The sequence below is a fragment of the Ostrea edulis genome, chromosome 3 (genome assembly GCF_947568905.1).
Source record: "Ostrea edulis chromosome 3, xbOstEdul1.1, whole genome shotgun sequence".
NCBI classification, from domain to species: Eukaryota; Metazoa; Mollusca; class Bivalvia; order Ostreida; family Ostreidae; genus Ostrea; species Ostrea edulis.
The window spans coordinates 63,285,668-63,429,846 of record NC_079166.1 but is presented as its reverse complement, the minus strand read 5'-3'; the positions used below and the strand labels follow the sequence as shown (position 1 = coordinate 63,429,846).

At 36.3% G+C, this 144,179-nt stretch overlaps 12 protein-coding genes across 12 annotated transcripts; 8 read left to right on the top strand and 4 right to left on the bottom strand.

Annotated features, from left to right (window-relative positions):
• The first annotated feature begins 1,536 nt into the window (after positions 1–1,536).
• LOC125675403 (ficolin-2-like) lies at positions 1,537–18,097 on the top strand. The gene is made up of 6 exons (XM_056158479.1): positions 1,537–1,568; positions 2,349–2,427; positions 5,776–5,921; positions 6,755–6,851; positions 9,980–10,144; positions 17,660–18,097. The coding sequence occupies exons 1-6, from the start codon at positions 1,554–1,556 to the stop codon at positions 17,896–17,898; spliced, it is 741 nt and encodes a 246-aa protein (XP_056014454.1). The 5' UTR covers positions 1,537–1,553; the 3' UTR covers positions 17,899–18,097.
• LOC125675392 (uncharacterized) lies at positions 15,769–16,906 on the bottom strand. The gene is made up of 3 exons (XM_048913024.2): positions 16,683–16,906; positions 16,408–16,584; positions 15,769–16,284 (listed from the first exon to the last, which is right to left on the bottom strand). Exons 1-3 carry the CDS (start codon positions 16,794–16,796, stop codon positions 15,769–15,771), a joined length of 807 nt encoding a protein of 268 aa, XP_048768981.2. The 5' UTR covers positions 16,797–16,906.
• A 3,167-nt stretch (positions 18,098–21,264) lies between the features above and the next one.
• Positions 21,265–24,600, top strand: LOC125656535 (uncharacterized). Its single transcript, XM_056160977.1, has one exon. The coding sequence runs from the start codon at positions 21,265–21,267 to the stop codon at positions 24,598–24,600; it is 3,336 nt and encodes a 1,111-aa protein (XP_056016952.1).
• A 516-nt stretch (positions 24,601–25,116) lies between these two features.
• Positions 25,117–26,970, top strand: LOC130053614 (uncharacterized). Its single transcript, XM_056160976.1, has one exon. It carries the CDS (start codon positions 25,117–25,119, stop codon positions 26,968–26,970), a length of 1,854 nt encoding a protein of 617 aa, XP_056016951.1.
• Positions 26,971–47,739: 20,769 nt separating this feature from the next.
• Positions 47,740–57,094, top strand: LOC125675389 (uncharacterized). The gene is made up of 8 exons (XM_048913022.2): positions 47,740–47,896; positions 50,294–50,897; positions 51,045–51,105; positions 51,948–51,989; positions 53,271–53,480; positions 54,491–54,834; positions 55,249–55,448; positions 55,981–57,094. The coding sequence occupies exons 2-8, from the start codon at positions 50,294–50,296 to the stop codon at positions 56,608–56,610; spliced, it is 2,091 nt and encodes a 696-aa protein (XP_048768979.1). The 5' UTR covers positions 47,740–47,896; the 3' UTR covers positions 56,611–57,094.
• A 3,236-nt stretch (positions 57,095–60,330) lies between these two features.
• Positions 60,331–62,970, bottom strand: LOC130052712 (protein eva-1 homolog C-like). The gene is made up of 2 exons (XM_056158478.1): positions 62,826–62,970; positions 60,331–60,700 (listed from the first exon to the last, which is right to left on the bottom strand). Exons 1-2 carry the CDS (start codon positions 62,875–62,877, stop codon positions 60,378–60,380), a joined length of 375 nt encoding a protein of 124 aa, XP_056014453.1. The 5' UTR covers positions 62,878–62,970; the 3' UTR covers positions 60,331–60,377.
• Positions 62,971–71,140: 8,170 nt separating this feature from the next.
• On the top strand, positions 71,141–85,730 carry LOC125675406 (nacrein-like). The gene is made up of 7 exons (XM_048913041.2): positions 71,141–71,538; positions 71,983–72,144; positions 74,720–74,886; positions 76,925–77,017; positions 79,654–79,861; positions 83,430–83,596; positions 84,578–85,730. The coding sequence occupies exons 1-7, from the start codon at positions 71,370–71,372 to the stop codon at positions 84,758–84,760; spliced, it is 1,149 nt and encodes a 382-aa protein (XP_048768998.2). The 5' UTR covers positions 71,141–71,369; the 3' UTR covers positions 84,761–85,730.
• Positions 85,731–88,603: 2,873 nt separating this feature from the next.
• Positions 88,604–102,946, top strand: LOC125675393 (nacrein-like protein). The gene is made up of 8 exons (XM_048913025.2): positions 88,604–89,830; positions 94,240–94,401; positions 95,577–95,743; positions 96,346–96,438; positions 98,253–98,270; positions 98,671–98,827; positions 100,043–100,209; positions 102,490–102,946. Exons 1-8 carry the CDS (start codon positions 89,668–89,670, stop codon positions 102,649–102,651), a joined length of 1,089 nt encoding a protein of 362 aa, XP_048768982.2. The 5' UTR covers positions 88,604–89,667; the 3' UTR covers positions 102,652–102,946.
• Positions 102,947–105,881: 2,935 nt separating this feature from the next.
• LOC130052711 (uncharacterized) lies at positions 105,882–118,618 on the top strand. The gene is made up of 4 exons (XM_056158476.1): positions 105,882–105,979; positions 112,876–113,078; positions 113,535–113,776; positions 118,234–118,618. Exons 2-4 carry the CDS (start codon positions 112,969–112,971, stop codon positions 118,563–118,565), a joined length of 684 nt encoding a protein of 227 aa, XP_056014451.1. The 5' UTR covers positions 105,882–105,979; positions 112,876–112,968; the 3' UTR covers positions 118,566–118,618.
• Positions 118,619–120,654: 2,036 nt separating this feature from the next.
• LOC125675400 (complement C1q tumor necrosis factor-related protein 3-like) lies at positions 120,655–121,981 on the bottom strand. Its single transcript, XM_048913034.2, has 3 exons — positions 121,893–121,981; positions 121,233–121,375; positions 120,655–121,092 (listed from the first exon to the last, which is right to left on the bottom strand). Exons 1-3 carry the CDS (start codon positions 121,898–121,900, stop codon positions 120,695–120,697), a joined length of 549 nt encoding a protein of 182 aa, XP_048768991.2. The 5' UTR covers positions 121,901–121,981; the 3' UTR covers positions 120,655–120,694.
• Positions 121,982–127,888: 5,907 nt separating this feature from the next.
• LOC130052710 (heavy metal-binding protein HIP-like) lies at positions 127,889–129,220 on the bottom strand. The gene is made up of 3 exons (XM_056158475.1): positions 129,091–129,220; positions 128,468–128,610; positions 127,889–128,327 (listed from the first exon to the last, which is right to left on the bottom strand). The coding sequence occupies exons 1-3, from the start codon at positions 129,096–129,098 to the stop codon at positions 127,930–127,932; spliced, it is 549 nt and encodes a 182-aa protein (XP_056014450.1). The 5' UTR covers positions 129,099–129,220; the 3' UTR covers positions 127,889–127,929.
• Positions 129,221–130,496: 1,276 nt separating this feature from the next.
• On the top strand, positions 130,497–135,602 carry LOC130052709 (uncharacterized). The gene has a single exon (XM_056158474.1). It carries the CDS (start codon positions 131,252–131,254, stop codon positions 134,864–134,866), a length of 3,615 nt encoding a protein of 1,204 aa, XP_056014449.1. The 5' UTR covers positions 130,497–131,251; the 3' UTR covers positions 134,867–135,602.
• The last annotated feature ends 8,577 nt before the right edge of the window (positions 135,603–144,179 follow it).

Below are 144,179 nucleotides of genomic sequence, written 5' to 3'. Positions count from 1 at the left end.
ATGAGAAATACTATCAGAATATATGGGACTTGCTTTAATTATGTACTGTTAACAGAAAACAATTGCTTTACATGAAATGATTGAGACTGATAAGTGGATCAGACAAAAAGCTCAAGCTCTCTCTCTCTCTCTCTCTCTCTCTCTCTCTCTCTCAAAACATATAATGAAAGAAAGGGTAAAATACTCAATATGTATTGTATTTTTGGGATGCAGTTAGACTATTAAAATATTTTACTGAAAATAACAGGTAGTTCAGTTACTTCATATGCCTATACATACCATACGTGTGGTACCTTTCATCACATGTTTGTCAAACTGGCCGAGGTGAAATTCAATTGTTTAGAATATAGTGTTGCTTTTTTATCCGATTACAATTACATGCAACATTCATACCTTCCGGTGCTTGATCACTGATAGGTTTTCCCTAAAAATTGAAGCGTGGTGTAAACAATATCATAAACTACTATTTGAATCAATTTCGATTTTCAATAATATTATCGTTGGTCACTGAGACCCTTTTAAAAATTCTAAAATCTTTATAATTTTGTTTCTGCTATGCACAAATGAATACGATACGTACAACGGATTTTGTAAATCACCGTCAGTGTCAGTCTCAATATCGGTATCACTTGCTAATCAGAGTTGGTTTGAGCGCATAAGATAGATCATATTTCCATATAGTAGCGAAATTAAGGAAAGAGAGAGAAGAAAACTGCTTCGTATATGTAGCTTCGTTTTTAAAAAAGCTTTTATCTTATTTAGCAATATTTGATATCTGGGATAAAATCTTATTAAGATTTTCTAGTTTCAACGACAAAATATAAAAATCTTCATTCTCATTAACCTTTGCCATGATTATCTATAAAAACGTTTCTGTGTATAAACTGACTTAACTAGTGATAACAATATTTTAGTACCTTTTAAAATTAACTAAAAGGACAAAACCTTGGAGGCCCGGCTTTGAATTCAGAGGGTGTTTAGCATTGATTCTGTATATTTTCGTCTGTACAGTATATAGTATTTTGACAAATCCTCCTGGACCTGTTCTTTGGTGTATTTTTAGACGAATTCACAGAGAAGTAATGTTATAAATATTCAAAATTTCTAATTAAGAGATTATTTACAGCTTGTCAGGTTTCTGATGCCCTCTGATGCTACCGAAGGGTTAATAAAATAGTTTGTTTTAAAAAAAAAAATAATGCATTGTGTAATGTCATACAAAGATTACGATTTTGGTATTGGCACCTTGGATACAAGAGACTGGTGGTCAAACCTCCTCTGATTATAGCAAAACTAAAACATAACAAAGTTCTTTTTGGAAGGGAATGTGGTTTATGATAGATTTGTTACCTTTAATGTTATAAAGATCCTGATACTATGTTCAGCTTGATATGTATCATTTGTCTTCTAGCAGATTGCAGGTCAAAATATTTCATGACTAGATTAACTTGTGGGTGGAGTAAACTACCAACGTGTGTAAAATTGACAGTTCATAATGATACAAATACATGCACCTCCGATAGCGTTGTCATTCCTTGCTGCACGAAATCAACATGCACTGTCTAAAGGTAAGCGATATGTACATTCAATTACATACATGTATTTCATTTATTTCGTCTCATTTGAGTTAGAAAATGAATAGTTGTGGCGCAGGTACGTTTCATCAAAAGTAGTTGATATTAATGATGTAATGCATAAATCTAAACAATATCAAACATAAATTTACACTCCCTATATGATTTTTTGATGTTAAATATCAAAAATATAACTCTTTTAATGTTGACAACCAAACTTTTGACCTTCTGAATGCGAAAGTAAAAACTTTATTTTAGCCCTACATATGTGTTATATAAACAAAGACTCGAGTTTTTACTTAGATCCACATCGGAGTCTTCATTTCGGTTACAGAAAAGGACGAACGTGGGCCGAATGGGGGTACAATTATGCACAGGTTCAGTCTGTCTTGATGTGAAACCACATCGGACCGGAATGAATATTTCAGGATACGCACTCAATAATAATCAATACGTATTGATGTCCTCACGTGTTTTCAATAACTGAAATCAATGACATCAAAATGTCCAATGCTGTAATTTATATTGAATGCTATTGACTTTTGATGACTGGCTAAAACAGTATGAAAATGAGAAATAAACTCTGACTTTCCAGGTTTTTGTGATGGGAGACTTTCATAATTTGGTCACTTTAAAACTTATTTGCGATAGGAATAGAAAGAAAAATGTATGCCTTGTTCGTATATTCCATAGATCGACACAAAGCATAGAGTTTTTAGTAAGTATATTTTTCATATCAGATTAATAATAAAGCTTCTATTCGTTTTCCAACAGATTTCATTTGTAACGGGTGTATTCCTCGTTTACCTAACCGGTACTGAAGCAGTTAAAAGTTTATCAGTCGGGAAGACAGGTAAATATTTGGGAGAGAGTAGTGAGAGAGAACAAAAGAAAAACATCTTTTCTTTTCTTAAATTTTGCTATTCAAAGAGTGAAGATCACAAAACACCTTGTGCCAAAACATCCACAACTTTACGTTTTAAACACCACTGCGATGCTACGCAAACGTACTCTGAAGTTGATGTTAAAGAGATGCTAGAGTTCCTCATTGACAATACCGTCATAGTCTCTGGTGATCTCTTTCAAAAGTCTGTTGAAAATACCATGAACACGAATTGTGTTCCTTACTAGGTGACCTGTTTTAGATTCTTAAGGTGCAGAATTTATTCTGTCTGACGTGTTTCATGCCCATTGTTAGACCGTTTTTGGCACACTGATTTTGACTACGGATAACTCCGTTTAACTAATCAAGATATCGTTCTCACGGCGGGCGTGACCGGTCGACAAGGGGTGTTCGATACTCCCAGGCACCTGATCCCTGTATGTCCAGGGGTAAGTGTTTACCCAACTCTCTGTTTTGAATTGCTTATAGGAGTTATGAGATAGATCACTGTTCGTTATCTTCGCCTTTCATGAAACACACATCTTGCTGTGGCCTTCAACACGACATTTAGATTTATCGACGATGTTTTATCCATTAACAATAATCATGTTCATTCACATGTCGATTTGATAAATCCCTGCGAACTAAAAATAAAAAAAACGCACCACATTCGTCATGAATTGCTTCGTTTTCAGATATTTTATAGAAAATGGATGTTGTAGGGAAACTAACAACTCAACTTTATGACAATCAGGGTGAATTCAGCTTCTCCATCGGCAACGTACCATAGTCGTGTGGCAATATTCCATTATCACCTGTATACCTCTCTCGATTCAATACGCAAGAGCATGTCCCGCATATAATCAGTTTTATAATAGACAGGTTACCGACAAGAAAGTTAATGTTACAGGAGTTTCAACATTCTCATCTAAAGTAAACATTTTGTAAATTCTATAATCGTTTTAACGATCTGATTTGTGAATACAATCCGCCATTGGGTCAAATGTTGTCCAATAGTTAGATCATTCCTTACACATTGATTTTGACTACTGACTACTTCGTTCACCTGGTGTATAAATATATAGGGCTTGCGGCGGGTGTAACCAATCAACAGGCGATGTTACCTGGTTAGGCACCTGATCCCACCTCTGGAATGTTCAGGTGTCCCGCAGTTTCTCTGTACTTAATGTTCTATTCTTTATAGGGATTATGAAATCTCATCTTTTCATAATGAACTGTGAAAAACCTCATACATATCATTGACTTGGCTATCATATGGGCCAAGTGCTCTAATACTTGTATCATTTCTAGACATTAATAGACCATGCGTTGATACGAGCACTGGTGAATAATCCACACTCACGTTTTATCATGTTCTGTTTAGTGTCTTCATTCTGATGATCTAGTTTGCTACTACAACCTATCATTGAGTCAAATGCTGTCAGATGTGTTTTATAACGATTGCTAGGCCGTTATTGGCATACTGATTTTGACTGATCAAGATATAAGGCTCACGGCGGGTGTGACCGATTAACGAGATGCTTACTCCCCCTTTGCAGTTGATCCCGCCTCTGGTGTGCCCAGGGGTCTGTGTTTGCCCATTTTAAAAAAAATATTGCTTATAGGCGTTATGAGATTGATCACTGTTCGTTTCCTTACCTTTCATATTTGAAAAACTGTTTAATATTTTAAATTGATATATCTATTTTATTCAAACTTGCTGATACCACTAGAAATAATAATAAAAAAAACACCCAAAAAACTTATTCAATTCGATAAGAGTATTATGTAATCTTTTTCAACTCTTTTAAAACGAGAATATCTAGTCACTGACACTCCTTAGCAAGCCCTAAATTATCTGAAGCTTCTTATTGTTTACACAGGAAGTAAAGGTGCATTGTGGGTAATCACCTTTACTCAATTGACATAGTGTTAGTTAACCAATGCGTTAAATTGATTTTGATTAACTGAATATAGTCGTGGCATTAGGCAATCAATAAACTAGGACTGAGAATCACGGTGTTATTGTTAACGAGCTTTTGAAAGGTCAGACCTTAGACGTTAACATTTATTGGTCATTTTCCCGCCTAATATACAAAGATTTGCATTTGAAATTCTGATGCATATTACTTATCGAGTAGAGGAAAGCTAGAATCGGTCGTAGATTACTAGAATAATGAAATGATATTGATCGAAAACTATAAAATGATGAAATGGTATTCATTTCAGTATGTCATTACTCTGAAGTTGAAATAAAAAATATGCTAGAGTTCCTCATTGACAATATCTTCGTGGTCTTTGGTGATCAGGTCTTCCAACAGTCTGTTGGAATTCCCATGGGCACGAATTGTGCTCCTTTGTTAGCTGACCTGTTTTTATATTCATATGAAGCACAATTTATTCAAAAACTTCTACGTGAGAAGAAAAAATCTCTCGATGTGACCTTCAATTCGACTTTTAGATATATCGATGACGTTTTCTCTATTAACAATGATAGCTTTCATTCATATGTCGATTTGATATATCCCTGTGAGCTCGAAATAAAGGACACCACAGAGTCGTCCACTTCTGCTTCATACTTAGATATTTTATTGAAAGTAGACATTATCGGCAAACTAACAACTCTACTGTATGACAAACGGGATGATTTCAGCTTCTCCATCGTCAACTTCCCACATTTATGTAGCAATATTCCATTATCACCTGCATATGGTGTTTATATATCTCAACTGATTCGATATGCAAGAGCTTGTTCTGCGTATAGTCAGTTTTTAAATCGAGGTAAGCTACTGACAAACAAGTTGATGGTACAGGGATTTCAACAGTCTCGATTGAAGTCAGCATTTCGCAAATTCTATGGTCGTTATAACGATCTAGTTCGTCAATACAACCTCGCATTGGGTCAAATGCTGTCTGACGTGTTTCATACCGATTGTTAAGCCGTTCTTGGCACACTGATTTTGACTGCGGATAACTCCGTTTACCTGATCAGGATATGGGGCTCACGGCGGGTGTGACCGGTGAAAAGGGGATGCTTACTCCTCCTAGGCACCTGATCCCACCTCTGGTGTGTCCAGGGGTCCGTGTTTGCCCAACTATCTATTTTGTATTGCTTGTAGGAGTTATGAGATTGATCACTGTTCGTTATCTTCACCTTGCATTCATCTAAATCTATCAATGATGAAATTCGAATTTATCTAAAACTGTCAAATGATGAAATGGAAATGTCATTCAAAATGTTTATAGTGCTTATATTTTTGCAAAATCAGCGAACATATAAAATGCACTGTCATTAATTTGTTATATAATTTTTTGCAGAATTGAGTTCTCAATATGAAAGTTGCAAATATATTTTGACAAAGAATCCAAACCTTAAAGGAAAAGATGGTGTATATGAGATATATGTTGGCAATGAAAAAAGGGAAGTGTTCTGTGACATGACTACCGAGGGAGGCGGTTGGACGGTAAGATTTTATTTAACTTTATCATCTAAACAATACAAAAAGCTGGTTTCAGTATTAACGTATCCATCCTGGTTTTAGGCTACAACTGTTTTGCTAAAATCGGTATGTCCATTGCCTTTGCTATTGGAAGTGTTATTGCATTGACAAATACGAAATTGTCTTCATTCAAATAGAGATATAATAATAATATAATAAATAATAATAATAATAAGACCTTTATTTAACCAGGATTACATATTTAGCGATAACGCTAGTTTTCAATATGGTCCTGCATATAACATACATACAGACAGATATTAGTAAAATAAACACAGATTAAAAGAAGTAGAATACATATATAAACTTAAGAAATAATTATGAATGTAAGATAAATAGAATACAAAATGAAGCTTAAAAAGTATGGTGATAATCTCTAAGATAATTTCTCTTAAAACGCGCAACACTCGTTGAGTTTCTTATGTTTTGACTCAAGGCATTCCACACTGTGCTCCCTGAAATGCTGAAAGATCTTCTATAATATTCTGTTTTTGCCCTGGGTATATACAAAATATTTGAATAAGAATTTCTAGTTTGCCTCTGACTGACTTCTGATACATGTATATGAAGTGTAGGGTGTGCTCATTCTCAACAATGCTAAACAACCTCTTTAGATAATACACATATCTCTATACCATCCACTAGCAGTATCATGCACTTCAATACGTTGTTGTAAGTAATACGTTTTATCATTGTTTGTATGGTGTAGACCCAGTAACAAGACACATCAATATTGTTTATAGAAATATTTCAACTAAATAGATATGAAATATTTCTATTTTAAAAATTCGATACAGGTCATCCAAAAAAGAATCGATGGATCTACGGATTTTTATAAAAACTGGGATGAATACAAAAATGGATTTGGAGACCCATGCAAAAACTACTGGATTGGTAAGTTTACTATCTAACCGATATCGCGATTGTATAGATTACCCACTTTTGTACATGTACATGTATATACATGAACATACATAAAGCACTAGTTTCCAACAACATCCATTACGACCGATCATACTCCCCGCCGAGGCCTCTTCAAAAGCGTGTCAAAGCCTAAATCATGTGACTATTTCTGCGGGAATATACCGGGGTGAGACGAGGAACGCACGTTCAGTTTGTTGTGTTTTCGCTTTCAAATTATTCTACAGTCAGATACAGATAATCACATTTACCGTATTTTGCGGAATATATTTAATACGCATCCCCTTTTCGGGCCTGTAAATTGTGGAAATACCATAGTTCGTGTCTACAATCGCATTTAACTTCACGAGAAATCTTTGTGGAAATAATGCAGGTTCTCAAAAAAGCATGCACTAGAATTTGTATACAGTGCAGTAAGTATTTTTTTTAAAACGGCAATCTTGTCCTTATACACACTACATAACAGTATTTTCGGGGAAATAATGTTAAATTCAGCAAAGCATGAGAGTTTGTAGCAATAGAGTTTTAACAGACTCGATATTTTCTTTGTTTAAAGTTCATATCAATTTTCTTTGCCGATGCGCGCGTTCAATGTGTTGTAATCAAAACATCACCCGGGCTTCGTTAAATGACGTACCAAGGTGCGATATAACGACCTCCTGGGTAATTACATATCAATAATCAAAGCCAGTAATTTAATTGGTACTAAATGAAGAATCAAACATAAACCTCTAAAATTTCCCGGCATTTAGATAGATATTTACTGCTAAAGGAAAGTTAAAACTCAAAAGTAATCGCATATTCCCACACCCATGAAAAACGTGCAACATGCAGAAATTTGACAAAATCAAGTGACAAAGGACGTGTACACAAAACATGTGTTTGTCACGGTATCATAATATCATGACAGTTTTAAAAATTGCACGATGATAAATTTTAATTGGCTGTTTCATAAGAATTAGTTACAGGGTGAAAGATCATTTTTTCGTCTTTTAAAAAGTCTTATGCTTTTAGATAAGTAAACAACGCGAAGAAAAATTAAGTGCATATTGCATTGACTAAACGAAAATGAGTCAAAAACCTTTAGTGGTATGTAGTATGTGTCACTTCTCATTGAAAGAATTAAAAAGTGCGTATAATATTTGGTTAAATATGAGTGTAAATTAATAAGCATAATGCATTATTACGATTGTAATTTTTTCTAGAATTATGGAAGCCCATTAATGTCATTGTAATAATCAGTATTTACGTTTTTCCGAAGTACGGAAACCCATTTCAGCCATATTTTTAATGTATTATACAGTCACATGAATTAAAAATATGCCTGAAATGGGTTTCCGTACTTCGGAAAAACGTAAATACTGATTATTACAGTGTATATGAGATTCTGTAAACAATTACTCAAGCCCCTTTCAAAGAAGAAGGGGGGGGGGGGGGGGGAGTGTTTCGCATTTGTCGGTCGGCAGACCACATGTTCGCTCAATATCTTGGGAACCATTCACGCGATCGTTATGATATCTCAAATGCTGGTTGGTTATGAGTAGAAGAAGACCCCTATTGATTTTTAGGTCAAAAGGTGAAGATTCAGTACACTCTGGACAGGAATATACTGTCCATTCAATATCTTGAGGACCCTTTGCTTCACAGACATCAAACTTGGTACACTGGTACATCCTAAAGAGTAGATGACCCCTAATGATTGTAATATCACATGGTTAAAGGTCATGGGTCAAAATGGACATAGGAATATACTATCCACTCAATATTTCGACGACCCTTTGCTTGACGGTCATCAAACTTGCAACAGTGTTACATCTTAAGAAGTAGATTACCCTTATTGATTTGATGTCACATGGTTAAAGATTTGCTGAGTATTATAGTATAATACCGGTAAAATTGTTATACCAGAACACACTTTGAACGAAAGTTTAACACACAACAACGTCCACAGGCCTCATCGCTGTTTTCATTTTCTGATCAATACAATGAATACATGTATGGTGTATGATAATGTGACATATCAACAGAGGTAGATTCTTTTCATGCACAGTCAACAGTCTGTCTTCAGTAATCTATTTCATACAAATCACAGGTAGGAGACTCGGTCCAATAAAAAAAAAAAACAACAACGAAAAAACAAAAACAAAACGCGGAACGGAAAACGGAACAGAAAAAAACCCCACCGGATCGGGAAATTCAAAATATATAAATCATAGTTTTCCTAACGAAATATAACATAGCAGGTAGGTTTTGTCTTTGTACATGCATTAATGAATATCAATGCACATTAATTTATATTAAGGAAAATATGATGTTATTCAATTATTTTACACAATGTATTAAAATTTCCCGTGCCTTAACACTAATGATATAGAGTGAATACTTTCAGCAATTAGTGCATTCTATGTAATTCGAAACTTTTCAAACAAAAAGCATTGTGAGCATCAAATACCACTGTATCAAACACCTTAACCTGTAAGTTTACATTTTATGAAAAATATCTAGCACGTATATAAGATAATACTTGATCACAGTCATTCTCCACATCATGCTTCAATCTGTCTTCAGTAGAGAATGGAAGTATGGGTAGCTAAACTTTGAACTGTCCTCGTTGCAAAGGACAACCGACACATCTTAAAAGGACACTGCCGTCAAGGGGCAAAAGGATGCTTATCTTTTCCATCTTCATAAAATTTCGCCATCAGACAAAGCTGATATTAATCTAGTCAATTTGGATGAATAGAAATGACAAATGCAGCGAAGTCATATGATTTTTAATTTCACTAGTCCGTTAATGGAACGGATCATTTTTTTTTTTTCGTTTCTTACTTTTCTTTTTCAAGGAGGGTGGGTGGAGTGAAAAACTTATTATGTATGTAGCTGCTCGCTAATACCTCTGTCAAAGCTGGGTTGCAAGACTATTATAAACCGTTGATTAAATCCCGAAAAGGGGAACCGATTTTTGAATGAAAACCAAAATAAGGAAAGAAATATTGAATAATACCACTAATTAAAAAAGAATCCCTAAAGAAAATGAGGACGTCTTTTCTGAATTTTTACATTGTATCACTATGCGTATATGTTTTCATTGCGCCTTACAGGGAATGACGCAATTCATATTTTGACGGAGAAAAAGAAGCAAGTGCTTCGGGTTGAACTTCTAAGCTTTGATTTTGAAGAGGCGCATGCTGTGTATTCCAAGTTTCATGTCGGAAATGAGGCCAGTAGTTACAAACTCACCGTATCGGGATACGGAGGAACAGCAGGTATGCATATGTTGTATACATTCAGTGGTGGATTTAGTGGGCCCAGCCCTTTTTTTAGCCAGACATTTACAAGGTAAACTCCAAATGTGGCTCCCAAAATGGCTAAGTATCTTATCTAATACTTAACTTTCACATGTTCCCCCTTTTTTCTCGGAAACCCCGGATCCGCAACTGACATTATCTTAATCCACAACAAACTTTAAGACTTGGTATCTGATATCAGGATAGGGTCATAAGTATGAGATTGATCACTGTTCCTTATCTTCACCATTTTATGAAGATAACTAAGAGTGATGTATCTCATGAAATATCTTACGGATTCTGAAAGTATATGAACGGATATTCCTGGATCTTCTTTAAATCCACCGTTGTGAAGAAGCTCAAGGAATGCCATCTCATTTCTCATATTTACATTTTCTATTGCAATTTCCATGATGTTACAGAGTGGATCACCGCCCCATTTTATTGTTTATTGAAATATAGTTTTAGTAATACAAAATAATGGAATAAAGTCCCACTCTCTATGAAAGTATAAAATAATTATATAAATGAAAATAATTGTGCTATCAATAAAAAAAGTTAAAGAAAACATGATTTGTTGACTTGATTAAAGGGGGCATCTGAGGAAGTGTCTGTTAAAAGTCTGATAATAAATTATTGTACCAGGCTTTAGTAGTTTGTGTACCTAGTTTAAAGCGTGATGTGTTAAGTTAATGACTTTGTTTAATTACATAAGCTACCACACGCTCCGTTAAATTGTGTCCGACATCCATTGTTTGAATATCCATACATCAGCCATGCAGTATTATTCATAGTAAGATTTTTTGCGAACATATTCATTTGTATTTTTTAAATAATTGATAATTTTGTCCATTCATATTTGATTTCCCCTTCAATACGAAGAGTCAATAACGTTGTCCTGAGTTCTTTTTGAAGTAATACATGAAAAGTAAATGAATAACTTTGAATGATGTCGCGAATATTTGAAACGTTATTTGTTTTTAAAAAAAACCTGCTGCTTTGATTGTTTTTATCAAACTTTGACATCGTTTTCCTTTTAAAAAGTTTTGATATCAATATTATCAAGATGAATAACAACAAATTTGATCTACTTTAAGTTGAATTATGCAATGAATGAATTCAATGACTACTATTTTCTATAGAATCCAACGGAAAACAGCGTCGCCTCTGTTAAAAACAATGGTATGTTGAAAAGGTGATTTCTAAAACAAACAAACAAAACCTGTGCTGTTGAATGAAAAACAATTTCCACATAGTATATATATATATATATATATATCTACATTCTCAAGATACACCTGTCAGATTTTCAGGTGGGGTTTCGAGTGAGAAAAAGTCCGAAAACCCGCGACCTACGCTAAGATACCCGTAAGTGTATGAACTAGTGCTACCATGCTGTGTTTCCTAAAGTGAATATTTCAAAAACAACTTGTAGTGAAACGCATTGCTACGTCATATCCGCAAGTGTTGGACCTAGTTACGTTACTGTGTTGTGTTTCCCAAAGTAAAACGTGATAAACGTGGAGGAGTGGGCGGTATTATAATGAGAGAAATTTCGCATTTTAGATATTCACAATGCTTAATAACAAAGATAATTTTAATGGACAACACAAATTTGAATGACAATTGTTGAGAGATACAGCAATCACAATTCTTTGTTTTGTAAACAGCCATCATTTGTTTACATATATAGATCGCTTAATAAAAACATATATCATGTTTAAAACGAAATGAAATGTGACAACACTAGACACTGTTGAATTGTGTTCAGAATAAACTTGTAAATTGAAAAAAAAGTACTTTAAACAAACCTTTTACTAGTACATTTAAGCTATGTAAAAAAAAAACATTTCACGAGCCTTGTTTACATCATAAAGAATTGTGAGCTCTGCATATCTTTGTAACTAGAAATTAGAAATACCCTAGTTAAACATTGTAAACATCTCAAATCATGCCTATGCCTCTGTAATGATAAAACATAAAAGGTGAAGATAATGAAAAGTGATCAATCTCATAACTGCTATAAGCAATACAAAATATGAAGTTGGGCAAACCCAAACCCCTAGGGTTTTCACCTCGAACTCTAGTTTCGTCACGGGTCACGAGAGTTCGACGTAAACAACGAGAGTTTGGGCCCGGGATTAAATCGAGTTCAACTCTAACACAATACAGGGTTCTGACGCAGTAAAGATGGCGGCGTGCGGTGGAGATAACATGTGAGTATATTTGTTTTCGTGTTCATTTCAAATAATCACAAGTTTTTAGGGTTAGGAATCGTAATACAAAACTCTTGAATTAATATCCATATTATACTGTATTAAAAAACAATCGGCAATATTGTATCGTCTAGTACTGGGATATTTTGGGTATAATAAACAGAGCAATCAGAAGTATGTATATAAATAAGTAAAAAAAAAATCTTCGTTTTAATGAAATTCATTAAACATACATGACAGATTACTGTAGATTCCTTATTTTACGCGAGAACTTAATTCCGCAATCCCATCGTTTTCTATCAAATCGCGAGAACATAAAATCGCGAGCGCCGAACATTTGTAATAATTCCATAAAGTATACAACTGTCAAAAAATAATAGCGAAGTTTTAGAATCTGCGAAGGAAGCTTCTCGCGATTTTACGCGGATATTAATTCCTTGCGTTTATTAGGAATCTGAGTAATATGGAGCGCCAAATTAACATAAACTCAAATAATTGAAGATATCTTCAATTATTTGAAGATATCATCAATTCATTTGATGCGCGCAACAATTGAATTAAAGATCTCTTCAAATAATTAATGATATCTTCAATTCTGAATTATTGCGCGCATTAATTGAATTGATGATATCATTAATTCTTCAGCTGAATTGATGCGCGCTTTAATTGAATTAATGATCTCTTCAAATGAATTAATGATATCAACAATTGAATTGATGCGCGCTACAATTCAATTGAAGAGAGCAATAACTGATATAATGCGCGCATTAAATCAATTGATGAGAGCAATAATTGAATTGATGCGCGCATTAATTAATTTGATGAGAGCAATAATTGATTTAATGCGCACATTAATTCAATTATTGCTCTCTTCAATTTAATTAATGATATCTTTAATTCATTTGAAGATAGCAATAATTCTTTTAGAGAGAGCAACTATATAATTAAAGATATCTTCAATTCAACATATCCACAATTGAATTAATGATCTCTTTAATTGAATTGTTGCTCTCTTTAAAAGAATTGATGCGCGCATCAATTCATTATACAAAAGCATTGTAAATGATTTAAAGATATCTTCAATTGAATTAAAGAGATCATCAAATTATTTATACCGAGCTCTATATTAATTATTGCGAGCAATAATTCTACTAAATTGATGCTCTCATCAAATGAATTGAAGAGAGCAATAATTGAATTAATGCGCGCATCAAATCTATTATTGCTCTCATTATTTGAATTAATGAGCGCATCAATTGAATTGAAGAGAGCAATAATTGAATTGAAGCGCACATTAATTCATTTGATGAGAGCAATAATTGATTTAATGCGCGCATTAATTCAATTAAAGAGAGCAATAATTGAATTGATGATATCTTCAAATAATTGAAGATATCTTCAATTATTTGAGTTTATGTTAATTTGGCGCTCCATAGAGTAATGGCGATATTGTAGCATAGATGTTTGGTTTTTTTTTCTCAACAGGATTATTATCCATTTTCAGGGTCCAAATACAATTGGAAGATGGCCAATGTGTTTTCATTGACGAAGACCTTGCTAAAATCTATTTAGCTGAAGATGGTGGTATGCATACAATTTACATATAACTAAAAAAGTAAAATCATGAACATTTGTTTAGGCACTGGTAAGGAACCTGTTTTGTTTCGTAAATATTTGTTTGTTGATTATCTAGCATGTTTTTGGACTTTTCTTAAAGAATTGGTATCAGTAACAATCAACAATTTCATTCTCAGATCTAGAGACAAAAAGGGCAATCAGAGATGCAATTCTAGCATGCCGTAAATCAAATTAGACTTCACCCGGTACATTGGAGACCATTCCTATACGCTCATCCTCATCTGAATCCCCGTCATCTGGTCCTTCACCACCCTCCAGCGTCTCTACTTCCAGTTCCGACTCGCAGGTAGATTGGAACTTTATTGAACATCATTCCCCGAAATTTTTACCTGACAAAAATCTTGACTTTTTATTAATGTCTTCTTGTGAAAGTACGAAGTGTTTTTCTTCATTATTTACACGTTCTTACTCTGGACCTGAAAACGATACAGATAGTTCGTGTTGTCAAGTCAGAGTATCGGATGACATCATTTTAACATATAACGAGTTCCACGGTCTACTTACTGAAAAATTAAATTTACTTACAGCAGACCAAGCATGTTTGGAATGAAAGTGAAGAAAGATTCTTAATCGATTTAAGGCTGCAGAAGGAAGAGAGATTTTTAGGCACCAAATCTCACGATTTTTTGTGGGGAGAAATATCATCAGAAATGAAGAAAAATGGTATACATGTTTCCAAAACACAACTTATCAACAAATGGAAGGCGTTGAAAAAGAAATATAAAGAAGTAAACGATGAGAACAATAAAACTGGAAATCAAAAACACTCCTGGAAATACTTTGATCAGTTCAGTGAAGTTTATGGTAACAAGGCATCCACAAATGTAAGCGTGTCCTTCGACACAGGACGGAGAGATAAAATGAAAATCAACATAGATAGCAAAGATGAAGATATTTCACTTGTTCCAGAGAAAGAAAAGCAATCCACATCTAGTGACACAGATTCCAAACCAACAGCTACAGGCACAAAGCTGAAATTTAAGAAGCGCAAAATGTCCGACAGCACAAAATTGATAGAAAATATTCAAGAGCAAAACAGAGAGCTTATGAACTCCATGGAAAAGCACCATGAGGAGAAAATGCGCCGAATAGATCGTATGCTAGAACTAATGGAGAAGTCCTTGGACAAATAATTCACCTCATGTAATTTTTCCCCATCTACAAAGTGTGTACAGGACTGGCAAAGTCCCAGTTTTTAGTTTTCTATGAAGAAGTCTTCATTATTTTCAGCAATTTCAGTTGCTGAACACCACACAGGCACCTGAAGTGTGGATAGCGTGTATAGATCTTATGTACATACCCACCCACCCACTCACCCCCCCCCACCCACACACACCCTTTAGACCCAATGAATTTTTTTAAAAATATAGAATCAATTAAAAAAAATCATTTTATCTAAAGGGGGGGGGGGGGTAAATACATAAGATCTATACAAGCTATCCACACTTCCGGTGCTTGTGGAACACCATACCATTCATTCATTTTATTTCTCCAATGGTTGTGATACAATCAGTGAAGGTCTTATCATATGTAATACTACAACAAATTATTTCAAAACGAAATTATTGTTGTATTCTAGTTTCAAAATAATGAGAGAGTCTTTTCTATGCTGTAATTTGCATTTGCTTTTTCACAAAAAGTGAATAAAAGATTGACATTTGATTTGTTTGAAGTTTAATCTAATACTTGTATGCAGCAAACTCTAGGCACATGCATAATTATACAAAATACTGTGATAATGAAAAGTCTTTACAAGGGCATTGTATCCATTAGCTGCTGTCTGAATAATGCTCCATCCCTCCCGTCAACATAAATGTTTGGGTAGGCATTAGGATGCCCGTCGTCATCATTGTCTATAAAGGCTTCAACGTCATCGTGATGTAAAACACACAGATTATGCAGGATGCATCCTGAAATAATCAGTGAGACTATACGGGACAGCTTTCGAACAGGTATTTCTCGTAGCCTCCTAAATCTTCCTTTTAAGTGCCCATATACTCGCTCAACAATTTGTCTTGCGGAGGACAGCATCTGATTAAATCGGCGTTGTTGTGCATTCAGTCTTCCATTGTCTCGGAAAGGCGTTACCAACCAATTCCTCAGGGGATAGGCACTGTCCGCGATAATAAATTTCCCATGCACTACACATTGTCCATTTTCGGAATTGTCGAACAAAGAAGAATTTCGGAGGACACGTGCATCATGGGTGCACCCAGGCCAGCCCGTGTACGCATCACGTATAAGCATGTCACAGTCTGCCACAACCTGTTTATTTCAATAGAATCACATTAGGGATAACCATTAAAAATTGTTTTATATGATTAATACTTTGTCTTATTGATGAAAAAAATGAATGACATTAACGTAGAGTTTACACGTGTAATTTACCTGTAGTTGGATAGAAGGGAAGTTTTTTCGGTTGAAATAATCTCTGTCACCACCAGGGGCTGTTGTTAACCGAATATGCGTTCCATCCAAGGAACCAATAACGCCTCGCAAACCAGACTGGAGTTGAAATTCCCTTGATATAGCTTGTTGTGTATAAGGATCTGGCCAGTTAATCACCTAAAACATATTTACACATGCATGGATACAAACTTATTTTACTATTTTATATTTGGATTGAAATCTTAAAAATAATCTCTACCACGATTTCAACTTACGTTAACCATGTTTTCGTTGATCGCATTTGATACCGTGATTACGATTTCGTGAACAGTTGTAATGCCTACTGCAAATGTGTTGCTAACTTCTCTTAACGTTTCCTGGTTCGCCATGTACCAAAGAAATACCAGCAGTTTTTTATTGGGCGGTATTGGTTCAGAACCACCGGGCCATGCGTTATCATCTGTGATAGAATCTACAACTGAATTCAGGATTATTTCATAAATTTCCGGGCTCACTCGGAAATGTCTTCGAAATTGTTTGCTGTCAAATTGTGGCACAATGTTTTCCGAAAAGCCTCCAAGTCTTTGAATATAACGCCGCTCTAGATTTAAAAGAATTTGAATGATCCAGGTCTGTTTTATCGCGAGCAAAAACAAAATGTCCGTTTCATCTTCAATAAATAAATCTTCATACAATTGTGCTTTGATGACATTCTCCATTTTGGAGAGTTTCTAGAGTCAAGAAAAATCATTCGCGTCTAAATCTGCGTGCGCATCAAGAGTTTAATATCCAGAGGTAAAACAAGAGTACGACGTGAAAACGCCCCTAGATATACCAGAGGTGGGATCATGTGAGTAGGAGGAGTAAGTATCCCTTATCGAAAGGTCACGTGAGTCGTGAGTAATATGTCTTGATCAGGTAAATGGAGTTATCCGTAGGCAAAATCAGAATGCCAAGAACGGTCTAACAATCGGTATGAAACAAGTCAGACAGCATTTACCCAATTATAGGTTGTGTGGGCAAAGTAGATTGTTATAACAACCATAGAATTTGCGAAATGCTGACTTGAAACCACGGCATCATGAACTTGTTTATCAGCAGTCTACCGCTGTTATTATGTGATCTATGATAAATATCAGTCTGAACAACTTTATAATTTATGCTTTGATGATATACTATAAAAAGGTGATTGGTAGTCATTACGTGTAATTGTTAAATGTTATGATTGTTAGAAATGCACTATTTGTTGTAGGAGACAGTTTGCATTATCACAACGGAATGATGTTCTCTACATGGGACAGATATCATGACGAGAGCAACCATAACTGTGCGAAAGAATATCACGGAGCCTGGTGGTACAAACAGTGTTTTTCATCGAACCTGAACGCAGGATCTGCTGGGAGTGGTTTAACAAAGATGGTCTGGTTTCATTGGAAGTTTAAGTTTGTATCACTGAAAGGGACGTTGATGATGGTGAGATCCGACAACTAGGTGGAATTCTTTTAACAGCGCCTTCCACAGTCTTATTAACTGTTCGTCACGTTGTGAACAACATCATTCTCTGAAAACAATCGTTGAATTGTATTCTGTTTGTTAGTATGAACTACTGAATTCTTAATTCTATCAGCTAATTAATGCAAAAATGTAATACTTATATATCCTATGATCGATAAAATCTTTAGAAAAATAGCACATATTGAATTCGTTTTAATTGTCATTGTAAATGCATATATATATATATATATATATATATATATATATATATATATATATATATATATTTATATATATAAAAGCACGAAAACCCAACAACACCCTACTTCCTTAAAGTGTCGGATCTGAGAAGATACAAGGCCAGTAAAGAAATTTATTTTGTTATCAAATCGCATCGTTTTGTAAAACGTTTCTGTAGTAAGTTCCATAATGGCATCTCTTTTTATAATTGTATAGAACACAAATAAGACTGATCCTATTTTCATGTACCAATCCATTTGAAATCATATGGCATTCAAAACTTTTTTCTGTAAATTAGCTCACCTGAAGATTGATAACCATTGCTTTATAACAAAAGACATCAACAAAGGAAATCTTTTGAGCAAGTGGTGTAAGGAAGCAGGATTAAATAATGAAGCAAACACTTTTTCTGTAATATCTGGTGAATAATACCTCTATCTTGTGACTGTTATCAAAACTTGTGGATGAGCTCACCTGATTTTGACATTGCACATAAGATACTATAAAGGCATAACACGAGTTTTATGACTGCTTTTAGAGCTGTAATCTGTGAAGACAAGGCAGAAGGAACATCAAGGAAAGGTAAAGGACCCTTAGAGCTATCATTCACCAATTTCAGTGTGGGACTGTAGTGGTACCACCCGGTGGCTCCCGAGAGTCGGGACAGATTTGGAGCCTCTATTTCTACTTTATCAGAGCTCTTCTTTACATAGCATCGAGTACTCCTTAGTACTCCCTACCTCAATCAATGGATACATTGTCCTTATCACCCCTCCTAGAGTAAAAATGGGGACTCGAAATCTGTCCCGACTCCCGTTAGCCACTGGGTGGTACCACTACAGCCCCACACTGAAAGTGGTAAATGATAGTTCTAGGGCTCCTCTACCTTGCATTGCTGTTCCTTCTCTCCTGTCTTCAAAGATTAATGCTGGAAAAACAATCACAAAACCCCCTCTTTCATTACGAGAAACGAAAAATGTCAAAGTTCAGGTGAGCTCAACCGGGTGGTACCACTACAGCCCCAAACTGAAAGCGGTAAATGATAGTCCTAGCAGTCCTCTACCTTGCCTTGATGTTCCTTCTGCCTTGTCTTCAAAAATTAATGCTGGAAGACCTGTCATAAAACCCCTATATTCTCAACGAGAAACGAAAAATGTCAAATTTCAGGTGAGCTAAACAATACTTCCGGGTATCCCAGAGCTCTTTTTTACATAGCATCGAGTACCCCTTAGTACTCTCTACCTCAATAGTTGGATACATTGTCCTTTTCACACCTCCTATAGTAGAAATGGGTGGTACCACTACAGCCCCAAACTGAAAGCGGAAAATGATTGTCCTAGGGGTCCTCTACATTGCCTTGATATTCCTTCCGCATTGTCTTCAAAGATTTATGCTGGAAAAGCAATCACAAAACCCCCTCTTTCATTACGAGAAACGAAAAATGTCAAAGTTCAGGTGAGCTCAACAATACTTCCCGGTATCCCAGAGCTCCTCTTTACATGACATCGAGTACCTCTAGTAATCTCAACCTTAATCAATGGATACATTGTCCCTATCACCCCTGATAAAGTAGAAATAGAGGCTCCAAATTTGTCCCGACCCTCGGAAGCCACCGGGTGGTACCACTACAACCCCAAACTGAAAGTGGTGAATGATAGTTCTAGGGGTCCTTTACCTTGCCTTGATGTTTCTTTTGCCTTGTCCTCACACATTACAGCTCTAAAAGCAGTCATAAAACTCGTGTTATACTTTTTGTAGTAGATTTTGCGCAATGTCAAAATCAGGTGAGCTAATCCACAAGTTTTGATAACAGTCACAGGATGGAGGTATTATTCACCAGATATTACAGAGAAAGTCTTTGTTTCATTATCTGATCCTGCTTCCTTACACCACTTGCTCAAAAGATTTCCTTTGTTGATTTCTTTTGTTACAAAGCAATGGTTATCAATCTTCAGGTGAGCTAATTTACAGAAAAAAGTTTTGAATGCCATATGATTTCAAATGGATTGGCACATGAAAATAATCAGTCTTGAGATAATAAAGCACCCCATATCATATAGTTTTCCCTATCATATCAACCTATTCATAGGTACTTAATGACTAAGATTGTAATATTCTGGTGAGCTAAATTATCAATGTGCACTTACTTTCGTGCATGTAAGCTGAGAAATTAATTGTTCAAAAAGATCAGAAAATGAAATGTGTGGTCAATTTTATTTCCTTTCATCCTTTCATTACAAATTACTGATATAAATTCATTTCACCAGTGATGTACAATTTCTCATCTGAGCTAAGTTGCCCATGAGTGTTGCGTTTGACATTTATTGATTCAAAACATTAATTAAATTTAAACTTTCCTTTATAATAGGTTTCAAAATAAATATTCTTCTATGAGTACTCTCAGTGTTGCGAATCCGCAATTATATTAACATTTTAAATTATTTCCTGCATTTCTAGTTATTCTGGTTTATTATCAGTTTCATTTTATTTGTTATATAGAGAATTTTGATTATTCCGTTTTTGTCTTAGTATGACTTGTCATTAGGTTTTAGTCCGTGTCCGTTTTTATCCGATTGTTTACATTTTAACATTATTAAGATAGGAAGTAAATATAGCAGAAGACAGCTGGACCGACTTGAACGAGTAGAATAGGTAGAGAAGTGAAATAGATTATCTAGCAGGGAGTTTATAGTAAAGTAGAATACAAGTTGAATAGTAAATTAAGAATAGAAACAGGTTTGTGTTTGGATCTTGTCTGTTTATATCAATAGATCTAGCATTTATTCATAGATCATTAATAGTTGAAGATTATTATTCTGTATCCAATGTGGCGATTTTAGATTTGTATGATTTAGATATATATTGATCTATATTATTTAATTACCTACTCATTTACATATTTCATAATCATTGAATGTGTTATATTTGTTTTATAATGTATCTGTAGACGTGTATCGCAGTATTGTGTTTTAATGTTTATTAAATGTGTGAACTGTGAATTTGTGATCCGTGTGTGAATTCAAGGAACAAAGCAGTCTTCGCCACATTGTTTGGTGCCGGAACCCGGGAATCCTTCGTCTAAGAACTTACATAGATTCTACACACGGAAACTAAACCGAGAAAATGTCTCTTCCATACTTAAAAGGAAATTGTACCAGGTACCAAAATTTAATTGAAAAGGAGATAAGCAAAAGTGGAGCTCTCGTTTCCCAGGATGCCATGGAAGAAGATATATCCGAACTACTTCGTCAGGTGGAATCATCGACAAGGCGACTTAAGGACTTCAGTGGTAAATTGGAAGAAAATATAGAGAAGTGGTCCCTGTCTGTAGAAAGCAAAGAAGTTGACCAAGGTGAAGTAGATAAATTTACAGGTGATAGTGAAAGGTTATTTGCATTATTAGCTGAAGCAGCTGAACACATAGATCAACTTATGATGCTGGAGAGGAGTTTACAGGAGAGAATAACTACTGTGAAAGCTACACGGCAAACTACTGATTCAAGACTTGATCATATTGTATTTTTACAAGAAAAAATGCAAGAACAGATACTACAATTTCAAGAACTACAACTTCATCAGTCCCAATTTCATACAGCACCACAAGGCCCTTTAGCTGTAAGGCTTCCAAAACTGGAACTACCCTCCTATAATGGAGACAAGATCAAATTTAAAGATTTCTGGGATGCCTTTGATGCTACAATCAACAGGAATAGTAAGCTCTCTAGGATTGAGAAATTCAACTATCTTCAGAGCAAACTCACAGGAGAAGCCAAGGCAGCTATTTCAGGAATTTCGCTCTCGCATGAAAACTATGATGTAGCCATTGATATCATACAGGAGAGATTTGGGGATGCACAGTCAGTGATCAATAAACATTATATGGAACTGATCAACATACAGCCTGTGACAAATGATACATTGAGTTTGAGGAGACTATATGATGACCTTGAGAAACACATGAGAAGCTTAGAAGCATTGCGTCAAGATGTAAACCAGGATGTGTTTGTGTCAATGATAACTTCGAAGTTACCTAAGGAAACACTGCTGCAGCTTGAAATACAGAAAGGAAGTAGAGACAAATGGACTGTTAAGAAACTAAGAGACTTGTTTAAAGCTTATGTCACAGCAAAGGAATCTACAGAATTTCAAGCTTCAGATGCTCATAATCATGTGGAAAACCATGCAACAGCAGAGGCTTTAATGATATCCACTAAAGAGTCAAAGGAAAGAAGAAATGCATCAAGTGCAAAGTCTCCAGTGTGCAGTTTTTGTAATGGATATCATTGGACTGATGAGTGCAGAAAGTACAGAACCATAGAAGACAGAAAACAAAGAATTAAAGGGAAATGCTATATATGCTTAAGACCTGGACACAGAATTAAAGACTGTAGAGTTGTGAAACCATGTTTTCATTGCAGAGAGAGTAGGAATCACCATAGAAGCCTGTGTCCAAAGAAATTTCCACATCAGAGAGATGAATCCACAAGGCTGGAAAAATCAACACAGAAAGAAACATCTTGTTTAGCAGACGAGTCACACAAAGAGAAACATTCCACAGCAGAATCATTACAGGAAAGCAGTATGTTTACATCAGGGGATATTGTGTTGATGCAGACTGCCCACACAGAAGTGTCTAATCCTGTTACAAACAAGAAGGAAGCTGTCCGGATTTTAATGGATTCTGGATCCCAGAGAACATACATTACAGAGGATCTAGCAAAGAGATTAAACTTTAGAATGGGTCAAACTGAAGAAATTTCATTGATTACATTCGGTGCTGACAAACTAAAGCGAGTGAAAACTCCACAAGTCATCTTGAAGATGAAACTTAAAGAAGAAGAATTTATGACAATCAATGCCAATGTTGTGCCGAAAATCACAGGAACTATACTGAGAAGACCCATACCACAAATTGCCAGGGAAAAGTTGTTTAGCTTGTGTAGACATCTCCAGATGTCTGATACTATTCCAACAGCCTTTGAAGATTCTAGAGTAGACATACTCATTGGAAATGATTATTACCTTGATATCATCTCATCTGAGAAAATAGGGGTACAGGAAGGACTGTATTTATTAGGATCCAAACTTGGGTGGATCATAACAGGAAGGACTCACAGCAGTAATGATGAGAGAAAAGAACATCAGATGATGATAGCAAATGGATTACTGTCAATTACAGAGTGCTGTCTGCGTTCTTCAGAGAGATGTTTGCCAGTGAAACCTCTACTTGAAGACTTTTGGAATTTAGAGACTATAGGAATTAAAGACTCCCCCTATACATCAGATGATGAGGTAGCACTGAGAAATTTTAATAGCACCTTAGAGATGGGAAACAATAGGTATCATGTCACTTGGCCATGGAAGAGTTCATGTCCAGAACTTCCTGAAAACAGAGAACTTGCGTATGGAAGGTTCAAGTCACTTGTACACAAGATGCAAAGCAAGCCAGACTTCTTACAAAAATATGATGAAATTATCCAGGATCAGTGTACAAAGGGAATTATAGAGAAAATTCCTCACAGTAGTGAAGAAACAGGAATAAAGCATTATATCCCACATCATGCAGTTATCGACCCAACGAAGCCAACCACAAAAGTTAGGATCGTATATGATGCTTCAGCAAAGTCGAAACAGAGTAACCTCAGTCTCAATGAATGTCTACACAGAGGACCTGTTATGCTACAGGATTTATGTGGACTACTGTTGCGCTTCAGAATGAATAGGATAGGAATTGTAGCTGACATAGAGAAAGCTTTCCTGCAAGTTGGATTGCAAGTCAAAGACCGAGATGCCACCAGATTCTTTTGGTTGAAGGATGTGAACACCCGGAGCATAGAAAACAACACTCAAGTATACCGATTTTGCAGAGTGCCGTTTGGTGTAATATCCAGTCCATTTCTTCTGGCAGCAACTATTGACCATCACCTCTCTATGTACAACAGTGAAACAGCTGAAAATATTAGAAACAATATCTACGTCGACAATGTAATCACTGGAGTAGATACTGTTACAGATGCAGAAGTTCTATACAAGGATAGTAAAGAGATATTTAGTGCTATGTCAATGAACCTCAGAGATTGGGCTTCAAACAACAAGGAATTTTACAACTCCATTCCAAAATCAGATCAGTCTGTGAGAGAGAAGATGAAGATCTTAGGATTGACATGGATCCTCACTGATGATACACTTGCAGTACCATGTTTGAAATGTGAAACAGAAGTCATGCCAGTTACAAAAAGAGAAGTACTGCAGCGAGTGGCATCTATATATGACCCACTTGGATTTTTCACTCCAGTGACTTTAAAGACAAAGTTATTTCTCCAGATGTTGTGGAGGAAGAATTTAGATTGGGATGAACAGCTTACAGAAGAAGATGTTCAGCAATGGCAACTTATATCTACAGACCTACAAGATATTCCACAGTGCCACATGCCAAGATACATTGGACTGCCAGGATAAGTTACATGTAGATTGCTTTGCTTTTGTGATGCCTCTACAAAAGCGTATGCCACTTCTGTTTACCTGCAGATATTCAACAGGAAAACAAGAACATGCAATCTTGTATTTTCCAAGATTCGTCTGGCACCTGACAAGAAGATCTCGCTTCCAAGACTGGAGATATTGGCAGTTCTCATAGGGGTTCGTAGTATATTGTTTGTAGAGAGACAACTGACTTTAGCTATTTCAGAAAAGATACTGTGGACTGATTCACAATGCGTATTACATTGGATTAAGACAAAGAAGCCATTGACAGTGTTTGTAGAAAACAGACTAAGAGAAATTCATAATAGCAGTGACATAGAATTTCAGTATGTATCAACCAAGGACAACCCTGCAGATGTCGCAAGTCGTGGAACAACTGTTTTCTCCCTTAGAAAGAATAAAAACTGGTGGAATGGTCCCTCATGGTTAACAAAGAACAGAAGTGAATGGCCCACATGGAAATTACTTGACAACCATGAAAGTAAAGAAGCTATGGAGTCTGAGTACAGAGTTCCAAAGGTACTGTTTGAAGCTAAATTGCTGGTGGGGGAGGGTCCTAGCAGAATGACAGATAGCTCTGACAACCCATTCTGCCTGGATGTTAAGAAGATTTCTTCCTTTACACGTCTTGTGCGAGTTTCCGCCTGGGTACTAAGATTTATCAAGAAACTTAAGGGGAACGAAATACATCCAGGACCATTGTCATCTGAAGAGTTGAATGAATCCAAAGTTTTGTGGATAAAACATGTACAAAGCCAGCACTTTAAGGAAGTGAAAATTGCACTGGCAGAAAAGAAAAGACACAATTTAGTGAATCAGCTTGGACTTGTAATAGATGAAGAAGGTCTTATTAGATGTGTTGGTCGACTCGGCGCTGCTCATATGACGGAGGGAGCGAGGCGACCAATACTACTACCAAAGAGAAACCATGTGAATGACTTACTGATAGATAGTCTTCACAGAAGATCCTTTCATGTTGGAGTATCTCAGACCTTATCCATGATCCGACAGACATACTGGATCCCACAAGGCCGCTCAGAAGTTAAGAGAATCTTGAGGAAATGTACTGTGTGCAAGAGGCATGAAGGAGGACCATACAAAATGCCACTGATGCCGCCATTCCCGAAGAAACGTGTTAACGAATCGGCTCCATTCACCTTTACTGGAGTAGATTACTTTGGTCCAATATATGTCAAAACAGAGAATGGGAACAAGAAAGTTTGGGTTTGCCTGTATACATGCTTAGCAGTTAGAGCCATACATATGGAACTTATGCAGGACATGTCAACAGAGGAATTTCTTTTGGGACTTAGAAGATTCATTGCACGATGGGGAAAGCCCAAGCAAATAATATCCGACAATGGATCTCAATTCAAGCTTGCAAGTGATGTGCTAGAAAAGGTATGGAAGTCAACTGTTCGGGATCCAAACGTACAGACCTACATTTCTAATGAAGATATCCGATGGCAATTTATTGTTGAACTTGCACCTTGGATGGGGGGATTTTATGAACGCTTAATAGGAGTCGTTAAGCGGGGTCTCCGAAAGACCATTGGAAAGCTGTGCCTAACCAGTGAACAGCTACGAACTATACTGGCCGAGTCGGAAGCTGTTGTGAATTCCAGACCTTTGGTGTATGTTGGAGATGACATCAACTCGAACATCGTTCTCACTCCAGCACATTTTCTGACATTGAACCCAAAGACTGGAATTCCAGATGATGAAAATGTAGGCGTAGATGACACAGACTATTTACCCTTCATCAGCAGTTCTGATAAGCTACTCCTTACATGGAAGAAAGGAAGGAAACACTTAGATGCTTTTTGGAAAGCTTGGCGAGATGACTACCTTCTAAGTCTTAGAGAAAGGACCTCTTACAAACTTAAAGAAGGACGAATTCAACATAGGATGGAACCAAGAATTGGAGATGTTGTGCTGATTAAGGATGATCTTCCTCGAGGGAACTGGAAAATTGGACGCCTTTGTGAACTAATTGTGAGTCGGGATGGAGAAGTGCGGTCGGGAAAGGTGTTACTCCCCAGCAAAAGGACCTTAAACAGACCATTGAACTTGTTATACCCTATTGAATGTTCGGAAGAGAGTGATTCAAAGAAAAGCGTGGAAAGAAGTGAAAATCAAAGTACCGAAAGACCAAATAGCTTAAACCAAGAACATTCCAAAGAGAGGAAACCGTGTGTGACTGATTCAGATGGAACTACTTCTGAAAACCGTCCAAAGCGAAGAGCTGCCGAGAAAGCGAAGGAAAAAAATCAAGGACTGGTTAGATGCGTAACTATTCTTCGGTCGTGGGAGTGTTGCGAATCCGCAATTATATTAACATTTTAAATTATTTCCTGCATTTCTAGTTATTCTGGTTTATTATCAGTTTCATTTTATTTGTTATATAGAGAATTTTGATTATTCCGTTTTTGTCTTAGTATGACTTGTCATTAGGTTTTAGTCCGTGTCCGTTTTTATCCGATTGTTTACATTTTAACATTATTAAGATAGGAAGTAAATATAGCAGAAGACAGCTGGACCGACTTGAACGAGTAGAATAGGTAGAGAAGTGAAATAGATTATCTAGCAGGGAGTTTATAGTAAAGTAGAATACAAGTTGAATAGTAAATTAAGAATAGAAACAGGTTTGTGTTTGGATCTTGTCTGTTTATATCAATAGATCTAGCATTTATTCATAGATCATTAATAGTTGAAGATTATTATTCTGTATCCAATGTGGCGATTTTAGATTTGTATGATTTAGATATATATTGATCTATATTATTTAATTACCTACTCATTTACATATTTCATAATCATTGAATGTGTTATATTTGTTTTATAATGTATCTGTAGACGTGTATCGCAGTATTGTGTTTTAATGTTTATTAAATGTGTGAACTGTGAATTTGTGATCCGTGTGTGAATTCAAGGAACAAAGCAGTCTTCGCCACACTCAGTCCTTTGAAGATTTCCCTTAGTGGCTGCTAGCTTCTACGTGCTTATTGGCTGCTGGTTGGTTCAAGCCTGGTGAAAAGATCTCTTGTTGTGGCCTTGAACTCGACATTTAAATTGATCGACGACGTCTTACCTATTAATAATAATAATGTTTTTGATGAAAATGTGAAGATAATTAATGGCGATAAATCTCAAAATTCAACTTCAGAGTACTTGTGCGTAGAATTAGAGAGTGGTTACAAGCCATGGCTATTTCCGTGTTCGAATTGTTATGAAAAAAAATCCCATCTGTATGTGATGTCAACAGAGCTATTTGTTAATTCATCGTGATGAATTATCGTGTAAAGTGTTGCACGTGGTCACCCGACGTAAACGCACACACACCTTTTATAACATGCATACTTTTCAGCGAGGTATTGTGTGTTTGTGTGTTTATTGTCTTGGCTTTACGTTAAAGCTGACATGAATTCATAAATACGTACACATTTCTTATCCGCCATATTTCTCTCAAGTAGTCTAATTTATTCTGTCCATATATACCCCAAATATCATTGTCACACCTCAGTGATTTTCAAGGTGGACTCGACCGATGGACATCTCCGACAGTGTTATAAGGGAATGGGGAAATACAATCACGTGTTAAAACATCATGTTTTGCTCAAAATTCATATGTTGTATATTAGTGAAACATTCTGAAAGCTTAGATAATGTAAATAGAAATGCGAGTGCATGCAAGTATTTGAAGTTTCTTATAAAATAAATGCGAATTAATCATTTGCATATTACATACTAATAGAATGGAATAAGCAAATAGCATAGAATATGTATCATTCACATCAATTTTTGCAAAATGCAGGGGCATATGCATAATATGTAATGCGTATGGCGTATTCGCCAAAAACAACTGTATCAAATGACTATGCTGGAGCTAGCAACCACTAACCTGCAGCAAATAAAACCGTAGAAACTAGCTGGCATTAAGACATTTCATCAAAGCACTGAGAGTACTCAGACAGAATACTAAAAAGTAACACATGACAAATCAAAATGATAATTTTTCAAACAATTAATACAGATACATGTATGCTTAATCATCAAGTTTCATACTTGAGGACAATTGAGCTCACCTGAAAGTTCCTGACGTTACATTATATAGGGGATAATGAATGCTATTTTCCTTGAGAATAATACAGTCAATTTCATTGGTCAATGGCTGGTTACATGAAGGGAGACAATTCATGATGTCTCTCTCACGTGCAGGGTGATAACTGTGTTGTCTCCCTTAAGAAGATGATTTTTTATGTCAGAAGCGAGATAGCTCTATTAAAATCAATCAAAAGTATGCGGGATCGTTAATCGGTAAATTTTAATTGTGATTGATTGATTTTATACTGTTTAACTCAAGAATATTTCACGCATATGGAGACGTCACCATTGCCGATGAAGGGCTGTAAAATTTAGGCCTATGCTAGGCGCTTATGGCCTTTGAGCAGGGAGGGATCTTTATTGTGCCACACCTGCTGTGACACGGGACCTCGGTTTTTGCGATCTCATCCGAAGGACCGCCCCATTTAGTCGCCTCTTACGACAAGCAAGCGGTTACTTCAGTGTCAACATTAAAGGTCATAGGAGACGATTTTCAAAAAAAAATTGTTTTGCACGAAAATGTGTTCTTTAATTACTTAACATATGAAAATAAGTCATTCAGAAAAAATCGTAAGGTATTAGGCACTGCAGACCGTCAAATGTTGCCGTGGTGTAAAGTATCAAAATAGTAAGATGACTTATTTCCCTTGCTTGGTGACGTCAAAAGAGACCAGCCTGACGCAAATCGTATTTGTTTATACTAAAAACTGCGGGTTTTAGCCGTCAAAATGTTCAATGTGCTTACATTCAAATGTAATGTAGCAAATCAGGTATTTCTATATAATTTTGTCTAAATGATCCAACGTTCAGAAAGTCTTGGGTGTGAAATCTACACTGAGAACACAGAACTCGAAGTTGTTTGACAATCATTTTACGCGATTGTACAATACGGTTGTAAACGGGGGTTGATGTGGATCAGTTTCCTTATTGTATACACTCTATTTTGGCAAAAACTAATGGGTTCTTCGACCAGATGCAGCTCTAACTATTTTCAACTACAGACCAACTGCAAGCACGGCGAAGACGAGAAAACCCTGCAAAACGTTGACTGTATAGTAACGGTAGTACAGATATTTATAATTTAGTATTTTTAAAAACACGATCTGATTTGTTTAGAAATGAAATTTGACTATGAAATAGTCATATGAAGCTCTTCTGATCAGAATTTTTTTTCTCTGAATATATAAGTAAATAAATTGAAGATGAATAGGTCTACTAACTTTATATGTTGAAAGTTGCATTGTGTCAGACACCCCCCCCCCCTCCTCTTTTCTGTTTAAAAAAGAATATTCAAAGCAAATGGTGGAGCGATATTGAAGTTTTCATACCAGGTGAAATAAACCAATTTTTACGGTCATGCAAGAGTTGGGGGATGATTTTCTTCTTCAAATGAAGCACTAATTTGCACGTTGGTTTCATTATTGGGGTCAAAATTTAAAACACAAAATTAATTAAAGGCCGAGGATTTTGAACAAGCGGTCGGTTTTCCTCAGGTAAGTTAAGTGCGGGGCGGGACTAATTTTAGGCAGGTATGAAGTCCCAAGCCCAAGGGAACCCTGGTAGCTTGTATATACCGTCCCAAATACACGGGGTGTTATCTGTGTTACTTGCATTACCTGTACGTTTTTGTAAGATTGAAAATTCATGGGAGTCATTTTTCTTGCACATGTTAATCGAAACGTTGATAATTAAATCTAATGAATCAACATGTAAAAATTAAAGCTCGATAAATTTATTTTGTATAAATGAGAACGTTAGCTATCGATAAATTAGGCAGATTGTTCTTTTTTAAAAGTTTTCTTGTATCCATTTGACTGCCTACTGGGTATCCGTCGATGTATTACTGTCAAACATACAGTTTCCGACGGGAGTTCCTACGTACTGTGCAGATTTTCTGGCTATGTACAACTTATGAACTGATCATTGTCCCACACCCCACGATGACGCAACATATTCCAAAACTGTTTGAATTAGAGTTGTATTCTGTTTGAATTAGTTTTTCTGGACCGCACACCAGAATTCTTTGGCTACCTAAAGTTGTCTGTGTGACTCGTCCAAAACGCATGGCCAACAAAAACAGTCAGGACATTTGGATTTTTCGACAGTTCCTTCAATAACTGGTCCAGACGAAGAATTCGTTCTTCCTCTGGCTTCCAGTTCCAACCATTATACGCAAGAAAGAGCCCTTATAGCTGCTAATGTGATGGTAAATTCTTCATATAGGCCCTAATACCGCAAATTTTATTGTAAAAGAATGTTAAAGCCATTTATATTTATTATTATATTTACCTGTTAAACTAAAATAGCTCACGGTACTTGTAAAAATCCTATGAAAATAAATTCAAAATACGGTGCTCACGATGTGTGCAAAGGAAATTCCGATCTGGCTATACAATATATCCGAGTCAGTGCCTCCCCCCCCCCCTTGAAAAAAAACCCGATGCTGCTTCACATTGTCTACAAGGGGTTATAAATAGTACAAGTAATAGCTATCTATATTTCTCTTATTGTTTTCAGAGAATGTACTATAAAATTATCATACATTTATCATTAACCAGTCAGTATTATATCAAGTCAACCAATTCGGAATAAATAGGACCTCAAGTGATTGATCTTCTTGTTCGTCCTCCGATGACAAATAGTCGATGTGGCTGGCATTTGCATTAATTATGAGTTCAAAGTGATATCCTTGCATAACAAACCATGATTCCCCATTCAAAAACTCCTCCAGTTGCGAATAAATCGTCTATGAATGTGCTTTTGTTTTGATTCGCAAATCTGAGTGTGGTTTCTTATGACGTCACAAATTCAGGAAATCAGGAACGATAATCGGGTAACGATTTTCTATTCCGACTACCTTTGTACCTCAATTTCTTCGAGTTAATATCGTTATTAATCTTAAAAAAGCTTTTTTATGAGGAGCCTATGAAACAAAGTTGATAATTATGCAGAGAAAAGGTATTGTTAAAAACCGTCTCCTATGACCTTTAAGAGTCAAAATAACAAATGAGAAGAAAAACTTCCCACTCTAATGCAATTTTGCATTTCATTTGATGTTTAAGTTCTTCTTTTGAAATACTTTACGAAATGTATTCGCTTGATGTCATGTTTTTGCGTCATTCTACAGTGACGTCACAATATAACGCTTTCGCTCCTTTAACTTTGTTTTGTTTCCTTTAACATATACATTTAATAAATGAATGAAATTAAGTGTAAAACAAACGTTTGTTTATAGTTGAGGGCAACATTGATTTCACCCCTTCAAAACCAATAAACATTTATCAAAATTTTCTGCAGAAAATGGTGGTACGGATTTGTTGACGTTTTTGGATAAAAACAAAATAGTATGGTACAAGTCAATAACTGTTTGATATCTGTTTTAACGCTCAAATTCTTCAGGATAATAAAACTACATGTATTATGGACTGTTTAGCAGGAAGACATCACGAATTATCAGGTTTGAGTGGAGTTATCATCCGGGGGAGCATTGGCATCCTCGGGTAATATACCTACTCAGACATGATAATTTGTGATGTCTCCCTGGTAAACAGTCCGTAATTGTATGTTAATAACAAATTAATCTTTGAAAAATCCACAAAAGGAGTATGCAGGCAAGGAAATGGACCCCTAGGACTATTATTCTCCGCCCTCAGTTTGGGGCTGTAGGGGTTCCACCTGGGGCCTCCCAAGTGTGGGACCACTTTTCAAACCTTTCTAATAAATGAGTATATGGTGTTGAAATAAAACAAAGCAAAAAAAGGACTAGATATCAATGAAGTCAAACATACAGAGGCCTTTAAGGGTAATTGAGTTCACCCGAAAAGTCATGATTTCACATCATGTATGGTCCTAATGGAGGCTATTAACAACTTAATCTTTGAAGAGTCCACGAAAAAGTATGCAAATAATAAAAAAAACCAAAACCAATAGACTCTCATTTTTCACCTTCAGTTTGGAGCATCTGGGGTCCTACCTGGGGCCTTTCAAGTCTCGGTCCATTTCTTCAGACCTCTTTCAATGATTGAATATTGGGTGTCTTATAGGCGCCCGACCCCAGGACATGGACGTATCTCCATGGGTGATTGCAAAGAATTTGTTTCCCTGTCTTGGACGTAGGAACCGGGGGGGGGGGGGGGGGGTTGCCCCCAATATTTTTCCAAAAAAATTCATATAGTAAAATTCACATAGGATTATCTCCCTCATGCATAGCTCTTATCCTTGGACGAATTTGGCTCCACTTTTTTTGGCACGCTGTTTTTGGCTCTATGTAGCTCTAAAACTTCATAGTTATTTCGGATTTCAAACATTTCGGTTGAGCATCACTGAAGAGACATTATTTGTTGAAATGCGTATCTGGTGCATCAAAATTGGTACCGTATAAGTTTTACATATAATGTAATGTATAATTATTTTTAAGCAGAAAGTTCATTTAATTCAGTGAGACTCAGAGTCAGTCAGTGTGACTGTCCTTTAGCTCAAATAAAATAAAAATATTATGAAAAACACTTAATGCCTTACCATTTCTTAGGGCATCATCCAAAAAGTCGTAATCATGAGGTAATGATTCGGTTCTCGTTCCCAGCTCCGCATCTGGTGTCAAACCTATGATATGTAGTGACTGTTCCTTTGCCAAGTGCCCGACACTAGTGTCGTTTAAAGTCCTTTACCGGTATTTGTTGACGACTCATACGAATGAAAAAATCTCACAAGGGACGACTGATCAAAAGGTATATAATATGTGTGACCTTGACTAACTTTCAAGGTCTAATATTTCATTAGATAGCTTGTTCATAGAAACTTCGTCTTGATACAAAAATGTCTATGCCCAACTCCCAACTGCCCTAATACCAGTTCAACGTTTGTATATATTTAAAATCTTTTTGTAAAGCTAATATGATGAATTGTTGAATTTTTTGTCATCACAGTTTTTATGGTAAAGGTAAACCCGACAATGTGTGAAGTACTATTTATCAGTGACGTAACACCCCCCAATGTGACGTAGGTCATGACGTGTAACAACTTTTTCAGAGCTTGTAAAGTCGCAGGCCGTCAAGACCTGTTTCATTCTTGGTTCAAGAGTAGACACTATCGTATCAGTGTAAGATCAACCTTCCGCACAGTTTTAACTTCGATTATATTTCACAATGTATGCCCAGACGGACGAAAGAAAGGCATTTTTCGAAAAAGTGCACGAAGAAGCAAGGAATGCAGGAAAAAAGGGATGGGGAGCACTAAGTTTTCTTGTTAGACTCAAAGGGCAAATTTTTAAGAAATATCCTCTTCCAACAAGCATACCTAATATCCCAACTTCGAATATTCGAAAAGATGCTGTTTCCTCAGAGCTTTATCCAAATGATGCTCCTTCTGAGCTTATTTCGATTCAGATATATGGTGATGGGAATTGTTTATTCAGAACTCTCTCTTTTTTGTATTTGGAGATGAGGACAATTTTAAGGAAATGAGGGTACGAATTGTGTTTGAACTTGTTTCAAACCTGAAGCGCTACACGAATGAAAACACTTTTGTGACCATGTCCACAAACAAACGTTCACTTCAATATGTCTTTGAAAGTTCCCTGTCAGAAGAGTGTTTAATTACTGGTGATTTGATTGCTTCGTTACAAAAGGAAACAATACAAACAACCCAGGATGGTTACTATTCAAGCCTTTTACATATGTTCGTAGCTTCTAACGTTTTGCAGAAACCAATCATGTCGATTTTCCCCGAGGTGCAAAACTCTGGTGTAAACAGACAAAATCGTAATCAGCTTATTGTTCCTCTTGACCGTGCTGATGCTAAAGAATATCAGGATGCTATCCACATCATGTGGACTCAAACAATTGCTACAAAAATAGATGGTTGGACACCTAATCATTTTATTGCCTGTATTCACAAACATGAGGAACCTTTTTCAAAGCGTTCGAGGTTATCCTTTGAGGATTCTGAACCTCATCGCTCATTTGAACCAAAACAATCACAAGATAGTCCTTCCCCACTCTTGGAGTCTAACACAAATGAGGAGTCTATTGAAACAGGTAAATTGGGGGGAAACTGCAAACAAAGAAACAGACAAACATGTTAAGGTTGCTTCCTTTATTAATTCTTCTTCTTCTTCAGAAGACGATATCTCAGAAATACCAGTTCAAAAGGCCTAGGTTGTACATGAAAAATGGCATACACCAGAGATCGGTAGTACCGCAAATCAGCCACGGAATATTTTCTTTCCAGCAAAAAAGTTTGGTAAAAAGATGAGATCTTCAATGCCTCCTGGTTTGATCGGTGGTCTTGGTTACATTATGTAGAAATTAAAGATGTATTTTGTTTTCCTTGCATAAAATTATTTCAGAAGAAGACTCTCAGTTGTCACAAGAAAGAAAAAGTTTTCATATCCAGTGGTTTTAAAAACTGGAAAAAAAGCAACCACAAAATTCGCCGTACACGAGAAAAGTGATTACCATAAAGAGGCAATGGAAAGGGAGTTTACGATAAAGGAGGAGGTTAAAGGTGTTGGAGAATGTCTTTCAAAGACGCACAAAGTCGAGAAGAAGTCTAACAGAGAGAATTTGCTTAAAATCACAAACATTTTGAAGTTTCTTGCTCGACAAGGAATTGCTCTTCGGAGTGACAAAGACGAGAAAAACTCGAACTTTAATCAACTTCTCATGCTAGAGGCTAAACGCGATCCCCAGCTTCAGGAATGGCTACAACGCAAGACAAATAAGTATGTTGCTCCAGATATACAAACTGAAATTTTGCTGGTTTTGCGACAAATTGTTGCTTTCATCAAATCGTTTGAATTCTTTTCAATAATGGCAGACGAAACACGAGATATTTCCACCAAAGAGCAACTTGTTTTATGCATTCGATGGGTTGATCAAAATTTTACCGCTCATGAAGATTTATTAGGGATGTACTGTCTTTCTGACATTGGGGCTAATTCAATAACCCTAGCAATTAAAGATGCCCTTTTGAGGTTCGATCTGCCTATCAAGGAAGTATGAGGCCAGTGTTATGACATGGCTGCTTCTATGGCTGGTTCAAAGACATGCGTTGCAGCACAAATTCATTCACTTAAATCCATAGCCCTTTACATACACTGTTATGGTCATGCTCTTAACCTAGCTTGCAGTGATTCTATTAAGGGATGTAAGTTGCTTAGAGACACCCTGGACATTGCGAAGGATATAACAAAGTTGATTAAAGAATCTCCAAGAAGGGAGATGATTTTCAATACATTAAAAAATGCCCAAAATCTAGAGAAAACGTCAGCGGGAATAAGGGTTTTGTGTTCCACAATATGGACAATAAAAGCCGACAAATTTTTGAGCATTTTGTCAAACTATGAAATTCTAAGAAATGTTTGGGATGAAAGCCTCCAATACGTGTGTGAGGTAGAAATGAGAAAAAGAATTAGGGGAGTGGCTGCTTATATGTGCAGGTTTGATTTCTGCTTTGGGTGTTTACTGAGTGAAAAACTTTTACGTTATAGTGATAAATTGGCAAGGGCTCTGCAGACTCCAAATCTCTCGGCGAGTGATGGTCAAAAAATGGCATCAACGACAATGAGTGCTTTGCAAAGTCTCCGAAATGAGACAATCTTCACTCAGTTTTACGAGGAAGTTGTTGAAAAAGCAAAACAGATGCACATCGATAATCCTGTTCTTCCTAGAAAACGCAAAATTTCTCGTAAACTTGTTGATGGGACAGCGGCACATACTTTTTCATCGTGTGCAGATATGTATAGGAAAGATTTCTACGAGGCATTAGATCTGCTTTTAGCTGGCATAAAATCTAGATTTGACCAACCAGGTTACAAAGCTTATGTTAATCTTGAAAACCTCGTAATTAAGGCTTGCACAGGTCCAACGTTTGAAGAAGAATTCAATTTTGTCACGACCCTATATGATACAGATTTGAAGTCAAAGGATCTTCACTGCCAGCTTATAATGTTAAAGACTGTTTTGCCAAAAGACTGTACGCCAGATATACCAAGTGTGGTTGAATTTTTCAGACATTCAAATCAAAAAAGTCTGTTTGCCGAGATCCTCAAAATTCTCAAACTAATTTTGGTACTTTCTGCAACTAACGCTACCAGTGAGCGCTCATTCAGCGCCTTGAAAAGATTGAAAACATCACTGAGATCAACAATGAGCCAAATACGAACAAACAATTTGCTTTTATTGCATGTTCATAAAAATGAGACTGATGAACTGAATCCAGAAAAAATAGTTGAGGAGTTCGTAAGTGAAAGTGAACACAGACTGGCGGATTTTGGAAAGTTTACTGAGTACTAAATACCTTATGACTCAGAAATTATTGATAACAAAATGATAAAGATATAAGCAAAACAAAGATAAAAACAAAATCCTTAACGCCCCCCTCCAAAAAAACCCCAAACAAACAAACAAACAAAAAAAACAAAACTTAAAATTAAAGTTGAGGGGTTTTCTGGTAAACTAATTAGATTCTATGTACATAATTAGATTTATGTACATGATGTACACCTCAATGCTTGCACATATTTATGCAGTAATCTTTTTACTAATGGTTTTGTCGATATCACTTTTTTGTCGTAAATTACCCCCCCCCCCCCCCCAGTGAAATTTGGTTAATGATTCTGAATTTGAATTACATTGAGGTTGGCAGTTATTTTTAGATATACACATGTATAGAATCAATTATTTAGACATTTTGTAATCACAATTTAGTAGCTTTGTATTTTTGTGTACAAATGTGATGGATTTGTCAATAGATGAGGTGTCTTCTGTGTTAGGCCTGTGCCCTCCCCAGATACCCCAGCGGTCGCGCGGCATAACCCCACTTCCCTGAATTTACACATGAATGGATATAGAGGAAATATCGGCTTTAGTTTAGACAACCCATTCCTTGCCTTCTTAAATGAGGGAAGGGTGGAAGGTGCCAATGGTAGAGTGTGAGGTTTACTATTCCCCCATTCAGTTCTCATGAGATTGACAGTTTAGTTTTTAGATGAGGACCCATATTGTAGGTGATACTCCCGGCGAGAACTTAATTACTTTTGTTTCACCCAAGAACAGTTCTAGCTATGAAAATGAAACGTTTAGGGACGTATTTGTAGGTAGACTGATGACTACTCATCTCCCATGGTGGAGGGGGTCAGTTATATTCGATATCCTAAGGAGGCCTACTATGACTATACAGTGGGGATATTTACTTAGTTCTGGGAATCTCCAAGAGCACCATAACCCCCGTCACTGCACCCCTTCACTCCAGTGTTGGGGAGATCAGCACAACCCCCTCACTGATGGGGTGATGACCAGACCCAAGGTCAGTTCAGTCAGAATTTTTATCGGGGGTTTCAGTCAGCACCAGTATATCCCCACAACAGGCTCGTATCCCCTATTTGCCCTATTGTTGGAGCCGGCGGTTAACCTTGAAATCACTATGTCCCGTAGTCCCTCCATTATCCCGATCTCCTCGCATATTCTTCTGACCCTTCACCATGCAGTCCAACTTCTCAAAACCTGTATGCACCCCCCCCCCCCTCTAGGTCTTGCCAGCGGGGTAATCCTTGGTATACTCCATGGTTGATGGCTATGTAAGCGTACACTATGACTGTCCCTATCAGCAGCAGGAATCATCTGCTCATTTTTGGGCATAACCTGGTACCACTGCTTGCAGGATAGGTAGATGAGATAGAGTAGCCAACGTTCGACCCCTGTTGAACCAGAATCGCATAGCCATGCTCTGGGCGTTTCACCCAGGGGTTAGCGCCAATGTCCCACATCCCCTCTATGTCCCCAATACTCTTGTTTAGGTGAAAACGTAATGACCACGGGTAGGTACATGGATCTGCGGTATGATGGGAACTCTACTTGGAAATCCTTCTTGCACAAGATTATTCGGCTAGCTTGAAGTCAACAATTGACATAGATGGAGCATCACAACCAATTCTAGTTCTCCTTAGATGACACTTCGAGCAACAATCACATCTTGTTGTTGGTTGATTATTGATTAAATATTGTTTAACGCCCCTCTCGAGAATATTTCACTCATATAAAGACGTCACCACTAACGGTGAAGAGCTGCAAAATTTAGGCCTATGCTCGTCGCTTATGACCTTTGAGCAGGGAGGGATCTTTAGCGTGCCACACTTGCTGTGACACGATGCCTTGGTTTTTGGGGTCTCATCCGAAGGACCGCCCAATTTAGTCGCCTTATACGAAAAGTAAGGGGTACGGAGGACCTATTCTAACCCGGATCCCAACGGGACTCTTGTTCTTGTTGTTGGAGATGGACGACAACCTCTTAATGGCTGAAATATTGACACGTTTTCAGAAGCGCTTCGGAGCGTTAGTACACACACGAGATCAGTTTCCGGTCAGTTTTGCAAATGACCACGACATTGGTATCGGACACTTACAAAGCAGTGGAACACTCAATGCACAAGTCAATGGAAAAAGGGACATCAATGCACTGTCTTGTGTGCGTCGTTTAAAGAAGGATAGGTTCCGAATCCGGTCCCAGGCCATAAGACTCCAGATCTAGAGAAAGAGCAATCTGGTTACTTCATCATTGGGAAGGAAGAGCACAAGTTTCAGGCCTTCTCCATAGATGAGTCATGTGTCCCAGAGAGGTTCGAATTCCCCTAGAATATTGCAGTACCAGAGCTGAAACGGTTTGGTGCAAGTGACCTGGAGGATTTACCAGATTAGGAGGACTCACCTATTCAGGAGGAGGGCGCCGATATTGAGACGCCTGATAAATGCTCGGAGGCAGTGACGGAGGGCCTTTCTCAACCAGAGGAGGTAAAATTGGGTTGGGGTGATTTATGGCAAGCAGAGAAGGCGAATGGCATGCCCTGCCAACATGCTTCTGGGGCATACATAGACTTATTTGTAGCCACTGGGCAATTATGCCCGATCACATGATTTATGGTAGACATGACAATCCTGGGAGTGCAGCTGCAAACAGTGGTGGACACACGTACCAAGTAGTGTTTTGTCCGCTGTGGTCTATAAGGAGCTTAACTCCAAGTCGCCCATAATGCAACATGGACCCATGTTCAGACTGAATAGAACGCAAGAATGAGAGGGTTTATCATACGCTTAGGAAGTGGTATACAGTGTTGTTTTCTATGTTGCTCCCTTAGAGAATCAGATTATGTGGGGATGGAGTTCCTGCATGAGCAGAAAGCTCGTCTATATTTGGAGCATGGTACTCATTGGAGGGAGACAGTCCCCATGACGTTCGGGGTTTCTGGAGAGAAACAGACGGCACAAGTCTCTGTTTCATTTCGTTTGGTCACTCTTTAATCAATTGTTCGAGAGGTCTGAAATGTGGTTCCATCCCTGGAAGGCCCCAAATGGTACATCTAGATCCCAAAACTGGGGGTAGATAATGATAGTCCTAGGGATCCCCTTTCTTGCCTGCATAATCTTTTAGCAACGACTTAAAAAATTAAGTTGTTATTAGACTATTAGACCCGTATTATGAACCTACATGTTGTGAAATCCTGAACTTTCAGGTGAGCTCAAATGCCCTTAAAGTGTGACTCATTGGTAGGGTCGTCTATGCTTGATCAGTTTTGCTTTACTTTGCATCACCATAAAATCAACTATTAAAGAGATTTGAAAAGTGGTCCCACCCTTGGGAAGCCCAAGGTGGTACCCCTACAGCGCTAAACTAAGGGTTAAAGATGAAAGCCATAGGGGTCGCTTTTCATGCCTGCATAATCTTTTAGCTAGTGGGCTAGCTTTTCTAATAATATGGTAAAATCTCTCTCTTGATCACGCAAGTTATGGGATTTATTAGATTGACCACTGTTCGTTATCTTCACTTTTCATGATTGTTGAACAATAACTAGTATACTACACATTTTTAACATGTTTACAGTAAATACTTGCATGTACGTACAAATATACACAGAAAAAAAACCTTTGTTCCTCATTTTCTCATCTAAATCATTAATAAAAATTAAAACATATCTTTACATATTTAAGAGCTCAAGCTTCTTTTTAACATTTGAGACTGGAGTCTTTCTGAAGAAAACTCTGGCAGATCTAGCACTTTCATAATAATCAGGAAGTAGATTCCTACCCAAACGTGCTAAACAAAACCTCTATTCTATTCTCTGAAATATTTTGTACCTCTTCCTTCCTTGGTTGAAACTTCATTAAATCTTTTCGCCATCAAATGAATGATTATTTTATTTATATATTCCAAACCTCATTTGATAGCGCTTCAATGAATAATCGTATGATACTGAAAGAGAATAAGATCTACAATACGAGATGTATAAAGTTGGGCAAGCACGGACCTTTGCTAATATATGAATTGGGATTTTGAAGTATTACGAACAAGGGGTTTGAATATAAATTGGATTACTAAATGTGGAATTAGATATAATTGTAATAATGAACATTACAAACCAAACAAAACAATGTTTTGACAAGCCTTATCAGATAAAATTAATATATTTTCCTTATGGAAGAATATAATTATCTTATCATTTGTGATTTAATAAACACAAAGGGATAGATAGTACACATGTATAGCTGTCTATTGCGAAATTTTGATATTACTCTTATTTCTATTCATTCTGACAGGTGCTAAGTTTTTCTTTATATTTTGCCCATCATCTGGCATAATCTTTGACATAACTCATATTGCATATGGAAATGAAGTTCTGTAGCCAAATGAATAAATTAAGTTTCTCAGAATTTGGATCTTTAAGTATAAGTGACTTAAAGTCGTCATTTTCAACTATATACTACTCAAAATTTGATAAGGATCATAGATATTTTTCTGTTTAAAAAATAATAACTGCATAACTGGCAATATTGTGTCCAAGTGAAATCAAAAACGTCTTCAACAAACTTGCACGTGCATTTCATGCCATGGGAAATGCGTATCTCATCACAATTTATGCTTTTGCTACCATTGCACGATTTTCACTCAGGCATCGGTGCCTGATTCTTTCTAAAATTTCAAACTCACTTGAGTGTTTACACTACGTTTATCAACACAATGCCCCCTCAACGTGTAAGGCGTCGCCTGACGACAGAACAAATGGGCAGATGTATTGGAATGCTTGACGCTGGCTATTCACAACGTGACGTTGCAAATGCACTAAACGTCAGCCAGAGCGTTGTAAACAGGGCCTGGAACCGACAGCAAACTTTTGGTACAGCAGCACACCGACATGGGGGTGGTCGTCAGAGGTCGACAACCCAATGCCAAGACCATTTTGTGGCTCTTCAGGCACGACGCCATCCCTTCTGGACAGCAACCAGCCTACGTAACGACCTCCTGAACGCCTCGGGGGTAAATGTGTCCACTCAGACGATACGGAATCGGCTTCACAATGCAGGTATCAAATCAAGAAGGGCATGTGTTTGAGTCCCCCTGACTGTTCGACACCGGCGGGAGCGATTGGACTGGGCTGAAGATCATGTCACTTGGACACAGAACGATTGGGTTCAAATTCTGTTCACCGATGAGTCCAGGTATTGTTTGGACTTTACAGACAGGAGGCACCGAGTGTGGCGACGACAACGTGAACGTTTCTATGATGTCAACATCAGTGAACATGACTGTTATGGTGGTGGTTCCATTATGGTCTGGGGTGGAATCAGCAGGGATGGGAGAACATATCTTCATGTCCTGGAGAGAGGAACAATGACGGAGTGCGGTACCGGGATGAGATCCTCGATGTTTACGTCAGGCCTTACTCTGGTGCTGTTGGCCCTGAGTTCATCCTGATGGATGCTAACTCCCGTCCTCATCGCGCCAGGGTGGTGGAGCAGTAACTTCAGCAGGAGACAATTGTCTGTATGGACTGGCCAGCGCGCTCGCCGGACTTGAACCCGATTGAGCATTATGGAACATGCTGCAGGTTGCCCTTTCACGCCGTAGAGCACAACCCACGACTTTGGCAGTTCTCGGAAACGCCCTCGTGGAAAAGTGGAACAACCTTCTCATTGAAAACATCCGGGTGCTTATTGACAGCATGGCTCGACGTTGTCAAGCCGTCATTGATGCAAGGGGAGGCCATACCCGGTATTGCCACTTCATCGACTAAGTGTAATAATGGACTATCCCCAAAAACTGTGTAATCCCTTCTCTGGTTTGCTTTTTTTGTAATGAAATACCTTTTGGTGTTGTTATCAGATTTCAAGCATTCCGTTTTGATAAAAGTTCATGCTGTTCTTGAATTTTCATTCATAACCTGAGTAAACACGTTTCTGAGTCAAATTTATGTCTTTTGTTATGTTAGTGGTAAATTACACACATATAACCTAGTGATCCTTATCAAATTTTGAGTAGTATATATCGACATCATTAGTAATGACATGAGCAGTTGGATTATGGTTAAAAAAAAACCGAACAAGAATATTTATGTGAATTTTATATAAGATGATGTATATTATTATGGTATGTAATGTAATCATATGTATATCATTATTTTATATAATGCGGTCTTTCAATTCAAACATCAAATCACGGATTATGTCCATTATGGTTGACATGAATAGCCACTGAAAATAAGGGACCTGGGTGCATAAAAGTTTTACAAGATTAATATCGTGTATGACCGCCGTTTGCACAGATGCATTATTCACACCTACGACGCATGGAACGGATTAGTTTATGCAAAAATGCCTAGTGAATGTTTCACCATAATAAAAAAGCCTCCAACGTAGCAGGGGGTTTAGCTCTTGGCGTAAACGTCGTTCCATTTCACCCCAAACATGTTCTTAAGACGATAAATCCGTTGACATCGCAGACCAGGTTAGTATATGCACGTTTTGCTACTGTAGATACTCACCAAGAACGTGTACGGTATGCGGTGGTGCGTTGTCCTGCTGGATATTGACGTCACGCTGGTTGTGAATGAATGGGATGACATGCTGACGTGCAATCTAGTAACGGTAGCGTACGCCAGTTAAATTGTCCTCCACTATCACCAAAGGGGTCCTTCCATGTTTTGTAATTCAATCTCAAACCATAACGCTCTCTTCGCCGAATTGGTGGCCCTGAATAATGCAGGCGCCAATGTAATGTTCTCCGGCAAGACGGTAATCCCTAACACCATCGTTACTGCTGTCGAGATGTAAACAGAATTTCCGCCCAATCACCGTTATTGAAACGATAGCGCCTTTTACATCATGCTAGCTTTGCAACACGGTGGCGCTAGAGCAGAACAGGATGGACAGCAGGACGTCAAGGATGGAGGTCGGTCTCTCGCTATTTGTTTCTTACGATACGAGGACTTATCTGTCAATGCCACTGGGTGCTTCTAGCAGTCAAAGAAGCCGAATGGTATCAAATAGGCAACTTTAACGTCCGTATATAGGTATCTTTTCTATGTGACGTCACACGAAGGCATTCTGATCGTGGGCCGTCCCAAACGATACCACGTTTTTGATATTGTATCCGCAAAACATTTACAGTATTAAAATGAACTACAAACTACCTTGCCACATCGGTTTGAGACATCACAACCTCCCAGCATCCCAGTAGCACGCAAACGATCATTTTCAATCATGCGAGACATCAAAAGTTTATGCCAAAAACCAATCTTTTTCTGATTCAATAAATTGAATAATGTCGATGACTGCAAAATATTTCAATGGATTACTTACCACGTGTTGTTTAGACTCGAAACCATGTAAAAGCGCGATGTGGCCATTACGGCCATTAAAGCGAATCGAGCGCAATATTTAACAAAACGAGTACTCAAGCACGCATTTAGTATATTAAACTATGCCTTTAAGATTAAAGAGAAATCAACGAATATTCTCTGGGTTTTTTTTTTTCACCTTTAATTACATTGTTTTTTCCACTAGTGTATGAAACTATTGTTATTTCAAACATTCTAATGATTTCGAAAAACTCAACACCGATTTTCAAGATATTATCTTACAATTTCGAGATCCAGTCTTTTAATTTCGAGATCTTTATTAGTTATTCCAATAGAATTAACTAGGAATTTCGAGATTTTTCTCTTAATTTTGACATCTTCACTAGATGTTTCGGGTAAGTTAACTCATTATTTTCAGATAGTTTTGAGATAACTGACTCGTAATTTCGAGATCTTTTCTTGTAATAAGGATATGGTTATAAGCAAACTTGCTTTTCCTTGTCGGCTTTCATGGAGATATATAACCACAGTTGTGGTTTTTGCCAGCGTCCTCGAATAATCTGACTATCAATGGTCTTAATCGATAATTAAAAGCACTTTATATATTTTTTTGTACAATAGCGTAATTTGAACATTGCCTTTAAAAAAGTTTGTATTTTCTTTATATTGGGTTTTCCACCTTCAAATCGATTATGATCCTTAATTTGCACAAACACAAGGTTCCTGTAACTTATGGTGGGTTTTTTTTTGTTGTTGCGAAAATGTGTTATATGGTTATAAAATGTCTATAGATACACTACATCGCAAATGGCCTACTATGGAACGCCGTTACTGCCTTATAGTGTATATCAGCCTTACGTTATGACGATAGTTCTTTATGTTATGTGGTTATATCATTATGTGATGTGGTTACATCATTACGTTATGTGGCTACATCATTGCGTTATGTGGTTACATCATTACGTTATGTGGTTACATCATTACGTTATGTGGTTACACCATTACGTTATGTGGTTACATCATTACGTTATGTGGTTACATCATTACGTTATGTGGATACATCATTACGTTATGACGATACTTCTTTATGTTATGTGGCTACATCATTGCGTTATGTGGTTACATCATTACGTTATGTGGTTACATCATTACGTTATGTGGTTACATCATTACGTTATGTGGTTACATCATTACGTTATGTGGTTACACCATTACGTTATGTGGCTACATCATTGCGTTATGTGGTTACATCATTACGTTATGTGGTTACATCATTACGTTATGTGGTTACATCATTACGTTATGTGGTTACATCATTACGTTATGTGGTTACATCATTACGTTATGTGGTTACATCATTACGTTATGTGGATACATCATTACGTTATGACGATACTTCTTTATGTTATGTGGCTACATCATTGCGTTATGTGGTTACATCATTATGTTATGTGGTAACATCATTACGTTATGTCAATACCCCTTTATGTTATATGGTTACATCATTATGTTATGTCGATACCTCTTTACGTTATGTGGTTACATCATTACGTTATGTGGTTACATCATTACGTTAATGACGATATAAATGACAAAATGTTTTGATTTTTATTAATTACTTTTATTGGGAGAACTTGCATTTTCCCCCCAAAACCCTTAACATTTGCGTCATTTTATTAATATCACTCTATCATAAATGATAGAAAATAGTAAAAATAACTACTTAAGAGACATCTTTCAAGCCCAATATAATCTGTAAAATCCATGATCTCAAGGCCACCCCCATACCCCCTGCCTTATAAACTTGTGCCTTCCCCGCTTAACCGCAATTCCTGGATCCGCCCCTGTGTATGATCCCGTAATCGTGTTTGATCTGTTCGTTTGTTTGTCAGTCCGCAAAATGTTTAACTTTGGCCACAACATTTGAATGGTAAATGACAGATTTACATATTTGTATTCTTTGTGACAAAACCTTTAGATGGTACCAAACATTTTGACATTGTGACCTTGATCATTTTTACAATTATGAAGCAACTTGTTCTCAAATCACCAGTGTCACACAATAGTAACCTATTACATGTATATATTTTCTGTAGAATTTAAAAATTCAAATAATGACTTCATTTGTGTGATGTCCAATAGGCTTATCATATTGATTTACACATGTTTAGTAATGTTGTCCATTGATAGGAGTATCGTATAGTTTATACAGTGTCAGTGGTAAGGAATCTTCCATCCGAATTCGCCATGTACATATTGCAGGTAAAGGAATAAATCTGATAATGACGAAGTGCGCGATTCTGAACCATCTCAATGGTAGTTTCGGAGACCCCATACTTCACTACAATAGTTCAAAACAGGGGCTACACAAATTAAAAAAAAGTTTTCGAAAGTTGAAATTCCTATTCTTTGTAAAAACGAATTTTCGAGACCATCCTTCCCAATCCACGACCACCAGCTTTCGATGGAATATACAAGTTACGATGGAGTCATTTCTGACGGCACACGTCCTGTTCACACTTATGCTCCCTTTTCCTCTTAGTTGCACAATACCTTAACTATGACCAAGAGATGTATAGCAAAATCAAGTGTTATATCACTACCTGAAAATTAAAAGGTCGATGCAATTCACATGTGAAGGACAAATACCTAATGCTTGGAAAACATTTGATTTTACTAAATCAGCTGGAAATAATTCTCATGTATGTAAAATTAGAAGCTAAGTTCAAGGCCGATCGTGCCATGGCCGCATCAAACCTAAGATGAGATTACACTTTCACCAAACGCTCGACATTTTGAAGTCAAAATCACGGGTCTTTTGGATATGACCCTAGAAACTTGTAGATTTGTTTAATCATTGTACATTATACCTGTTAATTATTACCTTGCATGACATATTGTAATATTTTAGGAGAGGGACTTGAAAGTTGTCAGAACTTGTTCCCAATCCTTTTGATTTCATCAATAAAATATGTTCAAAACAAATGGAGATCCCGTGTCGCGACAGACGTTGGCACGTTAAAGAATCATTACAAGTGGTATTTCACCTACAACTGGCGATGTCTCATTATTACACACGCACAAATATACAATTATGATATATCTCGCGGCCTTACTACACTTTTAGAAGTATTGAAAACACTAGTATGCAATTTTTACCATAACGGCGTTCCGTACTTTTATTTTACGTGATAGAATTCCTTCGAACAATTTATATATATATATATATATATATATCATGCATTTGTTCTCTTAATATGTGTATATTTTAGCAGTGTTTTTGTCTTATTTTCATTATAGTAAGTATATGAATTAAATGTACATATTCAATATGCTTGTATAGGCCTATTGAAAAATAAAAACCCAGGCAACAGTATTCTAAAAATAGAAAACCGGGTGTTTACAAATATAGTACCAAGGTGTCCATTGTTGTCGCCGGGGTACTCTATATGATATTGCATATTCTCAGGGACATGTTGAGTAGTGAACGTGTTGCAGTAGTACACACACACGTGTAGAAGTCGGAGATATTTCACACAACAGGTAACTACGTACATGTACATTTGAACTGCTCAGTCACAAAATTAGCATAATAATGCAAGCACACTTCAGGGTTATGTCGATATCATGGCTGATCTGGGGGTTAAATGAGGTCAGTGGTAACTTTTTTGTGTTTATGCAACATGCATCGCTGTTAAAATTCCGGTCTCAATCTACCCCTATTAGTTTAATCAGTTGGAGACTCATTGAGATGAATGCAATGCTTGAATGATAAGCTGCTATGTACGCGCTGTTAAATCAACTGAATTTTAACATGTATCAACTAACGAGAAAAAGGACGGCGAAAACTGCACACAGAATGCGTTGACTATTGACAGAATTTGTTCAAGGAATATGAATGATCAGTGGTGTTGACATGTTTATTAAATATCGATTTTCTCCATTGATTTATTTAACGCAGAGTTCTCTTAAATGAAATAAATTCCAATAGATACTTAACAACTTACATGTACAGTGGCGGATTTAAAGGGGGGGGGGGGCAATCGGCGCGCGCCCCTCTAAAATTTTCAAATTTAAGGTAAATTGTAGTCTCTTGTTTAGAAAAATATAAACGATAAAAGAAGCAATAATTTCTTCCACTCTTGGAGAAATAAATGTCAAAATCTTTTGATATATTGAATTACTTTTATTGGGAGAACTTACATTTTTTTTTCAAAAACCCTTAAATTTTGCGTCATTTTATTAATTTCATGTCATAAAAAATGACAGAAAATAGTAAAAATGACTACATAGGAGACATATTTCAAGCCTTATAAAATCTGTAAAGTCCAGGCCCCCAGCCTCATAAAGTTGGACCCCCTCTAACCGCAATTCCTGGATCCCCTCCTGATGTAAATGTGTATATCGGATTATTGTTTCCAATACAATATTTAGATTTATTAACAAGTAGTCATATTATAGGACCCTCGACGAATTGCAAAACACTCTGGGTACAAACTAGCATTAATATTGTTGTATTCTAATTACTAACAAAGGTGGAGGGTCATATATCATGTAGGAAGGTCTGATGCTATCGAAAGAGTGATGCAAGCTCTCAATTATTATATATGACTTTTATATGATTTTCCCAGAAATGATAAAAATGTGTTTTGTTTGCAAATAAGATATTTTAGAGTCCAAATTTCGCTGCGATTTGGTGCATGATATGAATATCTAATAAAACATGCCTAAAAGACTCGGATATAAACATTCTGGGTTTTTTTTTCGAAAGAAAAAAATATTCATGAAAATTGAAAATGTTATATGCTAATATTTTTGAAATCTACGGATAAAATCTTCAAAAAACATGTCAGTTAGAAAAGAAGTATCAGAAGTATCGAAGAAATATATTTTATTAAAACAGAAATTGAAACGAAATGACCAAATTTCGGATATATCACTATATATTTAAGTGGAAAAGTACCGATCCCGATCAAAATTGATAGAAATAACTAAAATAATTATATTGTTGCTAACTATATGCACTTTTCACCAAGAAATTAGTTTCCTTTATAAATTCAATTAATTAGCAAACCATTCTACATCAAGGATATGTAGTTTTCTGATAAAAATGTTCTCTATGACTACTATTTTATAAATCCGATCGGGCTTGGTTCAAATTTGAAAAATCGTTATATTTCTAAATTTTGACCATTTCATTTCAATTTCTTTTCAAAATATATTTCTCTGATCTATCTTTTTTCTAACGGACATGTTTTTTTGAAGATTTTATCCATAGATTTAAAAAGTATTAGTAAATAACGTTTTCAATTTTCATAAACATTTTTTAATTTAAAAAACATCACAACGTCTGTCTGAGTCGTCTAGGCATATTTTCTTAGATATTCATATCATGCATCAAATCACAGCGAATTTGGACTCTGGGATATCTTATTTGCAAACAAAACACGTTTTTATCATTTCGGGATAAATCACAAAAAAAATCATAAATAATTGAGAGCTTGTATCACTCTTTCGAAGGTGAAATCATACTTCATAAGATTTTTTTTAACGAGCCATTAAATAAAATTTTAGTGTAATGAGCTACCTTAATATCTATAATTTGAATTAAGATCATTTTATTAGAACTGATTGGCAACCGTGCATACATGTAGCAATGGCACTACACTAGTTCATTCAGCTGACAAAAATGCTTCAGTTGCTTAATTAATCTGACAACAAAATGAATAAATATCCTAATAAATAACTGAAATACGCTTGTAAGCTCGTGCATTTTTACTGATATTCATTATCACAAGCTCAATATAGTAATAATAATTCTAGATTAAGAGAATGTTTTGGTTTTTATTGTTGTCATATGAGAGTATATGCACTCGTAGAAATGCGTTAAAAACAGCTGAAGTCCATTTTAATTTCATTTTATTCGAAATATATTTGTAGATGTTTAAGTCAGCGTATATTCCAACGAGAATGGATGACGACAAAATGATAAGATATTGCAAAATTATCATTGCAATAAAACAGGTTCTGACATTAACTCTACGAGATCTACTCAGTAAAAAGATTCCTCCTAAAGATATTTTCCAAAGGGTTAGTAATGGAACCAAAAAACAAAAGGAAAACGTTAAGAATCAGATGCCATTGATAGAAGCCGCGGCGAATGAGGAGGACTATAGTTCACTGGATATAACGCTCCTTTATTCTCTGCTGAGGAATTTCACAGACGTCTCAGAACCCACTGATGGATGGAGAAATGAACCAAAGGATGGTTTTATAAGACTTGGAGACGACATTGAGAGAATTCGACATATGCGCAACAATTGTGTTCATGGTCCTTTTTTGAATCAGTTATCTCTGGACAAATTTGAGGAAATAAGAACAAATATGATTGGAATCTGTGATCGAATGACGAAACATATCGGGGGCGATTTAAACTATTCCCAATGTCTGCATGGCATTCTTAGGAGAGACTTAAGTTTTAACGACAAGCTAAAAGCTCAGACGAAAAGAACCGTGGAACATCTGAGACAGGACCAACTGCAAGGTTTACTAGTTCTCCCTAAAGTCATAGAATGTATACTAGTATATCTCAACCATATCAATGTTACGTAACCATTATTCCTTATATTTCTCCATTGAACCCGTTTCTTTATCAATTTCGCAAAAACGTATCTTTGCGTTTTTCTTTCAGAAATAATTTCTAGGAAGAGAAAAATGCCGGAGATAGTAGATCAACAATCCTCTCCAAAAAGGTAGATTTTTTTTTTGTTTACGCAAACAATGGATATTGCCAGCAAAAACTATGTTGCGATATATTGCAATATATTGCCTTTTTCAAATTCCATATAAATATCGAGATTTTTAAAGCAATTATTGAATAAAACCTTACCTCTTGAAATAATTTTATTGAGTTCTTGCTCAGTAAATCCAAAACCAAAAACAACAAAATGCAAAATTAATAAACAAAACAAAAATATAGGTTTTTTTTTTGTTTTTGTTTTTTTTTCTTTTTTTTTTTTTTACAACTGCGCATTAGGCGTCCATAGTTCAACAGGGAGGTTTATAATTTAAATGTTAAAAACGTTAACAGCTAATTCCGGATTATTGCACGAAAAAATATTATATATATGTATATAAAATAAGAAATGTATTTAGAATTGTGTACTCATTTAAGTTTTGATATAGGGTTTTATACTTTTTCACTTTTGAATTTTGATTTATTTTAAAGCTTCACGAAAATACTTTCCGTCTTATACACGTTGTACGTATTTGGTTCCCCATTTAGCAATCTATATCGGTTTCCAAGCTCCGCATTCTCTACCCAGAGTTATGTGCGCTCCTCGTATATACTCCAATATCGTAGGGGAAAGTACATATAGTCCCGGAGAGTTGACACTGTGCGGAGTTTGATCGGTTTCCCGTGTTGAAGACCGAGGTAATCAAATGCTATTTTGCAAATTAAACAACAAACTAAGCTACTGGAACTAGAGAATGTTTTCGTTCTGTGTGTTTCATACAGGTAAATGATATTACGATATACCGGTATCCAATTTTCATGTCGCGATACAAATTAACATAATTTCATTTATCTTAGATTGAGAACCTCCCCCAGAAACGGAAGTGGATCTGCACCAGAGTAAGTTTATCACACTTTCATAACATTTATCAAACTTACAAGACTGATACATAGTATATAAAAAACCTCTGCTGCTATTATACCTTTAATGAAAAAGAACATGATCTGTCTTGTTACGGGTGAAAGTCAATGAAAACGGAAAAAATATATATGTACAAGATGTCAGCAAGGGTTTCATTCATTTTTCTCCCAGATTTACAGGTATGATATCTCGAACACATTACTTTCCCCTTAATGGTTTTCAAGGTGAATTTGATTGATTGTTTAATGTCCCTCTCGAGAATCTTTCACCTATATGGAGATCTCACTAATACCGGCGCCTTTGAGCAAGAAGGGGTCTTTATCATGTCACACCTGCTGTGATACGGGGCCTCGGTTTTTGCGGTCTCACCATTTAGTCACCTCTTACAACAAGCAAGGAGTGCTGAGGACCTATTCTAACCTATTCTAACTCGGATCCCCACGGCATTTCAAGGTTAAAGATGAACGATTAAGGGCACTAAAAGCAAATTTTGAAAATTTGTATTGACAACATCAACATGTAAAGCTTACCTAATTTTTGTCTTTTTTTATTGGTATTTTGTCTGTTTTCACTCATATAGAGACGTTACCAGTTTTAAGTAAAGTACCTAGACCTACTTGTTGCCCAGGGTTGTAACAGTGAGGGTTCGTTGTCGTGTCAACACCTGATGTGACCTCCGTTTTTAAGGTCATATCCGGAAGATCTGGGATTCTCACTTCTAAATGCCGAGCGTTTGGCGAAGGAACCATCACTACCTATGTTTAACGTCTAGGTTTGATACAGCCATAACAAGAGCTTGTCTCGAACTCGCAACCTTCCGGTTACAAGGCGAACTCTCTACCACTGAGCTACCGCGACCGGTGACATACAAATCTGTAAACTAGATTGATGCTGAGCATTTCATGTTCAATATCAAGGTTATCTAGCACGAGGGGTTTTGTTAGTATTGGTTTTCATGATTGAAAATGAAAGGCCATAAACATTGAAATAGACATATTCCAAACTTTGTGTTCTTTGTTCAATATAGCACCTGCAGGATTGTTATAAAACAGTACCCTATGCAGCTACTCTTATAAAAATAAGTAGAGTTCATATGTCCTGCTGCTACCATTCACCAACTATATGACACTACTCTGAAGAATGCATTGATGGATTTGAATTTTGAGAAAAAAGACAAGAAAAAATTCAATGCTTCATCAAAAATACAAAATGAATATGAAATATATGAGTTCGTCATGAAATTTTACGATGTTTTCCAGCTATGCAGGTGTGAGGGCAGCAGTACTGCGTCAGTTAAAAGAAACCTGTTCTACAAAAAATCTACAGAAACCAAAGTCCATCTTACTGGTTGGACCAGCAGGAGTTGGAAAGTCGTCCTTTATCAACTCATCTATCGCGGCCATGACAGGAAAATATTGCCCGTATGCTAAATCTGGATGTGGCGAGAATGTTACCGCAGAAAATAACGTGTAAGGGATTGTTTCTTATTACATGTACATCTTGAGGACGAGGAATACTTTATATAAATGTAATGTAACATAGTTATACATGTATATCCAAATATTCACCACTTTGTAGATTTTGGGCGACACCTTATGCAGGTCTCAAAAGTTTCATTGTTTATCTAAACCCAATCTTAGAAAGTTCAAAGTGCATTGTACAAACAATAATCTTTATATAAATTGGATTTTGTAACAAATTTCTTTTAAGGGCTTCCTGATTGCGATTTATTTTAATATGACGGACAGTCTCGTGGGGTATGGGTAAAATTAGGTCCCCAGTACCCCTTGTTTGTCATCAGAGGCGACTAAATGGGGTGGTCCTTCAGATGAGACCGCAAAAAAAAAAGATGCCCCAAGTCACAGCAGTTGTGACACGATAAAGATCCCTACCTGCTCAAAGGCCGTAAGCGCCGAGCATGGAACCTATATTTGAAGCCCTTCACCGGTATTGGTGACGTCTCCATATGAGTGAAAAATTCTCAAGAGGGACGTTAAACAATATACAACCAATCAAGAGGGACGTTAAACAATATACAACCAATCAACAACCATGTGACAGACAAGACAATTTCAAAAATGGATACTAGACATCTCAGAGTTTTGTGTGATATGATAAGCAAAAGGTATTAATACAAGAAAGATTGGTGTCAGTTTTCTGAGTAAATATGGGTGGCCTTAAATATAAACCATGCTAATGTCACTAAAAATTTACGGTTTTTTTTTCATTTAAATTTCAGTAAATAGCGATTCCACTGGACAATTTCAAAAGACGTAGTGAAAACTTTTATGAGACATCAGGTCACAGTGTAAAAATCAAGCAAACAGTCATTTTGTTGGCACGTGTGTTTTATTGTCGGTATTTAAAGATAAACGAATTAATTTATAGCAACGAAGTTTTACTTCTTACAAAATATTAGTAAACGGCAATACTAATATATACAGATACATGTATAATGTTTTGTACGTCATTTTACCAGGATACGTTGTAGCAAATACGGAGACGGTAAAACAAAAGACTTATTCTTGCCCACCTTTGTGGATATGATTGGTCTGGATAAAGTATTCTCACCAGACAACGATAAACCGGAAGAGTGGCTTGCAGATGAAATGTTAGAATCCCTTATTGATGGAAAATTTCCGGAAAATACGGATCTCTGGAGTTACGCAAAGAGACGTATGGAAAATTGCGTCCCTGTTGATGACAGCAATGTAGGAGTTTTTATTGACATTATCGTAATGGTGTGGGCACCGAAGTCTGGTAATTCCCTCCATGAGAAAGTTATTGAATGTATAAATCGGCAAAGGGATTTCAAGGGACAGGGTCAGTATCACAATCTCACTGCATTATCCTAAAAGTTAAAATATTGATAATAGTGACTGAAGATGGATTTTAAAAGTGATGATATAGGACGAGATTATCACTACACTACTACAGGGTATATTTCACTAAAAGTGTATTTAGACCCATTACAGAATTATAACTGTAGAAAGATTAGACTAGCACTATTTGAATTGTTTTAAATAAAACATGTATATGATTTAAGAACACGTGAATTTTATTTCAAAGAAAATCTATAAACTAAATGACATATATAAAATCTATGATATACGATTTTTTATTCGAGCTAGCGTTTATAGACATATAAACACTGGTGATGACATGAACATCCCACTCTCTGTATTGTGCTGGGTGACAGATAACCCACTAAACATGATGATAATTGTTTGATTTCAGACATTCCTGTGTTTGTCGTTTTGAGCAAAATGGACGAATGTGACGTTCAGATGGAGGATTTGAAGACCACAAAGAAATACATATGCGAACAGCTGAAAATTGAAAACAGTCACATTCTGGAGTGTGTGAACTATATTGATAATCTAGGTTGGAATAATGATTTCCATTCCGAAATACCCATGTTACAATTCTTGAATAAGGCAAGTTGTTATTTTCCTCCATATCAATGTAAGCCTCTCCATATGACCAGGGCCGTAAATTAACCTTCAATTTGGAGGAGGCAGGAAATTAGGCGGGGGTCTGGGGGCCGCCCAGGCCCCCAGACGCTGAGCACATTTTGTGCACACTGAACACGTTTCCTGCAAAATCCTTGATTCTAGGGCCTTCTAAGATGTTACTTGACTAACTCATTCTAAAAGAAAGATTTGGAATGCTTTTTAAGGGAGGTATCATGTTCTTAGTTATTGGAAACAACATAAATTCTAATGAACTTTAAATTTTAATTTTTTTTGGCTCAAAAGTTGGAGGAGGCAGCTGCCTCCTCCGCCTCCATGTAATTTACGGCCCTGATGACAAATGAGGTGAACTGGATTTATAATACCATGCTTTGTTGCTTATGATATGTAGTGAATTGAATTTCATATGATGCTTTTTTTGGTTATGATATGTAATGTATTGAATTTTCATCTAACATTCTATGTCTGATGTAACACAACATAGTGCATTTTGTAGATCTGTAACAAAGGCTACGAGAGGAAAAGCTACAACATGATTGAATTCGAATATCGTCCCCAGACTTCGAGTGACATAGTGACTCCCATGACTTTCTCACGTGACCTAAATTTGAATGTTCACGAAGTGGCTAACCATGGCAGACCCGGATTCTTTCCAAATGAAGGTGACCGACAACACACAATGACTGACTTAACGTCTGAAACGGAATTACCATCTTCTTCAGGCTTAAGACTTCGAACTCAAAACACAGGGAGTGGTGAAGTTCTGAACGTCAACTCGTCTAATGATCATCGAGGAAATAAGCCCTATAATGTGACGAAAAATCCAGCCGCTTTAAGCTCCAGGTCTAGGAATATTAACAATCCTCATGTTAAAGACCGGGGTTATAATAATCCCCAAAAGGAGAGAGGATTCAATTACCCGACAGTGATATCACCAACCTTGGTTAAACAGCGCGCAATAGTATCAGCAATCGATAGTTCGAAAAACAGGGTTCAATCCACCTCTCCTGAAGATACAGCCAGCTCAACACAAGCCTTACCACTGTGTATCCGTGTGTGTATGTTTGTGTGTGTTGTTTTAATTCTCTCCATTTTATTTCTGTCTGTGTTGTTTCAACGGTCCTAAAACGAGCGCGCGCAGTACCAACATACGAAACTAAAGTTTGAAATTTATTAACATGGACTATTCGTATTAGCTGATGAATGTATGGTGTTGTTTTGAATTCATGGCAAAGATAACACTTCGAGCATGTCGTTATTTTATATCGTTTTATTAAAGAGAAGATGTAAACATCAACCAGCCCTCTTGCGTGCAGATTCGACAGCTCAATGGGATTATCGGGACTTATGGATGGTGTGCACTGCTTGTACAGTAACTTTTTTTATTGAAATTACATGAGGCATAAACTGTGGCGCTTTACACCAGCATACTTCATGAAGCAGATGCTGTTCATACACTCACGTATTTTTAAAACTTAACTTTGTTGTTTTTATATTTACATTTTACTTTCATTTCAGTCGGAATTCCCAGACGTTAAAATAGTCGTACTGTATATTTATCAAGATTGATATACTAAAATTGCTCGCATTATTAAATAACAATATCAGACTATCATTTCAATTGATAAAGATATCGAAGGCAAAACGCTGGAAATGTAAATATTGAAATATGAATCTTATCTTAGAAGTAGTTTGATCTATCAATCTGAAAGTTGGTCCATGGTATCATTAGGTCATGGTCATCACTGAATAAAAGTCAAAAGGCTTCTCTGGACTATGAAACAGTAATTGATATTCATTACAGATCCTTACCAAGTAAGATTGCGAGAAATCACCTTGAACGAAGGTCAAATGACAAAGCAAGGATCTCCAGTAAAAGAGATTAAGAAATGCCTGTCCTGCATAACAAATTGTAACACAGAAACATCAGCTCTTATACCTGGGGAGAGTGTGATTCAGGTTAAATGATTAGTATTGACCTTGAATCAAGAACATTTGGCAAATGCCACGCATCCATGTTAATTCCCAGGTGAGTGAGTCTAGGCCCTTGGACCTCTTGTCGTAATATTGCCTGCAAGATTGCAAACCAAAAGAAATGGAGATTGATTTGGAAAATAGAGTAGCAGAAAAAATATATATACATGTAATCGAAATTACTCTGAATGATCTGCAAATTATATTAACGAAAAACATTGAAAATGTATCATAATGCTGCTTTTCACCTGATCGATTGTTCTTTAACCCAAGATGGTTTTCTGTACATATGAATATTGCTAATTTCATTGGCAAATATTATTCTCTTTAGAGAAGTCGAGAGGCACAGCCTTCATCGACTTCTCTTCGCAAGCATTCATATTCTGATTCTGGAAAACGTGTAAATGCCGGAGTCGGTGACGTTGATTTTAATCCATTTTCAACATGTCCCCTGTCCCGGGTTTACGTTAACTGGTCTTGGGAGCTGTCACAATAGGGGACCAGTTAAGAGAAAGCAGGCTGACGTAAACAGAGTTGTGATTTAAACCCGGGACAGGGGACATGTTGAAAATGGATTAAAAGCAAGTAAGAGTTGATTTCCTTGTGACGGTTTTGTGTATTGCTGTTAAATGTTTGAAAACAAGTTGTCTATTGCGTAAATCCAGGCACATCTGAGTCGAAACGTCGATCGAAGCATAAACCGTCACCGACTCCGGCATTTACACGTTTTCCAGAATCAAAACATGAATGCTTGCGAAGAGAAGTTGATGAAGGCTATGCCTCTCGACTTCTCTAAAGAGAATACGGCAAATATATAATATTGAAAATAGCGTTGTATAGTAAAACGACAACAATACGCAGGCACGTAGAATCGGGGGTGGGGGTGTTATTGACAATGATTGATTGGCCTCGGTTTTTGCGGTCTCATCCGAAAGACCGCCCCATTTAGTCGCCTCTTACGACAAACAAGGGGTAGTGAGGACCTATTCTAACCCGGATCATCACAAGACTTTTGACAATGACCATTAGTTGTTATTTTGTAATGCAAATAAAAATATTACTGGGTGACTGTCCCGAACCCCACCCCCATACTTCTAACGTTAGTGGTGAATGAGAAGAATTTATGAATAAATACTATGTGGCGAAGTATGTCCATTAATTATTAAAAGACCCCCCCCCCCGTTTTACGAAAAAGAAGTTTGCAGACCAAGAGACATGTAATTATACCCCCCGCAACAAGTTGTGGGGGGGGGGGGGGTATACTGGAATCGGGTTGTCAGTCCGTCTGTCCGTCCGTCTGTAGACGCAATGGTTTCCGGGCTCTAAAGCATTATCCTTTCCACCTACCGTCACCATATCATATATATGGACTACCCATGGGATGAGGATGTTCCCTATCGATTTTGGGGTCAAAAGGTCAAAGGTCAAGCGCACTGGACATCGAAGTAGCAATATGGTTTCCGGGCTCTAAAGCGTTATCCTTTCCACCTACAGTCACCATATCATACATATGGACTACCCATGGGATGAAGATGTTCCCTATCGATTTTGGGGTCCAAAGGTCAAGCGCACTGGACATCGAAGTAGCAATATGGTTTCCGGGCTCTAAAGCATTATCCTTTCCACCTACAGTCACCATATCATACATATGGACTACCCATGGGATGAAGATGTTCCCTATCAATTTTGGGGTCAAAAGGTTAAAGGTCAAGTGCACTGGACATTGAAGTAGCAATATGGTTTCCGGGCTCTAAAGCGTTAATCCTTTCCACCTACAGTCACCATATCATACATATGGACTACCCATGGGATGAAGATGTTCCCTATCGATTTTGGGGTCAAAAGGTCAAAGGTCACGTGCACTGGACATCGAAGTAGCAATATGGTTTCCATTTAAATTCTTTAATGGCTTTTTTCATCGCATGGAGATGCTGTGTTCCTAGATACCTTTTGGATCATAATACTGAAGTTTTACCTATTAACAACACCCTTTGGGAGATTTGGGTAAGCGGGGGGTATTCTTAGTGAGCATTGCTCACAGTACCTCTTGTTTTTAGCTCACCTCAGCTGAAAGCTCAAATGAGCTTTAATGATCAACTGTTGTCTGTCTAGATCTGTCTGTAAACTTTGCACATTTTTTACTTCCTCATAGGGCAAATTTCAACAAACTTGACAAAAGGCATCCTTGGGTAAAGGGGATTCAAGTTTGTTCAAATGAAGGGGCATGCCCCTTCGAAGGAGATAATCACAAAAATTCCAAAAATAAGAGATGGGCATTTAAAAATCTTCTTAAGAATCACTGGATCAGAAAAGCAAAAAATCATATGACAACTTTCTGACATAGTGCACATTCAAGCTTGTGAAAATCATGTCTCCCGTGGATAGGGTAGAATCACAGTAGGGGGATCAAAGTTTTACAAGCGAATATGTAGGGAAAATCTTTAAATATGAGCCAAGGTGACTCAGGTGAGCGATGTGGCCCATGAGCCTCTTGTTATATGTGGATTCTTTATGGCAAGACCTTATTTTGTGAAGCTTAACCTTTTGACCTTGGCCTGGTAGTTATATATATATTATATATATATATATATATATATATATATAAAGCACACACACATATGCATATATATATATATATATATATGATATAAAGCACAGAGAATTTTCCGCCCGTACCCGGGGTTGAACTCACGACCTGCGGAACCAAATCTCCTAGCAGCATGTAACCAGCGGGCTAGATCACTTGACCATTTAGGCAAGTAAATTCCTCGACATAATTTCATCTCTAAACACGTTATATATGTGTTCATGTTTACATTCCTTTGAGAGAGAAATACAAGTAAAGCTTGACATTAGTAATATGCACTGTATTCAGAATACACATATTTCTTAGAGGATCCGTGAATCACAGTGCTAATTTCATAATGGACAATCGTACACAATTTTCAAATACGATTTTCTGCCTGTACAAAATGTTGTAAACATCGAATTCATGTTTCTGATCAAACAGTTTCCCTTATTATTACACAATTCCTTGACTTTGGGGATTACATTTCTTCCACATTTCCCGTCAACGGATTCAGAAGTACAATGCCTAAAGTCGTCATGACGACCATACAATGCCGATTGGATGTTAATGCGGCCCGAGATGCATTCCAAGGACATCCACTGGTTGTCGCAGGCTACGACTGTGAAAGGCAGACGGTCGAAAGAACGTCCTGGAGGCGCGGGGTGAAAGAAACCTGTAAATCAGAATAAAATTTAAATCATTAATTCAAAATTTATTTAAGTAGAGATTTGTGTAAATATATTTATTTCTTTACGTTTTACATTTCGTCATTTTTCGTTATTTTCCGTAAATACATTTCGCGGGTCTTTGAGCTTTTGCGCGTAGTATATATACTACTACTACTGGTCAGTTTTCGGGCAGTGCGAAGTTCGTTACAAGCATCAAAGGTCGCTTTTGTATTTCTGTTCCTTAGCCTTCCCACCTACCCAGGCCTTTTTCAGTTTTGAATTCATATGCTTTCATTAGTGATTTTTCAGCTTTGTCGATTTGATGTTTGCTTATTAAAAGCGATCTTGTAAAGAACGCAACCAACCTATTTACTTTTTCTGTTTTGTTTTATTATCAAATAGTCAAGAAAATATTTATTTTCGGACAGGGGCACTGAGGGAGAAAATGAGTTCGGATTATTGATGGTTTCGTCGCAAACCACGCTTATTTTCTCCGTTTACACTACGTCACAGCCGTAGTTGTATGAAAAATAAAACCCTCAACTTAATGTATTGATGTTCATGATTCGTAAAAACTGACACAAAAGGTTATCAAAATAAGTTTATTGATACAGAGTTTGCAAGCAATGCCTCTGTTGTTAATTTAATATGACTTGCTTCTAGAAAAGTCATCCTTCTAAACAAGCGCTACACGTTTTACCTCTGGGTGCAGCAATTAAAATATCTAAATTCGTCATTATGGCTGTGATTTATCAATGAATGATTGTGTCATTGCATAAATATTCGTGAAAATTGAGGGTTTTGCTGATCATACAGCCACGGGTTGAGGTAAGGTGGGTACTCCCTGAACTAGCGACGATGCATTGATGTATGAAGATACTTTCTATGAAACTCTTATCGCAAGCTGTCCAATTCCATAGGTAAGAAACACTTAAATCAAAGAAGTAATGAATATTAAGATCTCTGCGATACAATCTGATTAAAATAAGATTGTCTGCGATATTAACTTTTCATATTTTCTATTTCGTAAACTTGGTTTGCATGTTATTTAATACCCCATTCGAGAATTTTTCCCTTATATAGAGATGTCACCAGCTGTAGGTGAAGTGCCACAAATTTAGACCTACATACATGTATGTCGCTCAGGGCCGTAACAGTGAGGGTTCTTTATCGTGCCAACGCCTTCCGTGACACGGGACCACCCATCCGTAGGCCATATCCGAAAGACCCGCGCCTTTCACTTTAACTTCCGGGTGTTTGGCAAAAGAGTAATCACTGCTTACAGTAAACAGCCTAGGTTTGACGCAACGCCGGGATTGAGAATCGAACCCGATCTTCCCGGTGGGAAGCAAGCGCCTTAACCACTAGGCCACCGTGGCAGTTATTTCTTATGTTTACACTATTACTGCTTTATTTATCGCAATGATTATCAGGCCTTGTATTTAAAACATCCCCTGAAGAAGCACAATAGCAGTTAATGGAGGGTGAAGATAACGAACAGTGATCAATCTCATAACTCCTACAAGCAATACAAAATAGAGTTGGACAAACACGGATCCCTGGATATACCAGAGGTGGAATCAAGTGCCTAGGAGAAGTAAGTATTCCCTGTTGACCGGTCACACCCACTGTGAGCTTTATACTTTGATCAGACAGAGTGATCCGAAGTCAATACCCGTCCAGTGTGCAAAGAACAGCCAACAATCGGTATGAAACACGTCAGACAGCGTTTAACCGAAAGACAGGATGTATTGGCAAACTAGATCATGATAACAACCATAAAATTTGTGAAATGTTGACTTTAAACGATACTGTTTAAAAAAACGTGACATCAACGTGTTTGTCAGTAGCCTGCCTTGATTTAAAAACTTATCATATGCAGAACAAGCTCTTGCGTATTGAATTAGTTGAGAGATAAAAACACCCTATGCAAGTGATAGTGGAATATTGCTACACAAATATGGGGAAGTTGACGATGGAGAAGCTGAAATCATTCCGTTTATGCAAAATTCTCAAATGGAATGTTAAGCAAGAAACGAACAAACAACTGTTCAACAAAGCATGTTAATCCTTGAAAAGAATAGCTTCTTTGAGTATGCAACAAACAAAACGATGAGAAAATCTACTCACCCCATACTAATGGTCGGAATATGAAAAAATAGGTAAGGATATATCCCCGCATGGTTGATTGGATGACTGAATGTTCGCAAGATAAAATGAAGTGTACACCGTTAGAAGATTATCGAAGCAATGAATTATGACAACATTCACAATGTCGAACATGCAATGTCAAACTGAGACAGGTTGACATGAGATTTAATTTACTTTCTCGTGGTTCATGCATTAAATTTAATTTCTTTTTTCCGAAAACGAAATCTGATGAATTAAAAGTAGACAATATTCTAATCATTTGACAATAAGAAAACAACTACCAATATAGATAAGTTAAAAAGTGAGGTACCGGGAATATTTATATTCATAGAAATTGAAGTGATGAATTATTATCATAGACATAACCCGGAAAGGGGGATCACAATAAGGGCACCTTGTGGACACAAACAATCTCAGTATTCACGAGAAATAATTCTTTCTTGGAAATATGTTGATTTTAAGTCTATTTATTATACGTCATTGACTTTGGATTGACTTTAGATCACTGCAGAAAGTACCGTACCTATATTTTACAACAAAATAGATGGTAGAGCGATCGACTTCGTAACCAGAAGGTCGCGAGTTCGAGCCCTACCCTCGTCAAACTCAAGATATGTAAACATACGTAGCGATTGATCTTTCGACACACGCTCAGCAGTGAGAATCACGGGTCATGACCTTAAAAGAGATGACCTGTGTCGCGACAAGCGTTCGCAAGCTAAAGATCCCTACCCTCACTGCCTACGGCCCTAGGTCTAAATTTGTGATACTTCACTGGTGACGTCTTTTAAATATGAGTGAAAAATTCTTGACTTGGCGTCAAACGATCAGTTCTAATGTACATGTATGTGACCTAAAAGCAGCCTCTCTGTAGAATTCAATTTGGCTCAACCGTACAGATGTCTGAAGAGAAACTGATATTCGTACACCGTTACTTCTCGTTTATATATAGCCTAAAATTACTTCTGTTGTTTTACATTCTACGGCGGCATGTTTACCGCTTAAAATATGTCACGGTCCCACTTACGGTGTTAATTGTTATTCCCTATTTTCTGGTTTGATAAATTGATGCTGATTTAAGTTTATTTCACTCCTATCAATAAATTGGAACCGAACATGACAAGTTTTAAAATGATTTTACGATCAACAAATACTAGTATACTATTATCAAAAAAGAAGGCAAATCGTAAACATTTCCTGAAATCTCGCCGATTTTTCCGAGTTTTGATCATGTGTCACCTTTTGAAACTTCACTTTCATTTTACTTTGAAGTGGTTACTTTGACGTAAAGCGTCTTCTGAAAACATTGTATCTTTAATTGTTTTAGTGATAGGAGTTGGAAGATTTGAACGTGCTACAATCGGTATACGCAATTTAATTCAGTGTGTGCATTTTTACCGAGAAATAGGGGACCGCGAGATAATATGAGACTTGAGGTAGTTGACAGTCTCTGTTATATATGTCTCTGGTAGAACAGCACACAATGTACGTGCGTTAACCTCGATTGAAAATAACTTCTTTTTCATGACGATGCACTGGACAATTACTGTTCTCGACAGTTTCCGTAAAGTCATGTAGTAAAACAAAATATATGCTTTCGGATCTTTCCGCAACATTACGCGAGAAAAATACTGTCCTCGTAAAGTCATGTGGTAAAATTTCTACAGTCATGTTTTATGCCTATACACCTTCAAAAATAATGAATGACATATGATTTCATTAGATGTGGTTTTTTCCTAGATAAAGTGTTCACTTGGCCTACAACTGATTTCCCAAACAATAGAGTGGGGTGTTAAAATACAAGAAGTTTACTTTGTCAAGCCCGATTTTCTTAAATTGTGATATTGTCTCTTAAATATTCTATCAAGTTTAGCAGTATTTGTTTCTACTTAAAAGTTCCAACCAATAAAGGTAGGAAGAGACCCATTACAATGAATGTGTCACGGAGTATGTACTGTAGGGTTCTCCGTAATAAAAGTACTAACACTGGGCAAAAACTACAAAATATTGCAGCGATGAAAATGTTCCTAAATTATAGAGAGATTGGCCTGCAACACCCGGGACACTATTAAACGCCAACTTTTCATGAAATGATAGGATCCGTGCCGAAGCGTTCCGAAAACGAGTTAACTTTATTACATTTCACTTTGTGAGTAATGATAATCGATGTAATGTATGAATGTTAACAATCTTCATAGTTTGACTCTAAATAGATAAGTGCCGGTAATGCTTCAGTTTCCATTTTAATATGAAAATATAAACATTATCAGCATAGAACAACGGAAATATAACTTAACCTTTATCATATAGTTAAGGGGTTATTGATCATATTTTGGTGAGCATGGGCAGTCGTTGGGTGTGACAAGTTAGCGAAATTTTTCAAAACAAACTCGGCCAACATTCACCAAATTCATATAATCACTAAACAGAGAAGAGCAAAATTGAAGTGTGTATATCTTTAAAACAGAAAAGTACTAATGATATTCTAATTAGTTTTTATACTACTCAAATTAAGAAATAAATACATTAATGTATATTAATTAGGGTTATCACCACGAATGTACATATACAGCTATATTTCAATTTACATTGCATTTCTGCAGTGCTAAATCATATATGTCAAATTCGTTCAACGCTTCCTAATGATATGTATGATGTTTTAACTAAATTAAAATCTAAATCCTGTTTTCTTGCTAAATAATTTCTATTTATGCTAAGAACTATACAAATAAATGTCTGGTTGTGCTTTATAAACAGACAAGGACAAATTGACCATGATGCACATTTCCTGGTTACAGGTAAGTAACGTGCATTCCATAATTACAATTATACATTATCATAAATAAAAAAGGTATCAATGCAATTTTAGAAAAAAAGATTGTCTTTAATGTTATACGGTACAGTGAAGTTTGTACGTCCGTGCGTCCGTTGAAGGTTTTCTGTTTCTATTTTCATTTCTTTCGCATATATCAAGCTGATTGATTGATTGTATCTTGCTTAAGAATATTTCACTCACATACCGAACGTTTGGCGATGGAACTGTCACTACCTGTTTTAACGACTTAGGTCTGTCGCGCTGAAACTTGTTATGTAACCTATTTGCGGGTGACTCTAAATCATGTTGCGGGTGGGTTTTTTTTTATCTATGTTGAGTCCTTTTATTACCTCTTTTGTAGGACTTTTGCCCCTTTATTTGAAATTTAATGCTGTATGGAGGGTGCATGGTTTGTCCCTCTAATCCTATTTTCAGCAATTACATTAAAGTTTTACAAAAATTCCGTAAATGGCGCAAATCCATCCCTTATAGTGATGCAATAAAGAGCCCTCTTGTATTCAGAGGGAAATAACTCGCGCTGCATTGGAATTTTTTTTTTTTATCACATTCGGGTACCTGCAAAATGCGAAACGAAATCTACTGAAACGAAACGAAACCAAACGACACGAAACAGATTGTGTAACCGAACGCTTTTAATTATAACTAGTGGGTATTGTTTTTTACAAAAAAACACAAAAAAAACCCAGATGTCTCCCCTTCAAAGTTTGATTGTCTAATAACCGGGACAGCAATAATGAGTGCAAGCGTAAGAGGCAATAACAACGGCTTGCATCAATATTACACCTAAGAATGGTGTATTGATGTTAAAGGGTTAACAAGTTACTTGAGAAATGAACACATTTTTTAATCATTTCTTGGTCATAAAAGAGCCCGATGAAAGTCAATTACTTTATTATTAGTTAGTGAAAGAGAGACATGATTTTGATTTGCTTCAGAAATGGGTCAAGATAAAAAATTTCCTGCAATGCATTTAACCATGATCTCATCTCGTCTGTCTGCTTTCCAAGGAATGGGTCAAGGTAAAAAAAAATTGGTACAGCACATCTTGTCTTAAATCTGCCTTCCATGTTGTAAGTTTGAAAACCTAATGTCAAAGGGTTCTCGGGTTAAGGTCTGGACTATACTTTAATGTAAAAGAGTGACCTTGACAATGTAAGTAGGTCAAGGTAAAAAATGTTGGTGATGTGCGCCCCTTCTCAATATTGCCTTTCCATATTACAAGTTTGCTGTCTTGATGTCAAACAAATCTTAGTTATGAAATCATCAAGTTTTTCTTAAACATGACATTGAATGAAGAAATGGTTCAAGGTCAAACATTTTGGTACAGTACAGCTTGTCTTAATGTCTGCTTTCCATGTTGTAAGTTTGAAATCCTAATGTCAAAGGGTTTTCAGGTTATAGTCTTGACTATTCTCTGATGTAAAATAGTGACCTTGAATGAAGAATTGGGTCAAGGTCAATTATTTTGGTACAGTACTTCTTTCTTGTCTTAATATCTGCTTTGTAAGTTTGAAATCCTAATGTCAAATAGTTCTTAGGTTATAGTCTTGATGTAAAAGAGTGTCCTTGACACTGTAAGTGGATGAAGGTCAAAAATGTTTGTGGTGTGCACCCCTCTTCCATATAACCTCTCCATATTCCAAGTTTAAAGTTTTAATGTCAAACGATTGTCAAGTCAGCTTTTGGCCTGGACTATATTTTGACATAAAAAATTGACCTTGACTTTATAAATAGGTCAAGGTAAAACAATTTGTGGAATTCCCCCTTTCCTCATTCCCCCTTCTCATATTCTAAGTTTGAAGTCTTAATGTCAAAGTGTTCTAAAGTTATGGTCAATTTTAGTTTTTTCTTAATTTGACCTTGAATGAAGAAAGTGGTCAAGGTCAAAAATTTTGGTGCACTCTTCTATATCATCTCTCCATATTCCAAGTTTGAAGTTTTAATGTCAAACGGTTGTCAAGTCAGCTTTTGGTCTGGACTATATTTTGACAAAAAATTGACCTTGACTTTATAAATAGGTCAAGGTAAAAAAAAATTGGTGGAATTCCCCCTTTCCTCATTCCCCCTTCTCATATTCTAAGTTTGAAATCTTAATGTCAATGGGTTCTAAAGTTATGGTCTATTCATGTTTTTCTTAATTTGACCTTGAATGAAGAAAGTGGTCAAGGTCATAAATTTTGGTGCAGTGCACCTTGTATCTATGTCCTCTTGCCACGTTCCAAATTTGAAATCGTAATGTCAAAGGGTTCTCAGCTATTGGCCTGGACTATATGTTGACATAAAAGATTGACCTTGACTTTATAAGTGGGTCAAGGTCAAACACTTTGGGGGCGGGCTCCCCTCCTCCATACCATCTCCTTTGAAGTCTTAAAGTCAAAGGGTTCTCTAGATAGGGCCTGGACAAAATTTGGTTGAAGAAGAAGAAGAAAAAATGACAAAAACAATATGTCTCCCCTTTGAAGGAGAGACATAATAATTAACAAGAGGTCCATGAGTAACATCGCTCACCGTGAGTCACTTTGGCCCATATCTAAAAATCATATATATATATATATATATATATATATATATATATATATATATAAAAGCACTAAAGTTCCAACAACACCCGATACCTCAAAGTGTCGGATCCACAACATGGATACAAGGTCAAATACAAAAAATTATACAAAGCACTAAAATGACCAACGACACGAACAACGATATATATATATATATATATATATATATATATATATATATATATATATATTCGGATGTAAAACTTTAGTCCCCATTGTGACCCCAACCTATCCCAGGGGGCATGATTTTTACAAACTTGAATCTGCACTATATCAGGAGGTTTCGTTTCGTTTCGGCGAGTTTCGTTTCGTTTCTGTAGATTTAGTTTTACACGTACGATTTTCGTTAACTTGAGAAAATAACAAGTTGTTGAACGTATCAGTTTTGCGGAAATATCATAAAATGAGTAGATGAACTGTCCCTTTCACTCGTCTCACAATTTTCAAACTAAGGCTTTTGTAAACAACATGAAGATGAAATTTCATTCCCCAAAATTTTTTTTTTTTTTTTTTGACATTTGAAAAAAAAGTACAGGTTGTTCAACTCAGTCAATTTTGGGGAAATATTTTACACAGAGCTCTTGATTTGTCTATTTCCTGCCACAGTTCTTAAGCTTGGAAGTTTTATCAATACGGTGAAAAAGAAAGTACATCACAGGTGATGATGGCTGGTACTATTTTGAGTAAGTTCTACAACTCATGGCTTAAGAAAAAAACATCCTACATTAGCTTGTGACGGGCGTATTATGTTCCCATTTACAGTGCTCTTGTTAAAGATATATTTTTGAGTTTCTACTCTATTCCTGACAAAGAATTTGTAGAATAAGATATCCTCAGAAATTCTAAGATAATTTTGATGCAAATCATATCAGCCACTAAACGTTCAAGCATTCTAAACTACTAATATCTTCAACAAATTACACTGGAATTGTAAAATGACATTTGATGTAAAAATGGAAACAGAAGAAACACTTTTAGATCCTCGCATTATGATAGAGCACCATACGACAATTCCTGGGCTCTTTTCAAAACCAATGAAAAGGTTAAAACAAGGTTTATCGTAGTGATACCGTTCTGCTGGTTATTGCAGATGCTCTATCAACAGCGGAAAAGAAAAGAAGTAAACCACACTACGTTTAAACCATACAATGTCTGCTCCATGGAGGCGTTAGTGAGCGGAAGGTAGCAAGACGTTTTATTGCCCACCCCTGTATGATACGCCGGATGTTGGGACGGTATCATCAGACAGGATAAAGATATGATCACCCTAGACCTGGTTGACCGTTTGTGACAACACCAGGTCAAGAAGCGTACGTACGGTTACGTCCCTTGTGGAAAAGGTTTACGGCTGCTGCGGCGAGGCAAATGATTGGACGTCATGGTAGTTCCATTCCATCCACCAGAGTTCGTCTGCTCTGTAAGTAGGCGACGTAATGGGGCCTCGATGGGGGAGTTTGAGGTCCATTTATCCTAGAACAATGTCCAAAATAGTAAAACGCCATGGGTTATGGATTATTTTTTCAACAGGGCAATGTGCGCGCGCGCACAGCAAGATTTCCTTAAAATTTCTTTTAAACAAACGACATTAACGTTCTTCATTCTTCCGGTATGTCCCCACACACTTAAACCAGATTGAACATTTGTGGGACGAGATAGGTAGATCTATCTTCAGCCTCAGACTCCGTTAGAAAATGGAAGGGCGTTGTTGTAAGAGTGGCAGAACATTACCAATAGGACCACTAGGAGCGTCTGTTAGTTGGTTGGTTGTATATTGTTTAACGTCCATGCACTCGAGAATTTTCTACTCATATGGAGACGTCACCATTGCCGGTGAAGGGCTGCAAAATTTAGGACTATCCTCGGCGTTTTTTGGCAAGGGGGGGGGGGGTCTTTATTGTGCCACACCTGCTATGACACGGGACCTCGGTTTTTGCTATCTCATCCAAAGGACCGCTCCATTTAATCGCCTCTTATGACAAGCAAGGGGTACTGAGGACCTATTCTAACCCACGGGATCAATAACACGTTGTCCATGCGCCGCTGTCATCTCTAATTGTTGGTATACCCGTTATTAGATACCTTTTTGACACACCCCTCTGGACTTCCATTTCACGTTAACCTCTCAGGAAATAACAAGGACATTTAAAATCAATTAATTATTTGACGTTTATCATGAAAGATCACATACCACAGGTATCTGTTTATTTATTTAATTAATTGATAAATATCATGGAAAATTATCCACTTTTTTGTTTTTAAGGTAAGTCAGTATATAATTAATATCTGGAAACTCATAACGAGTTCTTTTTATATCTTACACGCTTTCTTTCCAAGGAGTACTTGTAAATACTTCGTATAAAATCGCAAATTAATAGCATCTTATTAATAATAACTAAAAACAAAACGTATTAGTAACAGCAATTAACTGTTAATATTTTTTCTAAAAAGTATTTTATTTCATAATATTAATTATTTATACATGCTATTTACGCGGAATTATTGTACCGAAACAATAAAAAAAATTCTCGTTTCCTGTACGCACTTTATTGCAAAATCACAAATAGATCGGCCGATAATTATGTTTGCTAGATACATGTATATTTATATATTTCTGATGTTCTACATGTATATGACGTTTGGAAACGGATTTCTAGATCGTTTTTCTTGAAGCCGTTTAGAATAAAAGTGTTCAAATTATACTAAATTTTGTTTAAAGAAGAGACTCCTAAATATACTGTGGAGGTTTGTGATTTTCACAAGAAAAGGAAAGTAAATCGAGGTTACATATTACATCTACTTATTAGTTTATAGGAGAATATCCTAGACGGCACACAGTTGGCAGTAAAACAGACCCAGGCCGGGGTTTTCCCCAGTCTGTTCTGGGACGATTTGGATGCCCGTGTGTTTCCGGCCTCGACTATTTCGAGTGCACCAAACGGATACCAGTGATAGCACCGATGTACTGTTAAGAAGTAGTGTTTTTAGTCATTCAGTACAACTTCTTGACTAATGTCATACATCCGCCATGATACTGTATAAATATCTATCCCGTGGAATCTAGAAATCACTTTTGTTTTTACAAACGTTGTTCCAATATATATTTTTTGTTTGGTCCCCGTGAGCAGTATGTGTCAGAAATCCGTATTTTTTATTTTGTGTTTATCTACAACGGTGACTGTTTTGCAGGGAACATCTATTTATTCTAGATATATGTACAGGAGTCGATACACTGGGAATTGTAGAGAGAAATACTGTGACCTGGCCCACTTCAGTTACAACCGAGACAGCTGTCAAGGTGAGAAATATCTACATTCAACCCTTATTCTGTGGAAACTAATGTAGCAAAATCAATTGTTGCATATCATTCCGATTTTATATCTTTTCTCTTTGTTTTTTATATATCATGGGTAATAATTTTCATTGATTGCGCGACAAACAAATGATTAGATTCAATAGTAAATTGAGTAATATTGAGTTATATCATTTGATTATAAGAAATTATGAAAAGATACCTGTCACTCAACTCAAATAGATTTTATTTTACCCGACATAATTGAAAGTATTTTATTGAAATCAAATACATTTTATATCAAAAATGAAACATTCATTTTGCTTACTATACATTGTAAAAAAACACTGAAAGTATATTCCTGACAAACAAAAAACAAAAAAACCAACAAACATTTGCATGCATTTGCAGTTGTAATGAGTAGTTCATAAACATTCTTTGAACTTGCAGGTCCGAACTTTTGGGACCGGGTCACTTCGTGCTGGGGAAATTGTTCGTCCATCTTACAGTCTCCTATTAACATTAACACAAGGGAGACAATCTATCGCCCTTTTAGGGGTCTCAAGTTCCTGGACCTTTGTGAGAGGATCAGCGCCAAAATAAGAAATAATGGTAAAATCACATTTTTCACTGAAATATCGTATTTCTACCTATCTTAATTCGTGGCTCATTGATTTATACTCCTATTAGATAAAAACTATCAAAGAAAAAAATTGACATTTGACTCGTCGGAGTGAAAAGGGATAATTATCTGGTGATATTTTTAACAATTTATCTTAATTTTTTTCTACAAAATAGATTTTAAAAACCTTTATTAACTACATCAAAATTATCACATACTTAGATATTATAGAAAAAATAATACCTTGATTTACAGCAATAAAATCTTTTCTACTTGTAATATTGTATTATGATTCACTACAGTTCCCTATCGTTCACTATAATTAACTTCCATTAGGTAAAATTCACTGATTCTCTATAGTTCTCTATAATTCTCTATAATTTACATAATTTCACAATGATTTACAATTATGATTTACTATAGTTCACATAATTTGACTAGAGTTCACAATGATTTACTATAATTTATATTATTTCACTAGAGTTCACAATGATTTACTATAATTTACATTATTTCACTAGAGTTCACAATGATCTACTATAATTTATATTATTTCACTAGAGTTCACAATGATTTACTATAATTTATATTATTTCACTAGAGTTCACAATGATTTACTATAATTTACATTATTTCACTAGAGTTCACAATGATTTACTATAGTTCACATAATTTCACTAGCATTCACAATATTTCACAATATTTTGCTACAGGTCGCGATGATTTACTATAGTTCACAATACTTTACTAGAGTTCACAATGCTTTACTATAATTCACATAATTTCACTAGCGTTCACAATATTTCACAACATTTTGCTAGAATTCGCGATGATTTATTATAGATCACAATACTGCACTAGAGTTCACAATGCTTTACTAGAGTTCACTATGAATCACTACAGTGTACGCTATTCACTATAATTCACTATGAATCACTACAATGTACGCTATTCACTATAATTTACTATGAATCACTGCAGTGTACTCTATTCACTATAATTCACTATGAATCACTACAGCGTACTCTATTCACTATAATTCACTATGAATCACTACAGTGTATTCTATTCACTATAATTCACTATGAATCACTACAGTGTACTCTATTCCCTATAATTCACTATGAATCACTACAGTGTACTCTATTCACTATAATTCACTATGAATCACTACAATGTACGATATTCACTAGAGTTCACTATGAATCACTACAGTGTACTCTATTCACTATAATTCACTATGAATCACTACAATGTACGCTATTCACTAGAGTTCACTATGAATCACTACAGTGTACTCTATTCACTATAATTCACTATGAATCACTACAATGTACTCTATTCACTATAATTCACTATGAATCACTACAATGTACTCTATTCACTATAATTCACTATGAATCACTACAATGTACGCTATTCACTAGAGTTCACTATGAATCACTACAGTGTACTCTATTCACTATAATTCACTATGAATCACTACAATGTACGCTATTCACTAGAGTTCACTATGAATCACTACAGTATACGCTATTCACTAGAATTCACTATGAATCACTACAGTGTACTCTATTCACTATAATTCACTATGAATCACTACAGTGTATGCTATTCACTAGAATTCACTATGAATCACTACAGTGTACTCTATTCACTATAATTTATTATAGTTTACAATTGTAGTTTCTGTGAAGGGCTGTAAGATTTAGGCCTATACTCAGCGCTTATGGTCTTTGAGCAGGGAGGGATCTTTATCGTGCCCCACCTGCTGTGACACGGGGACTCGTTTTTGCGGTCTCATATGAAGGACCAACTCATTTAGTCGCCTCTTATGACAAACAAGGAGTACTGCGAAACTACTCTGACCCGGTCAAATTAAAAAAAAACAACATCTGATTATTGTCTTGCAATATTAGAAATATTAAGGTTTAAATTTTCGCCGTTTTTAATTTTCTTTTTCATCACTTAGAAAAGTATCGCTTGATATAAACGTTATAATGATTCAGAACATGATTGATCAATGTAGCAACGACCCAACAAGTGGAAGGAAACCAGGATGTAAAATGTATATATAGAAAGAGATTTAAATATGTGATTAATTCAACAGATTCCGTGGAGACCCGGGGTAGAATAGGTCCTCATTACCCCTTGCTTATCGTAAGGGCCGACTAAATGGAGCGGTCCTTCGGATGAGACCGCAAAAACTGAGGCCCCGTGTCACAGCAGGTGTGTCTCGATAAAGACCTCTCCCTGCTCAAAGGCCGTAAGCGCCGAGTAAAGGCCTAAAGTTTGCAGTCCGTCACCGGCAGTGGTGACGTCTCCATATGAGTGAAAGATTCTCGAGAGGGCGTTAAACAATATTTAATCAATCAACACTAAGGTCGAAATATGCACAGTCAGACAATTCGCTACTGCAGATTGAGAAACCAGGGCAGTATGTTAAAGAGGGGGGGCAGTAAATCAGCTGTTTATGGACGCATTACCAGTATAACCTATCGTAACGACAACAATGAACTATTTATCTTTTTACCAATAACCAGTGTTATGTTCTGCTTTGTTTAGGACATTCTCCACATTTTATGGCAGATGACCGTACGCAGGTCAAACTCGGGAACGTTCCGTACAGCGGCATAAACGGCTATGCTTTCCATGAGGTACACATTCACCTCGGTCAGAGTGAGGTCCGAGGGTCCGAGCACTCTATAGATGACAGATTTTATCCAATGGAGGTAATGAGAATGTATTGGACAGAAATAAAGTGGTTTGTACGAATGCAACAGTGAACACATTACTCTGACGCTATGCTGTCTGTCTGTAAGGCGTAATAGCGTTCGTTGATGCAATGATTCTTTCATTCTCTACCCAGAATTCCGTGCGCTACGAGCTTGTAAGAGAAGCTTGCGTAACGCGCCCTCTGGTGAGAGAATGTGATTCTCTTTGAGAATCGGGACATACTGTAAACGTATTATATTTGGCGTGTACGATATTTGGCGGAAATCGTTTTTTCAACAAGTTAACGTAGATTTGATTTAGCGTATTCCTGAATTACTTTAAACATCTAGATTTACGGATGGCATTTAGCGATGTACTTGATTTAGCGGAAGCTGCGTTCAGCCAAAGGCGCTAAATAGAATACACAGCCAAATGCAATACATTTACAGTATAACGTCTATAGCTAGCCCTTTGTAATTCCACTTATCGTCATACGATGATCTATTCAAGTGTTTCATTACATCCACGCAGTGTCTTTTAATGTCCTATAGGCCCTACGTATTCTAAATGGATAAATTCATTCTGCATCTTGCGATGTTCAGTATAGCTTTTCACAAACCAGTTCTGTGAACACTGCGAGTTAGTACAGTTAAAATGTTGACAAAATAATTAACTATACTAAGCTTTGATTACTGAAGTAATATAATTATCTATTGTGAAGCTACGATACCGTCATTTACATTGGTGTAAGACCGTGGCTTATTTGAGTAAAAACGTCATTGATACTTCGAATAAGTTTTATGACATCTTAATACTGTGAATATATTTCAGACATTGAAGATAAAAAATTGATTTGCTGTATCAATAATTTTGACTATTTGATCTACATAATTATGTACTATTATAAAGTAAAATTTTGATATCTTTAACAATTTTGACATCTTAATTCACTAGTATTAAGGTAACTACATAATCGCATTTTTATCTGATAAAAGTGTATTTATTTCAATTTATCAGAGTTAAAACTAATAAATTATAAAATGAAATATATAGGTCATCGCACTTTTTAAGGTGCGAAACATGCATATATCAACGTCAGAAAATTGCAATTTTCCTTAAACAGTGTTATCAAAATTTCACGAAAACTGTTTTTAATGAAAGAATAGTATTGGTAACGATTTCATGAAACTGTTTCTTTACAAAAATACACAAAATGTCTTTGAAAAATAAAGGAAATATGTCGCATAGTGGACTTGATAAAGAAATCAGTAAAAACAGAGTTATTGCCCTTGGACTCAATATTTTGAAACTTATCAATGATTATTCGTATATACCTTAAACTTTTAAGATATCTTATTTTTAACAACATTGTTTACAATAACTATCGGGGAAAAAACCCAACGAAATTTATGCTTCTATCATTAATAAATCTAAATAAATCATTGATTTTGCAAAATCTGATGACATCACAGGAGGGTGAAATTACTTTAAGTAAAAAAAATGATATCGTTAACAATTTTGACCCTTTAATCAATGTACCATAATAAATAATTCTATGTATGATAGTTATGGATAATTCTACTTAAATCTTCTATTTGTATACATGTAAATAGAATACAGAATGTACAAGGTTTCTGTCGTGAAATATAAATGATACATCAGAAAACATGATAAAGGACGAGATTAGAGGAGGCCTCTTTAGTTGTTTTTTTTTATTATTATTATTATCCCAAAACGTACATTTCAAGTCAATCACAATGCCTGTTCTTTATCCTGCAACAGAGTGTCAAGTTAAATTTCATTTACTGACAGAAAAGTGCTCATTTTACGTTTAAAAGTAACGTAAAAGCAAAAATCTGTCAATTTCTTAGTTCAGATTATGCCTTAAGCATGCATTTTATTTATTCCAAACCTCATAATGCGGCTAACAGTGGCATTAATCATTTAACTAAAACAGCATCCTACAATGACCTTCTTAACTCTAAAGTCAATTTGATGTTTCTTAACGAAAGTTGGTGCACATGGTTATAACAATGAGGGGTTTGTTACTTGTAGGCACACATGGTATTCTTCGATGACCGCTACGAGAACATTGAGGAAGCCCAGACACAGCCCGGGGCACTGGCGGTTATTGCAGTCATGGTGGAGGTAGGATTTATTTGGTCTAAATTTTCGTACAATTTTTGCAGTTCAAATTGAGGTACGATTTATGTAGTGTAGAAGTAGCGCTGATTCACTGATTGCATTCACTACTGTAACAGAAGCCATCATTATGTGATAAATAGCAATATAATAATATATGTACTATTATAATATACTGTTACAGTATGTACTGTCATAAAATGCTGTACAATATATATGTACTGTCACAATATACTGTACAATATATATGTACTGTCACAATATACTGTACAATATATATGTACTGTTACAATATTCTGTACAATATATATGTATTGTCATAATATACTGTACAATATATATGTACTGTCACAATATACTGTACAATATATATGTACTGTCACAATATACTGTACAATATATATGTACTGTCACAATATACTGTACAATATATATGTACTGTCACAATATACTGTACAATATATATGTACTGTCACAATATACTGTACAATATATATGTTTTGTTACACTATAGGGTTACAATATAATGTTACAATCTACTGTTCAAAAACTGTTAAATCGCTCCTCTAAATATTTAACCACAATACAGAGAGTTTGAACAATTATGATGATCACACAGTATATACTGTGTCAGGCAATACAACATAGCTATCGCTCTTCCTCGTGCCTGTTGATTTCCTTGTGATCGGTATTTGATTTATCATTAATTTATTAAGATGTAACATTAATTTATGATGACAGAAATGAAAGCTATATACATCGAACACTTAATGGTGGACGGTCCATTATTCCTTTATTGCTGCCTGTTGTATGTCTTAAATGTGTTTGAGGTTTCATCAATCTCATTGAGGATTCACTGTAGACAGCTGTTATTTTTATGGACCTGCCCTGTATATAGAATACTAGGGTCATCTAAATTAAAAAGACACTTACGATGCGATGAGAGTTTATTATACCAGACATACATTCGATTTACGGCAGGTTAAAAATCGCATGGCTGATTAATCACATGTGCAGAATATATAGACATGAAATATACGAGAAACAAACCATGCCACGATAATAAATTTTGGTTTTACTTCCTTTTGCAGATTGAGGGAGAACCAAAAGTATGTTGCTTTCTTTTTTATGTTTTTTTTTTTTTAATTTTAAAAAAGAAGTCTAGAATTCTGTGATAATGGGTTTGACATTGAATACATGTAACTTCCTTTATTAATATTCACAATTGTATATGTTGTATTAGGTGCAAACGATTACCACGCATTTGGTGTATGATTTGATGGTTTATAAACGACAAGGGATTTTGAAAAGGAAAATATACCGTAGATTGAATTGTCTAAGTTCCCCATGAGTATAAATGTTACACGTTGTTGTCTCCCTTTGTAGAACCTACACACAGTAACGATTCTAGCCAAATATTAATCCATAAGAGGTTTTCTATATAATGGTGGTAATGTATATCATTTTTATTTCGCGAGGCCTTATTTTCGTGTAGATAAAATGATGTATTTATCCGCGGGACTCATCCTTTTCGCGAATTCCTCAAGTCTTCATTGTGTTGGAGTTTATTCGCGAGGACTACATTTTTGCGAATTGTTAGTCTCGCAAAATCACACGATGGTAATATTCTCGCGAATTAAATTTGATTCACATCATACAAATGCTGGAAGCATGGGGGTACTTTGTATAATCAGCGAAGACACCTACTCACATTTATTAATATTTTGTGATGTCTATTCCATTTATGAATATTTTGTGATATCTATTCTTTAAAGCTATATGGTCCGAATTACAATATTTTTTTCCATCTCGTAAAAACGCTATTAAATCATCGCATATATGTAGTTATGAGACTGTACGACATGTCATGAATTATTTCACCTGTTTTAACCCAAATTATATGATTTTAAATCGATGTTTACAAATAACCGCGTCACTCTGCCATTTCAAGTGACAGTCACGTGACCAGTTCAAACTTTCAGATCATCGGTGGTCTTATCTGTGTAAAGCTGTGTATTTTGTTATAACAGTACCGTACCACAAGTTTAATAAAAATAAAAATATCAAATACCTCTTCGTAATTCGTTGTTTTACTCTCTTTCAGCCTTAAAACTAGACAGTTGCGTGTGAGTTAATACATCATGTTGGGATTCCCCTGACGCGCGTGGGTCTACTTATAGACGTCTATTATGGGATGATTTATATATGTACCCACTATATTTACTTTCTAAATAATATTCGCACTGTTTTCTTTTACATGCAGATGTTTTCAAGCATGTAATTAAGGGAAAGTAATTAATCTGCTTTAAAGTAATTATGTACAAAAATAATACATTCATGAACGTCGGGTCATACAGCTTTAAGTGAAATCGAAAGTCCAATGCTTTTATCGAAAATTAGATGACATTGAAGCAGTACTGTTTCGTTACCAAAGTAACACTGGTAAACTTCAGGTACACATCATGGATTCCCCATGCCGTAACGATTCTGATCACAGGGTTAAAGAAGTAGTATACCCATCTACTCTTAAAACTCATATTCTGAATATGTTACAATGTACACATTCTGAATACACGTGATAACGTCTGCTTTTTTGCTGTAAGCTTGTGACCTAACTGCAACATTAACAATTTCGTTTTTAGATTAAACGTCCGAATCGACGAAAATCGTACAGGAAGCCTATCTTTCCCTTTCAACGTCGATTTCATCGACACAGACGACAAGCATTCTGGCGAGGTCCGTCTTGCGCAGACTCCGGCGGATGTAGAGTGAAAAGTGCCAGACGACTGAGTTATCTAATGGAGAAATACTACACTATCATCAAAAAGCATAGACCCGAGAAAAATGCAGGTATAGTAGAAAATGGCTGGTTCTTTACCATAGTGAATATTTTGTCTGTGGCTAAGATGCTTTCAATGGAAAGCCAGGCAGAACTTCGTACTTTTAAGTTTTGCAATCGGCCATTTTTCTTTTATTAAGCTATATCATATATTTATATAATGTTGAAATATAACATTGCTTTTATTTAAATTAAATTATGATATTTGTGTTGGACCTGATCTGCCATTGAAGTCACTACATTAACCATTATAAAGGGCAGATAACTCTCGTTTCTTTAGTGATATGGGGATAATTCTGCTCTACATCTTCTTATCCAATGCATTTGTGTCAGGGAAGTTATTACTATTGCTGAAATACATTGTAGTCAAGCAAACCTCTGGAACAAGAAACGTTGGGGGGGGGGGGGGGGGGGGGGCTGATATATTATGAGCTGTCTGTATTGTGATCAATGTCTGGGATGCCACGTGTTATCATATCTATACTATGAGGAATTTCTCATTTTCTACAGGCAGACTTTTAAACATAAAATAAAACTATCAGTAACAGGGAGAATTGATGAAGGAAGAAATTTTTTTTTACATATCAACCATAAAGATAATTCCCCAATATTGTTTTACAGAAATGAAATGTTTCTGTAATAATATTTGGATTATCATGTAATGAAAGCAATTAACACCTACAGATCATGACGTTTTTATGAATTGAATGAAGAACATGTATCTAACACTTCGTTATAATTAGGATAATTATTTCTCACATTATCACCAGTGTGAGATCGACTTTACCCATGTGAGACGGCCATGTGAGATTTTTCTGTCATTTGATTGACGTAACATATTTTCTATGATTTACGTTACACGGTGAAGATCTACGTTACACAGTGAAGTAAAAATATTTTGCATTGTTATCTTTAAATTTTAATGTAGTATAGCTTTCTGGTGGACAACCTTGGGGTTTTTAGTTTACACTTACAGTGTAAACCATTTTCGGGTATGCTCTTTCTGCCTATCTAATTAGTTTTTGCATCGGAGTTCAAATGAGGATTTTGATAATCTAAAATTTTCTGAAAACTCCTAATTTTATGCACTAAACTGTAGTTAAAATGTGAGAAAAATAATCCTTCATTATTTACTCGTGTGGGATAGGGAAATTCCACCTCTGGAACAAGATTCGCTGTCTAGGACTCGGCAAAGCCTCGTCGAAGACTGCGAATCTTGTCCCCTCGGTGGAATTTCCCTATCTCACACTCGTACTAATGAAGGATTCTATTAGTCTTACATTATCGTTTTGCTTACACATCGATGTGTAATAGTATCTCATATCTACGGTGCATTGCAATGGTTTCAAAATAAGATAATGACGATGAATCGCGTCGCTATGAAATCGGTTCAAGAAAATTGCTACAGCATAGAGTTTATTCCGCGGGTCTAAAATTTGGCGATTTGATTGCTCAAAGGTATGCTACTAATTTTAGCGGAATGAATTTTGGCAGACAAGGAAGATTTATTTCTCTTGCAAATATTGAAGTCGCATTTGGTTGCATATTTGGCTATCATACCGCTAAAACAAGCCAAATTTATCATCCCGCGGGAAAAAAAACCCCGCTATAAGGTATTCAATGAGAATTTAAAGACCTGTATAGTATGGGTCTGATTTAACTCTCTAAATTCTGAAACAACGTTTTAATCTGCTTTAACGAAGATTCTATGCACAGCTTTTAAAATGTATAATATCTACAGAAAAAATCCCGATGACTCCACAAATTTTAGAACATAATAGATATAAGACTTTAAAATTCCTCGATTTTTTTTTTGATTTTTTTTTTTTTTTTTTTTTTTTTTTTTTACATTTGATTTTAAAAATAAAACAATAATTTTGCTGTTCACATTTATTGGGAACTTGAAGACAATAATCGATATTCTTAAAGCATAGACACATCTCAAAATAGTAGAAAAATAAACCTTATTATTCAGTATGTTGCACTAGATTGATTGATTGTTTATTTGTTTTTACGTCCTTTGGATATTGAAACGTCAGGAGTTGTAGCGCCCAGGACCCAGTTGCACGATGATTCGTTAACTTTAACTGACAATTAACTTGCCATTAACTTTAACATTTATATAGTGTTAACTTGAAGTTAACTGTCAGTTAAACTTAATTAACTTGTGTGCAACTGGTCCCTGGGCCCCAGCAGTGAGGGTTCTTTAGCGTGACAACGCCTGTCACGACACGGGACCTCCGTTTTAAAGGTCATATCCGAAATACCCGTTAATCTCACAAATAAGTTGATGTTACAGGGCTTCACGGTCTCGTTTAAAGTCAGCATTTTGCACCTTCTATGGCCGTTATAATGATCAAGTTTGCCAACAAAACCTATCATTCATCTTCGCTGGCCAAGGGTTTACGATCCGCTCCGCTTCTATTCAACCCTTGGCTGCGTTAGCATGATTTTCGTAACTTTGAGTGGCGTCCTCTAGCGGATGGAGACAACACACTCTGTTTGGGTTACATCATGTCCAAACAATGAAAATCTGTTTTTTAACTACACTTTATGTGTTGTTAAAATAAAAATAGCTGCGCCCAGTGAGTTACACGATGTTATACGCGAATCATTTAAAATCAATACACTTTTTTTTTCACAGACAAAGCCTCGTGGCACAGTCTACACACCGCCATGTTGTATGGAGACTGAAAATCTGATTAAATGGAGGCGTTTTGAAGACAATGACTAATTGTTTACACATTCATCGGTCTTGCACGTGGTGTAACGTAACACGCTATCTGATTAGATGCAGGGGACTTGGCCTGCGTCCAATCATATGCAGGAAATTGTTGACACGAAAATCATGCTAGCACAGCCAAGGCGTGAATAGAAGCGGAACGGATCGTAAACCCTTGGCTAGCGAAAATGCCTATCATTGGGTCAAATGCTGTATGACATACGTGCCGATTGTTAGGCCGTTCTTGACACTGATTTAGACTACGGATTACTCCGTTTACCTGATCAAGATATAATCCTCCGGTGTGACCGGTCGATAGGGGATGATTACTTCTCCTAGTCATATGACCCCACCTTTGGTATATCCAGGGGTCCGTTTTTGCCGAACACGCTATCTTGTATTTCTTATTGGCGTTATTAGATTGATCACTGTTCGTTGTCACGGGGGGGGGGGGGGGGGTTCTAACTCACGACCTCCCTGTTACAAAGCGAACGCTCTGTCATAGAGCTACCACAATCGGTACTGCATTAGCTGTTTTAAAGTAGAAATAAAACAAACGCTTAATAGTGATGATGAATCAGTAGACAGAAAAAATAATTCATTTCAATTTATAAAATATCTCGAACGGTTTATCATGTATTTTTCACACAGTTAGGGCCAAATGCATAGTTCTTTTCAGAGTAGTGGTACACTGAGGGTACAAAATGTTCTAGTCTAAAAATAGTTGCTGAGTTGAAGTACACTGTGGTATTTTTCAGTTTTCGCACCAACGAACTGTTCCATTCCGATTAATAAAGAATTTGTTTTGCTCACATTTTTATCCCAGATAATTTCAGTTTGAATCCATTTCATTTCAGAGCAGATTGAAAACTCTTACGTTGAAGTTAAAGAGAAGATTTCTCTGAGTGACGTGTTACCTTACGATTGGAGTTTCTATACCTACCAAGGTTCACTGACCACGCCCCCATGTTTTGAAACGGTTCAGTGGATAGTGATGAGATGTCCAATCAAAGTTTCAAGGAAAGTAAGTTGTAGAGTAGTACTAATGATGACTATTTCACTAACGACAGTTCTGTGAAGGAGAGTGACTTGTAGTATCATTCTAGACAGGAAATCTAAGTATGAGATTCATTTTATAATGCAAGCTTGTAAAACATTTCATGTATTGTATACTGGCATATTTTCGCCCAGTTTTATCATCGCCAAAAGGTGAAGATAAACAATTTCTTTCCTTTTTAAATTCGTCCAAAGCCATATTTGTTACATTAGAGCAATGATAGGTGAAGATAACGAACAGTGATCAATCTCATAACTCCTGTAAGCAATACAAAAAAGAGTTGGGCGAACACGGGACCCCTGGATATACCAGAGGTGGGATCAGGTGCCTACGAGGAGTAAGCATCCCCTGTCGACCGGTCGCATCCGCCATGAGTAATATATCTTGATCAGGTAAACGGAGTTATCCGTAGTCAACATTAGTGTGCCAAGAACGGCCTAACAATCGGTATGAAACACATCAGACAGCAATGATTCAATTTGTGTTACTAGTAATCCAGCTTTGAATTCGCCGACTTGTGATTAGGGCGAATAAGTCGTAGAATATGAAATGGGGGTCGAAAATTTACCTGGATACACAATTCAAATCACCCATATCAAAATTAATATGAATCTAATGTTGAAGCAGAGCATAATCGTTTTTACAACATTCTGAGCATGTACTGTAATGGCGGCTGTCATATGCTAAGTAGCAGCGGACAATTCTTTACAAACTAATGTGATGAATGCCTATTAAACAATTAAATTGTGTGATACAATCGAAAATAAATCATTCCTTGACATGAAATGTTACAATTTTACTTTTACACATGAATATCTTCATTACGATTGTGCTATTTCTAAATCAGCGCTGGCGGTTAGGATTATTACACTGAAATGTGAAGAAAAGCAAATGAACGAAATGTTTATGAGCAGCACGATTCATTCCTTGGTTGATTCTTAATTTCAGGCGTTTGATGCACTTGGTAATGTCTTAGATATTCATGGCAACACTTTAAAGACGTTCGGGATCCGGAGACCATTACAGAGAGGAATCATAGATCACCCAAGTGTAGAGGTAGAGCGCAATTTCCGGTGCGGATCTCTGGGTAACAGACGAGATCTTTGTCCACCTAACCCTGATGGACATTGAACCTTTCCTTGGTCTTTGGTCATAGAGTTTGATGGAGAATGATCCAAAATCAGATAAGGAGTTTGTCCATGGAGAAAGCAGAAAGTGGGTGGTACAATGGATCCCAGGACCCAAACAATGGCATTATTGATTTGTGACGATGTATTAAGATGTTATACGGCTTTTCAATAATGTATTGGTTGCCAAATTCAAACGTTTCGTTTATGCTATGTGTTATTGAGGATGGTTAACTCTTGTTCGTGAATTAAGATTTGGTTGATCAAATAGTACATAATTATGAGAATTCAACCCAAGAAATGTCGTTCCCGGAACATATATAATCACTGTTGTTAATCGGGTCAATCTGGACGAAGAAATATGTATATGGTCGAAACTACATGTAACACACATAAGCAGTTATATATACATGGCCGAATTAAACTTTCTGATGGATAACTTCTTTTTTTAAAAGTCATTGCGAGGAAAGAGAAGAAGAAAAATGTCTGTGATTCCTAATTACATGTACAAAATGTAAATGATCGTTCTACCAAGTGCTTATCGTAGTGGGCGAAATTGAGGTTAGAATCTACAAATACTTCCATGAATCCCAAGTCATGAGTTTGCTCTACTTAAAGGTATGAAGTACAATCTGTGTCATTAGAACATTTCAGTTTTATTTGACATGCGTTGTAGCTAATATTTGTTTTTAAAGGTGGCGTTATGTTGTTAACATATCACATTGGTTGATTTTTCCCTCCCTTTCTTGGGGGTCTATTTTGATCATGCTGCAATAAGTTTTTCTGCCTCATCTTTTTATTGTTCCCAGGGCTATTGAGACATAATCATATGAATAAAATGGCATATTTACAACGATCCACATACAGTTTACCACAGTGTGTACATTTAATTATAATTACCATTCATACACTTTGTATTTATTTCTTTTCGTTCTGTTTATGATATTGCTATTTATTAAAGTTAATTATGGTTACCTTTGTGTCGTCCTGGTTAATGTTTCTTTGCCATGAAGAGATCTCAAATTTCCGATATCATTTTAATTCCTGTTAATACAAGACAAGTATAACTAAACATAGTGATGTTCCGATTATCGCCGACTTTCGATGGTCGGTCGCTATAACTTAAAGGATGTGAATAATCAATTGCCATTTTAAAAATCGAAAATCACCGACGTCGGTAAAAAAAAAATTAATACGAATAATCCCGCCGCGACTTCACTAAAATTAAAAATGGTTGACGAAGCTGAATCATCCGATAAGATTGAATATTGTTTTAATGTCCCTCTTGAGAATCTTTCACTCATATGGAAACATCATCATTGCCTGCAAAGGGTTGCAAAATTTAGGCCTATGATCGGCACTTACAGTCTTTGAGCAAGGAGGGATCTTTATCATGCCACACCTGGTGTGACATGGCCCGGGGCTTCGGATTTTGCCTCTTACAACAAGCAAGGGGTAATGAGACTCTATTCTAACCCGGAATAGCGGGGAATCCTGTGATATATCAGTATAACGGGGAAACGTGTGATATATCAATATAGAGGGGAAACGAGTGACACATCAGTATAGCGGGGAAACGAGTGATATATCAATATAGCTGGGAAACGTGGGGTATATCAGTATAGCGGGGATACGTGTGATATATCAGTATAGCGGGGATACGTGTGATATATCAGTTTATTATATACTTTCAATTTCATCTCTTCTTTTTTCTGTAAAAGTTTGCGGGCATATATCACACGATATATGCCCGGAAACATTCCGGCCCGCAAACATTACGTCACAATCAAATTTCTACGCCGTTAATTTTCAAATTTTTCGTGTTTTTCATCTTTTACTCAGTTAAACCGATAAAGTTATTGTTAAAAATAAAATTATTGTTAGTTTCTAAATGAAATTGAAAGTATATAATAAAAAGGTTATAGACTTTGTATGGGAAATATGACGACCTCGTTTTTTGTCGCGGACGGACCTCGCAAGCTCGGTCCGTCTACGCACCAAAAAACTCGGTCGTCATATGTTCCCATACAAAGTCTATAACCTATAAATATCGGGGAATTATATGATATATCAGTATATTGACGAAACATGTGATATATCAGTATAGCGGGGGAGCGTGATATATCAGTATAGCGGGGAAACGTGTGATATATCAGTATAGCGGGAAAACGTGTGATATATCGGTATAGCGGGAAAAGGTGTGATATATCAGTATAGCGGGGAAACGTGTGATATATCAGTATAGCGGGGAATTATATGATATATCAGTATATCGGCGAAACGTGTGATATATCAGTATAGCGGGAAACGTGATATATCAGTATAACGGGGAAACGTGTGATATATCAGAACAGCGGGAATCATGTGATACATCATTATAGCGGGGAAACGTGTGATATATCAGAACAGCGGGAATCATGTGATACATCATTATAGCGGGGAAACGTGTGATATATCAGTATAGCGGGGAAACGTGTGATGTATCAGTATAGCGGGGAAACGTGTGATATATCAGTATAGCGGGGAAACGTGTGATATATCAGTATAGCGGGGAAACATGTGATATATCAGTATAGCGGGGAAACGTGTGATATATAAATAGCGGGGAAACGTGTGGTATATCAACATAGCGGGGAAACGTGTGATATATCAGTATAGCGGAGAATCGTGTGATGTATTGATCAGAATAACGGAGGAAATATGTAATGTTAGGTTATATTAGTATACCAGGGAATGTGTGATAAAGGCTTAAGTCGGTATAGCGGGGGAACCATGTAGTGGCACGTGTGTGGATATAAAATGAATAAAATTTGTTTGCACACACCTTTGCAGTTACGAGACGACATTTTTCGAAAAACAATAATTCATCGCTTATATTTACATTTTTAAAACCCTTTTAAAATGTGTGCAGTTTTATACATATTTCAAAATTCACACCTTATCCTTTGGGTAAGTAGCGATTAAAGGAACAGCCATGGAACAACACATATGATGTCATATCGTAAAAGAAAAACGAATGCGAAATGCTGAAAAAAATTAATAATCCTATTCTTGAATTGATTTTCAATTGAATACCATAAACATCAAATCATTAACAAAATTGTACAATCTGGACTTTGTTCAGTTCATTTATCTAATTATAAGCAGCGTAGGTATAACCACTATAAGGTAGTAAATCTGTGTCAGTCAATCATGTTGTCACTTCGAGAAATTGAAAGTACAATTACTGGAGAAGAATTGTTGAGAAACCCCGCATTTAAATTAATTACATGTACTTGTGTTTGATCGGTAACATTAACCACATTGACGTAAGATAAACTTATCTAGGCATCGAATGAGATGCATGTACGTTGTCTGATACAGGAATGCGCAACAAAGTTCTGTTGTCATTCTGCACACGTGGGGCCCAAGTTCCCCGTCGAGGCCTCATTACGTCACCTACGAATAGACCTCTCCTATGTGACGCAGTACAATATACAGATTTGTATATTGTGAGTCCGCGATTATCACGCAGGCAAATAACACTAAAGAAGTAGTTCGTAGTTAAAAGTTTGAAGATATTGACATTAGGAACATTAATATAAAAGTATGGAATTTATTTAAACATAAAATGATCAAAAGATCATTAAAAAGTAGGGAGATTCTGTTCAAATTATTGTGTAAAGTAATGAACTTGATGTTTACGTTCTTGTTTTGTAAGTTGTTTATGTTTGACGAACATGTTTTTTGTCATTCTACAGTGACGTCACGCAGTATACGCGGCCTAAGAAATCGCTATCCCATAATGTCTAACTGGAAGAGTTTGGTTTGTAAGCAAACGAACTCTGGCGGAAGTTTGACGTGGGGCCGAGATACAGACGACGTGCACGACAGTGTTCATACGCCGAACGGAATTTAGTGATTCGGTCTCTACAGTTATAAGCAAATATGATAAAAAACTTTCTAAAGTCTTATATAGAAGGATTAAAAAGTAAATGCAAATATATTGGTATAACAGAAATACATGATGATATGTTACATCTGCTTAACGGGGAAATATGAAAAAGATAACGAACAGTGATTAAAATTAAACATGTGATTAATGGGGGAACCATGTGAGAAAACATTATAACGGGTGTCATCCTTTGACATTCAGGTAAAATAGTTTCACTAGAATAACCATATGCTAAAAATATCTATCCCTTGGCAGTGATAATCTTCGTAAAATGCAGTGTCCCCGGGCCTACTAATGAAAATACTAGTACATGGAGAGAGAGAGAGAGAGAGAGAGAGAGAGAGAGAGAGAGAGAGAGAGAAGGGGGAATCCGGTTTTGAGGTATAATTTCTGTTTAAGTTTCAAACAGATGTGTTTTATAATTAAACACAGTGGGTTTAAATACTAATAATTTAAAAGTTATTTCGTTCTCATTATTGTCAAAAGAAAAATAGTCTTGCTATGTCGTACGTAAGGGATACCAAGTCGTAAAACACTTTTTCATATAGGTTTTATTTTATTTTATTAATATTTTGGTTTAAGTTTTGGTTCTTTGTTTTGTTTTGTTTTTTGTTGTTGTTTTTTTTTTAGGGGGGGGGAGTATTTTTGTTTTTTATTTGTTTTGTTGTTTGATTTACATTAATTATAAACCAGACAGCTAAAGAGCTTGGTGTTTTCATTGTCTTGATGAGATTTAAACATCCGCGATGCTCCACGATAATTTCTTCCGCATGTTTCCATTAATTCGTACACATTTTAAAATGTTTTATTTTTATATAAATGAAGGTGAAGCATGCAATTAAAAGCTGCACATTTAAGGCAACTTGACATCCGTCAGTTTAACGTTTTTGTTCTATAAGACATATATAAAAGAGAGAGACTGTCATAATCCTCTGTGTCGCTGTCATACACCATTATCCAGGCGTGAGTTTACAAACATGGAGATTTGCACAGCATGCTGGGTAGGTTTCATTTTAGTGCAGTATTCTCTTGGACACAACATTAAATACCCGGACATGTTCAAGGAAGATGTAAAAAGATATTGCAGGGAAGAGAACTGTAACCTGGCTCAATACAGTTACCATAGAAACAGTTGTCAAGGTAACTTTTTAGATGTTTAAATTAGACTATTTTTTCGGTAATCAATTTTGAATGGGTGTTGCTAACAAAGTTTGTTTCTAAAAGAAATTGATCAAATTATTGTGGAAAGCTTTTGAATCGCTGCTGAATATTTTCATGTTTTCTGGACCATTATGTATTACGTTTTTTGAATTTGACTTTTTCAGTTTGTATGTAAAGACTCTGTTGTGGTAACATCAATAAAATCTTTGGTTTTAACTTGTGGATTTATTTCGTAGTATAATTTAATTGTGAAAATGAAACTTTTTCGAAAAATAAGTCTGAATACAACGCTCAATATTGACCTCATCAATACCCTGAACTTATGGCGAGGCAAACAAAATTCGAAACATTACGTTATTTACCAGTCTTCCAAATTGTACATCATCCCGTTAGAATTATCCGTCGATTGTAGCTTTTTTCCTTCTAACATTGTCATTTCTTATACACTTTAATTTCCCCCATATAAAACTATTACGATTTAGTACCAACAATTTAACTGTTAAATCAACTCATACTCGTGGTATAATGACCGGTCAACAGTTTACGAACTCTTGCCCGCGTAATAGCCTGTCCTATTCCTATTGGTTACGCAAGTCACGTGATCCTTGGTCTGCTACTTTGATTACGTAATGGCGAGGTTCCCAGGTTTGGTTGATGGTGAAATACAGAATTTATTACATGAAAAGCAGAACAGAAAAACGAAAATATTATTATTATTTAGAATATTGAGTGTGGTTTTTAAACTAGTAGATACGGTGATGAAAGCGCGCAATCACACTGTCCTGTTAAAATACGGCATAGTCAACAAACCTTTTCCATCTATTAAAATCAACCGAAAACGAAGTTGTACAATGTATAACACAACATTTATAGACTGAATTCGAGGTCAACAGCTGTTTTGTTTGACCCCAGAACTACGGCTTCGGGCGATATATCAATTCTTGGATCAAACAAAACAGCCGTTGTCCTTGGAGTCAGTCAATAACTGAATACTATCTGTTCTCAATAGTTTGGTCTACGACAACATTCGTGAAAAGGAACGAATATAGGTATGGCTTGGATAATCAGCAACATATATACTGAGGTGTAAAGCGACAAACAGACGCTGCAAAAATGCTGATCAAAACTTAATCTTTCCACACAGTTATTATAAACGTGTCTTGTGGCATATCTAGTATACACTAATGATGATGAAGTAACACAATGCTTGGAAAAGTTTTATTCATAATTAAGAGATGATAAAGGAAACCTATATAAGGAAACCTACATCATCATTATGCTAAATTTTATGATGATTAATCAACCCTCCAAAAAAAAAGTTTACAACGCTCTTTTCCAAGAAAGTAGAATCGAAAATCAGACTATAATCATGTCATATACATTAATTCTTCTTTTCGTGAGCAGCTGGGTCATATTCGAGCAAATCGTGGTACATGTACCACGTATTCTCTAGTTTTTTTTATTTCCTCGTGTAAAGGACATGTCATTTTGCAAATGGACAAGATAAAGAAAACGTGAAAATAGGAGTGTCTGATGTCTGAAACTTCTTTTATATAGAACAACAGAGCCTGAGAAACAAAGCTTGAAAGAATACATCTATATATAATGGAGATTCAGATTTGTTCATACCATGACGTATAGAGAAAAGATTGGGACACAGGAGGGTTTAAATAGGAAGTTAAATACCCGTAAAGAACTATAGAAGACGGTCAAGTCATTTTGTGCTGTACACCCGGGGACTAGGTCGGGATCAAACTTTTTTCTATTAGTATGGAACCATTCTCGGTTAGTGTTGTTGGTCATACAATGACCTTCGGGTCAAGGTTTGGCCACATTCTATATCAAATTAAAACAATTTAAAGCAGTCTACACGTATATTAGTATCATCAAGTGGTGTAGATTGGTATTCATTCTCATCATAAGAGAAGTGGACAGGCTAGGCTTATACATGATCCGCTAATGTATTTAGAGACGTGGACAGGTTAGACTATATACATGATCCGCTAATGTATTTAGAGAGGTGAACAGGCTAGACTATATACATGATCCGTTAATCTCTTTAGAGAGGTGAACAGGCTAGACTATATACATGATCCGCTAATCTCTTTAGAGAGGTGGACAGGCTAGGCTTATACATGATCCGCTAATCTCTTTAGAGAGGTGGACAGGCTAGGCTATATACATGATCCGCTAATCTCTTTAGAGAGGTGGACAGGCTAGGCTATATACATGATCCGTTAATCTCTTTAGAGAGGTGGACAGGCTAGGCTATATACATGATCCGCTAATCTCTTTAGAGAGGTGGACAGGCTAGGCTATATACATGATCCGCTAATGTATTTAGAGAGGTGGACAGGCTAGGCTATATACATGATCCGCTAATGTATTTAGAGACGTGGACAGGTTTGGCTCGAGTATGTTTGTCCACTTTTCTAAAGGGCATACATGACTCCCCATCCGCAGGATAATGACTGGGCCAAAATGTGAGTTTATAGTTTTACGTGGGAGAATACAATCAATACGATTCGTATGTTTTTGATAATTAAGCACTGATATGAAGTTTTCATTTTAAATTGTAACAACACGACGGCAGGGGATGTAATGCTACAGTTCTGATTGAATAACGGGACAAGATGATATGTAAATATTGATACAAGGTGCATGACGCGGTTAGACATGAATTATAAAATCTTAAACTTTAAATACTTCACTTATATTTTCACACTTCCAACGTACCAGATAACTCTATACATGCAAGATTTTAAAAAGAGAGAAAAATGAAAATAATTTTTATACGTTTACTGGGCGAGACCACATCATCTTGAGAATTCAAACTAGATCCCACAGATTGATGTATAGCTAAACATTATCCTTATACCAATGTGCATGCATAGAAATATCTGCAATGCATTCGGTTCGCTTCATCCATTGTTCTTGAACACCTGTTTGTGTAGATAGATTCAGATTGCATTTTTAACCCACCCACCCCCGCAACAAAGTAGTGGAGGTGTATACTGGAATCGGGTTGTCCGTCTGTCTATCCATCTGTACACGCAGTGGTTTCCGGACTCTAAAGCGTTATCCTTTCCACTTATAGTCACCATATCATACATATGGCAGTGGCGTAACTTGGGGAAGATAAATATGGAAGCAGAAAGGGCAGGGGGTTTGGGGCCGCCCTAAGTCCCCCCAATGGGTCCAGGGCAAAGCCCTGGTGGGGGACCCAAAAGCTGGTGCATTTTAGACAATTAAGAAAGGTATTTTCAAAGTCTCCAATTCACATTTTCTTTACTTTTAAACACAGTCACATGGGGTAAGGACAACGTAACTTCCTTCAATTTAAAAAACAAACAAACGATTATCCATTAGTTTTACTGCATTTTTTGGAGACATTTTGTACTCTTATTATAACAACTAAATTAAATGTGTTTTTGAATTCCGTGAAAGCTTAATTAAAACTACTAAAATTCGATGTATCTAAAATGAAAGAAGATATAATCGAATTTTAGTAGTTCTAAATAAAGCTTTGACAGAGTTCAGAGACACATTAGTTGTTATAACTAGAGTAAATAACGTCTCCAAAAAAAATTCAGTTAATCTAATTGATAATTAATTTTTTGAAATGAAGGGTGCGGGATACGATGTGCGGCCTTCCCCATGTGCCTTTGATTTTAAGAAGATAAACGTAATAAAACACTAACTTTTATGCCATATTATTTTCTTCTTTCAAATTAAGCAATTATTTAATTTTTTTACCGCAACAATGTGAAAGCACATGCTTCCGTGCTTCGTAGGAAGCTACGCCACTGTATGGACTACCCATGGGACGAAGATGTACCCTATGGAATTTGGGGTCAAAAGGTCTGAGGTCATGCGCACTGGACATCGGAGTAGCACTATGATTTCTGGGCTCTAAAGCATTATCCTTTCCACATACACCATATGATATATAATAATGGACTACCCATCGCACGAAGATGTTCTCTATCGAATTTGGGGTGAAAAGGTCAAAGGTCAAGCGCAATGGACATATGAATAGCAATATAGTTTTATCTCTTATTAATTTCTATCTAGAGAAGAGACTACCCAAGGTTTTGTCATGACTTTTCTGTTTTACACTCAGGAAAGAGGTAAGCGGGGATATTCTTAGTGAGCACTGCTCACAGTACCTCTTGTTTTACCCTCTTTATATCCCAACTTCCAGAGTTACCCGTAGATATTTTCCCACGTGCTGGCTTACGGAGATCGACTTCTACATGTATGTTCATTTTTGCGAACTGTATTTGTTTCCTCTTTTGGTCCCAGCCTCTAAGACAGGATGAATTTCTCCTGGCTTACGGAAATAAACTTCTGAGTTCATTTCTTCTGACAATTTATCATCTCTTCAGGTCCTAACTTCTGGAGCCGGATTACTCCATGCTGGGGTAACTGTTCCTCTTTTCATCAATCCCCGGTGAACATCATCACCGAGGCAACACTTTACCGACCATACGGTGGACTGAAGTTCTCAAATCTGTGTGAAAGGGTCGCTGTCAAGCTGGTCCACAAAGGTGAGTCAGTATCAAGCTGGTCAACAAATATGAGTTAGTATCAAACTCGTCCTCAAACGTGAGTCAGTATCAAGCTCGTCCTCAAACGCGAGTTAGTATTAAGCTCGTCCTCAAACATGAGTCAGTATCAAGCTCGTCCTCAAACGCGAGTTAGTATTAAGTTTGTCCTCAAACGCGAGTTAGTATTAAGCTCGTCCTCAAACATGAGTCAGTATTAAGTTCGTCCTCAGACGTGAGTTAGTATCAAGTTTGTCCTCAAACGCGAGTTAGTATTAAGCTCGTCCTCAAACATGAGTCAGTATTAAGTTTGTCCTCAGACGTGAGTTAGTATTAAGTTTGTCCTCAAACGCGAGTTAGTATTAAGCTCGTCCTCAAAGTTGAGTCGGTGTCAAGCTGGTCCATAAAGGTCCTTGGATCCGCCTATCAGCTTACACCAGAATATATATGATACTTCTAGTATAGCCTATCATTTTGCTGAGTGCAGCGAGATCTATTTATAAAGATTAGGCTTCATATAACTCCAAAAAGCAAAACGAATTGTATGTGTGGAATGTATCGGAATTCCTTTAAGCTTCAGATTTTGTCATTCATTTTACCCATTTATAGATTTTTATCACGACACTACATTCAGCACTATCCTTACTATGTGTGTATGATTTACCGGATGGTGACATTGACTGCACTATGTGATGGTTTTTAAGTTGGCTCTCAATTGTGAGTGATGTTTTTGGTAAAATCCTGCATACAGTTGTTTTTATATTCTATCTTTTAATTAATTATTCTGTTTCGTTAACAATTCATAATTACTGCGGATGAAAAAGATCTGAGGACTATAAATCAAAAAACTTAGGTGCATAATTCAGTCAAAATATCGCTTTTCTGTTAAATATTTCCTTATTAATTAAATTAATTGTAGAAACAAACCACGTCAGTGCAAATTATTATGACACTTTGTCAACTGCAAACATATTCTATGACATGGAGCGTCACGTTAGGTCCTTTTAATGGATTAACCGTGTTTATGTCTCTATTGTTAGAAACAAAATTTGAAACATATATAGTAGGCATTTTGATTCACTGATTTGATATCATTCCATTTTTAGATTATGCATCGTCTATATCATTTTTGTCTCCATCTTTCTGTATAAGACTTTATGACACATTTTACTGACCAGGACATTCGCCCCACTTCAAGGTGACGGGTGAACAGAAGACTGTGTTGTGTAATGTCCCACACCGGGGCACTGACCAGTATGTGTTCGTCGACGTGCACGTCCACATTGGGAGGAAAAAAGAACGCGGGTCTGAACACGCGATGAATGACGTCTTCTACCCGATGGAGGTAAAACCTTATAATAAAGACTCAAAGAAACAAACAATTTAAAAAAGCTCATTTTTAGTTTGTGTCTATTCAAATCTACTCAACACGATACATTTATTCGAGAAATATGGTTTGAAGATTGTAGGATCGCTTAAATTCATGGGGGCTAATTTTCGTGGATTGTCAATATTTTACAGTTTCGTTGAGATGTACTTTCATGGACACGGTTTCTTTATATTGAAACATTATAAAAATTGTGTATCTAGTTGTAGTTTGAAATTCGTGGGATAGGGGTAGCCATGGAATCCGCAAATATTAAGAGGAACTGTAATGATTTCACAGTAGTAATTCATCATGCGAGGATGTACAGGTGTATTGTTATAATGAAGCTAATACTGTCATACTGCCAAACCAGTTCCGAATCCAAATAAACTTACTGTAGAATTACCGTGCTGTCTGCGGTCTGTACCTTGAAACACCTTAGCGAACGCAGATTCGCATTAGATAACCTTGAACATTCTGCTGTCAATTAACGGAATTAGCATATATGTAATTGCTCGTGAAGATTTGTAATTAAAACCGGCTTGTTTAATGTTGACGTAACTATTCTTCATTCCTTCTAGGCGCATTTGGTTTTTGTTAACGACAAATATAGAACCTTCCAGGAAGCTAGAACACGGCCCGGGGGACTCGTCGTCATCGCAATCATGATAGAGGTAACATTGTAAGGGTTTCGTGACTCAATACATTTTACTTCAGTACCAAAGACTCCATGTTTAACACGTTCAACACAGAACTTTGTTATAAATGATATTAAATAAGGTGGTCAACTGACACGTGATCATTTTTTTTTTTTACAATCTGCTACCGATATATAAAGCTGACGTAATAAATATGATGACGATATCTTGTTTGTTTAACTCCCTCTCGAGACTATTTCACTCACACGGTATCAGTGACAGTGTTATGCATATACGCAGTGCTGAGATGTAAGGCAGATAGGGTTCGAAATTACTACAATCTTAACCAGATAAGCTGTTTCTAGAGGAAATGCAATACACGAGACTAAAGACTATACTGTATAAACAAAATTTTAGCGAGGATTTAATTTTGGCATTATTAGCGAAGGTGTTGAGATTGCTAAAATCAATATTGCTAACAACTTATACCATATTGGAGATAATAGTTATCTTTCTAGAAATTATAAAAGCGTTAAAATTAGATCTCACTAAATATATATACCCATTTTTATTGGAAAATGGCTAAATATGTGACTCGCTAAAAATTCCACTGGGATATAGGATTATGTGATCCGGGGGTATTGTTAGTGCAGTATGTGTATATGAGATACATACAATATAAAAATGTAAACCACAGCATTATGTAGTCTTATTAGAAAAGATGCTATTGAAGCATTGTACGCAACTTTGTTAACCACAGGCACTTGTTTCATACATGAGTCCCCACTCCTTAATATCATTAAGGAGGGGGACTCAAGTATGAAACAAGTGCCTGTGTTGTTAACTGCTTTTATTGTATATCTAGTTATATTTACATTACCAATGTTTTTTACCTTTGATATCTCTACAAATCTTAATGAAAGCCATTTCCTTATGAATGCGTTGTGGTTGTAAAGAATGGGTGTATTAATACAGATAAATATAATATGTCTGTCTTATCGACTTGGAAATCCAACATAAATGAAAATAGAATGTAAATAAAATGAATAAACGTCATTTCTGAAAATCCATGAGGGTATGAACTGTCACGAATCACACCGGCGTACTGTTCATACTAATGCGCTTAATGAAGCAGTTCATGCCCTCATGGATTTTCAAAAGAAACGTATTTCTAAAATATTCGATGCTTGATAGTTGATCGATTGACTGTATGTTGTTTAACCTCCCATTCGTGAATTTCCACTCATATCAAGACGTCACCACTGCCGGTAAAGGGCTGCAAAATTTTGATCTATGCTCGGCGCTTACGGCCTTTGAGCAGGGAGGGATCTTTATCGTGCCACACCTGCTGTGACATGGGGGCCTCGGGTTTTAGAGTCTCATCCGAAGGACCGCTCCATTTAGTCGCCTCTTTAAGTTTTACGACAAGCAAGGGGTACTGAGGACCTATTCTAACCCGGATCCCCACCGGCCATATTTGATATTTGATAGTGCTATACGTCAGACACTGTAAATGTTTTACATAATCAGATTGTTCTTATGTACAGTGTCAATATGGTCATCATTAATAACATTAAAATAATGTACTCAGACGAAACTAGCATAATTTTCCTTCCTTTTGTTCTCTCTCTCTCTCTCTCTCTCTCTCTCTCTCTCTCTCTCTCTCTCTCTCTCTCTCTCTCGATAGATAGATAGATAGATAGATAGATAGATGCATACATACATATATATATACATACATAACACAACATATATACATACATTCTAAATTGCTAATTTTATTAAGATATGTTTTTCCACTGAAGTATGGCAATGATCAAGAGACATAATCAATATCTTATTCATTCCAGATTGACGAGGACAGACAGGTAATCCAAAATAGCATTGCTGTACACAGGGAAATATTCGCCACGTAATAAGTTCGCTCCTTTCGCACTCGTTGTCGGTGGGTGAATCTAAGACTAGGCGAAACCATTTTCTCTCTGATCTCTCTTTTTTATAAACACAGTTGTGTCAGGGCGAATTTAAAACGTGGTGAAACCATCTGCTAGTGTCGAAATGCGAAAATAAAGGTGTGTGAAAATAACCCCGTGTACAGAATATATGGAGTCCAGTCACATCAACATCGATTGTTCAGTTACACATGCTTAATATAATATCTGTATCAAATAGGTGAAATTTATTATGAACTTCATTTTTAAGCGCTAAGCGTAGCTTGAGCGCTTATTTATAAAAGGAAGTGGTCACGGTTCGAATTGAATATTTCAGAATAGGCGTTCAAAGAAACGCGGGAGCAAAAAACATCGAAAGTCACGATCATGTGGGAACACAGACGGATGTAAAAGAAAGAGTGCCACAGTGTTAAGTCATCTGATGAAGAAATACTATGCAAAGATAGGCAAAGTTCCTGTGGATCCTAAAAATGGTGAATGGTGTATAGGAATAGGGAGATTAATACCCACTAGTGATATTTTGATAGCAAGGGACCTATCAAAATGTATCGTAGTTAGGATTTATATTCAACGTTAAAACGCTGTATTGTTTTCTACTTTGAATTAATCCATTTTCGTTACACAAAAGTTTATTGCACACTTTCACAAACGTTAGCTCTTAGTTGATATTTTTACTTGTAAAAAGCAATAACATATCAAGTCCGCTAAAGGAATTGTGGGAAATCATCAGAATAATACTAAATCTTTGACGATGTAGATGAGAATAAGCGAATCGAGAACTTGTGAAGATGACATCATGTTGGTTTGATTTGTCCCCAAACCTTTTTAGCGTGCTTAAGATTCTATTAGTAATAAAGTTTTTTTCTTCTAATCTCTGGACTGCCGCGGTGGCCCAGAGGTCAGAGCGTTCGCCCTGCATGCGGAAGGCCGGGATTCGATTCCTGGCCGCGACAGATCTAAGTCGTTAAAACAGGTAGCGACAGTTTCATCGTCAAACGCTCGGCATAAGGTGTGAATGTCACGGGTCCTCGGAGATGACATTAAAAACGGATGTCCCTAGTCACAGTAGGTGTGGCACGCTAAAGAACCCTCACTGCTCAATGGCCGTAATTTGAAGCCCTTCACTGGAGTTGGTGACGTCTCCATATCAGTGAAAAATTCTCGAGAGAGACGTTTAGCAAGATACAATTAATCAATCTAATTTCTGGTGCATGTATCTATATCTTGCTAATGTCAATAATTCTTTATTCTGTCTTTTCCTCCAAGTTTTATGTAGATTTAATTCAATGAGCAATCTATGTTCACTTCTGCACTCTATTTTAATTTTCAATTCGCAGTTTTTTGTGCGTTTTCCCTTTTTTTTTCTATTTTGGCTTTATGGTAAACCTAACTGTGATTTCTGTCACCAAATCTCCAGAGGTACATCCCTATGTGCATAGATTTGCTACTTCCTGCATCACATGTTAATTTGGCTAATATTGATTGGAATTATTATCACAGACACTCGCAGTGTAAATTGAATTTTTTAAAAAGGTAAATCAGATTATTGTTTAGATATGCAACGATTATATTCCCATCTGATATATTTCATCTAAAACGACTTAAAAAGAAGTGTTCAGTCGTACATCTCTATACATCTAGGGCTAGTTTTATCAGTTATTATTAACGCTTCGTTAATTCTTTTGCAGATGTTAAAAAAATTATCACAGTGGATGTTCGGGAGACGATTTCTCTCAACGATCTTCTACCGTACGACTTGAGTTACTACACGTACCACGGCTCACTGACCACGCCCCCTTGTTATGAGACGGTTCAGTGGATAGTGATGAGGTGTCCAATCATCTTGTCTAGGAAGGTAAAACCTATATCTATAGTATGAAATGCAATATAGCATTAACATCAAAGTGTCAAAAGTAGCCAAATAAAGTGTAATCAGTTTTGCTTGAAGCGTGCTAGGATAGGCCATAACATTCATAGCATTAATTTGAAACGTAGGCAAGTCTTTGGCCAAAATGAATATAAATCTTCATTGCTACATGTATAGGTATTTTTGCGTAAACATTTAGCTGCAACACAGCAAAGCAATAAATCACGGTGCTTCTGAATACATATTCCATTCTCACCTGCATATGTTTATATTTCTCAACTGATTCGATACACAAGATCTTGTTCTGCGTATGATCAATTTTTAAATCGAGACAGACTACTAATAAACAAGTAAATGGTGTAGGGTTTTCAACCATCTCGTTTAAAGAAAGCATTTCACAAATTCTATGGTCATTATAACAATCTAATTCGCCAATCCAACGTATCATTCTGTCAAATGTTGTCTGCCTTGTTTTATACCAGTTGTTGGCCGTTCTAGGCACACTGATTTCGACTACGGATAACTCCGTTTACATTATCAAGATATAGGGCTCATGGCGGGTGTGACCGGTCGACAGGGGATGCTTACTCCTCCTGGGCACCTGACCCCACCTCTGGTATATCCAGGGTTTTCAGTGTTTGCCTAACTCTCTGTTTAATAATTACTCATGGGAGTTATGGGATTGATCACTGCTGGTTATTTTCATCTTTCATACTTTAATTTCTTTGCAAAATAATTCATCATGCAGTCTCTAAAACGTTTAAGTAGAATTATGTTAAAATTGTATAGTGAATGCATTGGATATTTGTGCATGTATGAGCGTAAAAGACTGAATTCAGAGATCGCATTCAATCTTACAAAATGAAACAGTGAAGTTAACAAATAGGGATCAATCTCATGAATCATTAAAGAATACAAATTTAGGACGGGTAAATACGGGCCAGGAAGTGGGATCAGGTACGTAAGAGGAGTAAGCATATCATTTTGACCGGTTACACTGCTGTGAGTCCTATATTTATATCTTGATCAGGTAAACGGAGTAATTCGTAGTCAATCCAGTCAGTAAACAATGGTCTAATAATTGGTATGAAACTCGTCAGATAGCATTCGACAGATTGCAGTTGCAAATTAGTTCATTATAACGACAATAGAATTTTAGAATGCTGATTTTAGGCGAGAAAGTTGAAATCCCAGTAGCATCTGTAAGTAGCTTGTCTTGATTTTAAAAAAATTATCACACGCAGAACATGCTCCCACGCAGAGAATTAATTGAGAGACATAAACACCACATACAGGTGATAATTAACTACGTATGGGAAAATGACGGGATGGGATGATGTGTCTTGGGAACCATGTTCGAACTACGCTTTAAGTTTGCATTATTTATGAAGGGTGAAGATAACGAACAGTGATCAATCTCATAAGTCCCACAAGCAATAAAAATAGAGAGTTGGGCAAACATGGACCCCTGGATATACCAGAGGAGGGATCAGTTGCCTAGGATGAGTAAGCATCCCCCTGTCGACCGGTCAAACCCGCCGAGAGCCCTATATCTTTATCGGGTAACCGGAGTTATCCGTAGTCAAAACCAGTATACCAAGAAGATATTAATTACATTGCCTATTCATCGAATTGACGTTTGAACGAAAATGAGTATTGTTGATAGATAAAACATCAATATTTATCTAAATTTCGATTGGATGGCAAGCGAATATTTTCTTTTCATATAGAAGCTTTTGAATGAATTATGCTTCATAAGAACACTAAAAAATTAGTCGGCTATTAAAGGAGCACTTTGATGTTATTGGTAATTCGAACAGACTGTTGAGGAACTCCAGCATCTTTTTGTATCAACTTCAGGGTACTTGTGCATGGAATCAGATTGTTGTTTAGCAAAGTAATTGCTTGGATAACTGATCACTGTGCATATAATTAGAGTGGTGTGTGGATTACTGATCACTAGATATGACTATTTCCATGTTCCATTTTCCTTGATAAAGCAGCTGTCTGTGAAGTCAGAAAGCCTTATCTTTAATGTATTGTGAAGAATGGTAGTAAAAAATGTTGAAAAGTCATACATTTTGATGCTGTTGATTTGGGGAAATATTTTTGATTTCAATTCGATTTACACCACTCCTTCATATGTCTGAAGTCAATTAGCATAACTGTTTTCTCCGAGAATATTATGATTTCCCTGAACTATTCAGTTTCGTAGCTTTCTGTAAACCAATTCAACACCTAGAACTTTCTCCGTTATTACTTTTACAGGCGTACAAAGCCTTAGCAACCGTACCAGATACCAGCGGTCACCCACTCAGCAAGTACGGCACAAGAAGACCATTGCAAAGGGGGATCATCGACCACCCCGCGGTATTTGTAGAGCGCAATTTTAGGTGCAGTTCAAAGGGGAATAGGAGGAATGTATGCTGAAGAAGGGGTTGATCTCAAACGTTGTGATTGCTTTCAGGGATTGTTTTCCAGGAATTCATTTGTTTTTCCATGACAAACATTTATGAAATGGATTTTTATAGACATGAATAAATGTCCATTTATGAATGATAATGATTTGAAAGGTCAGAAATTCTGATTTTATGAAGGAAGCTGTCACTAGTTACATATTGTGAATACATGGCAGACTGTCTCTCTAACTGTACTAACTCTCTCATCACGTGAAGCCTATTGGTTCAAAGCGGAATATACCTGAAATTAAACGTGACACATTGAATCATTGTTGCACTTGAATGTATGTCCATTTTGTATCTATCGTTTTATTATACACAACAGTTCACATAATCAGTTTTTTCATGGTTCTTAGGTATAAAATCTATGTGATCCTATGATAGGCTATCATATCAATTTAAAACATATTCTCTCTTGCTTAACAACAAAATTTGGGTATCCGAGACGCTCAAAATCACACGGTCTCTCACCTCTGCCGGCGTGAGTTCGAATCCAGCTCGCGCCGGTGAGAAAGTTCCCCAGTTTACTTTCGGAAGGTCGGTGGTCTTCCCAGGTACATTGTATCTGGGTTCTCTCTTCCACCAATAAAAACTGGGCGCCATCAGATAATTGAAATATTGTTGAGTGTGGCAGAAAACATCAATCGATCAACGATGCTTATTTTTATATAATTACAAACTTCATAAGTGCAAAGTGATATCTGCAGTATTGCCCTAGTCGTTCATATTTAACAACGCACTTCATTATATGTTCTGTATTATCCCATATAGAAATGTTTCTATCTTCCAGGAGTGAAATGAATAAGACTTGGACAAATAATTAACGGCGCAATTTACAGCTACACTAGAATACAGCCTTCATTTGTATTAATACTTACTGCATATATTGTATGAAAGATTGCAGTTCAGTATATTATTCTTTTATAAAACATGTAATAAGATAACCGACAAACTGGGCAGATAACACAAAAGTGGATCGTGGAAAATGCCTCCGTCCTTCCGTGCAGTGAATCTAAGTGAAAGGAGAAATCACTTACGGCATTTCGTATATCAGAGTCCTGGCCTCACGACCATAAACTGAGGTTTCTAATATTCAAATCCAGCTAACTTTTGAAATAATTTTCATAAACAAATAAAATTTTCAGTACTATAAAGTATATGTTTGCATGTGAATTCTTTATAAACTTGATTTAAAAAAAAACCACATCTGTGCTACATAATCTTAAGATATATAAGTAATCATTTATTCATTTTTTTTTTTTAAATAATTCTGTTCTCAGTTTATGGTCTTGACGCCGGTTCACGTGACCTATATCAATTTATCCCATGGCGAGTCTTAGTGTGAAGTTTAATGATTTTAGACGATAAAGGAAAACACAGCAAGACACAGAAACGTTTTTATACATCCGTCTCTAAACGGTACGTGTCGTGGTATGGGAGACCCTCAATACAAATATGTTTAAATCGTAGGAGAGTTTTTGTCATGGGGGAAGTTATGGACAAGATGAGTAACAGACCCCGAAAAGCAGTGATAACGATATTATCTTTTCTAAAATTTGTATCTAGATATTTATTTTAAAACCAATCTCGTTAATATGAACAGAAAGATAAGTGTATTCAGAGTAAATTGTCAAAAAGCATTCCAAGAATTAATATTCGTATTATCTAATTTTTCCAAATTATCCGACTTCGAAATTTTGTTTTTTTTTCCTACCGCCAATAGAGGTCATCAAAAAATGGGTTACTCGTATTGTAATTCATGTGACAGATACATACATTCATGTGGAAATAGCTTGTATATTACGTAATTTCAAGCATGTTTGAGTCGAAACGTCAATCGAAGCGTAAACCGTCACTGGTTCCCGCATTTACGTCTTCCAGATGCAAAACCAATCTCCTCCCAGTCAGAGTTATCATTCCTTACATTCATATATATACATGTACCTGTCAACGTCTCAAAATTAGCAATGTTATTCCACGTGTTAATCCATTTTTCCATGGTAAATAAAAACAAAACTAAGAACTAGTTTATGAAATGTCAGGAATATGTAGGGCAAGCAAGTTATTGTAGTTTTAATTTCCCATTACAATGCATATCTCCTTACATACATGTGCATGTAGTAATCCCGTGAGGACCCGGATCGACACCGAACTGCAAGTAGTATTTCTGCCCATCTGTTTATAAAGACACTGTACTTACATGGATTACACCTGCTTCACACGTGTCTCTGACGCACACATAGTAACATGTATTGACTGCCTTGTAGGTACCGGTTAATATTTAATATAGTCTAGTATTACTCGGTACAGAAGTATATATATATACACTAGTTACAGAGGTCTATAAAATACTGATTACAGACTACAGAAGCCTATATATACACTAGTTACAGAGGTCTATAAAAATACTGATTACAGGTGACAGAAGTCTATATATACAGGTGTATAAAAATACTGATTACAGGTGACAGAAGTCTATATATACAGGTCTATGAAATACTGATTACAGGTGACAGAAGTCTAGTTTTCATTTTATTGGGAAGGTTTTATGATACATGTACGAATGCTGCTGAGTAGGAAGACCCTGTCAATATCATTCTATTTACTCTAAAAATCAAAACAGAAATTTCAACAGAGGTTTCAGGATTTTCTTGAATGCAATACCGAGAAAGGTGAAATGGACACGATGATATTTAATGTTACTTATAGATTAACTTCAGATTTAAAACTTAGTACACAAGGATTGGTTTTATTGTTTAAAAAGTTATATAATCAAAGTCCATTACAAAAATTATCTTAGAATCACTAAATATTTACCAATTGGTGATGATTATTCCTCTGTTGACTGAGCAATTTCTAGCGTCATTCATACAAACATTGCTAAAACGGTGTTACCTGTATTAGCGATTAGTTGTGTGTTTTCAAAAATCCTCGAGGTTAGAGTGGACAATAGCCATAATTACAGCAAATATAGCCAGGACATTTCTAGTAACCTCTGTGTACCTCGAGCACTATGTCAGCAAAGGTATTTTATTCTACATGTATTTACATGTCATACTACCATATTTGTGAAGAGTAATGACACCCTCGGTAATGACCGAACTTTTCTGAAATGTTCCGTTCATACACTGTACAAACATTGCTAAAATAGTGTTATCGATTAGTTGTGTTCTTAAAAATCCCTGAGTACCCGATCAAGGTGACAGTCGGGTTAGAGTGGACGGTGGGTATGATTACAGTAAATATTGTCAGGATATTTCTAGGAATCTCTGTGTACCTTGAGCACTATGTCACTAAAGGTATTGTATCATTCATTCATTCATTCACACACATATATATATATATTATAAAGCACAGAAAATTTCACTTTATTTGGATACCCACTCCCGGGGTACCTGTAAAGTGCGAAACGAAATCGAAACGAAACGAAACGAAATCTACCGAAACGAAACGAAATCTGCCGAAACGAAACCCACCGAAACGAAACGAAACCCACCGAAACGAAACGAAACCTACCGAAACGAAACGAAACATTGTATAATCGAACTCTTTTAATTGTAATAATTAAAAATGGTATCTTAGGCCCCTGTTAAAGTTTACACATATAAATAAAATTCGCCTCCCCTTTGATGTTGGCTTTCGACTTGACTGATACAAAGTTTTAAAAGTTGGAAGGGGGGGGTAAGCACAAAGTACATAGATACCATGTGCAATTAGCTTCGGATCCATAAATTTCAGAACGGAAGGTTACAGTCTCACAGGTCAGAAGTCTGGGGAAACACACTAAACGAGGGATGGGGTCGTCGGCGTTGGATCCGCTTTTGGGCATGAATACATGTTTCAGTATTTTTTGCTCTAAAGACAAATATATGTATACATGTGGATATTGTGTATTTGTATGTAGTATATCAAACGGTGGATTCTGAATATGTCCTCCCGTTCTCTTTGTGATTTCTGCTTAAAATTCCCTTGTTCATAAGCCTTTTCAGTTTACAAAATGCCGACCTCCTCCTAATATTATTGCATTAAAAAAATTCCGTTTTCCGTCCCGTTTTCAATTCCCCGTCTTAGCAACACCCAAAATGTATAGAGTTTTTCCATTATTGAAAGTACTCGCACCTCAGCAGTTAGAGATAAAATAAGAGGTTAAGAGCTCTTCCTGCTTTCAATTTTCTCAGACACCAGCTTCTTCAAACAATGTATCTATGCCCAAAGGCGGATCCAACGTCGGCGACCCCACCCCTCGTATAGTGTGTTTCCCCAGATCTCTGAGACTGTAACCTTCGGTTCTGAAATTTATGGATCCGAAACTAATTGTGCATGGCATTTAATCAACTACGGATATGTACTTTGTGCTTACTCCCCCCTTTCCAGCTTTTAAAACTTTGTAACAGTCAAGCCGAAAGCCTACATCAAAGGGGAGGCGAATTTTATTTATATGTGGTAACTTTCACAGGGGCCTAAGATACCATTTTTAATTATTATAATTAAAAGAGTTCGGTTATACAATCTGTTTCGTTTCGTTTCGGTAGGTTTCGTTTCGGTACGTTTCGTTTCGTTTCGGTAGATTTCATTTCGTTTCGTTTCGATTTCGTTTCGCACTTTACAGGTACCCCCACTCCCGCCCCTACCCGGGGTTGAACTCACGACCTGTGGAACCAAATCCCCTAGCAGCGCGTAACCAACGCACTAGACCGCTCAACCATCTAGGCAAGTCAGGAAACTTGCTTTCGATGACTTGCCTAGATGGTCGAGCGGTCTTGCGCGTTGGTTACGCGCTGCTAGGAGATTTGGTTCCGCAGGTCGTGAGTTCAACCCCGGGTAGGGGCGGGAGTGGGTATCCAAATAAAGTGAATTGTTCTGTGCTTTATATCAAATATTTCTTCACTTAGGACAGTTATGTTCATTTAAGAGTTATTTGCTATTTCTGTATATATATATGTAGATAGATAGATAGATACAGTAGAGCCATCGCGGATCCCGTAATTAGACCGCACCCCCCCCCCCCCCCCTGTATGTTAATCCTTCCCGCGCTATCCCTCCGCGAGATTTCATCGCGGGGCAGATTTATACCGCCGCGGCTTGAAGTACCGTTATTTACCTGTTAGGACAAACTAACTGTACGATAGCTATTTCATTCGTCGGCAGAAAATGAGTACGGCTTGGTTATGGACAGCTATCTCGCATTACATACCGGTATATTAAATAAATCATTTGTTTTAAAAAATGAAAAATAAAATCAGGGACCTACTAAAACCAGATATACTTAGGATTTAGCATATTTAATACACCTCCAATTTTTTTATTCTAAAAAAACCAAAACAAAAAACCAAAAACAAAACAAAAAACCCAGCATTTAATTTTGTTTTTAATAGTATTTTTATGCTACATTTAATGATAAGGATTAGGAGCTGTGTCCTAATATCTTTTACAGTGAAAAAATAATACAAATAGATCTACAAATGACCGTATACGAGTGCAAGATTAATATGTTCTGTCTGTTTTAATGGTGTTTGTGTAGACTTCGAGAATTGGTTCAAAAATTTATTAATAACAAAATATTATTTTGTATGTTTTAAGAATAAAAAAAAATGTATATTTTATATTATGCTAAAAGAAAGATTTTTGTTTTCTCATTTCAATCGAACATCGTTTATATGTACACCTGCTGGGTACCTGCTGCACGTGTTCTTAAAACAACACACGGGGGAGAAGACCCAGTGTGAATATGTTGAACGCGTCGAATAGGTAATGTCTCTACTCCAGGGCATGCAATCTGCTTATCAGTTTACAATTACCTATACCCAACAAATTTTACCAGTAATTAAACTAGGGTGTTTGTTTTTAATTTCATCGTCAAGTGCTGATTTCCTCGCTTACAACTTACTAATTCCTTTTATTACGGTACATATGAATGTCAGTATCATCAAAACTACTCTCTAATTGCATGTTAAATCAAAATTTAATATACGTTGTAGAGTAAGGCCACACATATACGACAGGGGTGGCGTTTACCCCAAAACTGTGTTTTACTTGTTATCTACTTTTTGGTATTATATTACCTCCTTCAAAATATGCATTGCGTTTTTTTCCCCTCTCTCAGATGTTCAAAGCCCCAAAAATGTAATTAAAATTTGAAAATTGGATCCAATTAATATTTTATTTTAATTAGATTGATGCTTTATTTTTATTGATTACCAAGCGGTGTTTGTTTGGCTAATCTAATGTTGTCTTAGCAGTTTCACGGGTAGAGCATGCGCTGATCGAGGTCTTGGGCGTTGAAGCAGACAGGAAGTGTTACATGTATGTAACAGATATACACATACCCGAGACGTTCTTTACACAATGAAACCTATTAAGTTAGGACGTCTTCACAATGTCTAGAAGAGAACATGTACTGTGTTAGGTATATCTATAGGGACACCTATCTAATACTCTCTTTCGAATTAGGGGGGGGATGGTTTGTAGAGAATATTAATTAAAACATATCCTCACACCACTTGTCCCCTCTGATCTAACATTTTGTATCTACAGCTTTCGTATGCTGCGGGTCACGTTTATGGAGACGTAACTTGGGCAAATTTCTGTCAAATGGTTAAAAATTGTTTGAATAATTGATTACAAGCTTTTCAGCAGTATCATTAATTATAAAACATCAAAAATATATCTCCAAAAATGGTTTTTATGACAACCAAAGTCTAGTAAAACTGTGATACTCCATTCTGTAAGTCTCTCTAAGTCTTGTTACAGGCTGTCCTTGTCTTCTTTAAGTTTGTATCAGTTTGAATATTTTTATGTTATTCACAAATATATACACTGATTATTCCACTGTATACGATATATCATTGATAACGATCACAAACAGTGGTGGACCCAGGACCAAGCCTTGTGGGATTCCTTAAGTCATATCATACCATTCTGATACATGTCCATGTTTGCCCAACTCTCTATTTTGTATTGCTTATGTGATTTTTTTAGATTGAGCATTGTTCGTTATCTTCACCTTTCATGTACTTCCCCATTGACTGATTCAGTAGTTTCCCATCCTTTCTATCAGTCTTTTCCCCAAACATTGTATGCTTCTAGTTTCTTAATTAGTCTTGTATAAAAGACTGTATTGAATGACTTTTGATAATCCCTATCCTGTGAATTTTAATCTATGTCATTCTCATTATCAAGAGTAGCGGTCCATTACTTTGATTTGTTGTATTGCAGTAGACCTTCCAGACATGAATACATATTGTTTTGTGGTAAAATAGTGTTGTTTGTGAATTGGTCTATGCGATTGTTCCTAACAAGATTTTGAATAACTCTACATAAGCAGATGTCACACTCACTGGCCTGTTGTTGCCTGTTAATTATGAGTTTCCTATTTATAAAAGTGCCACTGATCCTAGCTGTCAGAGCTCTAATGATCTGTTGAATATTAACGACAGTGGTTTTGCTAGCTCGGAATGTCAGTCGCTCAGAAATCTTGAATGCATATTGTCCATTCCTGGTTATTTCTTTGACTTAATATTGCGCATAAATTTTGAGATTTCCTCCTCTCTTTCATTCCTTGTCGATTGGTCGTTTGTCTGTCTTGTGGTTCCTTCGTAAAACACTTTATAAGTTGGTTGAAAGGTTTGCTTTGATGTGATCAATGAACGGATATATCATCTTTCTCACATCATATGAGTCTATACTTATTTTATATTCATCATAAGTATAATGCATGGAAAACACAAGAGACTTTCCGAACAAATAGTCTGACGTATGTGTTTTATACCAATTCTTAGACTGTTTTTGGTACACTGATTTTGACTATGGATAACTCCGTTTATCTGATCAAGATATAGGGCTTATAGCGGATGTGACCGTTCGAAAGGGGATGCTTACTCCTCCTAGGCACTTGCTCCCGCCTCTGGTATACCCAGAGGTCCTTGTTTGCCCAACTGTATATTTTGTATTGCTTATAGGAGTTATGAGATTAATCACTATTCGTTATCTTCACCTTTCATCTTGTATTCACCTATCACTCACCGTTCACTTTTCATAAACTCCGTTCGCTCACCGAGTTGCATTCGGTGTTCATACATCGTTTGTTCGGAGTCTCTGCATATATGGTAAATCAATGTAAACATAAAATTAGTGACAATAAATAAAAAAAAAAAGCCTTTTTTATTTTAAAAAAAAAAAAAGCTACGCGGAATTACTTTAATATGGTGTAATTTTCTTTCTTTGAATGTTCGAAGAATTCCACTTGGGTAGTACAGTTTGTACTTTTGATAAATTTGAACTATCGAGGCTTTCTGAATAGTCACAGTAAAGCAACATTGATGATCATTTGAAACGAGTTATAAATCCATATATATTTAAGAACAAAATCATTATAGCATTGGTAAATCTTCATAATACTCATGTTTGACAGAAAAAATAGTTTACGACCAACGCGACTTTTGTGTGGTGTAGGCCACACTCACTGGCAAGTTTAGAGAGTATGTTTTTGTGATGGTTTAGACTTCATAAATGTAAATGTTATAACATGTGCATACTAATGACATTCCTATAGGGGTGATTAAATTGAATTTCAAGTATGAGGTTTTTGTTATTCATTTATCTAAAACAAAATATCGGAGTCTATGTTTTACCAAGTCTTCCAGTAGTTATTTTTATCAGAATCATGAGAATGTCCTATCTAAATTTATTGTCATATTGAGGTCGGGTTGTAGTGATGATACGACTGCATTGCTCACCACGTAAACGATTATCAAAAACGTTCATGGAACTCGTGATCCTGCTGATTAAAAAACCATGACTCCGGTATTCGCTTTGAAAAATCACTAGTGACAACCCTGATGTGGCATGAAATTGGAAGACTGGATCTAGACCTGCAGTAAACAGGTTGTGGATTAGAGGTGCGATAATCAAGAGACCTAAACATTGCACCATATGACTTGCGTAATTTATTGTCTTGTCCAAACGATGCCTGTTGACCCACTAGGCTCAGTAATGATGGGGAAAACCATTGATTTAAAAAAAATATATAAAAAAAATAGCACTGATTCATTATTTTTATTTTAGCTTGTAGGTTTTCATTTTAGCCTGTGGATTTTTTACTCACAGGCTAAAATTAGCCTGTGGTAGAAAAAGTTAATTTCGACCCCTGATACTTATGATCATACCTTAGTGAAGATCACAGAGACATTGTCGTAAAATCCATAATTTGCACAGAAAACATTACAAACACATACCACAGTGGGTATGTCCATGTTTCTTTGATCAACATCTAGGTCATTACCGAAAAGTGGAAGGTATACGTCCAGGAACAAGTTTTACTAAACTTCGTATTCTAAGTGGAAATAAAATCAAACTTAAGAATTTCATATGTTCCAACATAAAGTAGCTCATTACCGGTACACTAAATTTGTATTCAATGGCTCTTTAAAACACCTCTTATGAAGTATGATTTCACCATCGAAAGAATGATACAGGCTCTCAATTATTTTATATTATTTTCTTTTTTGTTTTTCCCGGAATGATAAAAAGGGTGTTTTGTTTGCTAATTAGAGATTCTAAAGTCCAGATTTCGCTGTGATTTGGTGCATGATATGAATATGTAATAAAACATGGCTAAAATATTCAGATATAAACGTTCCAATTTTATAGAAAAAATATTTATGAAAATTGAAAACGCTATTTGTTAACATTTTTTTAAATATCTACGGATAAAATCTTCAAAAAAACATGTCGGTTAGAAAAGAGATATATCGAAGAAATATATCATAAAAAGAAATTGAAATTTGAAAATAATCGTTCTTGATTGATGAAATTATACTATAGCTCTCGAGGATCTTGAATGGCAATAACACACTGTATCTGTATGATATTGCGTCTAGTGGGGATCCGGGTTAGAATAGGTCCTCAGTACCATTAGCTTGCCGTAAAAGGCGACTAATCGCAGCGGTCCTTTGAAAGAGACCGTAAAATCCTAGACCCCATGTTACAGCAGGTGTGACACGTAAGACATCCCTCCCTGCTCAAAAGCCGTAAGCACCAGCATAGGCCTACGTTTTTCAGCCCTTCACCTGCAATGGTGACGTCTCCATATGAGTGAAAAATTCTCAAGCGGGACATTAAACAATATACAATCAAATCAATCATTCCTGAGTGATGACATCGAAAATTGAGTTTCTTTATATTTATGATATTGCAGGACTCACACCGTGTGATGACAACTTGCCCAGTAAATTATACGTCTTAATTTCCTGACAACTCTGTGGCCTGCTTTTGGTTGAACTCCATAGCCATGAATTTCACAGACAATGACTTGCATTGCCGAGCTAAGAACGGACTCATGGCCTACATTCCGAGCACGGGTGTATTTGATGCTGTTCAAAGTTTGAGATCGGAACATGGGTTGGTAGATTTATATGTTGGTCTGGAAAGATTTATTTTATGATTATACATTCTGCTAAGAAAAATGTCGTTAAGATGTCTTAAAAATCAACTAAACGCTTAAGGGGCATAACTCCACCAAAATTGTAATATATATGTACATGTATAATTTACAGTGGCGTAGCTTCCATTGAGGCAACCGAGGCAGCTGCCTCGGTAAAAAAAAAAAAACACAACACCTTTTACGTTGTTAAAATGTCGATAGCTTTTGGGTGGGTGGGGGGGGGGGGGCTGCGCCCCCCACACCCCCTGCCTCGGTAATATTCGAACCCAAGCTACGCCTATGATTTATCGTGCTTTCTATTCAATAATACATATTGCTTGTTGATCAAAAGTTTTTGGTTGTGTCAGTAACATGTTATAAGAAATATCTTGAAATATGTGCCAATTTCTGGGGGTTTCTGTGTGGATTTTCAGGGTTCTGTCAGAGGATTATTATCTGGGATACACAGAGTCTGCCGGCCGCTTGTACACACTATCGGGAGAGGAAGATACCTTCAGCCATTATGCTAGTACAGAGCCTAAAAGTGATTTGGACACCTGCATTACAATATATGGAACGACTGGCATTTACTATGACGTGTCTTGCAGTGAAAAATTCTATGGTGTCTGTTCGTCGCTCGCTAACTCAGGAGATGACCTTGACACAACGACAGAGGGTACGTTGGAAGCTTATTTAATCAGGGACTGATTTTGGTTAGCGACATCTAAGAAACGAGCCTAAAGTGTGAAATTCAGGTTCAGTGGTCCAAACCTAGCTAAATTTGAAATTGATCCAAATTTTTAAAGTTTGTAAAGACGCTAGTATGCAAAGCAAATGTATGGTATATATATACATTTATACCTCTGAATCGGAAGTTCGATCCTAGGGTGGGAGGTTTAGATAGTGATATTGTAAACCTTAATTTCAAATGTTGAAACATAATCTTTACACGTGTTTACAAACTGTAAAGAATGCGCATGGAAGTTTTTACCAAAATTGGGAATTTCATAGACCTTTGTAAGAGTGGTTCTAAGTTCTATTGAGTAAATATGTATGAATTTTTAACATGAAGGATTTAAGTAGGTGTGTAGTTGTAAGGTAGGGGACGTAGACCAAACACTTAACTTCAGGGTCCCTGGGTCAATTAGTAGCTGTAGGTTATGGACAGCTAACATTACTAAATGTGTTAAATGCTTTGGCAGTTTGCGTCTTGAAATATCGCGATATCATTGAATAAGTACTGAAAAGCAAGCTAAACCAATTGTAAAACCATTTTAAATCAGAATTACAGAAAGGTGGTCCCAATTCAAAGCATGGTATATATAACTATGGAGATTTTAGAGTCTAACATGTATAAACTGTGACTGTTTTAATTATCAAACACAAAACCTTGCTTACCGATCTTAATTATAGTGTTTTATTTTGATAATTTTACAGATTTTACATCTTATGTCTAACTGCCAATTTGATTTCATTTAATTGTGTTTTATTGTTATAATTATATTCCTCTTCTTACCCATGGGGATCCGGATTAGAATAGGTCCTCATTACTCCTTGCTTGTCGTAAGAGACGAATAAATGGGGCAGTCTTTCGAATGAGACCGCAAAAACCGAGGCCCCGTGTCACAGCAGATGTGGAACGATAAAGATCCCTCCCTCCTATTTTGCAGTCCTTCACTGGCGGTGGTGACGTCTCCATATGAGTGAAAAATTATCACGATATATAAGTCGCTATATATAAATTAATTATTTTATATTGGGTGGGTGAAAGTTGACTAAATTCAAACCTTGAATATGACAATACGATATAGTGATACACATCTTATTGCAAGGAAAATGTTTTAAGCTACGAAATAAAAATTCTCTTGATGCAAGCATGCATTTAAGAAGAGAGTCAAAATTTGTGGCTCTTCACCTAAAGCTGGTGAGGTCTCTATGTGACTACATGAGCGAAAAAATCCTCGTAAAGCGTGAAGACAAGCACACAGTATCGGGACTAACAACAGCTTCCTATAAATGTAAATGTTTTCATGCCCATTCGTTACCCGCTTCTTGTGTTGATTAATTCTCTGTTTGTACTATCATGCCTCGTGTAAGGTCCTGAGTGGAATAACAGTTTCAATCTATGTTTGTCGTCTCTACATTTTAACATTTTCTATTTCTCAAGAACCACAGTGCCAATCTAAAGCGAACTAGACAAAATGCATGCTTGGATGAAGGAAATCCAGGTTCATTAAAATAAAAAAAACCACATCCTCATTCTAAGACCTAAGGAAAGAAAACGAACAGTGATCAATCTTATAGTTCCAATAAAGAATACAAAATTAAGAAGCAAACACGGACCCATGGACACACCAGAGGTCTGATCAGATGCCGATGAGGAGTAAGTACCCTATGTCGACCGGTCACACCCGTAGTAAATCCTCTATCTTGATCAGGTAAACGGAGTAATCCGTAGTCAAAATTACTATGAAAAGAATGGCATAAAATTGGTATAAAACGTTTGATAACATTGTTGTATTTGTAAATTAGATCGTTATAATGACAATTGAATTTGCAAAATGCTGACTTTAAATGAGAATGTTGGAACTTCTTTAGATCAATTTATTTGTCAGTAGCCTGCTCGATTTAAAACAGATTTATACGCAGAATATGTTCTTGCGTATCGAACCAGTTACCATATGCAGGTGACAATAGAATATTGCTATAGAAATATATATGGGAAGTTCTCGATGGAGAAGCCAAAGTCATCCTGTTTGGTCATAATTTAAAAAGTTGAGTTTTTGTTTGCAGTTAACATCTATGTTTAATAAAATATTCAAGTATGAAGCAGATGTGGAAGAGTCTGTGGTGTCCTTTATTTCGAGTTCACTTGGATTTATCGAATCATTGTATGAATGATAATAGCTTTTAAAAAAGTACAATTTACGATAGAGTGTTTAAATCATTCGATTGGACATAGAAGTTTCCTTGCATAAAGATGATTTGAGTTTACTTCATTCAAATCATGATTTTCTGAGCCAAAATGGCGTTTTGAATCTCACGTATCCTCATGTAGTGTAGATTCAAGTTTGTTTACACCATGTCCCGCGGAATCAGGGTGGGCCATAGTAAAAATTCAAAGTTGGGAAAAAGAATGTGTAGGAAAATTATTTAAAATCTTCTTAAGAACTACAAGTATAAATGTACAGAGCGTCAAACTAAAACGCAGGTATCATCATAGTGTATTCCGATACCTGGGGTATTTGCAAAACCACAGTAGGGGTTTAAGATTTTACATACAAAATTCTCTAAAAATGACCACAAGGGTACAAAGTGTCAAAATGATACGCAATCATCTTCATTTGTAATGTGTTAGTATGGACACATTTGTTCATACATGTACCATTGCTTCTTAGGTCTTAAGGGAGCCCTACAATGCATTTAAAACATTTAAAAGTAATATATAGGGAAATCCATTAAACCAAAGTTTTCTCAGAACTACCTTAATTAAGGATGTAATTAGAGAGCTGGGTTCAAAGTCTTACAAAGGAATTAATTTAAGCACGAAGCACAATCGAAATCCATGTACATGTATATGTAAATAGCTGTGCAGATTCAAGTTTGATGGTTTCTTGCATATCAAATTGAAATATTGCACCATTGTGGTCGTTGGGAAGATTTTAAGAATTTTCTTATTCATTCCTATCTATTATTTTGTGGTCCCAACTTGGCAAGTTTTGCATCCTATCGCCCTTAACATGGGTACATTAAACAAACAAAAATTCAATTTTACACATGGGAAAATCCTTTTAAAATATCATAAGGGTGCAACCATTTAGTAATGCACAAGCATCTTCATGTAGTGTAGATTTTAAAGTTAGATTTAAGTTTGTTTATACCGTGATCCCCGGGACAGGGGGCACAATGACCTTAACCACTGTCACCTATGATTTGTAAGGTAATGGGATACATCTTATACTTCCTTCAAAATTAAACAAAGTTCTTCAACATCAAACGCATCTAATATCCCAGTCAGTGGGACGAATGAATTTGAATACATACATGTACCCTTATAAACACATATTACAGGACCCGGTAATGTTCTACCAAGCCCCTATCTTTACTCATCAGAAAAATATTAACTTCTATGAAGGGAAAACGTAGACGTACTGTGCCGGGCCAAAAGCGAGAAGTGTTGTGGATTCTGAAACATAGTAAATTTGAAATCACAAGAGCTGCAACAATGAAAAGCATCAAAACGTACGCGTGTTCAGGTCTTCCAACAGCCTGTTGAAGTTACGATGGTCGGCCGACTCTTTTCTATACTAGTGTGAGGCAGAATGTATATTTTTTAAAACAAAACTTTCAACATGGGATAAATCGCTTAGTGTGGCGTTCTTCATAGCATTTAGATACATCGACGTCATTTTATCTCCGATTCATATTTGGATGTTATACTGAACATAAAACTGATAACTCAAGAATGCTTCCCATATTTATGTACCAGTATTCCATTATCACCTGTCTATGGTGCTTATGTCTCCCAACTGATTCGATTCACGAGAACACGTTCTACGTATGATCGATTTCTAAACGGATGAATGTTACTGAACAATAGGTTGATGTTACAGGGGTTTCAAGAGCCTTGTTTTTTTCCTTTGTCATAATAATGATATTACATGTATTTGCAAATTTAACCTATCATAAGTCAAATTTTTCCGACGTGTATCATACTAATTGTTGGGTTATATTCGTATTACACTGATTTTGACTTCGGATTACTCCGTTTACCTGATCAAGAAATAAGTCTCTCCGCCGATGAGTACGATCTACAATGGGGGATGCCTCCACCTCCTCTTCCTAGATACTGGTTTGTCCAGGGATCCAAGTTTGACCTGTTCTTGATTTTATATTCTTTACAGGATTTTTGATTTTGATCACAGTTCGTTATCATCACTTTTTTCATACAGCAAAACATGTCTGATCATAAAGTAGAAAATCCTAAGCCCGATAGTTAACGGTGGCTAGAAAGTCCCTACTGATTTTGCAGTCTAAACGGAGACCGTGATTTGTAAATATATTTAACAATCATGTCTTCTATTTCTTTTTTGTAAATGATCCTGAATGATGGGTGTTTCCCTATTATTGCAGAGAGTACGACCTCTTCAGATATCCCCTCAACATCCGCGACACCAGATTCCCAGATCTCCAGTAGCCACTGTCTCTGTTCCTGCCCAGTTACTTTTGAACTGAACCCTAACGTCAACTTAACTGCGGAAGAGGAAGCCCAGATATTGGAAATGAAACAAAACCTGACTGTTCAGAAGTCTACATTGTCAAGTTCAGTGCGCAAGCGCAACTGTGCTTCAGACGATCGTGAATCATCACAGGCAATTGGAGTATTAGGTGCATGTTTACTAGGCATTCCTTTCGGATTAATAATATTGCTTGATTGTTCTCGAATTATTAATTTAGCGAAATAAGACAATATGAACGTTGTTATCCCAGGCCGTTTCAATAAATGATACGAATTCAACGTATATTTTTGTATAATTGTTTTAAAACGAGGGCTCATCAAACGGCACTCACCCTTGCAACATGGCATATACTCAAAAGTGATTTACAATAAGCGTTGTCGTATGAACTTTTTAGAGTCCAGGGGTGCGTTTTACAAAAGAACTTACGACTTAAGACCAACTTTACACACTGAAATCTTCTCGTTTATTATCACAATCTATAGTACGAAAATAAACTTGGGTCTTACATTATATCACAAGGCATGCATACATGTATATCAAATATGAGAGCCCTATCACTGACCATTCAAAAGTTACTTTAAAGTTTCGGACAGACAGTTGAACAGAGAGGACAAAAACAATATGCCCTCAGTTTTTGGTACATACAAGAGCTCATTTGAACTCTTAAGGAACTTTGCTCCTGATGTTTTGAGCACAACTGCGCAGGATGTTACACCTAAATACAGTTATTTACTGGTTCAATACTGATCCTATTTGTGTAAACTTATTACACTTGGCACACCTCTTGGTTTTGAATTTGACTACGGATAACTCCGTTTACCTGATCAGAATATAGGGTTCACGGCGGATGTGACCGGTCGACAGGGGGTGCTTACTCCTCCTGGGCACCTGATCCCACCTCTGGTGTGTCCAGGGGTCCATGTTTGCCCAACTATCTATTTTGTATTGCTTATAGGAGTTATAAGATTGATCACTGTTCGTTATCTTCACCTTTCATGATAGATAGTTGCTTCTTCAACATAAATGGAAAACAGAAATATTCATATCTAGCGATCAGTCATCACCCCCCCCCCCCAAATTTTTTTAAACACCACTCTGATTCCACTCACAAGTACTCTGAAGTTGAAATACAAAATATTCTAGAGTTCCTCATTGACAATAACTTCGTGGTCTCTGGTGATCAGGTCTTCCAACATTCCTGTTGGAATTCCGTGGGGCACAAATTAACTTGCTTTGTTAGCTGACCTGTTGAAGCAGAATTTATTCAATTTTTTTTACTTTTACGTGAGAAGAAAACATCTCTTGCTATGGCGCCTTTAATTCTATATTTAGATATATCGACGACATATTATATATTAACAATAATGATTTTCATTCATATGTCGATTCGATATATCCCTGTAAACTCAAAATAAAAGACACCACAGTCATCCACTTTTGCTTTATACTTAAATATCTAATTTGAAATAGATATCGGCAGTAAAAAAACAACTCAACTTTATGACAAACGGGATGCTTTCAGCTTCTCCATCGTCAACTTCCCATATTTATGTAGCAATATTCCATCATCACCTGCATATGGTGTTTATATTTCCCAACTGATTCGATACGCAAGAACTTCTTCTATATATTGTCAGTTTTAAAATCGAGGGAGCCTACTGACAAACAAGTTGCTGGTGCAGGGGTTTTAACAGTCGTGTTAAAAGTCAGCATTTTGAAAATTCTATGGTCGTTATAACGACCTAGTTTTCCAATACAACTCAATGCCTGGCGTGTTTCATATCAATTGTTAGATCATTCTTCACACATTCGTTTTGAGTACAGATCACTCCGTTTACCTTATCGTGATATAGAACTCATGGCCGGGTGTGGAACGACTTTTCAACACTTTACCAGTTCTCATTATATTAAATGCCTGAGTCTTGCGGTTTGCTCAATGTGATGGAACTCGGAAATACTATTAAAAAGAATCACATTGTAGAAAGAAGGTATTAAGGCTTGAAGATCTGAATTTCATGAAAAAGTTACATTTCCTTTCTGCTTGTTTTGCTCCTATATCTGACGTTAGAAGCTTTCCTTAAAAACCTAAAATTAGCTCCCACTAAATATATATATACCCATAATTTATGGAAATATAGCTAAATTTGTGTCTCAATAAAATTACCACTTATACGGTATTTCACATTTAATTTATGTGCAGAAATTAGACTTTCCCTGTATGACGTTTTTACAGTATACCTATCGGTTTAGAAAATGTAAAGCTTGTCATTTTAGCTGCAACACAAATTGATCAAAAGAAAAAGGACAATGTATTTCCAAATGATTCGCATTTATTGACAAAGCAAACTTAATGACTACAGTTTAAAGCCAGAAAAATATGACCAAGATTCGCCATATATGTATTTTCCGTGATTGTGGTGTGCTCTGATCCACACCTGTTCTCTTTCCTTCATTTTGATATTGACCGTGGATGAGCTCGTCAGGTGATAGCCACTCTTCAGTATTCTACCATCAGCGTAATTCTTTGCAACGACATTACCATTCTTTACAATCTCCGTATGAAACTCTTTTCCCGAGTTAACCAGAACATTCCAGTTAAAGGAGTATACCCCATCCTCCGGAGCTGAAAATTTTCCTGTTGTTACGTCATATCCTGATCCTTCATTTAGCTGCACTGTGTCAAATTTAACCGGCTGAAATTTTCCAAGATTGGATATGTGTTTCTGAAGCAGGGCTTGGAATGCAACAACACCTACAACAGAGTACAAAATACAATAAAGACAGAATAAGCCACTATCAATAATACTAAACTTTCATAAATCAGGTTCCTTAATGATTAAATATACAGGTATCAAAATAAGAGAATTAATAAACTTATTCAAGTTCACCCACCCCTGTTTGCACAAGGTCTGTCTCTGTATCCCAGGCCAGTGCATATTGTGTGATAGTTTTTGTATTTGGTCACGATCTGATGTGGTGTGTCAGATAGTGTAGCAGTGAAATGCACTATGAGAAACAGGGATAATAGGAAAAACCTGTAATAAATGTATAGAGTGGTCAGACAAAAACCTGCAACAAATGAATAGAGTGGTCAGATAGATAAGTGATACAATGTAAGAGAAAAAGTCCTCAATAAATCAACAGGGTGGTCAAATAGTGACAATAGGATAAACCTGCAATAAAGACAGGGTAGTCAGACAATATGGTAATCATTACAGTTTATGATATCTAAAACAACTAGAAGAGTGAGATTTTAACGTGAATTTATCATAAGACCGTCTCCTAAAATTCAGTTTCCGAAAATGTGATTTCCTAATTAATTTGATCATGATGAAAATAATGAGACACGACAGGAGATTGAATACTGCATAGAACTAGGTATTTCTTTTTATCAAAACGGGCGACATTTTTTCATCACATACATGTTTTTCAGTTGAGTTGCATCAAGAAATTGGTGAGATTGAATGAATTGATTATATACGATTATATTGACGATTTAGAAATGAAAGGTTGTGTAAACATTTGATTGAGTATAACGCGATCACAACATACCTGTACATATTAGATCGTACTGAAATGATCTCAACAAATAGTCAGAGATAGAAATGGTTAAGATTCCTTACCTGAACGACGAGAAAGCTGGCTCTTATATATGCATTGTGTATTGCATTAAAAAGACATATGATACGTGGTTTTCGTGATAAACACTAAACGTAAAAATAATCGATATAAGCAGATACTTATTTAAAACGCGGATGTTGTGATACGTGATCGGTTAATGATTCTAGACATTAACTCATGCATGCACGGGTGGATAAACGATAACTAGCAACATTCAGACAATGGAATTTTGGAGCCCTAATAAAATAAAGTTAAAAAGTACATGTATTGTCATAAATTACATGGAGTTTTGTTCTGTTGTACAATAGTGGAAGTTGTATACTAAATCATGCCTAAATGTTGTCTCCATATAAGCTATTCTTTGATATTGATACATGCTTCTCGATCTTCAGAAGAGTCTGACCTGTCATTTTGTTGATTGATTGGAACAGCATTTCATTCATATATATATAGTAAATACATACATCAATAAGAGTTGGCAGCAGGTGCTCTGACTACATGTATATACATCCTCTCCATTGGTCACGGGTCAATTATAACAAGGTATAATAAAATATTTGATTTAAACTAATTTAATAATAATGATATAAGGATTACACAGAAGGCAGCGCCTATATAAGCCTCCCTCCTTTAACCCACAATATATATATGTATGATATATGCATAATAGATATATTTATAATAGATAAATGCATAATAGATATACGGATGTATATTTAATTCCTGGGATAAAAGTTAGAAATTATTCGAAATTAAGAATATCTTCCTCATGCATAGCTCCGATCCTTGGACGAATTTGGCTCAAGTTCTTGGCACTCTGCTTTTCCTTTTAGCTGTCACAAGTTTATTGTTATTTCGGATTTCCACAATTTCGGGTTGAGCATCATCGAAGAGACATTATGTGTCGAATTGTGCATCTGGTGCATCAAAATTGATACCATATAAGTTTTACATATAGTACTTGGAAATATCAACAAGCAGCAAAACGATTTGGAAAAAAGAGATACATAAAAAATAAAAGAAAGGAATTAAATCATTATAAATAAAGGGAGGATACAATTGGATGTCAGGTTTGATAAGAATATAACAAATGTATATACAATAGTTTAGATTTATAACGATCTAGTTCGTCAATACAACCTCGCATTGGGTCAAATGCTGTCTGACGTGTTTCATACCGATTGTTAAGCCGTTCTTGGCACACTGATTTGACTGCCGATAACTCCGTTTACCTGATCAGGATATGGGGCTCACAGCGGGTGTGACCGGTCAACAGGGGATGCTTACTCCTCCTAGGCACCTGATCCCACCTCTGGTGTGTCCAGGGGTCCGTGTTTGCCCAACTATCTATTTTGTATTGCTTGTAGGAGTTATGAGATTGATCACTGTTCGTTATCTTCACCTTGCATTTACAACTATATTTAAGAAATAAAACTTATACTTCTTTTTTATGCATGTATCAAACGAAAATTGGACGGAAAACTTCATCAAAGCACGTAGTGCAGACAATTGTTTATTTCTTATCATTTCATTATATTATTAAAATAGAAAAACAGAGTTTCTCTCATCCAAATATTGATGTTAAAATCACCTCCCAATAACATTGATAAATTGGTATCAAGGACTTTTTCTAATTTAGCTAAAAGAAAGTACCTTCAATTAAGTCTTGAGTTTCTTGGTCTATAGATGACACCAAAATACTTTTGATACACAGACTCATATTTGCTTATAAAATCCCAATACTAAGTTAAGTTATATCATTTCTTTTGATATGAAGTTTGTTGTATGCAGACAAAGCTACCCTTTTCTCATATAATTTTGATTTTGATTAATGTGTTGAACACTGATAAGATGCGAATTACTGTATCAAAAACCATAAGAAAACTTTGATAGTTATTTGAACTTTGATACTTTAATTTCATGATTAACTACCAATACAAACATGGAGGCTATAGTAATATATGGTAAAATAGTTATCGTTCATTTTACAATTTGTATGGAACGTTTACATTCTTCTGTTTGAATTCGTGCTACAGATAATTAAATCCTAATTCTTCCTATTTTCAATATCATACAGATACAGATGAGTTAGTGCCATTTAAGGGCCTCAAGAGGCATAGTATAATTTCGTCACTCAAGAATGATTTTTATTTCAAATTTCAATTTCTTTTACGATATATTTCTTCGATATATCTCTTTTCTAACTGACATGTTTTTTTGAAGATTTTATCCGTAGATATAAAAAATATTAACAAATAGCGTTTTCAATTTTCAAAAACATTTTTTTTCTAAACAAAAATGGAACGGTTATATCTTAATCTTTTATGCATGCTTTATTAGATATTCATATCGATTTGATGACACACGGGGTGACTTCAGCTTTTCCATTGTGAACTTCCTATATCTACTAGGGCTGTTCGATATGTATTGTGTATTGTACGATATCTCAAAAGCATTCAACTCAAATAGTGAAATGAACATTACATCACTGCAAAGTATTCACCGCAGTTTGAAATATATAATTTCAATCTCTGAATGCATTTCTAAAATGCGTCACGGTACACTGAGTTAGGTAGACCTCTGAAGCACTGACTGATGACCGAGCCAAGGGATTGTCGGGACTTGTAACGATGACCAGATACGAGATTTTTTTAAGTTTTTAAAAAAGGAAAAAGTCGCATGGGGCTAGATCTGGAAAGTATGGTGGGTGTGGCAAGACGGTAACCTTCTCCGACTTCATAAATTGCTTCACAAGCTTAGATGTGAGTGATGGAGCATTATCATGAAGTAGACGAAAATGCCTAAATCCTGACACAGGGCGTCGTTTGTGATAATATTCCTTGAGCTTTTTTAGTATAATACCTCAGTAATACCGACCTGTAACACTTTTGCCCTTCGGCACCGGAATTTGTACGGCTATACCATCACATGAGAAGAATATGCAATAAAGAATCTTATTTGTGTTTTTGGTTCTTTTGGCAATTACATGCCTTCTACCATGTTTAGTTAGTCATATTTTGGTTCCAATTGTTCTTACTGGTTCGAAATAGTGAACCCATGTTTCGTCACCAGCAACGTTTGCAAATTGTTTTTGAATTTGGGAAACATTTTGAGCAATTGCTTAGCGGTTTATACTCGTACCCGTTTTTGGTCATCTGTCAATATTCTCAACCCGTTTCCCAACCATTTTTACAACAGTGGTCAACGACTGGCTCTATTGAAATAACTATAAGTTTAAAACTATGTGGAGCTGAAGGCTCGTGTTTATACCGTTGGAAAAATATTGAATAGAGCAATTCAAGAGTATCATCATCTACGAAATCGTGCAAAACTTTATCGCGCTGTGGTACAATACACATTACATATAGATCATCCCTCGTATCTCCTAGACTATATGTGTACGTCTATTTAATATCGATTTCTTATGACAAAACGTTTTCTTTTATGCCATAGTATGCATAATGATTCACAAACACGTACATAAGATGTTGCAGACGGATTTTTTTCTTGGCATGAAAAGCGATTGTACTTGAAGTCTATTTGTGCTTCATGAATAATGTAATTAAGTTATTCATCGCTTGTCACAGCTGCGTGTATCGGATCTGCAGAAAATGTTTTATGGGAAAACTCCCTTTTTCATAATTATCAACTTTCACACATCTGGATTCTTTCGTCTCAGTTCTTAGCACACACCACTTTCCGTATGCTTTCACAACACCGTAGGATGCAATATACAATGGTGGATAAGCAAGAGTGTTTGTTTTTTCCTCAAACACAGAAACAGTTAAGAATTTTTCAGCAGTGATTTTATTGGCTGAAAAAATGCAAACGAAAGAAACATGATTGAGAAATATTTGGGGCAACCTGATCCTAGGGGAATAAATTGAAAGATTGCATGAATAAATGATAGAATGAAGAAAGCAAAATTACAACTAGAACCAATGCTACACTTCTAAACAAACGGAATAATTAAGCACCACTGTACATATTGTAAGGTGTTAATAACTTGATCTGATGAATAAATCTAAGTTTGTGTAAAACACGGTGGTTTGCTTTGATATTGGGCCGCTGGTAAATTGACTTTCAATATAAACGAATTAATAAGAATTTACAAGAGGGTACACACAGTTTATTATCCTTTACATAGAATGGTTAAATTATATGAGTATGTGAAATATCTCGTATTTTGATTAACAGTAAACCTTTAAACAAAGAAGATGAATTAAAACCTTATGTCATATAAAAAGTAGAAATGAATTATTATTTTTAAGGCAGAAAAGAAATTCAGGATTACTTGAAGAGGATCTCCATACTCTCATTTGCAGGACTGGATAACAAAATTCGAATTACCAAAAGATGAACTAATTTAAAGCTTTTCAAAGGACAAAAAGCCTGCAAGAATTCAAAAAAAACTTGGAGTATGAAAGATTATTAATATAAATAGTTATTTCGTGGTCAGCTTGCCTCCATTTTGTGTCTCTCTCAATTATGACAAATTTCACATATAAGTAAAATGCATATACAAAGTCGTGTTGAATTTAGGTTTGCACTCCGTCCGTCTGTCTGTCAGTCCGGCAAATCAGTTTTCCGCACTTTTTTCGACATGCATTAATTTTATATTTGTTATATTGTTTCACATTGACAAGTTACAGATCAAGTTCCAATTTTGTCCTGGTACATTGATTGTATGCTGAGTTATGACCTTTGGACTTAGTTTTGACTTATATTTTCAGATTGAATTCTAAACAAAGTAACCATGTTTGCATTCTATTGTCGTCAAGATTTCACAAACCATAGGGGACTAATATGTATACGGTGTGACCGTTGGACCGAGCGACGGATGAAATGGTCATTGGGGTTTCCCAAGTGGTAATCATAAATCCGTTAAGTACGGTAGATTGTGATTTATTTAATATATTTTTTTTTTCATGAAATTTTCCTTGCGCTAAACACCCAGTAACATATCAATATTAAAGGGGTTTATATGGGGACAACATTTCTACATGATCCGCCTATTCATTGAATGCGGGAAATAAAACGCAAGGCGAAGTAAACTGTGCATTTTGACGTCACATTTAGCCTCGAATTTTTTCTCTTTTTCAAAGCAAACAATTGTAAACAACAACAATACATCCCGTATCAATCAAAAACCCGTTAAAACTAAACAAAATTAACCAATAAAATCAAAATGGTAAGAAAGTAACCGTAAGTATATCGTATATTCTTATTTAAAGAAACTCATGAACTCGTTCATCTATTTAGTCGTATTACTGTTTTTCTACTTGATGATTGGCTAAAAACTGTACAATAATAATCACAACATTCATTTTAAACAAACTGGGTGTTTGAATTACAAATTACACGTCAGTCTTGTATTTTTGGCATTCAGAATCAAAACACGAATAACTCTAGAAGCAACTAATGGACAAAGCAATATGGCGGCGCCCATATGGATCACAAAATTTTCAGTGAACGTATTTAGAGATTATCTCTATTCATTTGCTGATTTTCTCATTTTTTATTTTACATACGTGTTACCTTTAGAGCCTTGCTTCGCGGACGGGCATTCGGCCGTCCGAGCTTCGCTCGGTATTTTCTTTCTTCGAATTACAAACTCCCTAAAATTAGTTTTCGCTAAATATATACACTCATATATATTGTATGGAAATATCGCTAAATTTGTGTCTCACTAAAATTACTACTTATACGGTATTTCACATTTAATGTATGTTCAGAAATTGGAATTTCTCTGTGTGACATTTTTAAAGCATAACTATCTGCTTAAAAAATGCAAAGCATGCCATTTTAGCTGCAACACAAATTAATCAAACGAACAAAATTCATTGTATTTCAAAGTGAGTCGCATATGCAAGGTGAAGATCACGAACAGTGCTCAATCTCATAACTCCTATAAGCAATACAAAATAGATAGTTGAGCATATCTTTATTGTCAAATTAAACTTAATGACTACAGTTTAAAGCCAGAAAAATATGACCACGAACTGCCATGTATGTATCGTCCGTGCTTGTTGTGTGATCTGATCCACACCTGTTCTCTTTTCTTCATTTTGATGTTGACCGTGGACGAGCTCGTCAGGTGATAGCCACTCTTCAGTATTCTACCATCAGCGTAATTCTTTGCAACGACATTACCATTCTTTACAATCTCTGTATGAAACTCTTTTCCCGAGTAAACCAGAACATTCCAGCTAAAGGAGTACACTCCATCTTCCGGAGCAGTAAATTTTCCTGTTTTGACGTCATATCCTGATCCTTCATTTAGCTTCACTGTGTCAAATTTAACCGTCTGATAAGTTCCAAGGTCCGATATGTCATTTTGAAGCAGGGCTTGGAATGCAACAACACCTACAACAGAGTACATAATACATTAAAGACAGAATACTCCACTATAAGTAACACTAAACTTTCATAAATCAGATTCCTTAATGATTAAATATACAGGTATCAAAATAAAGGAATTAATAAGCCTATTCAAATTCACCAACCATTGTTTGCACAAGATTTTTCTTTGTATCCCAGTCCATTGCATATTGTGTGATAGTTTTTGTATTTGGTCACGATCTGATGTGGTGTGTCGGATAGTGCAGCAGTGAACTGCACGGCGACAAACAGGGATAACAAAAAAACCCTGTAATAAATGAATACAGTGGTCAGACAAAAACCTGCAACAAATGAATAGAGTAGTCAGATAGATGGTGAGACAGGGTGGCCAAATAGTGATAATAGAATAAACCTGCAATAAAAACAGGGTGGTCAGACAATATGGTAATCACTTCCGTTTATGATATTCAATAACTAAAACAGCGAGATTTTAACGTGAACTTATCATCTGACCGTCACGTAAAATTCATTTTCCAAAAATGTGATTTCCTAATTCATTTGATCATGGTGAAAATAATGAGACAGGACAGAAGTTCGAATACTGTATTGAACTGGGTATTTTTTATCAACAAGGGCGACATTTTTTCATCAGACACATGCTTTTCAGTTGAAGGTTTTCAACAAATGGGTAAGATCGAATGAATTGATTATATACGATTATTTTGAAAAGTTTGAAAATCGAAAGTTGTGTAAACATTTGATTGAATATAACGCTGTTACAACATACCTGTACATATTCGATCGTACTGAAATGATCTCAACAAATAGCCAGGAATAGAAATGGTTAAGATTTCCTACCTGAATGACAAAAAAGCTAGCACTTATATATACATTGTGTATTGCATTAAAAAGACATATGATACGTGGTTTTCGTGATAAACACCAAACGTAAAGATAATCGATATAAGCACATACCTTTTAAAACGCGGATGTTGTGATACGTGATCGGTTAATGATTCTAGACATTAACTCATGCATGCACGGGTGGATAAACGATAACTAGCAACATTCAGACAATGGAATTTTGAAGCCTTAATAAAATAAAGGTAAAAAGTACATGTATTGTCATAAATTACATGGAGTTTTGTTCTGTTGTACAATAGTGGAAGTTGTATACTAAATCATGCCTAAATGTAATGTCTACATATAAATGAAAGTTTTGAAATCCTATTAATGTAAAACTTATACGGTACCAATTTTGATGCACCAGATGCGCATTTTGACAAATAATGTCTCTTCAGTGATGCTCAACCGAAATGTTTGAAATCCGAAATAACTATGAAGTTTTAGAGCTAAATATAGCCAAAAACAGCGTGCCAAAAAAGTGGAGCCAAATTCGTCCAAGGGTAAGAGCTATGCATGAGGGAGATAATCCTTAATTTTGAAATGAATTTCTAAATTTTATAACAGCAATTAAATATACATCCGTATTTTCAAGCTAGTAACGAAGTACTTGGCTACTGGGCTGTAGAGACCCTCGGGGACTAACAGTCCACCAGCAGAGGCCTCGACCCAGAGGTCATAATGTAAAACGTATACGGTACCAATTTTGATGCACCAGATAAAGCTATTATTTGATATTGATATATGCTTCTCGATCAGAAGAGTCTGACTTGTTCATTTTGTTTATTGATTTGAACAGCATTTCATTCATGTATATAGTAAATAATACAGCAATAAGATTGGACAGCAGGTGCTCTGCCTATATACGCCCTCTCCATTCGTCACGGGTCAGTTGTAACAAGGTATAATAAAGTATTTAATTTAACCAGTACTTTATTATGAATAACATAATGAGCAGGAAGCGCCTATATAAGCCTTCTCCTTTTACCCACAATACATATATATAATATATGTATAATAGATATAAGTATTATAGATGATATATTCATAATAACTATAGTACATGGAAATATCAACAAGCAGCAAAACGATTTGTTAAAAAGAAATGCATAAAAAAGGTAAGAGAAAGGAATTACATAGTTATAAATAAAGGGAGGGTACAATTGAATGTCGAGTTTGATAAGAATAAAATAAATGTGCATACAATAGTTTACATTTACTACTATATTTAAGAAATGACACTTATAATTCTTTTCTTATACATGCATCAAACGAAACATTGGATGGAAAACTTTATCAAAGAGCGTAGTGCATTGATAATTTTTTTTTCTTATCATTTCATTATATTTCTAAAATATAAAAACAGAGTTTCTCTCATCCATATATTGATGTTAAAATCACCTGCCAATACATGTGACATTGGTGTTTTTTTTTGTATCAATAACTTTTTCTAATTCTTATAAAATCCCAATACTAAGGCAATTTATATCATTTATTTTAACATGAAGTTTGTTGTATGCAGACAAAGGTACCCCTTTCCCATATATATCCATATCATTTTGATTTTGATTAGTATGTGAACACTGACAAGAATGTGAATTACCGTAAAAATATAGTATGAATCGCATATATCGATCTCATGCACCCATGTGTGTCAATAATCACACCCATGCGAAATAAAAATAGACCCACACACTTCAACAGAATAAGCAGTAGAAATCTACTTTATCAAAAACTATAGAAAATCTTTAATAGTTACGTGATCTTTGATAGTTTAATTTAATGAATTACTATCAATACAAACATGGAGGCTATAGTAATCTATGGTAAAATAGTTATCATTCATTTTACAATTGGTATGGAATTATATTTTCCCGCGTTTCGTTAGTAATAGCGGGAAAATGTTGTATTGACGGTACAGTATATTGTACAGGTAGAATGGAATGATCCATTATTAGCCAATAGAATGTGAGTTAGAAAAACAGGTTTTCGAGCTGCAATTCAGGTATTCACTTCTAGCCGCCGCTCGTCACGAGATAGACGAAATGGACGCCCAAGCAGTTCAACGGCAGATTAATGAAACTGTTCGGATTGCCAATAACGAAATGCTTAGCAGTTTTTCGGACCTTATAGATAGCAAACTTTCAGAGATGCAGAATTCCATTACCGAGAACCAAAAAGCAATTGCAGTTAGACAAGAGGCTAGAATCGAACAAGCAATTTACGACGGGTACAAATTCAAAAAACGCGGCAACGAGGAGCAGCACAAGCATAATACCAAAGTCCTATCTAAAATACAGGAGGCCAGTGAAAACATCAAGGAACACAGAACAGAAGAGGCTCAGCTTAGAATTGCAGAAGGTGTTGATATCATAAGACACAGACAAACACTGATAAAACTTGCAGATTCTTCAGAAACGGGGTGGAGGGCTGTTGACGAGTATGTTAAGAACCCCATCGCATCAGATTCTGACGACGAGAAGAAAATCATCAAGGCGCAGTTTAGGGCTGACAGAAAAATAAAAGACGTAAAAAAGCGACGCAGGGAACTGAGGGAAGTCAAGAGTCCCTACAAGAAGCCATTGTTGTCGTCTCAGACAACGCCCAATGAATCTACCTGGAAGCCCGGCCACTGTTATCGTTGTAACAAAAGGGGTCATTGGAGAAAGGATTGTACAGAGAAATTAGATGATAAGATAAGTGCATTTGTTTATCAAGAAAATCATTTGAATACACTCGCAAATAATAGTGAGAATTATGATAATGCAATGAAAAATCAGTCCAGTAATATATGTATTTCACCTGTTGGTCGTTTAAAGGAAAATATAGGTCAATGGCGTTCGATTGGTGCAAACAGGTATATTTTAGACACTATTGAATATGGTTACAAAATGCCTTTGTTTACCACACCAAAACCGGTTGAACTATGTAACAATAGATCTGCGTTAGAGAACGCTGAGTTTGTAGATCAAGAGATTAAAAAACTGCTCAGAAAGAATTGTATTGAGGTGTGTTCAAGTAAACCGAGGGTTGTAAATCCATTGACGGTAGCGGGAAACAAAATAAAAGAAAGGTTAGTATTGGACGCTAGGCACGTGAATCCTCATTTGTTTAAATATAAGCACAAGTATGAAAATGTCTATGTTTCAAAAAGCTTATTTCAAGCAGGTGATCATATTTTTTCATTTGATTTAAAGAGTGCATATCATCACATTATGATGCATGAACTAGACAAGGAATATCTGGGCTTTAAATGGAGAAGTAAGTATTATGTGTTTAAAGTGTTGCCGTTTGGGCTCAGTACAGCAGGTTACATATTTTCTAAGGTTATCAGAGAAGTGTTGAAATTTTGGAGATCCAAAGGTTATAAAATTGTCATCTATTTAGATGATGGAATGGGTGGAGCTTCAACTTTGCATAAAGCAGAGTTGATGAGTTTAGAAATTCAGAAAGATTTGGAGAACCTCAGGTTTCTAATTGCAGTAGATAAAAGTCATTGGGAGACAGTGCAGGAACTGATATGGTTAGGGTATGTTTGGAGTACAGTAAACAACAAAATATCGGTTGCTATGCCTAGGGCGAAAAAGCTTAAAGTTTCTATAGAAAATGTTCTGGAAGGCTACAATTCTGGATTTGTTTGGTTTGAGGTAAGAAATATCGCAGCAGTGGTTGGACAAATAATCTCAATGCAGATAGTACTGGGTGATGAGGTCAGACTTAGGACAAGGTATTTATATGCATGTATTTTGAATCGTTCCAGTTGGAATTCAAAAATAATGTTGTCGACAGAGGCAGTAAGTGAACTTAGATTCTGGGAAACATCAGTGGAAGAAATGAATAACAATGGTACCCCATTAAGTCAGTTGACAGAGTCTGATGTAAACAAAGTGGTAGTCTATTGTGATGCCTCAGACACCGGGTTTGGCGGTCATTTGACATTATGCTCAGAGGGTGGGCATACTGATTTAGAGTGGTATGGAGTGTGGAATGAATGGGAAAGTAAGCAAAGCTCTACTTGGAGAGAGCTTGAGACAGTTAATAGAATATTATCAAAGTCAGTTGACAAAGTTGAAGGCATGTCAGTTGAGATCAATTCTGATAATCAAAATGTGGCGCATATATTGAGAGTGGGAAGTAAAAAGAAAAAGTTACAAGATATTGCAATGTCGGTGCATAGTATGTGCAAAGACAAGGCCATTCAAATAGAAGGTAAATGGATACCCAGAGAAGAAAATTGTAAGGCAGATTCTTTAAGTAGAATTACAGATTGTGATGACTGGTCAGTTAAACAATGTGTATTTGATTATTTTGATATTATATGGGGATCACACACGTGCGATAGATTCGCCAACTTTTATAACAGTGAGTGCAAGAATTTTAATTCCAAATATTGGTGTGAGGGGTCAGGCGCTGTAGATGCGTTTTCGCAAGTGTGGACATATGATGTCAACTGGATTGTACCACCGCCAAAGTTAATTCCGGAGGTAGTAAGGAAAATTGAGAATGATAAATGCAGTTGCACGTTGGTTATACCGGAATGGAAGTCCGCTCCCTATTGGCCAATGTTGGTCGATATGGAGGGAAATTTCAAATTTTACATTAAGAATTTTTCGAGAATACAAAGTGTGCATGCTCTCTGCAGAGGAATAGGTCTGCAGAACAGCATTAAAAAGACTGCAGAAAAGCATGGCGTTGAACCTGGAAGTTATTTGGCAGATATGTGTCCATTCTTGAGCAAATGGATTTTGTGCAGCAAAAGTGAAAACACTATCACATCTTACTTCAATGCTTTTAAAAGATGGGAGGTTTTCATCACAACACAAGGACACAGTGCGTTACCGGCAAGTCCGATCCACGTAGCATTATATTTGACGCATTTATTACAGTCGGGGGCATCTCAACATCCCGTGAACAATGCGGTATACGCTATTAAGTGGGCTCATGATTGTGCGGGTTTAACTGATCCAACGAAAAATTCATTTGTTAAGTCTGTACAAGAAGCTGCAAGACGAAAAGCCAGTCATAGTATCCAGAAAAAAGAACCTATCACCAAGGATGTGTTAATTGCACTTTGTGATACATTTATTGATGAAAGTGATTTGTTAATTGTAAGAAATATTACAATGATTTTGTTTTGTTTTGCCGGTTTCCTTAGGTTCGATGAGGTTAGCTCATTAACATTTAATGATGTGATTGTACGTGATGATTACTTAGTGTTGTTTATTAAGAAATCCAAAACAGATCAGTACAGACAAGGGAGCGAAGTTCTTATCGCTAAAGGTTCAACGTCTGCATGTCCAGTCAATATGTATTTGAGATATTTAGATCTTCTGGGTTCAATTGATGACAAGCAATGTTTCTTATTTAGACCAATTTTTAGGTCTAAAGATGTTTGTAAATTAATTTATAAGAACAAAAAGCTTAGTTATACTGCGGCTAGAAGCAATATTTTGTCTTTGTTAAAGACTGTCGTTGGTGAACACGTTAATATAGGTATTCATTCTTTAAGGGCAGGTGGGGCGACTGTGGCAGCGAACTCGAACGTTGATGAAAGATGTTTGAAAAGGCACGGTAGATGGAAAAGTGACACTGCCAAAGATGGATATATAGTGGATTCTTTGGGGAAACGCCTTTTGGTGTCAAAATCACTGGAGTTATAGGAGTTTTTTCTTTCACAGTCGGTTGTTTTTTCAACCCCTTCTTTGTATTTTCTAGAGCAATCACGGCTGGCTGTCAGGCAATGTATGTATGTTAGTGTTATGTTTATGGTGTTAAAATGTAGTATAGTTAATACTTATATTTTCCCGCGTTTCGTTAGTAATAGCGGGAAAATGTTGTATTGACGGTACAGTATATTGTACAGGTAGAATGGAATGATCCATTATTAGCCAATAGAATGTGAGTTAGAAAAACAGGTTTTCGAGCTGCAATTCAGGTATTCACTTCTAGCCGCCGCTCGTCACGAGATAGACGAAACTTAATGGATAATTAAATCTTATGTTTTCATACATGCCATGCAAAGGTTAAACATTTACAAATAAGTTGTGAGGTCCGTTCACAACCCCCTGCATCCAGCGGCACTTGGCAACGGACACAGGTTTTCTAGAGTTTTTTGTGATTTTCATCGTTTTATTTCTAGTTTTTTCCTGGCCGGCCCTGATGCTATATAGAGGGGATTGGAGGTATATTTAAAAGTATTGTTATTTATGTATTGCTCATATTCTGTATATGGAGTTGGAAGGTTATCTTAATTTTTGTATATGGGAAAACGACTTGCTTTTCCGCGAATTGTGTACTTAGAATACAATAAATTACGGGCGTCCAGCAATCACGGCTGGCTGTCAGGCAATGTATGTATGTTAGTGTTATGTTTTTGGTGTTAAAATGTAGTATAGTTAATACCGTTTACATTCTTCGGTTTAGATTCGTGCTACAGATGATTGAATCCTGATTCTTCCTAGTCGCTACTGCAGGAGGCATCGGTCAACTGATCAGAGAAGTGATGTTCATTTGACCCTATATATTTGCAAGGTTGCCTTCAATTCGAATGACTAGGGCAGTAATGTTCATTCTGGCGTCGATAGCCAAGCAAAGATGTTGTGTTCCTTTAACATGATCAGGGTGGTGATGCCGAATCTGAGTTGCAAGGTTGTGTTCCTTTCCAATAATCAGAGCAGTAGTGTCGAATCTGACGCCGATAGACAAGGAAAGTGACTAATGAATGCTGAAAAGAGTAAAACAGCGTTAGGGTTAATCCATTGATACATATGGTTGACAGCAATATTTCATATTATATTTCATATACAAAGTGAAAATATGGAACAGTAATCAATCTCATGACAGAGGAGTACGCATCCCCTGTCGACCGGTCACACCCGCCGTGAGCCCTATATCTTGATCAAGTACACTGAAGTAATCAGTTATCCTTCATTTGGTGTTACTATTTCAAATTCAACGAATTTATTTTTTCCTGCAACAGACACATAGAACATCAACGACAATAATAAATGCTATAATTATCATTATCAGTAAAATTTATATTTCACGTCTCTTAAGGTCAAACGAGACTTATTCAAATTCACTCACCCTTGCTCACACAAGCTTTTTTCTATTTATCTCAGCCCACTGCATATTGTATGATAACATTTGTATTTGGACACGATCTGTTGTGGTGTGTCAGACAGTATAACAGTGAAATACACAGGTAAAACAAAATTATTGACTGCTTGATTGTATATTGTTTAACTTCCCTCTCGAGATTATCTCATTCATGTGGAGACGTCACCATTGCCGGTGAAGGGCTGTAAAGTTTAGGTCTATGATCGGCGCTTACGGCCTTTGAACAGGAAGGGATCTTTATCGTGCCACACCTGCTGTGACACGGGGTCTCGGTTTTTGCGGTCTCATCCGAAGGACCGCCCTATCAGGTCGCCTCTTAAGACAAGCAAGGGGTACTGAGGACCTATTCTAACCCGGATCCCCACGGGACTTCGACATTTTCATTTTTCTAGGTCAAAGACAAATTAGAGAAGAGGATCCAGGGTTTCAGTTTAAAGAGAAACATGAAAAATCTGATAGGCTTGAGGTCTGGGGACCGCTATTAGGTGAAGCCCCCCGGAAGCTCCCAAGTTTTACCATATTTTGATAACGAAACCTGACATAAAACTAGCAGTATTTTTAGTAAAGTAAGTGTTAATTCTACTTTTTTAAAATTCGCCTATTGTACTATACTACTATTTTATTAACTTTTATAAGATTTCTAATGTGCAGTCAAATTCTATGTTTAGTTTCATAACAGCAGGGCCGTAAATTACATGGAGGCGGAGGAGGCAGCTGCCTCCTCCAACTTTTGAGCCAAAAAAAAATTAAAATTTAAAGTTCATTAGAATTTATGTTGTTTCCAATAACTAAGAACATGATACCTCCCTTAAAAAGCATTCCAAATCTTTCTTTTAGAATGAGTTAGTCAAGTAACATCTTAGAAGGCCCTAGAATCAAGGATTTTGCACGAAACGTGTTCAGTGTGCACAAAATGTGCTCAGCGTCTGGGGGCCTGGGCGGCCCCCAGACCCCCGGTGACCGCCCAGTATTCCGACGGTCCGATAGTCCGACGGTCCGGTAGTCCGACGGTCCGATAGTCCGACACTCCAATAGTCTGACGGTACGATAGTCCGATAGTCCGAAACTCCGATAATTTGTGGCCACATATAAGAGATCGCTATGAAATAGGCAGCAGAAAACATGATTAAGTGCCGTGTGCCAGAGCGATTTTTTACGTCACAAGAGCAAAACATCGCACAGTGGGAAAACTTTGAACGGGTTCGACCTATATCGGGTACCTGTAAAGTGCGAAACGAAACGAAACGAAATCTACCGAAACGAGACGAAACAGATTGTATAACCGAACTCTATTAATTATAATAATTAAAAGTGGTGTATAACTGAACTCTATTAATTATAATAATTAAAAATGGTATCTTAAGCCCCTGTTAAAGTTACCACATATAAATAAAATTCGCCTACCCATTGTGGTAAGCTTTCGGCTTGACCGATACAAAGTTTTAAAAGTTGGAAGAGAGTGAGTAAGCACAAAGTTCATATCCGAAGTTGATTGAATACCCTGTGCAATTAGTTTCGGATCCATAAATTTCAGAACAGAGGGTTACAGTTCGGCATAAATACACGTTTCAGTATTTTTTGCTCTAAAGACAAATATATGTATACATGTGGATATTGTGTATTTGTATGTAGTATATCAAACGGTGGATTCTGAGTATGTCTTCCCGTTCTCTTTGTAATTTCTGCTTCCCTTGTTCATAAGCCTTTTGAGTTTACAAAATGCTGACCTCCTCCTGATATTATTGCATAAAAAATTCTGTTTTCCGTCCAGTTTTCAATTCCCCATCCTAGCAACAAAACAAATGTATAGAGTTATATTAAGACTCACTACATATCAATAATAATTTTTAATAACACATGTATATATATTTTACCGAATTGCATTCATATAATATGGTATACTATCTAACTTTTTCCATTATTGAAAGTACTCGCACCTCAGCAGTTAGAGATAAAATAAAAGGTTAAGAGCTCTTCCTGCTTTCAAATTTCTCAGACACCAGTTTCTTAAAACAATGTATCTATACCCGAAGGCGGATCCAACGCCAGCGACCCCACCCCTTGTTTAGTGTGTTTCGCCAGACCTCTGAGACTGTAACTCTCCGTTCTGAAATTTATTGATCTGAAACTAATTGCACATGTTATTTAATCAACTTCGGATATGTACATTTTGCTTACTCACCACCTCCCCCCTTTCCAGCTTTTAAAACTGTGTATCAGTCAAGCTGAAAGCCTACATCAACGGAGAAGCGAATTTTATTTATATGTGGTAATTTTCACAGGGGCCTAAGATACCATTTCTAATCAAAGAATTCGGTTATACAATCTGTTTCGTTCATTTCGGTGGGTTTTCGTTTCGGTTCGCACTTTACAGGTACCCACCTACATCTACATGTATATATTTCGGCATCGTCGAAAGCCCACGGTCGATTACGCTTCGTTCCTTTTTCCATCACCCGTGTGTTCATTCATTCCTACTCGCTGTGTGTGTGTCTGTATGTATGTCTGTCTGTCTGTATGTATGCTGAATTTAAGGAACATTTTCATCGTGTCCTTATAGAGAGCTATGTAGATATACATATATATACAGATATTTATAGGCTTGTAGGGAGGGCTGACAGCGGATACTCGTCAGGGACGTAGCAACATAGGAGGCGGGGGGGGGGGCTGATCCCTTCCCCACTTTTTAAAAAAAAACTTACCTTTCTTCTTTTTTACATGTTAAAACTCTTTTTGGTTCGGCTGCCCCCCCCCCCCCCATCCTTTCTGGCTGGCCCCCAGCTTTCCCCTTTCAAAAACGATGCCACGCGCCTGCTCGTGTCCCCTTAACACTTTCAAAAGTAGGGAGTGGGGACAAGAGTATGTAATGTGCCCCCTCCTTACACTTCTGGGACCCCAAACGAGATCCTCATCTTTATATCAAATGTTGTTTGATAACATCCTCCCCTTAATTCTAGTGCAAGAAATTTCTGTTCAAAAATTGTTATTTGCTATAAAGAAAGGTATACCATAAAATTGGTATAAAATTCGGATATACAGATTTGCGTTGAAAAAGTTAGATAGGCTCTGATTGGCGCATAATTGCATTATTGTCGTCCCATACAAAAATTGATTTCCTTATTGATTGTGTTATGCCCCGTTATACTGAAAATTTTCATTTAATAAACTTTTGCCCGTGGATGGGGGGGGGGGGGTAGAGAGAGAGAGACTTGATGCCTACTTCAAACTTTTAAGACTGAGCAGGGTGTAGGGATTCCTACCATTTTTAGCTTGTTATTTCAGGGGTTGGGGTGATTATGTAGGTTACCGTCGCCATCTCCATGACGTTTATGTGGAAAATTTTGGAATTGAATCCCATTTTAGCATGTGCCCCAATCTAAGTTTTGTGCTTTCCTATCAACACTTTACGGTATTTGACTACGGCATTGGCGTTGCCTTATAGCTAATAACAAATTCGTCCGAATAAATTGCTAATTCGTCCGAAAAAATAGCTAATTCGTCCGAACGAATTACTAATTTGTCCAAACAAATAGCTAATTCGTCCGAACAAATTGCTAATTTGTCCGAACAAATAGCTAATTCGTCCGAACAAATTGCTAATTTGTCCGAACAATTTTCTATTTCGTCCGAACAAATCGGTAATTCGTCCGAACGAACTACTAATTCGTCCGAACGAATTACTAATATGTCCGAACAAATAGCTAATTCGTCGGAACAAATTGCTAATTTGTCCGAACAAATAGCTAATTTGTCCGAACGAATAATATATTTATATATGGCCTTTCTACGCCGCCGTAAGTTCACACTTGAATGATTTTGGTTGTCTGATTTATAATCAGGCCGTGTCGATTTTGGCGGTTTCTGGTAATTTCCTTAAAATAATGCCTGCCATGAATAAATTTTAACTCTATTAATTAGCATTTTTGGTGATGGTCAACATGTCGGACTATCATCGGACCGTCGGAATATTGAACCGTCGGACTATCGGACCGTCGGACTACCGGCCCGTCGGACTATCGGACCGTCGGACTGTTACTTTTTTCGTTAAATTTTAAACTATCTTTTATACAAATATATCAAATATAATGCGGTTTTTTTAAAGCAGTTTTCTTGCATCATTTTTACGTACATGCATGTATGTATATATGATGCATGTTGAAATTAAATATTACTACATTAGTAATTAGATATTGATTCCAAAGGTTCTTAAAACGGTTTAAATCAAAAATAAAATAACAGCAAATCATTGTTTATATCTTCCAGCGAGATGTGGTTTCTTTAAAACGTCGAAAACCTGTGATCGATTTGAAACTTCGACCATTGTGGTGGCAGATTTTTTTTCTATATCGCATATGATTGATTGATTGAATATTGTTTAACGCCCCTCTTGAGAATATTTCACTCATGGAGACCTCACCACTGCCGGTGAAGGGCTGCACAATTTAGGCCTATGCTCGGCACTTATGACCATTGAGCAGGGAGGGATCTTTATCGTGCCACACCTGCTGTGACACGGGACCTCAGTTTTTGCGGTCTCATCCGAAGACCGCCCCATTTAGTTGCGTCTTACGACAATCAAGGAGTACTGAGGACTTACTCAAACCCGGATCCCCACGGGTTCATATATACATGTATATGTAATTGATGCACATTTACAGGTACACATATATAACAAAGGTAATTGAGCAGGATGAACATGTGTATATATACATGTATAGATATAAATATTCAGACACCGTAGTATCGAGGAGGGGTTGCCCCTCCACTTTGAGGGGGGGGGGGGATGATGTTGACCATTCCCTTGCTATGGGAACAACTTGATCAGCCTAATGACACTTCAACTTTTATCAATCTTATAAAATATATAATATATGGGTTGTGATGATTGTTACTAAAAGTTTATATTAGTATTGACGTACGCCCCCTCCATGATTAGGAATACTGGAGTATAACCGTAAGGTGATGTAGACACCTCTCTCTCTCTCTCTCTCTCATATCAAGGTGTTCTGGATAGGCCTGGCCCGCACATTGAAAAACGAAAATAAATGCATGATATTTATTAAATTCATTTTTATAAAAGGTATGTTGTAGTTACATATACTGTCTCTTGGAAACAGACACGTAGCATCATTTATCGGGGGTGGGGGGTGGGAGGGGGGGTCGAAGGATAAGTTGGTAGTTAATTATCAAATGAAAAAAACCTTTCTGCCTGATCTTCGAATTCTTAAATCGTCGGGGGGTGGAGGGTTATCCTTCGCTACATGGGTTCAATTAATAATTTTAAGCCTATTTTTTCTCATTCAATACTACTATCAAGAATATGGGGGGGGGGGGGGGGGGTCACTCAATATATCCTTATTCGCATATGAAAATAAGTGCCTGGGAAAAGCAGTTACATATACCACATTGTCTATACATGTACTCAAACAACTTCCCAGAGTCCGTTCTAGATTTGGACTGAATGTCGGTGCATGCAATGACATGCCCACTGACTAGTGTATTTTCATTTATCAAAAATGAACACTATATGGAGAGAGAGAGAGTTGGAACTACTTTGTAGACCATTTAGGGGAATATAAAGATATAAACACGGACACATTTTTGTGAGGCTTTTAAATACATTGGACGCATTTTTGTGAGGTTTTTAAATGCATTTGCTATATGAAATATACCATCTGAAGTTACATGCATATTTTACTGTACCCAAGAAAATGATATCCCATTCATGCAACATAAATTTGTATCGTTTAGTATATGTACATTTACCACACTTTATTCAATATATTTTGTAAATACCCAGAGCATATTTTATTCGTATGTACTGTAACATGTATATTGCATACACATGTAAGCAGACCTGTTATATATTCCTTAGTGTACATGGCATAACAAGTAATTTTATCCGACTCAATCGACGTTTTTAATCAAAGTGTTAATATTTATGACCAAAAAACAAAACCAGGAAAAAGAAAATTCAAAAGCCATTTTATTTTTCATATTTCATTTGAATAGGAGGACATCGAACAGCACCTTCGAAAATATGATTGCGTTCTACTGAACAATTTTTTTACAAATACACGCATTATTTTCCTCACTCTAATTAACACAAGATTCTTCCGCAAAATGCCTATGACCACGATGAAGTTACATGTAAATGAATTATGTATTTTCCATAGCATGCCAATTTTCAATTGTCTTTGATCTCAATGAGTATTTTTATATAAAAAGTTAAAATTGTAACTATAAGAAAAATATTCTAGAAGAATCAGGGGACTGTAAATCCTATAAGGTCGATGACGTCGTTCCGAAAAAGCGACCGTCGGAAGATAGCGTCAGAGTTAACAATGCAATATTGTAACGTCATTTTCTCAATATCAGCAACAAGTAAATGGTACATGTTATATATGAATGAAACGAGAAAATTATCACCTCTCTACCTGCAAAATATGATCGGTTTTTGAAGCGCGGCCAATTTTGGCCAATAACGTCCTTTCTCCTCTTTACCTATTTTTGATAAAAACAAGTATCACGTTCTTCCACTTCATATTAGCCCATTATCTGGCGTGATCTTTAACAAAACTTAAGATAGACATGAATTTCTGTCGCCATTTGAAAGATCGTGATTCTTTGAGTTGAATTCCCTTTAAATGAGTGACTTCAGGTCGTCATTATGAAATATATTTACATCACCAGTACTTACATATCCAGCTGAAATGAGAACAATAACATGTAGAAGATGGTCTATAACGAGACAATGTATAGTTTTATAATTTAAACTTTTACTGCAATAGTGGAATTCTATTTAGAGGAAATAGAGGAAGTAGACTTCAACTTCAATTATGATGGAATGCAAGGCAGAACTTGTAGGATCACGAATGTTGCTCATGCTGATAGCATTTTTTGTTTGGAATTGCAAGTTGTGCAAGGACTAAATAGGTTTGTCATTGACATATATTACAATTTTACCTTTTCCTAAGAAATTCCAACGAACAATTTAAACATGTTCCAAACCATAACATTTGTTCTCCAAGTTATCATTGAAAGCAATTCTTTACAAACCATTTCGCGAGAATAGTCTTCTTTTTGTAAAATTGAAAATCGCAAAATTTCCTCCAATGTCGAAATGTTCCAAATAATGGACAATTTCCAAACATTTCGTTGATGGCAAGTGTTGAACGGGATGACGAAAATGAATCATGGTCAAACCATGTGTTTAAGGGACAGGCTAATGCATTGACCTTGATCACGACTATTACTTATCCAGAGTCTAACAACACTGAATAGTGAGAAAGATTCCAGGAAATCGACATAACCAGCTGGTATTGATGTCATCACAGGACTGTACTACGACAATAACAAGCAGAGTTATGTTTCATGTAAACTTGTACCAGAATAAAACTAACGGTACTCGTACAGGGATCAATATCGCTTTGCAGATGAGGTCATTTGAATATATTTGCATTTTCATAAACGAAATCCCTGTTTCATGATTTTGTATCATATCTTAAGATGTTTGTAATGACATATGGTATAATGTACGTTAAAATAGTTATGAATTGGTCAATTCTCATAAATCCTATAAAAAGAACACAATCGAGAGCTAAGTAAAACCTGATCCTTGGACATTCCAGAAGTGAAATAAGGTGCCTTGGAGGAGTAAGGATTCCATGTTGGCCGTCACACCCATCATGAGCGCTAACTTTTCCTAAGATAAACAGAGTAATCGGTAGTTAAAATTACTACATAAAGAACTCCCTGTTACTTGGTAGGAAAAGCTTCAAACACTATTCGACCTAATCACAGGTTGTATTTGCAAGCTAAATCATTATAACGATTATACACTTTAGAAAATTA

Coding starts and splice junctions, on each gene's coding strand:
- LOC125675406 (XM_048913041.2), top strand. CDS start 71,370: ATGTGTCAGAAATCCGTATTTTTTATTTTGTGTTTATCTACAACGGTG. Junction 74,887..76,924: donor ACAGATTTTATCCAATGGAG/GTAATGAGAATG, acceptor TGTTACTTGTAG/GCACACATGGTATTCTTCGA. Junction 83,597..84,577: donor CAATCAAAGTTTCAAGGAAA/GTAAGTTGTAGA, acceptor TCTTAATTTCAG/GCGTTTGATGCACTTGGTAA.
- LOC125675403 (XM_056158479.1), top strand. Junction 2,428..5,775: donor TTTATCAGTCGGGAAGACAG/GTAAATATTTGG, acceptor AATTTTTTGCAG/AATTGAGTTCTCAATATGAA. Junction 5,922..6,754: donor CCGAGGGAGGCGGTTGGACG/GTAAGATTTTAT, acceptor AATTCGATACAG/GTCATCCAAAAAAGAATCGA.
- LOC130052712 (XM_056158478.1), bottom strand. CDS start 62,877: ATGCGGGGATATATCCTTACCTATTTTTTCATATTCCGACCATTAGTA. Junction 60,701..62,825: donor ATTCCGACCATTAGTATGGG/GTGAGTAGATTT, acceptor TCTGATTTACAG/GTTTCTTTCACCCCGCGCCT.
- LOC130052711 (XM_056158476.1), top strand. CDS start 112,969: ATGAATTTCACAGACAATGACTTGCATTGCCGAGCTAAGAACGGACTC. Junction 113,079..113,534: donor AGTTTGAGATCGGAACATGG/GTTGGTAGATTT, acceptor GTGGATTTTCAG/GGTTCTGTCAGAGGATTATT. Junction 113,777..118,233: donor CCTTGACACAACGACAGAGG/GTACGTTGGAAG, acceptor CTATTATTGCAG/AGAGTACGACCTCTTCAGAT.
- LOC125675393 (XM_048913025.2), top strand. CDS start 89,668: ATGGAGATTTGCACAGCATGCTGGGTAGGTTTCATTTTAGTGCAGTAT. Junction 89,831..94,239: donor CCATAGAAACAGTTGTCAAG/GTAACTTTTTAG, acceptor TCATCTCTTCAG/GTCCTAACTTCTGGAGCCGG. Junction 100,210..102,489: donor CAATCATCTTGTCTAGGAAG/GTAAAACCTATA, acceptor TTACTTTTACAG/GCGTACAAAGCCTTAGCAAC.
- LOC130052710 (XM_056158475.1), bottom strand. Junction 128,328..128,467: donor AAAATCTTGTGCAAACAATG/GTTGGTGAATTT, acceptor ACTCTGTTGTAG/GTGTTGTTGCATTCCAAGCC.
- LOC130053614 (XM_056160976.1), top strand. CDS start 25,117: ATGGAGTCTGAGTACAGAGTTCCAAAGGTACTGTTTGAAGCTAAATTG.
- LOC125656535 (XM_056160977.1), top strand. CDS start 21,265: ATGTCTCTTCCATACTTAAAAGGAAATTGTACCAGGTACCAAAATTTA.
- LOC130052709 (XM_056158474.1), top strand. CDS start 131,252: ATGGACGCCCAAGCAGTTCAACGGCAGATTAATGAAACTGTTCGGATT.
- LOC125675400 (XM_048913034.2), bottom strand. Junction 121,093..121,232: donor CAGACCTTGTGCAAACAGGG/GTGGGTGAACTT, acceptor ACTCTGTTGTAG/GTGTTGTTGCATTCCAAGCC.
- LOC125675389 (XM_048913022.2), top strand. CDS start 50,294: ATGTTTAAGTCAGCGTATATTCCAACGAGAATGGATGACGACAAAATG. Junction 53,481..54,490: donor GTTACCGCAGAAAATAACGT/GTAAGGGATTGT, acceptor TCATTTTACCAG/GATACGTTGTAGCAAATACG. Junction 55,449..55,980: donor TGTTACAATTCTTGAATAAG/GCAAGTTGTTAT, acceptor TGCATTTTGTAG/ATCTGTAACAAAGGCTACGA.
- LOC125675392 (XM_048913024.2), bottom strand. CDS start 16,796: ATGGCGAACCAGGAAACGTTAAGAGAAGTTAGCAACACATTTGCAGTA. Junction 16,585..16,682: donor TCAACGAAAACATGGTTAAC/GTAAGTTGAAAT, acceptor AATATGTTTTAG/GTGATTAACTGGCCAGATCC. Junction 16,285..16,407: donor TCCCTTCTATCCAACTACAG/GTAAATTACACG, acceptor TGAAATAAACAG/GTTGTGGCAGACTGTGACAT.